This window comes from Colletotrichum gloeosporioides (genome assembly GCF_011800055.1).
Source record: "Colletotrichum gloeosporioides strain Lc1 chromosome Unknown consensus_54, whole genome shotgun sequence".
In the NCBI taxonomy this organism is placed as follows: domain Eukaryota; kingdom Fungi; phylum Ascomycota; class Sordariomycetes; order Glomerellales; family Glomerellaceae; genus Colletotrichum; species Colletotrichum gloeosporioides.
In genome coordinates, this window is record NW_025544699.1 from 984,371 (window position 1) to 1,117,818 (window position 133,448).

A 133,448-nucleotide genomic window follows, 5' to 3' on the forward strand; every position below is an offset into this window, starting at 1 on the left:
CCACTGGGCTCCACAGGGACCACCCACACACTGTAGCCATGGACACTCACTGACTGACTGCGCGCTCTTGGGCTTCGATGGAGCACCACCTCGGCTTGGCACAGACTGGTACTTGGCCTAGCACGCCAACACACGCTTATGTACTCTCTCCATCTTGCATGTTCCCGACTGGAGGACCAAGAGCCCCGATAAGTCCCTCCCCAGCCATAAGAGGCGGAAAAGATACTTGCGCCTAGCAAATGTCTTGCAGCTGTTCCTTACTGTCACTCCCTCGACTAACGCATGTTTTCCCCTGACAGGAGGGCTTGGTCTGACGGAACCTATCGCCCTGCGCCTGCGCTCCAAAAGTGTCAAAATGCCATGCCGCGCTAGACTCTCCTTCTGTCTCTCTCTGTGCCTCTGTCTCTCAGTCCCCCCTGCGCTTGACTCTCCGAACGGGCCCGCCGTCCGCTCCCGTGGCATTCTACAGTTCCCTTCGAGGGCGGGCATCTGAAACATTATTGAACTCCTGCCACATATAGACATTACAGCGCCACTTAAGGCATCCCATCCATCCTACAGGCTACCCCAAAAGAGGGGGGTCCACAGTCGTAGTCAGGGAGGATGATGGATGGGAAGAGGGACGTGGACGCGCTGAATTGAAACATTTGCCCAACCACACTCACACAACTGCGCACGATCATTTTTTTGACACTCGCACAAACGTCGACTCAATATCATTACAACCTCGGGCCTTTACAGCGAGGTAATAAGGCAGTGCACACGGCTCACACGGACTCAACTTTATGAGGTCTTGGTGCGACTGCGGGACAGAGTCAAACATCACCACCACCCTCACTTCTTCTTCTGGCGTAGGTGCTTACGTAGCCCATGGAACATGCGTTGGTCGTGTGTGTTTGAGTCTGATGAACGGCCGCCCGCACAGCGCATCTGCCCGATGCCTCGCCCAGCTGATGTTTCTGATGTTTCTGAAACTAGTCTTTCTGTTCCCTCCGCCGATGTTGTGGCAGGTCTGTAAGCAACAATATTGGTCTTGGTATTGGGACCAGCTCAGCTCAGCTCCGCCTCATGTGTGTTCCCTTTCGCTTCGTCTCTTCCCAAGCACAGTACCCATCACGCATCCCGTCGGACATCGTTGTAGGAGGGGGCGAAAGGACGAGAACCTTGGGATTGATAAGGCAGGGGTTGTTTGAGCTGCCCGAAGAAGGCCCTTTTCCGCTCATCATCTCTTCTCTCTGTCTCTTGCTCTCCACGGGTTTCTCCAATATCGATACCACAAAGCACCATCCAGACCTGCCCCGTCAACCCTGTCTCCTCCGGAGCTCCATGGGATGAAGCATGGGTGCATGAGAAGATCATCCCGTCGATGCGCCGGCAGCCGCAGAGCCACATCTTTTGCCATCTCAAGTCAACCCACCCGCGTCCCAACAGTCTTAATCTATCTCCCGTCCTAGACCCAGACCAGAACCAAACATTCGTCCGCCGGCCGCGGGAAGAGTCGCCTCTCTTCGCTCGGATCAAAACCTCCATGGGCAGTCTAGATAGCTTGGCAGGCAGTCCCCCGAGAAGGATCCTGCCCCTCGCCCCTGGTTCTGGAAGGACGAAGATCATCCCGCAGAAAAAGGGCGTATGCCATCCGAACAGCCGGCGCGCAGATCACTCTATGCGGAACCGGAGCCCCCCTTCCAGGCCCCCGTTGGCCCCATCACGGCTCCACGATCTCTGCAGTGTTGGTTGGCAAACGCTTGCCGGCCGGAGTGTGAGTGCGCCTTACACACGTGTACAGAGGCATTTTCCCGTTTGCCAACCGCTACGTTGACAATTCTTTTTACCGCAATTTTGACTCACAGAGGCGTTGTACTGGATCTTCAGAGGCACCAACAAGGACCACCAAAAAAAAGTTGTCAGGGCCCGCAGCAAACAGATAACGAAGAAGAAAAATCAGGGAAAATGTTCCCACGGCAGCGGAGCCGAATACGCGCCGCGCCACCACTGCCGCCGTGCCCTGGCCACCTTCAAACCACCAATTGGCTGCCGGCATAAAGCCGCGCAGAGAAGGTCCCCTACCTGGATTGAGCGAGATCCCAGGTGCCGCGAGACCCTGGAGGAACCGCTCCGCAGAGCTAAGATCGTCCCATTTCACAAGTGCGGAAGACCGCAATATCTGTCCCCTCAGTGACATCTTGTGTGCTTGCTTGCTTGCTTTGCTCTTCGCCACAGAGTATTTCCAGGATTTGATGATACCTTTTGCCACGAGGATTTCTTTCGTTTTCCAGAAAAGAAGAAACCCTGGAAAGCTGCTGCCCCGACCATAAGGTTAGCGCAAAGGCAAAGTAAACTGCCCCCTTATCGATCTCAGGGGTTGCACCTGGCAAGACAGGGGAGGCTTGTTATCGCCACTGAGCTCTTCCTGGATGCCGCGTCTGTCACTGTCAAGGCCTGAACAAGACAGCAGCTGGGTCCTTGGATTTACGTTAGAGTTGCCGTCTTTGCATTCGTCGATCATTTTCAGTTAGATGGACTTCACCCACAGCGCATCCAATAGAGCACCGCCAAACATCTCTCTTCAACCTTGAACAGCTCTGGGGAAGAAGAGCCTCCGCCGTCTCACCTTAATGTACGACACTTGGACAAAACTCCAGAATACTGGAGCTGCTTCACGTCACTCAACTTCCTTCGGTTGAACACTTGAACAGTTCTGATTTGAACGCCACTAAAATGCAATCTACCTGTGCCACAAGCCAAGGAGCCGGCGTCAGCTCTTGATGCCAGTAAAATCCAAAGAGGCTCTGCTCTGCCAATGCACGCGTTCTGCGCTGCCATGACGTACAACGTCTAGTAGTGTAACGACAAACGTGCACCATCGTTGAATAAAACAAAAAACAGATGACCGTGTTGTACATCCCATCAGAAATCGTATCCGATACTCCTGCCATCGTCAACTCCCTCCTTTTTAGATACCGCAATGTCCATAGAGCCAATCGTACTGCCCCATCTCGTTGTTCACATTGCTCATGACGTTTGCACATCAGAGACTCCGAGATGTCGGGCTTCGCATGCGTATTCTGTGGTGTACAAGATGGGTTTCCCCATCGATAAGCAGTTTGTCGGAAGAGAAACACGGTCGACCAGCCGCTATTAGGTGGTCCAGGTAAGGACGCGAAATGACGCATCTGGACCTCGTCTTTTCAATCCGTGAGGAACCTCAAAGCTTGACCTTCTGGCCAGTGAGCTTGTACCAGATGACGGCCACGAGATCCTCCTTGAAGCGCTCCCAGGGATTGCGGTTCAGGTAATAGCTGAGCTCGCGGTAGTTGTACATCTCTCCCCAGCAATCGCGGCCCCATTCGCATCCCGCCATGTTGACGACAAAGTCGCGATCCTTCTGGTCATAGTGAATGCGGGTGTCGTTGCCATTCTCGGAGCATGCGCCGGGCGGGAAGCTGTTGATCATGCGCTGGGGGAGGAACGCGGTGTGCTTGCGGATCCAGGGCTGGGTTGTGTACATCTGCTCCAACGCATCTTGCTCCTTGTGCTCCCACTCCATGTGCTTCTGCTCGTAGGCGACCGGATCCCACCAAATGTCCAGCATGCGATCAGCCCAGGCACTCCGTCTTACGAAGAAGGAGCCGAGGTTGAAGCCTGAGCAGTCCTGGGAGAGAATCAGATTGACAGACTCGGACTTTCCGTCGCCAACTGGACTACGCGATTCTTCGTCGAGGTACGGGTCGGTAAAGGGATGCGATATGTTCAGGGGGTTGTACTCGTTGATGTCGCGGTAGACATGCTTGCTGATGTCGTTGAAAATGTGGTTCTGCAGGGGGTAGGAGAGCTCCATAACGTATGTGTTCAAATCCAGCCACCAAACCCTGCGACGACTTGTCAGCTAGTGTTCACGTCGTTTTCGTGACAAACCTACCACTCAGCCTTGGGGTATTTGCGGAAAGCGTGGCGAACGAAGTCGACTTTCTCCCAGCTCTCGCGCCACTCGTGGGCATAGCGCTTCTTAGTGCTCATGTCGACAATCTCGAGATCGTATCCCCACCGGTATGCGTATTTCTTCTTGTTCCGCACGCTGTCTCGCTCAATGGCCCATTCGCGGGCTCCCTTCCACTCCATGACTCCGCCACCAATGTTCGCCGCCAGGATAATGACGTACTTCTCTCCGCCGCCCATCTTTCTTCGCCAATGGTGAACCAGGGCTGTTTACAGGTTAGCAACGGGGGAAGATGATTTTAGAAGGGTTCTGACCTGGCGTACGAGTTGTGTAGAAAATGGTGATTGAGAGCAGCAGGATGAAGAGGAGCAGCAGCCGCACTTTCATCTTCCTCCCCATGCGCGCAAAGACGCTCCGTATCCTCCCCGTCAATGGAACCTTTTGCGCGCCCCATTGTGGTCTGTCCAGCTTCTCCTTCTCGGCGTACGGGGTCTGGTTGTTGAATCGTGGCAGGCTGCTCGATATGCGGCGCATGTGTCGTGTGAAGAAGCCCTGGTTCTGGGTGGAAAAGGAGGGATAGCCGTTCATGCCGCTTGGAGACCTCATCTTGGCGGTATCCCAGGGTGTCGAGGCGCCGTTGGAAGCTGAGAAGCCTTTGCTCGGGGTGGTTCGACCGCTGGTGTTAATGGTCAAGCCAGGGCTGGCCCAACCACCTCCAGGTATAGGAGACGGGCTGCGGGAGAGGGACATTCCTGCGGTATTGGGGGTGCCTGCAGCGTTGAAAGAACACGAGAAGTCAGCAAGCGGGTCCTGTCATTTGGCTGTCCAACCCGTATTTGCGTCGGTGGCATGTCGGTGACGGGGGTGGTCAGGAAACAAAGAGATGGGAAGCATGGAGGTGTGCCACGGGCTGGAATGTGGATTGTGTGGTTTGCGGGCGAGGATGCAGATAGAGATGCAGACACAGCAAGGTGCATACACAGATACAGATACGGACACAGGATCGGGGGGCATGTCATAGCAAGGCGAGTCGAGGCGACGTACCTGGGATCGGGGCAAGAGCAGGCGGTTGGCCGTGTCCGTGGCCTTGAACCCCCAGGAATTGAGGAGAGCCACGGTCAGGCCCGTCGACGGTGACAGCAAGGCCGCTTGAGGCAGAAGAGCGCCGCCGATGATGTGAGCGGGTTGGCCTTCGATCGCTGAAGGACGAAGAGGCGGCGAAGGGCTGTGAGGGATCCAGATTGAAGAATTGATGGGGGTTGTGACCAGATGGCACTCGAGCCGTCTGGTTACAACACACAACGGAGGATTGATGGACGAGATAGACTCGCTAAATGTAGGTAGGGGACCTAAGGGGGTCTCCGTATCCGAAAAAGGGGAGGGGGTCCTCGTGGGCAAGGGACGGACGGGAGAGAGAGTCTGAGTGTCGTCCTGCAGTGGTAGCGCGGTGCGTGTGCCTGATGCCGGCAGAGTAACTTTTGGCGGGGGAGAGTGAGGCTGTACTGCTGTCCTGATGCCGGGAAGGTGCTATGCGCGAAGACGCCAAAACGTAAAAGCAAGGCCTAGGCCGTGAGGGATATGGTGGTATCGGTGGTTCTGGTGGTTCTGGGCGACGACGCTGTCCAGTCGGCTGCGTTGATATTACGGGACGGGGGAACAAACAGGAGGAGGAAAAAATTATTAGGGAGGAGGAGCAGGGTGAGAGTGGAGGAAAGTCGTCTCCAGGCTGGGGCGGTTAGGTTCTTTGCTGGCAATGGAATCCGGGCGACTGGGGACAGAGGAGAACGCGGTGGTGCTGGTGGTGGCTGCAGCGAACTGGCCTCCTGCTGCCACTGGCACTTGCACCTGGGGGGTTTGCAGTGGAGTGGAGGGGACGGAGCAGCTGTGAGGTCACTGGCACCGGGGGGGACAGATGCCAACTCGTCAAACAGGAGAGAAGAGATAGAGAAATGCAGATGCAGTCAGCCAGACGGAAAAAAAAGGACCACGGGGGCTTTTGCACATGCAAAGCGCTGACTCCTGTGACTCCAGGAAGGGAAGAAGAACGCCCGCCTTTTGTGTGATTATTTGTTTTCTGGTCTCGTATCTGCAAAAGGAATGGGCAAACGGGCAAATAAAATAAGGGAGCCCTTCCACCCCCTTCTCTTTAGACTCTGTCTCTCAGGTGCAGAGAGTGCCTGGACCCAACCTCACTTGGGTAAGGTTTTTTTCTTTCCCTTTTTCTCTCTCGTGGTGCCAGCCGTTCTGCTGCGTCTAATCTTTTTTCGGACGAGAGGGTCTCCTGGCCGCCAAGATGCGGTGGACCGCTGACATTACATCAGGCGCTCATGCGTCGTCACAGTCGAGACGGAGACGTAAGTAGATGACACATGGCTTCGACACCCAGTTTGATGTTAGGGACGGGTCTCGTGTACCTGGAGGGGTGGCCGCGTTCGAGAAGAATAAACTCTCAGGCGCCCCGAAACTCTCTGTCACCTTATTCGGACTCTCCAGCATACAAGTAGAAAGGCAGGGCGCGCGATTGCCGTCATCTGATTGTTGTGCCTGGAGCTATGTCATCGCCTAGGATCTCCTTATCTATAAAAAACAATGTTTGCAGATCGGATTCATGTTAACTGAGCGATATGTTACGAATATCGACCGCAAAGGGAGGTGGGAAAACGCGCGAAATGACCAGACGAGATTGCGAACCGAACGATACTGACACCTAGGGATGATTTGACTGATAGCGCAATAGGACTAGCTGAGGTAAGGAGGTCGGAGAAGTAATACAGACAGCAACTTGCAAGTCAAGACACAAACGACTGGTCCTGCACCTCAGCAACTCGACTCAACTGAAGGATCACTATTGGAGCGCCGGGAGATCTCGCATGCGGTGAGCTGAGATGCTAGTGGACGTGAAATGCCAATGGGCTGCCACCCGTCGTTAGCGCCCTGCATGGCAAGAATCGCGCAGCCATCACCATGTGCGAGGGTTGTAGTCAGCACATGCGCAAGACACGGAAGAGGATACAGCCATCAGCCGTTTTGTCTCGTGTCGGGCGCGGCCTCGCGATGTGCTTGGAAAGCGACAGTGAAGCCAGAAGACGAACGACTCGACAGTGATGCGCCATTGCACCTCCAAACAAAGTAGTTCTTGACGTGTTTGATCCTCCCGGTAGAGATTGCACTCAAGATCGAAGCGGAGCCCACCCCCCCCCCTCCTCTCGCCCTGCTATCCCTCAAGTCTGGGCCGCATTTTAAATTAACAACGCTGTTCCGGTGACACCATCAAAGTTCAGACCTGGCCCTCCCGGTCTCGCAAAATGCGAGGTTGAGGGCGTCGGGACAATTCGAGTGTTCCGGGCCAATGCTTAAACCAACAGCCTATTGTCACCTTGTTCAAATTGGATTTCGCTGACTGCGAAAGACGGCGACGCCGAGAACACGTCCCGACAACAACACCTCCTTCGACCGGCCTTCCATGGCATTGTTGAGAACAAAGACAGTTCGAGTGATCTCAAACGCTCCAATGCTGTTTTCTCTGTGTTGCCTCGTGGACGGCAACTTTTGCCAATTTATCCGTCGAACCCGTTGCGAGGCACCTTGTGCACAGCCACTTATGCTGCTGTCCGCCCGCCCAGCACCTGAGACCGGACGTGTCGGGTCCTCCCTCACCATCACCAGCCAAGACAGGTCCCAAGGCCGCGGGAATTAACGACACATTCGGCTGACATGTAGGCGCAGGTGACTGTCCACAGAATGAGATGGCGGACGGCGAGTCTGTGGCTCTGTCACGTACGTGCCGTCCGAAGAAGCTCCAGCCGGCAAGACGTGGTACTGGAGAGTCGCGGACTCGAGCACTTGTGATGCCGATGCCTTGTACGGAAGCGCTGTGAATTTGCATCCTGTTGCGAGTTGGTATCTCGATTTCTCAATTGCCCCCACGCCATCTGAACACTTGGCAGGAGAACAGACGTGCGTTGAGGAGTTGACAAGTCAACAACGAGCTAGACCCCTTGCTCATGAGCTGCGACATGTTCCTTGGAGACCTGTGTCTTCCTCAGAAACTGTATGAGGTTAGATTCGTTCGCCGCGTACGCCATTCCTCCCGCCCAACGGAAAGACGTTGTGTCCGCTTCGGAAATCCGTTGTGAGACTGCCGACGATGCGAAGATGGCCTTTGATGGCTTCCGAAATCCGACTTTCAGCTTGACCTGCAGATCTAGAGGCAAGGAAATATGTAGGCAAGGGGCTAAGGGAGGCACAACTCGGCCGGGAGAGCGGCAGCCTCCCGTTCTCGAGACCTGTCTCGGCCCCCACTGCGCCGGTAGGAACACCACCTTAGGAGAAGGGGGTTCCGTCCGCCGTAAGGTAGGCATGCAGCGGTTGCATTAGGTAAGAACCTAGATGGAAGATTATGTCAGCTGCGACTTACCCAGGCTCAAGTTCAATCGAACGTTCCCGGCAATCGCGCACGAGCCATTTGATTCATCGCGCCTTCCCAGTAAACAACTCCATTCAATTTTTGGCAACGCAATATCGCCCAATTTGCCTCCTCCAGGCAATGATTTGACCACGCGAGACGAGTCGCTGGCAAGCTCAGTCGAGCGTTGCATGCCGCAGAGCCATGCAGACGGCCACTAACCGCGGCCAATTGACTGGCCAGCAGCGCGGTCGCTTGTGCAGGCCCGAGAGCTGGTCAGCGGCACCAGAGCCAATCATCTTATCGCGATGGCCAACTGGGCGCCTACCTCATACTGCGACTGCAGCATCCAGCCAAACATCGTGAAGCCCAGCAATGACCCATGAACACACAATGCCCGCTTTGTGGTCAATCTCCCCAGTCATATAATGAAGCTAATCACTCCTGCCGCGCAAATGTGCTCCCTCCTGCTTGTTTCGCATTTCCAAAGGTGGTAGAACAGCTTTGGTGGGTGGTAACTGGTTTCCTTTTGTCACTCTCTTCTGGTCTCTGCTGCGTCTATTCACGACTCATAATCGAGTATTCCATTGAACCGTCCTTTGTCGATCGTTTCAGCACTCCTTCCAGGCACACTGTTCTTTCCCTCTTTCCACTTTTTCTTTCCATCTCCAATCACCCTCTTTGACCACTGCAACCATCGCCTTGTCACGACTCGACTGGCTTCGAAGACAAAGAATTTTGCATATGCCTTCATGAGCATCTCATCTATCTATTTTTTCAACGGCTCGGTTTTTTGTTCACTCTCTTCCGAATAAAAAAAATTGTCTGGACTCGAAATTGAAACGGCATCACTTTGACATCCCGACACCCCACACCCACACATGAACAGCACCAATATGGCTTCACAAGCCCGCCCCGCGCCTCAACGGCAACCATACGAACGACGAACCGAGGCTGAGAGAGACGACTGGGAAGACTGGGAAGATGACGATATTGTCACGCCGATCATGGACGATGAAGAAGACCTCATTGCGAACAAGTCGGCAGCCCCCAGCCCACTCCGACCAAGCAAAGCACATTCTGCAAGATACTCGCAGCCCAGGCAGTCTGTGCAAAAGCTGCGGCGGCTCAAATCCCGGCACAGGCAGAAAGCTCAGAATGCGAAGGCTGGGATCAAGCTGGTGACCGATATGACAGCGCTGCGACAGCAACAAGCTGCTCAGAACGGCAGTCCCCAGATGCGACATCCCAAGTTTGTCGATGCAGCGGCGCTGAGGGCTCTTGAAGGAGAGCCCAACTCGGCATCAGTCGGAAACTGGAACTGGTTGAAGAAGAAACCGTGGGATACCAGCTCGCCATCCTCAAGCACCAAGTCACCGCACAGCGCGTCTCGCAGCCCTGGTCAGCAACAAGACCTCTCACCAAACGACCGCCCAATCATGATCGGAATCAAACTGCCCGAAGGCACGGAAATCCCACAAACAGCTATTCTCGAGACGGCGCCCCAAGACTTTCCGCCCAAGTATGAAAGACAACCTACAACTAGCCCAAACACTGTCACTCCCTTGACTCCTTCACAGCAAAGATCGGTTTGGAGTCCCGACACACCAGATTCGACTGTGTCGTTCAAGGCGCCGCGAGCGACTTCTAGCCTCTACTCGCAGGCGACTGGTTTGGGCGTCGGGATTCCTCATGACGCGCCTCCAGTCCCGTCCGTGCCCTCAACTTATAAGCAGCAAGAAAGGGTGGTCAGTATTGTTCTCAAAGACAATGAGGATGACGACGAAGACGGCGGAAGCCCCTGCACCTTGTTCGAGGAAGACGGCGTGACCGCCAATCGCCGGAAGTCGGTCAAGGCCAAGGAGGTCTCAAAGAGTCCCGGAAGCGCTGAAACCCAGACTCGTGGTTGGTGGGATCATGTTACGACCCCATTCATGGACAGGAAGAGCCCCATCGCTACATTCAAGAGTGAATCACAGCCAGTCAAGCAAACACAGCACGACGACTGGTGGAGTGAAAAGGTGCCAGAGGTTGCGACACCCAAACCTACATCAACAGAGCCCACCTCCATCGTCAAGACAGTCGAGATTCAACAAGTTACTGTCCAAAGACCTGGCTTGCCTGCATCGCCAAAGCCGTCGCCAAGGAATATTCAGGCGCCGATCGTCAGAGTTCCTACCCCCAGGAGAACACCATCACCGCTCATGGACCGTCGCGAACCGTCGCCGGCATCGTCTTCCCGTTCAATCACCCCGAGACCTGAGTTCCAATCGGAAAAAGTGGCCATTGCCCAACCCAGCCCAGCGCCTTCAGAGCTACCTCCCCCATACTCGCCGCCTGAACAACAGAAAGCCGTCAGATATAGAGCCGTCTTTCCTGCGGGCCATCCCCTTCAAGCACTCTACCCACCCTCACCAGGCCCCATCTCCCCCGCCATCAACGGAACCATGAGTTCTCAAGGAGGCATCAACCTGACCGACATTCCTCTCACACCAGCGTGTGCCAATCCTGGAGGACAAAATCGCCTACCCGACCGGGTTGCGGGCACTTATGTACCACAAGAGCACTTTCTCCCAGCATCCGGACATGCTCACCGCGTAGAGAGACAGCGCCGCCGCCATGAGAAGGAAGAGGTGGTAGCTCGCAAAGCTGGTGGCGCCTGGAAGGGTCGCGGATGCGTCCCCGCCGGTGGATGCTACGGCCGCAGTGGCCGAGAGGGCCGCAAGAGGAGACGAGTATGGCTGGGTGTGTGTGCTGCAATTTTTGCAATCATTCTGATCATCATCCTCTGCGCGACGCTTATCCCGCGGGGAGGAGCCCCTCCCCAAATTGACAGCATCTTTGTCAATCTCACCGACTTCCCTCCCATGCCGACTGGGGTTCTCTCCGTGGTTGGCCCTGACAATACTGCCGCCGTCACTGGATGCAGCAGCCCGTCTACAGTATGGAGCTGCGCGCTACCGAAGGAGGAACAAGAGTCTGTGGCACCTTTCCGCCCCAATCAACCGACGTTCGTCATGCAGATCCAGTGGGATAACAGCACCCGAAATCTGTGGAACGTTCCCAATGGCGAGATACCCGTCCCAGGGTCAAAGACTACGAAACGCAATGTGAAGCGAGGCAGCCTCATCGCCAGAGCTGGTGCTTTCATCCGTCGACAAAACCCGGCTTTCAAACCCAGCCCCAAGGCTCCGACTTTCCAAGAGATGTACTTTCTCGGCAACACAACTGATGGCATCGTCTCGAGTGAAAAGGGTGGCGAGCCAACCCCCTTCTTCCTCAGCATCCTCAAGTCTGCGAATGAAACCGTGGGACCCAACGCCATGGATAGGCGCCAGGACTCGTCCGGCGATATCTCGGTCAACCTCCCTGCCCCCGACCTAGAGGCTGACGGCACCGGAGCTCCCGCGCAGCTCTTCCCTAACGCCGTACAGCAGCCTGTTCGTCTCTATGACCGCGGCTTGCCGACGGAACACTACGGCTTTTATACCTACTTCAAGCGCACCATCTATCTCAAGTCTGTAACAACCCTGAACGGTAGTGACGAGACCGACGTGCCCCTTGACGAGAACGGCGGCTCTCGCAGAAGCGAGGCCAAGTTCCTCGTGACGTGGTCGCAGACGCGTTTCCTCGTGCAGATCTGGACACGATCGGACAACAACACCCAGCTTCTTGGTACCCGAAACAGGGCCAGCTCGGAGCAGCCTGGCACGATGCCTTACCCCGTCACCATCAAGACGGACACTCACGGCGGCCAGTCAGGCGAGAAGTTTGTTTGGCACTGGCCAGTGAACGACAGGCAAGGCATCGATACCAGCGAGCCAAAGTTGCTTCCCAACGACCTGAGCTTCGGAGGCACGAGAGTGAACCCACGTAAGAATGATGATACATCATTTGGAGGATTTGATGGCGGCACTGGTGGTTGCCGTTGTGAATGGGCGAATTTTATTGCGAAAAGAGATACCAATACTAACTGAAGGGCATAAGTTTATGATGAAGCATGGAAACGGATATGGTTATGGATATGGGATGGAACCATCATTGGACTACAAGCGAGCATGGGACATGGAGGGATGGATATCAAAATGCATAGTTGCATCTGCATAGTGTTTTAATCAAATATCAACTAAAGTTCATATTGAAAAGAATGGTTTCAGTTAAAAGATCGCCGGGTTTTCCTGTGCTACAGCGACTACTTTTCTTGTAGTTATATACTCTACCTTACCGCCGTTGTCGCCATCTCAGCCAAAGTACACAGGTCGTGCCGCGTTTGGTGGATACAGAGTGACATTTCGAGGTTGGGAAGATACCAGAAGGGGCGAGCTGAAATTAGGTGAGTTGGGAGTCCCCAGCCACCGTGGCGGATCCCAGCGCTGAGCAGTGGGGCCTTCGACCTATCGGCGCCACACTTTCCATCTAATCGCGCGATTGGCGCCAGTCGGAGGGTCCAGGCCGCGATAAGCACGTCGTTCCCCGACTCACGCTAGTGGCTTGGACAGGTGCATGTGCTCAATCAAGGTGCTAAGGCACGGCAAGGTATTGGCAGGTTGGTTGCTCGTGTGCCGTAACCCCTCCAAATATTCCTCGCTTCATCACCAAGATCTTTGCATATTCTGCAGCATTACTTCCCGCCTCATCGCCAACCAGAGCACCAGCTCAGATGCACGCTGCTGTCGCTGGACGCCTTTCCCCAGGTAACGTTGGACCCCACCACGTCGGATATTGACTCTTGTTTCGTCATGCTGACTTATCACCGTCAACAGCCTGACTGCCGATTCAATCCACGACTCGCTCGCGACATCGACTGATTGGCGCAGAAGGGAAGAAAACTTTGAAGCTCAACACCGCGGCGTACCGAATCCCATCGACAACGTAGACACACTTAGCGTTGCCGGAGACGATGCAAACATTCTAAGATGGCGAGTCCAGACGGCGGAGCTGCTCCAGCTTCCCTTGACCTTGACGATCACCGCTCGCGCGAAGATGGAGACTCGATATCGGGCAGCTCCCACATAGGGAGTGACGCTTCGGATAATTCTTTAGAACGGGAAGAGTGTCGCTGGCGAACTGCTCGATTTCATGATATGGAGTGCTCTCGCTTCTTCGACTGCCCGACTCACGTCGTCGAGAGGCATCTCTCTGGGGACGAAGACGAAGACGAAGATAGCAATGCGGGAGAGGGGCCGTCACGGCAGCTTCAGACGGCTAGTGACAGAGCCGAAAGCTCTTTGAGCACCAGTCAAGAGCCACAAGTAGCGATCTCTACCGTGGCGGCAGGTTCTCCTGAGCGGGACCCAACAAGCTTTGCGCCCGGGCCTGAGGAGACCAATACGGAGCAAACGCCGGAGCCAGCAGAGACAGCACGGGCAACTTCGGCACAGGAGATCGAAGAATCTGAAGAGTCTCAGGATCCCGAAGAACCCGCGCCGGCACCACCTACACCACTGAGCTCGCGGCTGTCTGAATCCTCTGTTCATTCTCAACCTCTCCCACCAACAGCCACGCCTACTCAACCCACCGGAGAGTTCGTCCCGCCGCAGAGGACTTCAAGTCTGGTCACATCCCAAGCTGCAGCTGCATCTGCGCAAGAACTAACTCTTCGCCCGGCTCTGGTACCTCGTCGATCGCAAGAAGCGCCTCCGCCGCCGCCCAGGAGGTCGAGTTCCTCGTTTGCTCCTTTGCCTGTTCCGCGCAACCAGCAATCACCTGAGGAACGGCGAGGTCCTCCGGAGATCAACTTGCCACGGTGGCAGCCCGACGCAGAAGTGACCTATTGCCCTATTTGCCACACGCAATTTAGTATATTCGTAAGAAAACATCATTGCAGGTAAGTTTGCTTGGTGGATGTGTCAACGCGACTCATGTTCTGACAGTGCTCAGGAAATGTGGCAGAGTTGTTTGCAATTCTTGCTCGCCTCACAGAATCACTATCCCTTACCAGTACATCGTACAGCCCCCAGGTCAACCACGCCTGGCCGCGCAGAGATACCCGTCGTCCCTCATCAGTGGTGAGGGAGGATATGCCGATTTCAGCAGTCTAGGGGGCGGAGAGCGCGTTCGTCTATGCAACCCATGCGTCCCTGACCCGAATACTACGCCTCCACAGCCGCTTGACTCGCCCTCGCAATTATCACCTCGAGGATCTCATTACAGGTCGCAGAGCAGCATCAGCACGATGTCCAGCAACGCACCGCCACCTAGCAGGTTCTCGGGCTACTTCACGGCAAGCCCTTCCCAGGATGCCTATGCAAGATATAGGAGCATCACGGTAAGCAGAGCATGGAGCATTGGCTCAAACGAAGTAGCTGACAGACGTAGCATTCCGGTCCTGGTGGGCCTTCAAGCTCTCGCGGACATTACCACTCCACTCAAAACCGGATTATGGCCGGGACACCTCCAACGTACTACCCTTCCTCATCGGCGGTCTATCCGGGCTCATCCCGTTACCGGTCCATGCTGGACGTCGGACCCTCGTCGTCGTCTTCGTCGGCCGCACAGAACCGCGCTCTGCCGCCGCCGCCGCAGATCGCCGAGGAGGACGAGTGCCCCGTCTGTCACCGAGAGCTACCCTCACGCACCTTGTCAAATTTTGAACACTTACGTGAGAAGCACATCAATACTTGCATTACCTCGCACAGCACATACGGCGGCACGCCAACAGGCGAAACGCCGCCATCCGGTACCCCGCCGCCTCTAGCCGCGCGCCGGACGGGAATGTTCCCCTATGTTGCTACGGAGAAGGATTGCGTAGACTCTGCGGAATGCACTATCTGCCTTGAAGAGTTCGAGGTTGGTATCCCTATGGCGCGGTTGGAGTGCTTGTGCCGTTTCCATCGGTCTTGCATTTCGGCCTGGTTCGTCAATCACCCTGGACGCTGTCCCGTTCACCAGCATGATAGTTTTGGCTATTGATACCTCGGGTTGTCTACTTGTTTCCCATTGTCTCTCGTCCACATCTCGGCGTTTCGGTTAGCATAGGGCCCCCTCTTTAACCCAGTCCATCTTTTGGAAGACATTCCTTTTGGTATTGTACGCAGCGAACAATATGGTCGGTGTCCTCTTTCCCCCCCTCTCTATATCTCCTACCCAACTCCTCTTTCGTGCGGTGCCGCTTGAGATGAGATATTCCCCGATGTGACATACCAAATGAGGGGTGTTTCGGCTCTTGCTTGGAGGTGGATATATGCCATGCACGTGTCGTCATCAAATGTGGGCATCTTTCACACTACGCGATTTGGCTGTTGTTGTTCTGGACTCTGGCCCATTGACGGCGTAGGGTTGCATCTGGGTATACTTTTTCAGTAGATACTGCTGAGCGAAGAGGGGTCGCAGAGACACGGCTTTTGTTGATCGTCACACACAAACACACCCAAAAACACAGAGGACTCTCGCTCTTTCTTTCTCTTTTTCAGCTTGACGGAAATACCATGCAATCAGATAGATAGATATTTTGGAGCCCACAATGCCACTTACGGCGAGATACCCGCCCAAAGCTGTCTTACCCACGGTTTCACCTTGAGCAAGGAGGCGCAATTCGTGGAGAAGCGTGTAACGTGACTTGTAGTGACGTCGAAAGGAGGCGTGTCGGCTCAAGTCATCGGCGCTCCTTGCACCGCTCGCGCCGAGGACGCCGACGTTGTCCTGCCGTCTGTGGTGCTGTCGGCGTCGTCTGCTCCCTCTTCGAGTCTTCGAACCTTTTCAAGTTATTCTGCCCACGACAGGGGCCTAGAACGTCCGGCAAGGTCGGGCCAGTCGGCGCGGGTGGGGCACGGAGTGGATATCAAGGGTGGAGCTGGGGGACTTGCGCCAGGGATTCACGATGCACCTGGCCCCGGCCCCTGGATGTTCTCGAACCCGTTCCATCCTTCTGCTGTTGGCATGCGGTGCCTATTGGCGAACGTGGGAGGCTTCCGCAGGCAGGATGTGCGGCACGGCAGGAGGAGCAGAAGTTCCTCATCTCATCTGCCCTTCATCCACCTGAGCGCATTTGATGAGCTTATTCTTTTTTTTTCTCATTTAATTGCACACTGGCTTGCGGTGATTATCTGCCTGCGGCCGAGTCGGACAACTCAGTCGAACTTCATCTCTCAGGCCAGGGGTAGACGCTGTTGCGTGTATCCGTACGCGCGCGACAGGCGGAAAATGACCTGCTGCAAGGCCAGATTGATTGGACGAACCGGCGAAACTTTCTGTGATGAGTGTAAATAAGTAACAGAAACGTTTACGTTTCTCCCGCAGTATTTTCCCGCTCCCGCCTTCTGCCCCCAAAAGGTGGCACGAGCACCCCCCAAATAGGTTCATCGGATTATTGTCAATATGCGGAAAGAAAGAAGCAAATGGGGGGCCGATCCGGCTGTTTGGGGTAGAGGAAGGAGGCCTATATCGACGTCGGGACATGGCACGCGCTGTGCATGATGTTGAGCAGTCAGAGACGGGATGTCGCAGCGCGGGCGGCTTCAGCCCTAGGTCGGTGTCACCACCCCTCCTCCTGTCTGTCTCCCCTCCTCCGAATGGGTATTCGAGCTGTCATCGGAGGCAATCCTGTGGGCGCCCGATATTGTTTTTCTGGACCTTGGTTTTAATGTTTCCCTCTTGTCGACGTTTGTTTGGTGAGCCAATGTCCATCCTCCCCGCCGTAGACCCGTTTCACACCCCCGTCCAATTTAGATGACGATGGAGCCACGCTCTCGCCACGAGCCAGCAGGCATGCCTGGAAACGGCACCACGGCGCCGGGGAGAGACACCCGCAGAGGGCAGAAATTTGCGGCACTCTAGTCTGTTTGGCAGCGTGTTTGCATCCTGCTGGTCCGATGGGAAGACGAGGATGAGGCGTGTATATGTGATGGCGGCGCATGGGGGGGAGGGAAAATAACTCGCGCAGCTGCTTTGTAAGTGGCGCCGCCGCGTTGCCCTTCTCCTTCAATCAGGCTGCAGCAGATGGGCTTGCAATGTTAATAAAATAGAGATCTCCCGCTGCTCTCCTCCTGCTGCCGGGAAAAGAGGTGTTGGTCCTGTTAAACCGTTCGTGCGAACCCTTTTGAACCTCTTTCCTCATCCACGCTGGTCTCTGGTCTGGAACATTGTCGTTGCCCCTTTCGCGGCTTGCCACTCCTTCACTACCAACTGCTGTTCTCTCATTGCTCTTTTGCAACGGTTCACCTGTATCTTCATCAGTAGTTCCTCTTCGGCCTGGAACTCACCGTAACATCCGTCCTTCTTCAAGTCCAAACTTCGACACAATGAAGTATCAAGTTCTTCTCCTGGCCGCCTCGGCCGCCAACATGGCCCTCGCCAAGCCCGTCAAGCCCTGCTCGGCCCGCAGCCGTAGCACCAAGATCATCACTTACACCCAGACGGGAACGAGCGCCCCCATCCAAGCAACTCCCGTCGTCCTGCCGTCCCCCGTCGAGACCCCCGCCGAGTCGTCCGCACCCGCCACAACCCCCGAAGCCTCCCAGGCCCCGGTTGAGGCCGCCGCCAGTTCCTCTACTGCCGCCGCGAGCACCCCCGTCGCCTCCACGACCCCCATCAGCGCCGAGTCCACCTCCGGCGAGTCGACCTTCTACGGCGGCAACACCTCCGGAGGCATGTGCTCCTTCTCCACTTACACCATCCCCTCCGGCCTCTACGGCACCGCCTTCTCCGGCGCGGCCTGGGACTCCGCCGCCAAGTGCGGCGCCTGCGTCAAGGTGACGGGCCCGAACGGCGTCATCACCGCCATGATCGTCGACCAGTGCCCCGAGTGCTCCGCGGGCCAGCTCGACCTGTTCCAGGACGCCTTCGCCAAGATCGGCGACATCTCGGCCGGCAAGATCGCGACGTCGTACGAGTTCGTCGAGTGCGGCATCACGTCCGCCATCAAGCTGCACAACAAGTCGGGCACCTCGTCGCACTGGTTCTCCATGCAGGTCCTCAACCACAACGAGCCCGTCGCCAAGCTCGAGGTCAGCACCGACGGCGGCAGCACCTGGCAGGCGACCACGCGCCAGCAGTACAACTTCTTTGAGAACTCGAGCGGCTTCGGCACCGAGACCGTGGACGTCAAGGTCACGAGCGAGAGCGGGTCGTCGGTGACTGTCAAGGATGTCAGCGTCGCGGCCGATTCCGAGACCACGGCGTCGGGTAACTTCTAAGTTGCGAGCGGTCGGCTGGAGTTGAGAATGCGAGGTGTGGGAGATTATCGGAGATTCGCTCCTGTATACGTCGTACTTTCTTCTGGTATGCTGGCTCATCTCCGACAAATCTGTAAGGGGTCGTCGGCCGAGAGCACTGTCTCTCTATTCACTTCTCTTTTCTCTTCTGAAACGCTCATGATGGTCGGCGTTATCTTCTTGTGGAATGACGGGTTAAGGATTATAACGACCTGGGATTTGGGGGGAAAAGGTCTAGTTCATATGGGAAGCCCAGGAACGGGATGGTCCTGGAAGATAAGCGGGCGGCTTGTGCCAGATCACAATCCCCCCCTTGGCTCGCGCAACCTTTGCGGGAGTAGTGTAGCAATACTTCGATTCATACGATCTCAATTAAGCCGAAACCTAAAGGCATCTTTTCTCTGGTATGACAGCGTTAAAATGCCCACCATGCCACTACCTATCGTGGACGATCAAGAACGCCCTTATCCAGGTTCTTGACCGTGATGTCTGGCCGTGCATAATGTATGTTTTGTACATACTGCCAGACAGGTTGTTGCTCTTGCGGACACATCAGCTGCGTGGCTTTATCTACATCTTAACGGACATTTTTTGTGAACTATCAGATCCCCTCGGTGTCTCGTTTCAACGTAGCTACATTTTCTATATAATAGAAAAACACGAAACCATACTCAGGACGATACCGAAGACGAAGGGGACGACGGGGACGACGGGGACGATAGCGAGCCTACAGGCGAAGTATTCGTTTTCGATATAAGCAGAGCTACATAGCCAATTTTCAGCTGCCAAAACCTAATATTATCTCTCAGAATTATTTCAACGGTAGGTCCACAAGGTAGCAGACGAAGCGGTTCGACAAATTTTCAAAGTTGCCATGAAGGTCTTAAGTTGAAGTCAAGTATAAATGAAAGCACTTAAAAGGCTTTCTCACATTTCACCTCCCTTCACGCTACAGCTTGCACACCATGACCAAAACTTTTCACTCTTTCTCGAAGCTGCCAGCTGAGCTCAGACTATGCATCTGGGAGTTGGCAGTTCGACCTACGCGTCCCGACCATCCGGGAGCTCATTTCTTTTCAGTCCAACGAGACGTCAAAACGGGCAAGCGCTTCACGGCATTCACCTCCTTTACACAGAAGTCGAAACCACTCTGCAGGGAAGATAATCCTTCGGCATACTTCTACGACTTTGGCATGTGGACAGCCTGCAAGGAGTCGAGAATGGTCGTCACCAAGCAAATCGCAAGATGTTACAAAGACCTTCGCTGGGGAAAAAGCCGCGCTGTTGCTCGCATACGACATGGCCAGCAAAGCATAACGTTTGGTCTATTTCCGGGGCAAGATCTCATTTGCATGCAGCTTCCGGATACGAAGAATCTTTATCCATATGCTTATAATCCTCTCTCTTATCTTGATATATATACGAAGTACTCCCATACAGTGATGGCGTCTATCGCGTTTGAGTACGACGAATCCTGGGCTTTTGACCCAGAAAAAGACCAGATTGGTACCATGATGGCCGAGCCGTGATCACGCCGATGTATATGCAGATGACCATATAGACGTGTTGGTATGCGAGAGAGCTTAGAATAAAGACATTCCGCGTCTCTACGTGATACGAGAATGGAGGATTGTTAAATTGTCTCATGTGATAAGAGCAGATTGTAGGAGGTGTCTTATGATTCCAGATTGATTGTCGTGCCGTATCAATGGGCAAGACAGGGTGCATCAGCAGGTTTGAAAATCATACCAACGAGGATGATGATAAAAGCGGCGACGAGGACGACAATGTCAAGAATGACAGGGAACGTGAGCGATGTTTGTTAGCCTAGTCTTCAATTTTGCTAGGAGTCTAACAACATGATTGTCCCTCCCCTGGACTCGAGCAAGACCCTGATTATTGGCTTGCGACCATATTCTCTCAAGATCATGCGCCATGTCCTTTCAGATTATGTGGTTGAGGTTTAGCCCAAGGCAGGCTCCTCGGAAAGACAGACGAAGCGAAGGACACACGACGGCTTTACCCTCAAGTTATTGTAGTGTAACACCAATCGAAGGGGTCGCAGTCGATTCATGAGGGGAGAAAATTAAGATGAGAATGATTGCATGCGAAATTCCCCCAACGCCCCTTCAGATTCAATATGATATTGCGGAGGATGCAAACTGACTAGTTGCTGGTGACATACATACCTTGAATGGTTGTGGCCCAAGATATTCCGAGGGGGGCTAAGGTGGCGGTTTGTTTCATTAACAAGGAAAACCATCCAGATCCAGGAATGCTCGAGTCGGTGGAATCGGGGGATCAATCAACCGGCGCTGGCATTGTCTTGCTGCGATCGGGCGGCAATTGCGACGGGCTCGGAGGCGTTGGTGGCTGGGCCCTGCCAAGACGGCAGCGATGGATGTCTCAGTCTAAAGGTTGCTTTGATAACGTTCATCAACAGCAACGACCGCTTTTGCCAGATGCAGTTTGGGGTTGCTGAAATTGGGCTGGTTGGTCGACGGTGAGCATGCGCCACTCGGTTGACCTAGCTGCGTTGTCATGTCAAATCTCGAGGCGTAGCAAGTGCTCAAGCCTGCCCGACATTGCGCGGCCATCGGTGATCTGAGTAACGATCAAAAGCTTGCGGGTGTTCCTGTGGCTGCTCTGTATCAGCAAGAGACATTGGCGCAACACTGTAAATTAGCAGTGACGAAGAGCGAGTGCAACAAATTCCGGGTGCGCACCACCAACACACCACTAGAAGTCAACCCGTCGAGACCCGTCAGCCGTCGGCCAGTCTTCGGTTTACGATGGTCCGATCGAAAGAAGGATGCGCGGCAAGGATTTGGCAGTTGGGCTTGCTGTGATTCGGCGGAGGGGTTGGCAGTTTGCGCCCGTTGGACAGGGTTGCCCAGGATAAGGTACCGTATCCAGGTTTTGGGGTCATGAAGGCTGCCAGGACCTCGGCCCCGTCCGGCCGCAAGCGCAAAGACAGAGCGCAGTCGGGAGAGAGAGAGAGAGAGAGAGAGGGGCACGGGAGGGGTCGCGCGGTGGGTTGAAATCCCAGAGCTGAAGTCTGCCAGCCTCAGAATTTTGTGGCTGACTAGAATGTGCGTGTCATGAAAGCACAGAGGCTTCGGAGTTTTGATCGTCTGGTGCCTTGCTCAACGCTTGGTTGCCTCTGCTCTGCCTGCGAGCGCGCGTCTCTTGAATGGCGATGCAAACTGTAAGCGGTGCTGGCTTACTGAGCGGATGGCGAGAGCCTGGGATGAGACGACATGCGCCGGGCGGATAATAACAGGATGCCTTGCAGTAGCAGCATGTTGCAGATGCACGTCGTTGTTGGCGCCAATATCTGGCAGGTCACGCTTGGGAGAGCGGAAGCCAGTCGTGTGTGGCGCGGCGGTACAGTGGCACGGCAGAGCGCTTGACGAGATGATGTCGCACGCTGTTACTTTCGTCTAAGGGATGGCCGAATGCCGCGAGTGTAGATCAGCATTGGTTCTGTGGACGTCCAGTTGGTCGGATGGGGATTGGCAGTTGGGATGAGGATGAGGTGCATACAGACGGATACCGTTGACACCTTGCACACAGCTGGACATGGGGAGGAAACATAAAAAAAAACGTTTCTCCAAGCACCCAAGCTGGAAAACCGGCTCGCCCAAACCTGAATGGAACCAAGCCAACTGGAACTTGGCCTGTTCAGAGCCTCTCCCCCGCTTGCCCTGGAACCGCTATTGCTTCCATTCCCAATGCAACCCTTCCGGGAGGCCACCCAAGCAAGCTGACCATCCCTGGCGAACAGCTCCATCAGCCAATCCCGCTGGTCTGGCTCGACAGGGGGGCGCTGCCCTGGCGTGCTGTAGACGGCTCCCCGCCCGCCTCAAGTGTCCAGTCAGAAGTGTTTCCTGCTTCTCCCCCAGCTGAACAATTACGTCGTTATCCGCAGCCAAGTCCACGGGCCACATTACCTTTGAGCAGAGCAATTCCCTTTCCTCCACATTGGCTCGAGTGGAGTGAGGGCGGCGCTATTCTATTTGGGCGAGCTTTTGTGAGACTTGGGTCGGCAGCACTTCAGGTCAGCTCGGCTTCGAGATGTGGTTTAGCTGTCCACTGTTGTGTATGGAGGAGGCAGGTGTTTGCCAAGAAACACAGAGCACTGCGCACCTTGAGTGGAGGTACCTGAGGTCGGTCCTCTGCTAGCGCTGAACTGAAGCAGCTTCGTCTCGTCCCATCATCTCGTTACACCTTGCACATCGATTGCACCTGTCCTCGCACCTGCACCGCCTTGCTTCCAGTCGTGTCGTTTGTGCAGCAGCCGGCTTTTGTGCCAGCCCAGCAGCTTCTTCTGCTTCTTCTGCTTCTTCTTCTTCTTCTTCTTCGGCCCCCAATTGCTACCTTGCCAGCAGCTCCCACCTGTGCCGCCTCCACGCCACGGAGACGCCGCTAAGCTAAACCTGACGGGCCCGTAGCGACCCTGACGTATCTGAGCCAAAACTCCATCCAACCTTTGGCCTTTTCCCTTCTCTGCCACCGAACCTCTCGCCTTTTTCTCGCCGTTTGCTTTTTAGCTTCCCGCCTTGTTTCTCTTCCACCCTTCTGTTCTAACCTCCACATTCTCACCACTAGTACGACAGACTACTGGCCGACCAGCCACAGTCCGGCCTTGCTGCATTCACTCCCTCCCTCCTTTTCCCTTTCTTCGCAGATCCCATCTATCGTCTCTTTTTAGTCCGAGACCCTCCCGAGACCCTCGTTGCCCTCCTTTCCCCTTCTAAAGTTGCTTGTTCTCCATCTTCCCACAAATCCCCAAGCCGACCAGGCCATCGGTCCACGTCATCCACCCGGCACCCGCGAACCCTCTATGTGTCGACACGGAATCACGAGCTGAGTGCCTTGCCAATTGACCGCGACGCCGCACACACAGCTGCGAGAAGCAGCGCCCAGATCTCGCCGACATGGCTTCCACCGAGAAGGAGAAGAACGAGCTCAAGGTCCAGGGCGTCGTTGAGGCTGCCCAGGACCCTGAGAGCAACGTTTCTGCCGACGACGCGCAAAAGAAGATTGTCGAGGAGTCCAAAAAGGCCGGTATCACGGCCTTCACTTTTGATCCCGATGCGAGCCCCGAAGAGAAGCGCGCCCAAGCTGCAGCCGTGAGTCGCGCAACCTTATGTAAACAACCCCGGAGCTTGACTGACTGCTTGTGAACAGGCTGTCCCTCCCGGCTTCCACTCCCAACGAACAAAGGGCATCTCAGTCGTCACTGACGTTGCCGACTCGAGCGCTCCCGTAACCGACCTCCCCGAGCCGACCAAAGCTGGTGCCATTGAGGTTGTCAAAGATAAGGACGGCAAGACACTTAATTCGGGCGAACACCCAGAAGGTGTCGAGGAGGAACCCTACACTAGAACTGGATGGGCTCCTCAGTTTGGCTGGCCCAAGGATGGCGTTCACGATAGCGTGAGTCTCCTGGATCACTCCACCTGGCTCGAGAGCAACATCCCGGACAAATTCTATGGCGACTGGTACCACAATGCTGCCATTATCGTCTTTGCCTGTATTTCGTCCTGGCTGGTCGCGGTCTTGGGCGGCGGTTTGGGCTGGGTCTTCATCCTTATGGCAGTCTGTTCCACATACTACCGCACCTCCATCCGCCGGGTTCGGCGCAACTTCCGCGATGACATCAACCGAGAGCTGTCCTTGAAGAAGCTCGAGACTGAGGTCGAGTCTCTCGAGTGGATTAACTCGTTCATGGTCAAATTCTGGCCAATCTACCAACCCGTCCTCGCTCAGACCATCATCAACTCGGTTGACCAGGTTCTGAGCTCAGCCACTCCCGCGTTCCTGGACAGCTTGAAGCTCAAGACGTTTACACTGGGATCCAAGCCGCCCCGCATGGAGCACGTCAAGACCTATCCCCAGGCCGGAGATGACACCGTCATCATGGATTGGAAGTTCAGCTTCACACCCAATGACACAGCGGATATGACTTTCAAGCAGATAAAGAACAAGGTCAACCCGAAGGTCGTTCTCGAGATCAGAGTCGGAAAAGCCATGATTAGCAAGGGTCTCGACGTCATTGTCGAAGACATGGCTTTCTCCGGCATCATGCAGCTCAAGATCAAGCTGCAGATTCCTTTCCCTCACGTCGAAAAGGTGGAAATGTGCTTCCTCGAAAAGCCCGTGATTGACTACGTCTGCAAGCCCCTCGGAGGTGAAACGTTCGGATTTGACATCAACTTTATTCCCGGTCTGGAATCCTTCATCCTTGAACAAATCCACGGCAACTTGGCTCCCATGATGTACGCGCCCAACGTCTTCCCTATCGAGGTTGCCAAGATGCTTGCCGGCACTCCGGTCGATCAGGCCATTGGTGTTGTGGCCGTCACGCTCCACGGAGCCCAAGGCCTCAAGAATCCTGATAACTTCTCGGGCTCTCCTGACCCCTACGCTGTTTTGACCCTGAACCGGCGCCAGGCACTTGCCAAGACTAAGCATGTGAAGGATACCTCCAGCCCTCGTTGGAACGAGACCCACTACATCATCATTACCTCCTTCAACGACTCGCTTGATATTCAAATCTTCGACTACAACGATTTCAGAAAGCACAAGGAGCTTGGAGTTGCCTCCTTCCCTCTGGACAACGTGGAGGAGCTCGCCGTGCATGAGAACGAAAGACTGGAGGTCATTGCCGATGGAAAGGCTCGTGGCTTCGTGTCCTGTGATATCAGGTTCTTCCCTGTCTTGGAGCCTAAGAAGCTGGAAGATGGCACTGTGGAACCCCCGCCTGAGTCCAACACTGGTATTTTGAGGTTCACCGTCGAGCAAGCCAAGGATCTGGACGGCACCAAGAGTCTTGTCGGCCTCCTCAACCCTTACGCAACCCTCCATCTCAACGGCAGAGACATCCACCACACGAAGAAGCTCAAGAGAACGAACAACCCTATCTGGGACAACGGCTCAAAGGAAATGCTTATCACGGACAGGAAGAATGCCAAGCTTGGCGTCACGATCAAGGACGACCGTGATCTCACCGGTGATCAGGTCCTTGGCAAGTACCAAATCAAGCTTGAGGACATGATGGAGTGTATGGAGAAGGGCCAGGAATGGTTCCACTTGTCCGGCGTTCAGACCGGTCGCGTCAAGATGATGGCACAGTGGAAGCCTGTTGCACTGTCTGGTATTGTTGGTGGTACCGGCGGCTACGTCACCCCGGTAGGTGTCATGCGCTTTCACTTCAAGAACGCTCATGACCTCCGCAACTTCGAGACCCTCGGCAAATCTGACCCGTACGTGCGAGTGCTTCTGTCCGGCATTGAGAAGGCGCGCACGGTTACTCACAAGAACACTCTTGACCCTGAGTTCGATGAGGTTCTCTACGTCCCAGTCCACTCTGCTCGCGAGAGACTGACTGTCGAGGTCATGGACTCCGAGAAGATGGGCAAGGATCGCAGCCTGGGTCTCGTCGAGGTCTTTGCCGGCGACTACATCTCACAGGCGGAGAATGGAGAATTCAATGTGCACGACCAGAAGAAGATCATTCAGGGAGGCCTGCAACTTCATGGCAAGGGTATTGCGAAGGGTGTTTTGACTTACAACGTGGCATTCTACCCCTGCCTAAACGTCGCCGACCCCGAGGATGAGGAGGAAGAGCAAGCAGAACCATCGGCTGAGAAGGCTTTGGAAGGCGCGACTCGTTCTGCCGAAGCTGGCAAATTCAGCTCACTCGAGCAGAAGAAAGCCGACGAGAAGAGGCACAGCGGAGCGGAGCTTGAGCCAAGCCCGCCCAAGACCCCGGTCACACCGGTTTCGCCAACCATGCCCAGAAAGTCCAAGGACGAGAGCGGACCCCCCAAGATTCGACTCTCTCCCCAGGAGCTGCTCAAGTACGAGTCTGGTCTTCTGATCTTCAAGCTGATGGAGGCCGAGATGCCGGAACACAACACGCACTTGGAGGTTTGGGTTGACGACATGGCTTTCCCGTCATACACATCGTCAGCAGCTAAGCACAAGAAGCACACTTTCGAGGAGATCGGCGACTGTTTCATTCGAGAGCTTGACTTCTCTCGCTTGACGCTCAAGGTGCGAGAGAAGGGGGACAAGATTGAGGGTAGCGAGAAGGACAAGGACCACACCATGGCAAAGCTTCAGGGCAACACCTTGGACACGCTGAAGCAGTGTCTGGTAAGTCATCAGCCATAGTTTGTTAAGAATTAAGGACTAACCGAACATCAGAACAACCCCACAACACTCAAGTTGAAGGACAAGGAGAATCGCCCAAGCAGCGTCAAGGTCAGCCTGAAGTACATTCCTGTCAAGATGCAGCTCGACCCGAGTGAGAGTATCAACAACATGGGAACGCTTCGTGTGGACGTCCTCGACGCCCAGGATCTTCCTTCGGCAGACTCCAACGGAAAGAGTGACCCTTACTGCAAGTTCGAGCTCAACGGCGAGGACGTGTACAAGACCAAGGTTCAGAAAAAGACGTTGCATCCCGCCTGGAACGAGTTCTTCGAGGTTCCCGTACCATCAAGGACGGCAGCCAAGTTCAAGGTCACGGTGTGGGATTACGATTTCGCTGACAAGCCGGATTTCCTTGGAGCTGCCGACATCAATCTTGAACAGCTCGACCCATTCAGGCCGAGCGAGAGCCGCTTGATACTTGACGGCAAGTCGGGTACAGTGAGATTGAGGATGCTTTTCCGGCCGTCGTACGTCACTCGAACACGACAGGGCACATCTACCTTCTCCGGAACGTTCGCAGCTCCTGGCAGAATTGTCACCGGTGTTGTGGGAGCGCCCATCAAGGTTGGTGGTGTCGTTGGACACGGTGTTGGCAAGGGGGCTTCCTTCCTCAAACGGGGCTTGTTTTCCAAGAAGGATGACGACTCCGATGGACCCTCGTCAAGCTTCAGCGAGATCCCGACCATTGTTGAGAATGGCAGTCCGCCTGGCCCGACTCCCGGGCTCGGTCTCAAGAGAGCGACTGGCTTTTCCACGTCTGATGGCAGCGATTCCACAGATACGCGACCCGGAACCTCTTCCAACGGCAATGGTTCGACCCTAGGTGGCCACAACCGCACCAAGAGCAACGGTGCGGCCTCCGTTCATAGCCTCAACCCTGGCTCCCCGGGCTCTGGAAGTGCCACGTTCACCGTGGTTGCTGCCAAGGGCTTCCCGCCTTCAGCTGACTTGTACGTCGTCATCAACCAGTTGGCACCGAAACCGAAGGTCATTGGAAAAACCAAGCACCACAAGGATGCTACAGGCTTTGTCAGGTACAACGAGACTTTTAAGAGCACTTGCACTGCCGACACTCAATTCAAGATTGAGGCCAAGGGCGAGCATAAGTTCAGTAGCGATGACGACTTGGGTGAGGCTCTCTACTTCGTCGATGAGAGTGGCGCGGAGGCCGAAAAGGAGATCAAGGTCGGCAGCGGATCAGTTATCATCAAGAGCAACTTCATCCCTTCCGCCGAATCTCTAGAGCCTGGAAGCCCCAAGTCAATCGTTCGCCGCAGCTTCATGGGCAAGAGAGAAAGTCGAAGCAGGGAAGGAACACCGACGTGATTGCACCTTCGGATTATACTTTCCACGAACGTTTCTCCTGAATTTCTAGCAGTTCTTTTCTTTTGAAATCAAAAGCTCCTGATCGCTTTCAGATACCTCCACGCCGTTGGGTGGCTAGTTTCATCCAATGATGGATCTCTTTTTATTGTCTTGATTTCGAGGGTATGGAGTCGGAGGTCAAAGCAGGATGGATGGATGGGAGGATGGCGAATACGGGCAGACAGAATATTGCAGAGATTTTTGCAGTTGCACTTGCCGGCAGAGTACTTTCTTAGCTGCGCTGTAATTAATTACATTCAAATGTGCAAAACCATATTCAAGTTGATATGAGCAAATTCGTGTGGTTGCATGCCGTGGGGAGAGGTTTGGTTACTCTCCATTACATCTTCAATGTGAACCTACAGAGGTACTCATCGATATTGAATTATGTAATCAGAGTGGTGCACGGACGACACGTACCTGCAGTAAGGGCCAATCTGAATCAGGCAACAAGGCATCAGTTAGCTACGCAGTTTCCCTGCTGAAGCTGTCCGTGACGCGAGCATGGAGCTGCCTGAGCTGGCTCCCCGAGTTAACCACAAAGAGCGCCCCATCGTCCATTCCAACGCCCGACCTCACCTCAACCCTTCCACAACCACCGCTCACCCACCGACGAGAATCGACGATTCCGATACACACAACTACCAATCCAACGAAACTCGTCCAATTCGCCTCACCGAATCGTCGAGATGGACAGCCTCGTGGCCAAGTACAGCCGCCCGGCGTACGAGCAGCACAACACCTTCCGGGACGATGAGCAGGAGGACCTCGAGCTCATGGGCGAGGCCCCGCCCTTGTCTCTGAAGTTTGCTATGCCTCCCGTCGCACATGTGAGTTGATGTCTTTCAAGCCGAGATTGATGTTGGAAGGGAAGCAGTACTGACATCCCCGCCCCCTCATCACAGCCCTCCTCCTGGCTCCGCGCAGCAACAGATGACCGCGCCAACCCCGACTGCCCCATCAAGATCGCCCACGGAACGACAACGCTTGCCTTCCGCTTCCAGGGCGGAATTATCGTCGCCACCGATTCCCGTGCCACCGCCGGTAACTGGATCGCCTCGCAAACGGTCAAGAAGGTTATCGAGATCAACAGCGTTCTGTTGGGCACCATGGCCGGCGGTGCCGCCGACTGCCAGTACTGGCTCGCCTGGCTCGGCATGCAATGCCGTCTCCACGAGCTCCGCCACAAGCGCCGCATTTCCGTCGCTGCCGCCTCCAAGATTCTCGCCAACCTCGTCTACTCATACAAGGGCATGGGTCTCAGCATGGGAACCATGTGTGCTGGTGTCACCAAGGAGGAAGGCCCCGCGCTCTACTACGTCGACTCAGACGGCACTCGTCTGGCCGGCAACCTCTTCTGCGTTGGCAGTGGTCAGACCTTCGCCTACGGTGTCCTGGATGCCGAGTACCGTTACGACCTGACGGACCAGGAGGCTCTGGAGCTCGGAAGCCGCAGTATCCTGGCCGCCACCCACCGTGACGCCTACTCTGGTGGTTTCATCAACCTCTACCACGTCAAGGAGGAGGGCTGGGTCAAGCACGGCTTCAACGACACGAATCCCATCTTCTGGAAGACGAAGCTGGAGAAGGGCGAGTTCACCAACGTCACGGCCGACTTGGATTAGGAAAGGGCGCGAGCAATTGATGATGCTGTTATGAAGAACCCCGGGCACCCCTGACAATTACACTCGGTACTTGCGTTGCCAGAAGAACGGCAAGTTAGAGGGTAAGCTTCCAAGGAAGACACTCGGGCAGTTGGTAACGGGTTAAATGGTCATGACCAGCGAGAGGAGACAGCTAAGCTTTGGAGGCATTGGCATCCTACGAAGGTGCGGATGTCTTGTAACTTGTAAACTAGACCATGATACAAGTGCATTCTTATGATTTTTCAGTTTTGGTACAATGACGTTTAAGGCATTCGTATACACAGTGTGGTGAAAGGCTGAAAGGGGGGTATCATGACTTCTGTCCATCCCTTCTCACCCAGCCGCGAACGCCAAGGATACCGCCCTCGTCGCTTGCCGCATCAATCGACCACTTCTTCATTACAGACACGGACAGATCACTCTCCCAGCCGGCCTCGTACATCTCCATGCCAGTCCAGGCAATCATGGCTGCGTTGTCCGTACACAACGCCGGTGGCGGTGCCGTAACTCCTACATGCTCGAACCCGCGAACATTGAGCATCTTTCGCAACAAGTACATCAGGAAGCGGTTGCTCGCGACACCACCGCTCACCACCAGCGTCTTCAATGCATCTTTCAGCTCCGGCTCCGCTGCGAGGACGAGGAACACACGGGTGGCCAGGTGCTCGAACAGCAGACGCATCGCGGCGCGCGCGAGAACCCTCCGCTCGTCGAGGGTCATGTCGACGCCGCCCGCCTCTGTGATCCTGCGGATCTCGCTGCCTATCCCGGCAAAGGCGTATGAGAGGTCGCGCGACCCGGCCAGCGGGGGGTGGAGTTGCCAGTGGTACGGGGCCGGGGCGACGTATGTTGCAATCTCGTCGCGGCGGTATGTTGGCGGGGTGTATTCGTAGTCGTAGTCGGGGTTTTGGCCGGTGGGAAAGGAGTCGGGGAAGGCGAAGCGTTCGAGGAGGGCGCCATACATCACGTCGGTATGTGCGGCGAGCATGTCGGCGGGGAGGATGTGGCGGGCGGCCTTGTCCAGGGCATCGCCGACGGCGACGTCCTGCGTCGAGGCCAAGATGCGGTGGTCTGTCAGGGAGCGGGAGTGCACGAGCTGGGTATGTCCTCCTGATACCAGCAGCGTCAGGAAGGGGAACTCTGGTTGGCCGCGCGCAGTGCTGGTGGTGGCATCTTGCTTGAGGGCGGAAACGAGCCGTGGGGTGAGAGCGTGGGCTTGCATGTGGTTCACGGCGACGAGGGGCACCTGCCATGCCGTCGCGAGACCCTTTGCGGTCGAGAGGCCCGTGGCGAGGTTCGAGGACATGCCGGGCCCGCGCGTGACGGTTATGAAGTCGGGCTTCTGGCGGGGGACGCCCGAGACGGTAATTGTCTTGTTGTCATCGGCCGGCGGCGGGAGGGAGGCGAGGGACTCGGCGATCAGGGGCGCGAGAGAGGCGTCGTGGCCGGCGAGGGCGGCCGGGGGCCAGATGCCCCCGAAGGCTCGGTGGTCGGAGGTAATTTTGCGGTTGAAGTGGAGGTTTGCGCCGGCAGGCGTCTTGGAGAGGAGGGCTACGCAGGTGTCGTCGCATGATGTTTCGATTGCGAGGGTGAGGAGGTTACGGCGATGGTGGGAGGAGGTAGCCCTGTGGACCTGTCGGCGGAGGAGAGCGCGCCATTGTGTTTGTAGGGGGGGTGGGCGCATCGGGAGTGTGCGATTTGCGTGGTTCGGGTGGTAGGCAGATGAAAGATTGGGAGGGTGGTGGTGACGGAGAAGTTTGGAGCTCTTATCTTATCGGGAATGGAGCTCACCGAGGTACACCGACTTAGACGCACCACACCGAGCTGCCCGTGGCACTACAATAATTGTTCCAATCTGACAACGACATCAATTGCGAATGCATAATTCAATGAGTATTTTAGATTCAGTCTGGCTTTTGTGAAGCTACGCGACTACGTTTCCCACACGTAGAGGTGCGTAGAGAGAACGACCACAAAAGACATAACTAGCAAGAGGTGACGATAGAGACGATAACAGAGATAACAACAACTACAGTAACAATAGACGACAATAGAGACGACAATAGAGATAACGACATCAGACCTATTAGTCACAGAGACAATAACAGTAGAGACAACGATCGAGACGACGACGGAGATGACGACGACAAACACAATAGGGACGACAATAGAAGAGGTAAAAGTAAACCCAATAAAGCAAACCATAGGAAATATAGAGACCCCAGCATATTTAGAATAAGGCATCTCATATTTTGACGTTTGTTGTATTGCCATAATACGCGCCGTGGACTTACTATGTGCCCAAGGAGCCAGCTAGTTGGCTCATAATAAGAAGTGCTCGCTCCTGGACTCGAGAATGACAATGACCACAAATTTTATGAAACATATCCTCGATGCCATGCGGGCGAACGTAGGGCGAGGACCTAGTCACATTGCCCTAGATTTCCGAACCTCCAATTATGCTCAGACATCAAATCTCACAGACAGTCACGGTCAGGTTTTCTCAAGTTCTGCAGTTGTGTCGTCAATTCATTACGTCTAGTTGCCAGACGGCTTAACATCACCCATGCCCTCGCCGTAATCCTCCTTCAGCACCTTGCCGCCAACCTCGAGCGGGTGGCTCTCCTGCAGCACGTACAGCATCCTCGCCCAGCCGGTCTCGCTCACGTTCTTCCACGCGTGGTTGGTGCCGCGCTGCACGGAGACGTCGCCCCTCTTCATGCGGCGCACCTCGCCCGAGTCGAGCACGAGGTCGATCTCGCCCTCGAGCACAACGCCGTAGTCGAGGCTGACGGTGCGGTGCATCGGCGAGAGCGAGCCGGGCGGCATGTCGACGATGCGCATGACGCTGCCGCCGGGGATGACGATGCCGGGCGGGTTGGCGAGGCGCTCGGCGTACGAGGAGATGTCCGCGTTGCCCGTGAAGGAGGCGGGCGTCTGCTCCGTCGTATAGCCCAGGTAGAACTTTGCGTTGCCGCCGACGGTCTGTTGGGGGATCTCCTCGGGCAGGGAGGTGTTGAAGATGGCCTTGCCCTCGGGGTTATGGTCTGTGATGAAGCGCTGGGGGCGGCGGAGGTCGCTTGGGGGTGCGTTGGATGCCATTGCGGTTGATTAATGTGGTTTGTTGGTTCTCTGATGCTCTTGATCAGGCTGTTTATTCAGTTCTCAGAAGCTTCGATTATGTTTTAGGGAGCGGAGGGTTTATGACGACACAGGCACAATTGAGACGAAGGGACCAGGCTAATCAGATGCGAGCTTGACAGAGAGGCGGCATTCTTCTACTCCCCTAAATCCAGCTTCAAACTTAATAATCAGCTTTCCCGTCTGATACAACCGGTGTGTGTAGCTCTTTTCCCCGCTACCGCGACACCATTGAGGCACTGCCGAGAGCATCCCGAGGAGCGAGTGATGCAGGCGCCGACCGTCACGGCGGAAAGTGGAGGCGGGACCGGAAAGAGGGGGAATGTCGCTGACACTGATACGGGATGAGAGGTGGATGGGGTGGGGAAAGGGGACGAAGAGTGGTTTGTGCGGGGATGGGAAGGCGGCGGACGCTAGGTATGGAAACTGTATCCTAAAATCCCGGCAAATGGATATTGAAACTGGGGAAAGGTGTCTTTTTGTTCCTTTGCCCTTTCAATGGGTCTGGTTTCGTATGTAGCTTGTGTGGGTCGTGAGTGGCGGTCTTTGACTTCGGACTCTTGACGGACAACGCATGATGTGTGACGAACAGCTGAGTCGACATGTCGCTTTCGACAAGACTTACTACACACAAGCTTCTGTGTTCTTCATGTTTGAAACGAACTCCAAATCAGGAATATAAGTCCCGAGGTGACGTTCGTGATCGGTCTCGGGGATGTATTTTGGTCAAAAATGTGATAAAATGTAGTAGAATTGATGACAATAGCGACGACGACGATGGCAGCAACAACGATGGCAGCCGCGACGACGATACTAGCGATAATGAGAATAGTAGCGATGATAACGACAACGACGACGACGACGACGACGATAGTAATAATGATAACGACAACGATACATACTAGGTTATCTCAAAAGTGCGAACGTTGTAATTGTTTGTAATCAACTAAGTATACAGAGTAGGGTATTCGACAGGATGTGATTTTCGCAGCTCGAATGCCACAATCAGCTATGTACAGCGCCTCCCACAGGCATGCCAACATCGTAAAATCACCACCAATGCTTTACTCTATCCTCCTCGCACCGGAAACGTTGGGCACGCCGGTGCCCTCCACCACCTTGGCGCTCACAAAGTCGTAGATGGGCATCTCGGACAGGAACTTCGTAATGTGGTGCAGCGTGGGAAGCTTCTCCCAGTCATGCGCGTCCATCTTGACGGAGACGTCGGACGACCGCGAAACGGCGTGTACCGTGGCGGGTACGTCCCGCGCCTCCTCCTCGTGCGGGACCACACACGCATACTCGGCATCGGCCTTTCCAGGTTCCCCGACGGAGGGAATGTATCGGTACGTTAGGATACCGTAGTCCGCCTCGCCGCCAATGGTGCCGTGCTCCGTCTTCGGGTCGTCCGCGCGCAGCTTGTTGAGCCTGATGTCGGCGAACGTGGCGCCGCGCCACGAGGCCTTCACCCGGGCCGCCGTTGCGTGCAGCTCAAAGTCGATGTCGCAGAACAGCTTCGGCATGCCCAGCTCCTCGCGGCCGGAGACGATGGGGTCTGTGAGGCTCTCGAACAGCACGGACAGGTGGGTGCCGTTGATCGTGCTGCCGTCCTTCTTGACGTACTCGATGCCGTGGATGTAGAGGCCCAGGTGGTTGTATCCGCCGCCGCCGAGCCAGGACATGTTGTTCAGCCTGGTGACCGATAGAGAGGCGGCGCAGACGGTGCCCGGGGCTTTGAAGCGGAAGGAGTCGGTGGGGAGGATGGTCTCGAGGAAGGTTCGTGAGGTGAGGAACTTGACGGACATCGTGGTGAATGTGCGCTCAATGTCACCGGGCTGTCGGCGACCGAAAGCGTCTTGGCGAGGACCCGGGAAAGGGCCGTAACCGACGGGCATGCGCCAGTAGAGGTCCTTCTTCCTCGACCACAGCCATCGATTGTAGACCTTTGTTGCGTGGTCGTGTTCGTCGTGGCCAAAGTTGTAGTTTTGGTAGGTGTTCACTGGAGCTTTGTGAGCGCATGGTGGGATACGTCGTCTTGAAGATCAACTTACTCTCGACAGCCGGTGGAGCACCTGGAATTCTGTCTTTGCCGGCTTGACGGGAGTACTCCTGAATAGCATGTGCGCGGGTCAAGCGAATTTGTTGGTAGAGGCTGAGTCGTTCCGGTACGTCCTCAGGAGAAGTTCCCTTGGGAAGCACGACCGCCAGCGCGGCGCCGTCTTCCATGGCCTGGCCTGCTCCCTGACCTTGGTCTGTCTGGCTGTTAGCATATCGTACATGTTGTCCAAGATTTCAACGTACGAGGCGTGAAGGGGTGGGCGGCATCTCCCAGCAAAGCAAGCTTGCCGTTTGTCCACGACTCCATAGGGTCCATGTCTAGCAGCTGCCAGACATTCACTTCATCGGGGTGCACCTTCTTGATCAATTGCAAAAGAGCCGGGTCAAAGTCTTGGTAGACCTTTAGAAGTTGCTCGATTGAGCCCTTCTTGTTCCACTCTGGAGCGTGTTAGTACTTAAAGACAAATGTGACGTCCAGGGCATACCGTCGCTAGCTGTTGCGTGAGACTCGGTGTCAGGGTGGATGCACACAAAGTTCAACAGCTGGTTGTCGTTGCAGGGGTAGATGACGATGCGTCTGTCTGTCCCAAACCAGATACCGAGCTGGTTGTGCTTGTCGATGAGAGGAGCGGTGACGGGGTCCTCCTCGACGATGGCCCGGGGAATGAGGAAACGGAAAGCCGCCTTGCCTGAGCGGAACAGCTTCGGGTCGGTGCCCGTTACGTATTTCCTCGTCTTGGACTGAACACGATCTCAGCTTATTGCCCCAAAATGATGGCCCATTAAAACTTACATAGATACCGTCAGCGCCGATAATGACATCCGCCTGGATCGTCGTTCCATCCTCCAGCTGAAGAGTGCCCTTCTCCGGGTCGGCGCCAACTATCTTAGACGCAACATGAACCTTTGCTGGGGTGCTAACGCCGTCTTCCGCGGTAGCCACACTTCGGATCTCGTTATGGAGATAGGCACGGTGAACCAGCTGCCACGGGTGCTGCCACTGGCCCTTGTGCTTGGTGATATCCACGTCGAAGCCGCCCTTGTTGTTCTGGTCTCGCTCCTTGAAGTGATTCGCCGGGTTGCCACCAAAAGTTTCGGCGTAGATGCCCCACCGTCTCAGCAGTCCGTTTGAGTTGGGCGCCAGATGTACCGCCGCGCCAGTCTCGCTGTTCAGTCTAGATTGCTCGTACAGCTGGGATCCCGCGATTAGCTCACAAACGAGGTGCGTGGGAACCAAGAGATCCATACATCCCCCTGGTGACCCTGTCGTCGGAGTGCGATTGCAGCACTCAGACCTCCAATACCGGCACCCACGATGGCAATTTTGAGGGGATGAGGATAATCGCCGACGAGGGGACTCGAGTACACGCCATTTGGGCGCTGGGCCTCACCGTTGACCAACATGATGTCGACGTGGTCCTTATTGTGATTTTGTGAAGTCTTGCGGGATGTGAAACACGGATGATTAGTATGAAGGGTGGAAAGCCTTGGAAGAATGTGAATGAGTGAAGGGAGGGCTGGGATTAAAGCTGCATATGAAATAATCGCCCAAGAGACCAATTATAACCCACCCGGGCACCCAACTTATGAGAAACATGTGCAGAGAAGAGCAGGGCGAGAGGCAGGGCTAGTCGGGCTTGCAGGCCGTCATCTCAAACGCTCCCGGTCGGCTGCGCATCGATCGTCGCGCTCGTACTCGGCCCCTCCCTGTTCCCCCAGCGCAACCACCACGACGTCTGTCACTTCTCTCTCCAGGCTTCTTCGGATCGAACGCAAAATGCCACCACACCCGCCAAGACCAGCCGTTCGAAGTAGCAGTCTAGCAGAAAAGAACAACCCCGAGTGCATCTACCGTTCCATCGGGATGCCTCAGCTCGTCCACGGGGGCTGGCTTGGTCCCTTTCCTTGGCCCGCGTGCCTCTCCCCCGCATTTGGCCGGGCGGGAAGCCGGAAGCACGGCGGGGGAGGGACCAATTTGGAGCTTTACCGTCTTTGTCCTGCTGCTTCGCAGTAGATGATCCTCTGTTGCTGTGAAACCTCGTCCACAACTAGACGTTGATATGCATAACGGCCCAGCGGCATGCCGGCTGGGATGGTCCACAGGGCGAATAGAGGCAAGGCGGCAGCCGCACTAGAAATTGAACGTTGCCGAGTCGAAGGTGGCATGGCGGGTGTTGATTTGTCCATCACCGGTTCTTGGTGGCTGTTAGTGTTCCGGGGAGTTTTAGGGACGATGGAGGGGTAGCGAGCAAAAGACCGGCTTGTGGGGGTGGAGCCACCACACTCTGCTGTGTGTAAGGTATGGTGTGGTGTCTGCTGTCGCTGTCAGTGCTGTCTGACATGAGTACAAACAAATGACCACCAGAGACACTTCAAGTTTCCAGCCCCCCATTCTTCCTTTCCCAACTACAGCGCCAAGCCAAAGTCTTCAGTCATGTCGTCCGGCGTGTTTCGCCGATGCTCTTCATCTCCTGCATGTTATGAGTGGATGTCTTTGACGCCGCCGGACGTAGTGGGATGAAGTGAACTCAATCCCGTGAGATCGAATACCACTTGAACGGCCTCGTGGCAAGCTGCCAGGCTTCACCTTGCTTTTCTTGCCGCCTGTCGGGCTGTTTTCCCGAGGACGCACCATCGAATGCCTTGTGCGGCAAGCAGAAACGTGTATGACAAGCTGAACTGAACGTACGTGGAACCCTCGGGATCCGTGCCCCTGTCCCTCCCGTCTCGGTCGCGGTAAGCAATCGGCTCCGGCGCGCTTACCCCGCCCCGATACCGCTCCGAGACACCACCAAAGCCGGGCCACCCCTCCTCTCCCCTTCACTCACCACAACACATTTCCGGATCGGACGAACTCATTTACACTCCGCTCCGTCCGCCGTTGCTTTTTCGCATTTTGACAAATTCTCACTAACAAAAACCAAGGATCCACAGAACCCCCCCCCCCTAGAACATGGCCCCGATCCCCTCCGCCCTCATCACGGCCGGCAGCGCAGGCCTCGGCGCCGCCACCGCCCGGCTCTTCGCCCGGAACGGCTACAACGTCGTCGTGAACTACGCCAACAACGCCGAGCGCGCGGAATCCCTCGTGCGGGACCTGCGCTCCTCCTCCCCGCTCGCCGCGGACCAGCAGCGCTTCGCGGCCATCAAGGCGGACCTCTCGCGCAAGGACGACCTGGCCGAGCTCGTCCGCGGCGCCGTCGCAGCCCTCGGCGGCCGCCTCGACGTGCTCTTCAGCAACGGCGGCTGGACCCGCATCAGGAACCTCCAGGACCTGGACGAGAACGTCGACGAGGACGACTGGGACCGCTGCTTCAACATGAACGTCAAGTCGCACCTGTTCCTGATGCACGCCGCCCGCCCGCATCTCGACGAGGCCGAGGGCGCCTTCATCACCACGGCGTCCCTTGCCGGCGTCAAAGTCAGCGGGAGCTCAATGGTACGTTGGTCAGTTATGAGCGTTTCCTCCCCTAAGCCCCCGCTGCTGGGTCGTCTTTCCCGCCCAAGGTGGTCACAGAGCGGAGCGGAGAATGGATGGAATGGGCAGGGCCAATGTTCTAAGACGTAAACAGGCCTACGCCGTGACGAAAGCAGCGCAAATTCACCTCGTCAAGGCCCTAGCAATGGCGGCGGGACCCAGGATAAGGGTCAACAGCGTCTCACCCGGCCTCCTCTTGACGGTAAGTCCATCATCAAAGACACCACCACCACCAGATCCATCCATTAGGCCCGCGTAACCCCCACCCTCTGCCCATTTCCCGAAAAGACAAATCGGCTCACTTTTTGGCGCTACCGCGCCGGCGACATGACAGGACTGAGGTTTGCAATTCTCTGAGGAGCAGCGCGAGGCGATGCGCGAGAAGACGAGGCTCAAGAGGCTGCCCACCGTCGACGACGTCGCGGATCAGGTGCTGTGCTTCGCCAAGAGCAGGAGCGTCACCGGCGCCAATGTGGTTATCGACGGGGGCTTGAGCCTCTGAATGGGCGCGGGACTATGGGACATGATGGAGAGGGGCAGGCAGATGGGACAGACGTTGTATTCGTAGGTCAGGTCAGTGACTGGCTGGTCAGTGGTTACACGGACGCGGGATGGATCTCCAGGCAGCAGCAGCAACAATTTGTTGGCCCCCTTACAGACGCAGTAGCAGGCAGGGTGAGCAAGTTAAGGCCAAGGGCAAGAAAAAATCAAGCCAGAAACCATGAATACGGAATGATGGCCAGGTTCTAGCGCCAAGGGTCCAAGGTTGGACCGGGGCAGATGCGAGCACTTCGCGCACTCAGACTCGCAGAGAAGCGCTCGGATTGGCCCCCACCCACCCTGACCTACCTATGCGGCCTAGGTATATGGCCTGCGTAGTCTCGGGTAGGGGTCTTTCTCCCACATCCCGAACCCGAAAGCCACGAACGAAGGGGGCTATCAAAAGGGTAAAATAGCAAGGCGGCGAAGTTTAAAGAAGAGCTCAAAACCGCTGTGTTTCTTGGGAATATCCAGTCATCCAAGTGCCGAAACGCCGTTTCCCTCCCTTTTCCCTGCCATGCGTGGTTGTGTCGTATGCGTCGCGCGTGTGGTTACAAACAGTTGGTACAAACAACTACCTCCTCTCGACATCTTTATGCACACCACTTCTTCGAATCACTCACTCTCCGACCTCCCTGTCCTCGCTCCAATGGATATACGAGACGATCCGCCATTTCCACGACTCATGTCGTATTGCTTTTCCCCAAACGAACATCGGCACCCACATGATCAGGACGGCAGTCGCGATTCCCGCCATCGCCCCGAACGCATTCACGTACCCGGCCTGCTCGATCCATGTGTTTGTGTAGAAGGACAGCAGGAAGCCGAAAAGTGCTACGAAACAGACCGACAAGTCAGCTTTTACCACACGAACATTGGACGAAACAGGACAAGGATGGGATGCCGGCACACTCACACTTGAACCCCATTACCGACAGCGTCACCTCCCCGGTTATAGGTCGGTACGCATCAATGACATACACAGTTGCGATGTTGGTGCCCTGGGAAATGGAAAACGTCACTAGGGAAGAGAGAGGGTGTCAGAAAACGGCAGCAACCAGGATACGCGGGGGCGGGAGAGAGCTTACAGAGTCCCAACCCAATGGTGGGACAGATCCAGTGCAGCTGGTTCGCGATCCCGACGCCGTATAGGATAAGGGCCAGAGGTGTCGATACCATGGAGATGACCATAGCAGGAAGCCGCATTTCCGGATCCCTGATGCCGCCGTTGCGTAACGTGAACCAGTCGGCCACCTTGTCCCCAAGGTGCCCACCCGCTGGGATACCGGCCGCGGCCCCAATGATGCCGGCGATGAAACACAGCCCGATCTGCCAAGCATCGAAACCGTAGGCGGTGTTGAAGGCAGAAGCGATATTCGAAGACACGGCGACAAGGAAACCAACGGTCACGGCTTGCACCAGTGCCGCCCACAGCACGGGCGGGAGGATGATCAGACCCAGGGGCCGCAGAGACAGCTTCAGCAGGCTCTCCTGCGTCAAGGTTTTGTGGAAGATTTTCAGGGACGACAGGTAAGAGTTCTTTCTCGAGCGTGGAAGAGCGTTTTCTGCGTAGCGGGGAGCGAGTTCGCTCTCTGAGCCCACCGAACCAGGCTTGTTGGCGTCGATGGATGCCATTCGGTTCCAGTTGCTCGCCTCGTCTCGCTCGTAGGCCGTCTCGGGGAAGGTGAAGAACGCAAGCGCGAGAACGACACCGATCAAGGCGGCAGAAACCTCGTAAATTACTCTCCAGTCATGGTTGATGGTGATAAGACTGTCAAAAGAGCCTGGTCAGACAAAGTCGAAAGCACTACAGATTCTGAAGCGAACTTGCCCTGAAATCACCAGTCCAAAACCAACTCCTGCGGAGAGGAAAGAAGTATACAAGCTTTGGGGTCGTTAGCCGGATACTGATCAACACCAGCCGGACGCTGTACTCACGCCATGATGGTCCCTCTTTCGTGCAGAAAGAAGACATCAGCGATGGAAATAGGGGCAATGGTCTCTGCCGCACCAGCACCGAAACCCATCAAGATCCGCCCGGCGAGGAAGCCCGCGTACGAGTGTTCAAAGATGAGCCATATCGTGCACACAAAGTAGATCGTATAGCTGGCAACATAGACTGGGCGCCGGCCAAACTTGTTGGCCATGGGCACCCAGAAAAAGTTGCCGACCCCCTGAAGGAGCGCGGTTGTCGTGAAGAAGTACGCCGTCTGGGAGATTGAGTACGACAGAACCGCATTATCTGTAGCCGCAGCCGGATAGAACTCCAGCGCCGTCTCCAGAAGAGCTATTGACGGGCCTATCACGAAGTTATCAGAGATGATGCCTCGTGTATGTGGCTGCGTCTGCCGACTTACCCGCTGCAAGAAAATTGCACATCATCATGGCCACGCAGATCAACCCCGCCATGTAGTATTTGTACCATTGTGGCCTAGATGGGTCAGCCAAAGGCCCCTGGTTTTCACGATCCGAATACCCGGAAACCTACCAGTTCAAAGGGTCATTTGGGTCTGTGGAAGGTTTGGGGATCAAGATGATTTCGTTCGTAGCCTCGTCCCTCAAACGGACATTTCCCAATGTCCTTACTGGTGCCTCCTCCGGAACTGCATGCCTCGCGACGTGATCATCCATTGCTAGGCTCTGCTGTTTGTGTGTCTGTGTGCGCGCGAGTTGCAAAGCGGTTGGAGCCGCCTTCGTTGGAGGGTCCTCGAGGGAGGATATGGGGACTTGAGGGAGGTGCAACGCTCTTTGCAGACGGAAGAGTCGGGTAGTGTCTGAAGACTGCCCGCAGGAAGTCGGGGAGTAGTAAAGAAGTGGCTACTCCCCGGCTCAAGGGACGGCCGCGATCGATGAAACAATCGAAGCCTGAGCTATCTGCCGTGTCGATCGTTCAACGTTGTTGCATCAAAGGGAGGTCTAGACGGAGGCGCGTGGCTCTACTGGCGCTCTGCGCAGACACGCACAAACGGCATAGGTTTAAGCTTTGCCTTGTCGGTAGAATATTGATTGGGTTCTGTGGGGAAACAGGGTCCGGAAAAGGGCCGCCAGACGCGGTGATTCGTAGAGATGCCGTGAGGATGCGTGATGTGTGAAGAGGAGGACGGCAGCGAGATGGTGTCGACGAAGCCAGAGGGGATTCGAGGACGAGCAAAAGGGCCACCAAAGACTACCTACCTTGGGTGTTGATGCAATATCTCAATGTGACGTCGCAACCCAATAGAATTGAAAATATTATCCAGTGATACCTGGGATGAGTAGTGAGAGGGCTATGAGGACTATGGATGGGATATCTCTAGGATGGATGGGGATAGGTGACGGGCCTAAGCAGGAGATTGGCAGGCTCAAACCCTGCTCACCGATGCAGCTCACTAGATGAGGGAAAGACTTGGCGAAGCATGGGAAAAGGGAAAGACAGGGATTTAGACGCAGCGGCCACTGTCTTATCCGCGACTAAGGGGTTTTCGAGTTTAGGGGGCAAGTTCCACCAACAAGCCTTTCGCCAAGACATTGGACATGGTTGAGCGAAACATGACCAGAAGAAAACCAATTGGTGGGTTCTGTAGGAAGCACTAGCGTGGGAACCAGAACGGATATCCTGGAGCATGAGCAGCAGCAGTGGCAGCAGGTGAAAAAGGACAGATGACAGACGTCGTCTCGACCTCTCGCTCCGAGATGAGATGGGATGGAGATGACGCTGTCTCTCCCTCAGGTTCTCGGGCTCTTGTTCTCTTTGAGGGAAAGGCGACGGCGGCTTGCTAGCCGAGGATCGATGATTCAAGATGGGGACTCCCTCGTGCCCCCCCGAACAGGCCCCGCCGCCACGATTGCACGCGTAAGATATCGGACTTTGAACAGGTCCAAGCCTTGCTGCAAGAGCCTCAAAGAGAGGAGAACTCGGTGGTGCATGAACCACGCACAGGACACAAGGTGCCGTTTTCGGCCATGTCCTCCGGTCGACTTGTGGCCTGGCGGCAATGTGACAGAAAAGGCTGTACATAGGGAGCACCGCGTTGTGTGTGCGCAGCAGCAAAGTGTGGCTGGTGCTCAATATGGGGTAGGAAAAGCAAAAATTTGGCAGCACTGCGCCTAGCCAGAGTAACCCCGGCATGTCTCGCCTAAGGAGACGCGCAACGCGCTCTCCACGCATGGTTGTGAGTTCTGAGGTTGAAGGGGTATGGCATGCATGTTGCCGTGGACACACACTAGCAGACTAGAGAAGGTCAATAGTCCACACAAACAGAGATGGGACGAATGCTGATCCTGATCATGGTTTCTCACCCAGCAGCGCCAGCGGAGACGAGAGCATTGGAGGCCGCTTCCAGGGCCGCCGGGTGGTTCCTGACTGTTGGAGAAGGTGGAACGGATGACTGCAGCTTGGCTTTCGTCCCAAGTTGCAGTGCAGAAGAGTACGGAGTACTACTGCGGTAAGTACGTAGGTAGCGCGGCCTACGTGCATTTGGCCATGCATGATGCCGCGGAGACCTCCGTCCCTGAGATATGCACCGCGTCGACGACATGCAGCGCCGTTATCTCGTCACCTGTGGGNGGAGACCGCCGTCCCTGAGATATGCACCGCGTCGACGACATGCAGCGCCGTTATCTCGTCCCCTGTGGGCCGAGGGCGAGACCTGAATAAGACGCGCAGACGAGGCCAACCTCCCGTCCTGGCCGTTCATGCCATCCATTCAGAAGGAATCTGACATGTGTCGACATATTGGACAACAGACCAGGAACGGAATTCGAGCCCCGAGAGTGGTCCGGGGATGTTGATGAACGGTCTCGAGTGGTGTCGTTCTCAGTCGTGGCCCTCCGCGGAGCTGAGAGCAAGGAGTGTTTCAAGTGACGTTTCCCGAATCTCTGGTGCAGCGGGTAGAGAAGAAGCTTCATCATTCAAGGTTGATTGAGTGGGCATGCGAGGTTTCTGTTTCTAAATTTCGATGCTCGGTTATGGACGCCGGCGTCTCGAAACAAAGTAGACTCGTCATGGTGCTATATCGAATGGAGCGATTCTGAAGAGAGGACGCGTCTGCTCTCGTTCAGCTTGCCCCAGATGTGGCCGATGGCCCCGTCAGGTAAGGCAGAATTCAAGCTTCGTGCCACGGCTCCATGGCCGGTGGAAAGATTAGGGTTGCCGGGATGGGTTTGACGAAACTAAAACGGGGGGTGGCCGCTTTCGTCATCTGCGACCAGCCAAGCAGAGGCCGCAGAGCAGAGCAGAGCAGCAAATGCCGCCCGCCTGTCATCTGAAGTTCCCGACTTGAGGTTGTCTGGTCTGGCGCGGCGGCGCGCCAATGGCAGTTGAGAGCCGAGGGAGGGACTTGGGTTTCGTTGTGAGGATTCCGCCGCGGTGCGGGTGTTGGTGGAGGAGACGACGTGGAATCAGAGATGCAGCAATCTGATAGATGCAGGGTGAAAGATGAAGGCGGGGCGCCAAGCTCACGCTGCGTGAGAAGCTCACACTAAGGCAGGAAGAAAAGGTACCTGCGGCCAGTAGGGAGCGGAAGTACCGCCGCGCTACTCCACGTGCGGGAAAGCACCTTGACGGCAGGTACCGCGCCTTGAAGACGCGCTGCGTAAGTCTCCTAGAGAAGGGTTCCATCATCAGAAATTTAGTGGACGACGTCCTATCAATAGCGGCTTAGTACCGTAGGTCTACTAAAAGTGATGTACCTCTGTACCGCGGGTGGTAGCTAATCACACATCACACCAGGCCCCATGTGGGTCAGCCATCGGAGGGTCCCATCGCACCATTCCTCTTCGGGATTTCCGGCCAGGCCCTGGGATGGCACGGATATTAGAGCCTACGTAACGCTCTTTTCCCTTTTTCTCTGGGTCTGATGGACTGAATGGATGGATGGATGCTGGCACTGGCTGGCCTTGTTCACATCCATTTCTGATAACGCTGCAACGCGTGTGTTTCTTTCCCCATCAAACACGTCCTCACGGGGGATACCTTGACACCTTGACACCTTCCAAATGGACGTCGCTTGCCTGATGTCCACCCTGACGTCCACCACGAGGCTCACCTGCTCACAATACCCAATGCCTCTTGCTCGCCGTCCGACTTTCGAGCGCCTTGCGCGTGGGGATTTGCCGGGGGACGCTACGAGGGACCCTGGATCATCACTAGCCATGTTCCCCGTTGGCTTGCAGTAGCGTACTTTGTGCGCTACACGATTCCAGTCGCTGCACTGCGCTTGCTCACCTTCCAGGATCACCAGACTGTTTCTTCTCAGGCTCCTCCTCCGTCGCCGGCCGGCGGAGAGGACCTTTCCGCTACTCGATTCTGAACATCCACACTCAATTTTGTTTGTCTGGGTCAAGATGCCTTCGCAAGTGTCGAGGACCCCGTTCCGCCCGTCAAAGTGCGGCGGTGAATCAGACACAAGGCAATTGGCGCCGTGGCTTGCTGTGTTGGCGCGCGTCCACGAGGGGCCACGAGTCAAGCATGTCGATTCAATTGACTTTTGCCGCAGTGCTCAATTCTCAGTGATCACTACCTTAGGAACCTCACACGTGTAGCCGAGCAAACATGCGGCAGGCAGGGTCCTTTGACGAGATGACAGCACTTTGCCTGAGACTTCCTGGCATTCCAGCAACAAGAGACAGACCATCGCATCGACCATGGACCTTGAGATGGGTTAGAGTTGACAACCGGCGGCAGCGGCCCCAAGACTGGCTCGACTTGGCTACAGCCGCTCAAACACCATTGGAGGGACCTTCAGGTTTCGTCCACGGGGCGGGCATCACTAAGCGGCCGGCCTCCACGCCTTCCATGGGACATGGCTGGTCTACGGAGGTCTACGGATAGTGGTCAAGGTTGAAGAGTCAAGGGTGCCTGCCGCTTCGGGCGATTTGCAGATTATCCGATTTGCTCCAATATGGATGGATACTGAGTGAGGTGCATGCATTCGTCCTCCACACGGGCAGCGATTAACACTTCGGATTCCTGACCTGTCCGGACTCTTGTCGACATGGCGATCGAGCGTCGAGCCTTGAGCTTCGGGGGACCTGCCTCGGGTCCTGTCCTGAGCTGTCATCAAGCGAGCTGCGCTACGAGCTGCCGGGTCGTCTGATGGTGATGGTGATGATGACGAGGATTGTCGTCGGCCCTTTCAGCCTCACAAGTGCGTCAAGATCGACAGGTGGTGTGCTGAAGTTCAGGTCCAGGCACGTACACACGCTGTCCATATATGCTGGACCCTGCCTATTGACCGACGGGCTGAAGTTCACTGGCACCGGGGGATCGGAAGAGCANGGGGGGGGCAAGGACAGATTCATCGGATCGTGACCGTGCGCGTGCGCGTGCAAATCAAGATGAAGATGAAGAAAGAAGACACACAAGAAACAGCAGCCAGCCAGTCCAACGATGCGATGCGGAAAAGCCGCGACGTCGACGTCGTCTCAGTGCTCGGCCGTTGAAGGATCCTTGCGACGCCTCGCCGGGATCTGGGTCCCATTCTCCAGTCGCCCTGCATAACTCCAGACCTGGTCGTTCCACCAAATGCAACCAACGACCGAGTTTTGGGTTTCGAAGCTCTGGCAGCTTGAGCCTTACCCTTTTGAGGAGCAGCGCCGGGCAGAGGATGACGAGGCCACCCCCGATCGCTGTCCTGTGGTCTCTCTTGCGCCGTGCGCCGGGCGGCTTAGTAGCGCATGTAGGGGCGGCCCTCGCAGAAAGACGCTGTTTGGCCGTCATGGCAATATACTCACCACCGGCGGTCGACGTACTTTGATGTGGCGCTGAGAATAATACCCAGAGTACCGTGATTTGCCTGACGCGGCACCTCACCACCCTCTCCAGGTTTCCAAGTTGCTCTCTGTTTTGTTTCTATGGCCTTTTTGCCTTTTCTGGTCCCGCTTCGAGCCGCAGCTACTTTTCTCTCGTCTGGCAACTTGCCTTACCTGGGACCTTGGACCCTCGCATAGTGCCAGTGCCGCCGTCAAACCCACGTCTGCGTTGCTCATGCGCCTCGTTGAGTGTCCGCACTTGCATCTCCATCTTCACACCCCCAGGGCATTTTCCCAAGTCCCAATCTCAAAGTACGTATCCTGTTTTTTTTAGAGAAAGGTTTCCCGCCTAATTGTTCCTCTCTTTCTTCCCGGTCCCTCCCCTACGCTCCCCATACCTTTAAGGTACGGTACCTACCTACCTTACATCTCTATCTGCCTTACATTACATTACCTTGCCTTACATACCTTACCTGTCTTTGACATACCTTAACTCTCAGTCTTCAGTTCCAGTCTGAGAGCCAGAGAGCCACGAGTCGAGTCCGGTCCTGTCCAGTCGAGGGTCGGTTACTTTTGCCTCTCACCTTGCCTCGCTATATCTTTCCACGCCTTACCTAAAGGTACAACACCTCCCCTACCTCCCCCTACCTACCTGCCTTGCCTTGCCATACCTTGCCCGGGCATACCTTTGCCTTTAAGGTCTCCGTCCAATACACATACAGCTCCTCCCCAGACCAGATCAGACTGGCAGCCACCAACTAGCCCAAAGACGTAGCTGAACTAACCTAAGCTAAAGAAGGGATCAAGCCCACCCGTACCTTTTACCTTAAGGTGCCTCCGACTACCAGCTATCTTACACACATACCGCACACGCCCCGAACATCAGGTCCTCTTCTGGCCTTGCAGTTCTTGGCTGCAGCCCGCCCGATTCGCGCCGCTGCTGTTGTGCACCTACCGGTACTGGGCTGTCTTTGCACTGCACTGCACTGCACTGCGCTCGCTACCCTGGGCTCTCTCTCATTTTCCTCCCATCTCCTCTCCCGACTTCCTCCCACATCGGATCTGGATCTGTCCATCCTGAGGCCAGGTAGCAGAACTTTTTCTCCTGCTCCCGCAATACTTTGTTTTTCCCCCTTTGTCATCTCGCTGCCGACTCTTCCGCCCGTACGGCAGCCACCCAACTCCCGTCCTCATCCCCCCCGAACCGCGTATTCTTACCGCTCCCGCTCCGTCCGGCGCCGTTGGCCAACATTGCGGCCAATAGCCGGACCCGCTCCGACGTCACTACCTTAATATCTTCCTCTGCTAGACCACCACCACCACCACCGCTACCGCTGCTGGTGTGCCCTCGAACTGCAGAGCCGACCTCCCGGTACCGACGAGCAACGAGTTTGCGTTGCTGATTCCCCGAATGAATTCCTCCAACAATCTCCCGTTGGCCTCGGGGCCATCACCGTCGGCTACCATTGTTGTCTCAGCTCCAACTTTCGCCCCAAATCCGAATGCTCCCTCACAGTCTGTCTCGCCGTCACCTGGACCGGCCGCCCAACAAAACCAGCAGCAGCAGCCTCCGTATCCCACTTCCGCCCCAGCCAACCAGAGCCACGCAGCGACAGCCAGCCTTTATCAGTGTGCCCATTGCCAGCGACGGTATTCTCGCCCCGAGCATCTCGCCAGACATATCCAGACTCACACTCTCGGCAAGCGTTTCGCCTGTCAAATATGCGGCAAAGCATTCGCCCGCCAGGATCTTCTGAAGCGCCATGTCACTAACCACGAGAACGACAATGACCCCAACAAGAAGAGACGCCGGACCGACACCTCGCCTGGTGCTGGTCGCGTATCCCACGCCTGCCGGCCTTGCGCTACCGCTCGTGTCAAGTGCGAAGAGGTGAAGCCTTGCACCCGCTGTCGCAATCGCAACCTCAACTGCGAGTACTCCTCAACCGAAGCAGGCTCTGCAGCCGCCATGCACCTCCTCCACCTGTCCGGAAACCCCAACAACACCACAACCTCCACCCCTGGCTCGCTAGCCACGTCTCCGTCCCAGTCCGCATACGACAGCAGCCCCTCCGCCGCGTACCAGCAGCCTCCCCAGCACCATGCCGGTCTACCAATGAACATGAACGGCCAAATTGCCTCGGGGCAGCACATCAAGGCAGAAGGCGGTCAATTGCCGACCCCGGATAACGGCATGGAACCTATGCCGAATGCTATGCCCGTCAATTACGAGATCGGCGCACAAGGTGTCGATATGGCTATGCCCTTTTCCGATTTTCTGCAGAACGTCATTTACGAGCCGGGCATGGAAGCCTCGAGAATGGCCGAAGCGCAAGGTCTCGCCGTCCTTGACTTTTGCGACAACTCGAACCTGGAGCTGAACGAGGTGGACTTTGGACTCCTCGATCACTGGAACATGGATCACATGAACCCTGGCTCGAATCAGAGCTTTACGCCGCGCACCGACGACTCCGTCGACCTGGTTCAGATGCGACAAACACTCGTCAAGGTCTGGACCGACTCTCCGTGGCAGTGGGCGCCAAACAACAAGGACTCTGGATATGTCGAGCATGGCAACTTTTCCGTACCGTCGGGCGACACCACCAGCGCAGCCTTCCAGCAGAGCCGCAGCAAGCACCCGAGGATCGTCAAGGACAAGCTTGACCAATCTGGCCGGGATCAGATCTTGGCCATCGTCCTGCAGACTTGCAAGAACGACGCGATCATGACGCGAGTCGCGTCCTCGTTCCCGTCGCTCGAGGTCATGGACAGCCTGATTCACATCTACCTGGCTTCGCACTTTTGTCAAACGTCTCAATGGATTCACCACGGCTCGTTTTCCATGAACGCACAATGGCCGGAGTGGCTTGCGGTCGCAGCTTCAGCTGGAGCTACTCTTACTCCCGTGCAAACCTTGCGCAAGTTTGGGTTCGCTCTCCAGGAGGCGGTCCGTGTCACCATTCCGGCAAGGTTCGAGGATGCCAACACCACGATCAAGAACCTGGGTCTGGTCCAGACGTTGATCTTGGGCCAGGACATTGGTCTCTGGAGTGGCAACCGACGCAAGATGGAGATCGCCGAGTGTCACCTCATGATCCCAATCACTGTAAGCAATGTTCTCGGCTTCTCCGTCCAGGATAAGGTTGCTAATGGGCCAACAGATGATGAGGTATCGGGGCAAGTTCCAACGAGCATCGTACCCCCTTGTCGAAGTCAATATGTCCGATGAAGGCGAGGTTTTGGAGAGGAAATGGCGGGCCTGGTGCGAGCGTGAGTCGTGGAAGAGGTAAGCATGCTGGTTTCCAACCTGGGATACCCTTGCACTAACATATTTAGACTACTTTTCCACTGCTTTGTGCGAGACGCTCAGACCTCCATGACAACCCTCACCAACCCGTCGATGTCGTACTCGGAGCTCACTCTTCCCCTCCCGGAGGCCAAGGAGATGTGGTTTGCGAAAACGGCAGCGGAATGGAAGATGCATTACTTGGAAAAAACTGCCGGGCAAAGCAAACGGCCCCCATCGATCGGCGACCTATTCCGGGATATCAACCTCCTGGCGACCAACCGCCAACGCCTTGATTTGCAATTTGCAATCTCCATTTACCTGCATGGCTATTGGGCACTTATTCTCGAGTACCTCCAGCTTTGTTCCGTCTTGCGTACCCGGACTTGGCTGAACAACACTGGGGGCCATTCGGAGGAGGTGCTGCGCTCGAGACATGCCGAGCTCTGCAAGGACCTGCAGGGCTTCCTGCATGTCAGCACGGACTGGCACGAGATGCTTTCAACACAGGAGAGCTTGGTTTTGCACCTCCTGATGATGAATCTGCACTTGTCACTGAACGACTTGCAGCTGTTCTCGGGCAAGGAAGGCGAGGACCAGGCTCGTCGCGTTTTTGGCGACCTACGTGAGTGGTCGCAAAGCGCCGAAGCTCGCCAGTCTCTGTGGCACGCCGGCCAGATCTTGCGCCAAGCCAAGATGTTCCCTCCAGGCCATCTGAAGGACTTTTACGCTGTAGCCGTACACCACGCGTCTCTGGCGATTTGGACGTACGGAGTTGTGACCAAGGCGGTGGGCAACAAGCCGACGCCACAGACCGGATACGAACAGGAGAACGTCTTCCTAGACGGCACAGAGTCGACCGTTGTACACCGCTTTATCGGCTTCAGCCAAGGTCGTCCAGTAATTTTAGGACCCATGAGCAGAGCGGGCGCAACCGAGGCTTCGGTCGACGACCCCAAGGCCTGCATGGAAATTGCCCAGGAGATCCTCCGGGCCAACTTCAGAGACTCGACGGACACACATCCGCCGATTGTTGAGAATCTTTGTCTTCTGATCAAGCAGCTGGGACACGCTGCTTGGGCTGTTGGCATGTCATGACATCTTGCTTGTTTACGAATATCATAACTACTTCTTATTGTCTTTTTACCTTGTTCCTGTTTACATCAATTGGCGGAGTCTAGAGCGGGCGGGCGGATGGATGGATACCCATGTACCAAAAAGCAATCCTTTGGCGTATTTGGATAGGGTTATGTGCTTCGTGATGAGAAGCTCACCCATCGAGTTGCATCAGTCTCAATTGACGACTTCATGACCGAATACTCTGCTCCTATTGGAGGGTCCCCCTTTTGACATGTGTGACGTTGTTTCAACCCTTTCATCAACTTTCAGTTTCTTCTGAACATTATGCTTAGTGCTCAGACGGGCCTTTTCGCCCCCTACCAAAGACCAAAAAAAACCTCGCAATACTGCACCTGCACCCGCATGAGGCAGAAGTCAATCGGACCCTCCGAACTCGTCTGGTTGGCCTTGAAACTGCTCGGACTAGCCCCACGAAAGACCTGCATATGAAGTCCAAGGGCATCCCAACTATATGAATGGATTCAGACGGAAGACCCCGTTCATCGACGTTAGCGAAGGCAGACTTTCCAACTCTGTACTGCAGGGGCCTACGCGGACTGCTCCGCTTAGGGGGCCTGCCTGTTTGTTCGCTGCGTAAAGGCACTCGTATACTCAGCACAGAGAATGCAGTAAGGCAGGCTTTAGACAACCACACGCTCCATTATGATGGGCAACTTGTTTGCACCGCCTCCCCTAACAACTCGCCCTATAGGGCTCTTAACGGTGTGGGTGGTATGTGTGTCTGTGTGTGTTGTACTAAGTAAAAAAAACGCGCCTGCCAACACGTGTGCTCCTACGTAAAAAAAGGAGATCCCAGCTCGTTGCTGCCCATATGCCGCGAGTCATATTCCCCCCCTCCCCGGGATCATAGCTCTTATCGGATGTGTGCTATTAGTTAGGCGTTGTCGGGTTGATGAAACAGCGAGAGAGGTAGAGACACAGAGACAGAGACACACAGAGAGAGAGACAGAGACCGAGGGGGTTAACCCATCCATCGGATCGGATCGGGTCGGGAAGAATGGGGAAGAAGATTGGGGATTTCTCTCAACTCTCTCTGCGATTGTATGCTCATTGGGTGACCAGAGGTTTTGCAATTGAGTTTTGAGTTTTTTTTGTTCTAAAAACCCCCCGGCGCGGCGCGGCAGGAGTTGCACTCAGACGAACCCCCAACGGCCGCCGCGACGAGGAGAGAACCCGAAACCGAAGCGGTCAATGCCTGTAGCTGGTTTTAGTAGCTGGTTTTACACTACTACGCTGTACTCTTGCTGTTGTTTTTAAACACCGCAATATGGTCTCCTTCGCTAGTCTAGCTATTTCTCCGGCTTGGCAAGAAAAGCGCGCTGAGAGGGCATCTCGAACCGAAGCTGGGTTTCAAATTGCATCATAGGCCGTCTTTAAGCTGTAAGCTCTATTCCCTACCCTCTCCTCCCCTCCCGTTTCTAGAAAAGGGTTGTGAGCTTAACGACAACTAGGAAAAAGGGGTTGCAGCTCTGTCTCTGTGTGTGATGTCAGATGCCAATTCTTTATTCCATCTACCGCCGGTCCTTGCGCGCGCGCGCGATGCTCTATTGGTGGCCGCGGACATGATTAAGTCCGCATAGATTGTGTCCACTGCCAAGGCCACCGTAGACTTTCCTAACCAGTTTTTTTCTTCGCGGGAGAAACTTTCCAATCATGGCAGATTCAGAAAGAAAAAAATCTACAGCCCGCAGTACAGGTCTGATGCCCGCAGATGACCGACTGCGATCTGTGGGAAAGAGGAATAGGGGGATCGGGTCGGGTGTCGTCCTTCCGGCCTTGGAAAGTAGGAAATGTGCGCTGATCATCTTTGTTCATGCAGCATGTGTTCGTCTTGTCCGGACCCCCTGAGACCTCTGACGCAAGGACGTGAAAAAAAATCCATGGAGTTCTGGAAGATCGCCGTTGTTCTTGGGTCGCGTGTCATGATTCGCGCCGGGATAATCTATGTGAGTTTTATTTTTCCGGATCACCCAAGGCGCCCCCAAACTTTGTGGCGTCAGTGAGTGGGAGCCGGGTGCTAAAAAATCTACAGACGACTGGCTACTACAACTGATTCAGAGCCAAGACCCTATGTCGTCTCGACTGAATCGGACCCATTGTCCAAATTTCGGGGCTGCACGTGTGCTTCGCCTCGCCCAGTTTCTTTCACATGATGGTCAGGGAACCAGGAAAGTGAAAGGGATAGGACTTTTAGCGCCATCGCCAAGGGGACATATCCTAACACCATGATATCAAAGGTGTCCACTGCAACGGTGGCAGCCGTACGCCCGCGCAGATGCATCGTGCCTTGGAACGCGGAGCATGCCCCGAGATTCAGAAAGGTTGTAGTCGGGAGCTGTTCCGATGCTGCTGAGACCAAGGAACGAAACTTGAGACCACACTGCGTCGCTCATGCCGGTGGGAGGATCCAGCAAAGTAATCACGGGCAGTCCGGACGCTGACTTACATCAATTGCTCAGGGTTAGGGTTGTCAAAGGCTAAGAGAGCCGTGACATCCGACGTACTCGGCGATGAATTTTCCGTGGTTTCCGGGAAATCCGGCCACTCTATCCATTGCATTGTGAACAGGCGTGCGTTGTGATTTACTGCTGACATGGCCAGTCTCCAACAAAAATGCGCAAGCGTCTCATGTTCTTTTCAGAAATGCCCATGTTTGATCCGGCGAAACGCGACATCGACCGGCCGGGGGAATGCGCAAGGAAGCGGGCAGATCAAACCGGGCAAGCCCTTCTCAAAATCAAAAAGTGAAGCCATCGCGATCTGAGGTTGCAGCCTGGGGGCCGGATACTTGGAAGTTTAAACAGACAAAAGTTCGTCCCAAAGGCAGGCAGTTCCTGCCGAACCGGTTCGTTACCTGTCACCCGGTATTTATCCTGCAGTGTGCTCCACTTTTGACATCGGGAGAGGCCGATCCACCAGTCGCCGCCACGTGGGGCATCTGATAGGGATTTCGGTGCCTCCCTGAAGTGAAGGGACCCTCCAAGATGTCCAGCTCCTCCATTGGGCGGCCGCACCACCCAGAGGCCCGCTGATGCCGTCGTTGGACGCGAACCAACGCCGCTCCGAGGAGAACGTCATCCGGTGGTTTCGCAGCGTTTGCATTCACCGGCTTGGCAGATTACACCTGAATGTGCTGCGTACGCTGCCTTGCGCTGCGCGTGTGTAACGATTCACGACCCAAGGGAGGAAATTTGCGAGGGTCGCGATAAGGGTGCAAACTGCCTCCGAGCCTTCGACCTTCACGTCCCACTTTCCCCCGTCCCGGCCCGAGTCATCCGGAGCAGCTCGATCAGGTCGTGAACATATCTCGCCTCTTCATCAACAAGAACTGCTGCCAAGAAGAAGGAGAGAAAACACGACCACCATGGATCGCATCCTCCTCAGCTCGCCCGTCGAGCCTCGCACGGTGGCCGTCGTCGCCACGACGGTCGTCGCGACCATCTCCCTCCTCTCCCTCGCTCGCCTGGGCTTGTACGTGAAATGGAGCTCCTCGATTCCCAGCCCTCTCAAGACCAAGATCCCCGAGCTCACGAGCGAGGAGATCAAGAGACTTCACTATCGCCCCGACCACTTCCCGGGTGCCCGCGACGTGGAGACGCCGGTATGTTTCTCTGCGATATCTCCGCGATGATAAGCAGACTAACGAACCCTCAAGTACGGTTGCATGCGTGTGTACGAATGGGGCTCAACCACCGGACCCAAGGTCATCCTCATCCACGGCATCAGCACATCCTGCATGACCCTTGGCCTCATCGCCCACGCCCTCGTCGCCCGCGGCTGCCGCGTCATGCTCTTCGACCTCTTCGGCCGCGGCTTCTCTGACGGCGTCGGGGACCTCCCCCACGACACCCGGCTGTACACCACCCAGGTCCTCCTCGCCCTCGCCTCCTCCCCACTGGCCTGGTCCGGCCAGAACTCCATCAGGGTCATCGGCTACTCCCTCGGCGGCGCCGTCGCCGCAGCCTTCGCCGCCGCCTTCCCCGACATGGTCCAGAGCCTCGTCCTGCTCGCGCCCGCAGGCATCATCCGCGCGGCCAACTTCGGACACCTGGCGCGGCTCACGTTCCAGTCGGGCATCATCCCCGACCGGATCCTCGCCTCCATCACGGAGAGCAGGCTGAAGAAGCCCCTGGCGCCGAAGCGGTCCAACGTTGTTGAGGACGAGGACGACCCGGCAGAGAAGCTTGTCGACATCGCCGCCGCCGAGGCGTCCTCTCCTGACGGCGGCGACCTCCCCGTCGACCAGGTCGTGCGCCAGTACATCTCCTGGATGGTCGTGAACCACCGCGGCATGGTCCCCGCGTTCATGAGCTGCGTCAAGCACGGCATCCTGACGGATCTGCACGACACGTGGCGCGCCCTGGGGAGGAGGAAGAAGGGCACCACGGCCGTCTTGATCGGCCGGGCGGACGAGGTCATCTTCGCGGAGCATTACGCCGAGGACGGGCTGCCGCTGCTGGGCGGCGAGGAGAATGTGCACTGGAGGGTCCTCCCTGGCGGGCACGATTTTGTTATGACCAAGAAGGATTGCATCATGCGCGAGCTGGATGAGTTCTGGGGTATGAAGCTGCAGGCGTAGAGTTAACGATACCCAACTAGAGGCATGGAGCACACGATAGACACGGGATGCATTTTGGTGGCGGCTGTTTGGCTGCGGATTCGTTGACGTTGCATTTACTTCAAGCGGCGTCAATCGACAGGTGTTATTTCCGAATCAGAATTAGTAACAGTATTAGTGGCAGTCTGCTTCAATACGACTCTGCCGCATATTATTTGATGATCTTGATCTAATGCGTGAGGTTTTTGAAAAGTACAAAGAGTGTCTACATGAGAAGCGAGGGGTATTCTGTCCTGACATCAAATACTCAAACACGCAAACGCCTAATATTCATCCGCCGAGTGAACAACTTCGCAACTCTAGCGATCGAGCGCTTGGCTGTGACACTACGCATTTTGTCAGTACAAACTCTGGATGATTCGAGAGTAGTAAACTTACCATGTGCCAGTAAACACCCTTCTTCTTCAACAGCTCCGAATGGCTGCCCTTCTCCAGCAGTCTTCCCTCGCCAAGCACGAAGATGATGTCCGCATTTTGAACAGTCGCCAGGCGATGTGCGACAACGACCATGGTACGTCCTTTTCCAGCCCGTTCAAACGCAGCCTGGACGCTCTTTTCGCTCTCGGAGTCCAGAGAGCTGGTTGCTTCATCGAGAAGGAGGATATTCGGGTTCCTGATCAGTGCACGGGCAATGGCGACACGTTGCTTTTGGCCACCGGAGAGCGAAACACCCTTGCTGCCAATGTTCGTGTTGTAACCCTCTGGGAGGGATACGATGAACTCGTGGATTGAAGCATCGCGGCAGACCTGGTGTAGACGCTCATCGGTGACGGAGTTCTCATCCACGCCTAGCAGGATGTTCTCTCTGATTGTTCCTTGGAAAAGTGTCGGCTCCTGGGCTACCAACGACAGGTTCTTGCGGTACTCGTAGACATTGATATCCTTGATGTCTTTGCCGTTGCACAGAATGGCGCCCTTTTCGACGTCGTAGAAGCGTTCCATAAGAGAGATGATGCTCGTCTTGCCACATCCAGAGGCACCAACAAGCGCAGCAAACTGCCCCTTCTCAATAGTCAAGTTGAGTCCCTTGAAAACCGACACATTTCGCGTCGGGTACTTGAAGTGGACATTCTGCAACTCGATTCGGACGCCGCCTTCCGTGTCCGGGATCTGCTCGGTCACTGGGATAATGTCCTTGTTCCTCGAGTCACGCATGTTGATGATGCGGTTGGATGCTCCAGTGACTTGCGCCGCGTTGGGTCCGAAGCTGAGACCTTGGCCGGCAGCTTCAGCTCCTTGGATCACAGCCATGAAGCAAACGAAGAAGTTCTGTGGGCTGTATTCGCCGGATGCCAACAAGCGACTGCCATACCAGAAGATGAGAGCTTGGCAAGCCATCGAAATCGAATCCGAGAAGCCGAAGACAGCACTGGTCCACCTCGCTTTTCGGAAAGCGTGGCTGACATGATCCTTGAGGAGCTTCTCGTAGCGAGTACATGTGACGCCCTCCAAAGTCAGGGCAGAAACAGTCCTGAATGCCCCGATAGATTCCGAGGCAAACTTGGAACTCTCCGCGAAGACAGCGGCGTTCATCTTGTCGAATTCAATCTCGTACTTGAATCGAAAGTAGCCTCCAGTTAATCCGATCGGCATGGTAACGCATAGTGCCACCAGGGCCAATTTCCAACCAAAAGCAAACGCAATGCTGATGGCTCCGACTATGTTCAAGATTGCAACGTATACCATCGCCATGTTGAGACCCAAAAGCTCTTCGAGCTGCTTTGGATCCCCAGCGACTCGAGCTGTCAAGCTGCCGTGTGCGTTCTCCTCTTCGTCGTAGAAAGATGTCCGTTGGAACAGGATCGCCTCGAAATACTGCTGCCGATATGTGGCACAGATGAAATGAGCCAAATGGGTCGCGACGAAGCCCATGAAGAAGTAAGACAGACCAACTCCGATCGCCAAAATAACCCACATGAGCGACCAAAAGTTGCTGTCGCTGCGGATCTTGTCAGGGCCGTTATCCGGATTAAAGACGACGATGACTTTGGCGAAAAGCCATGCCTGCAACGGAGTGCCAGCTGCAGCACAACCCGCGAAAACCACAGTCAGAATGCAGAGGAGCCAACGACTTCTCTGCTCATAGAGCAGTCTTCCAAAGCTCTGGAACAGGTTGCGGTTGACAGCCTGCGTCTTCTGCCGTGTGCTGTCTGCCTCGGATCGCGCAGCGCTCTTTTCGCGGTCGAGGATTGCTCCCAAGTCCTCTTCCTTGTTGTCCGAGTCGCTGTCTTCCGTTTGATCGCCGAGCGAAAGTTGCTGAGCATGCACGAGACCATAGTATACGCCTTCGTCATTTTCCAAAAGACTCTCGTGTGTGCCTTGTTCAACAACCTGTCCTTTCTTGAGAACCACGATTCGATTGGCTTGCTTGATGGTAGATAGACGGTGAGCAATTGTGATGGTCGTACGATTCTGGGATATCTTATTGAGGGCAGCTTGGACGATTCTCTCGCTTCGGACGTCGATGGCGCTGGTAGCTTCGTCCAGAATAACAATTTTCGGTTTTCTGACGATGCTTCGGGCAATGGCAATACGCTGACGCTGGCCGCCGGACAACTTTGCGCCACTGTCGCCGACTTGGGTGTCGTATCCCTGCATTGAAGTTAGCATGGAGGGCCTGAGAAAAAAGTTCGAATAACAAGAAGCACTCACATCTGGCAGACGGTCAATGAATTCGTCGGCAAAAGACTCCTGGCAAGCTTCCTTGACAAGTTCTCGCTTCTTTTCCTCGGTCTCGTGTTCCCACTGAGAGCCAATTAATCCATAGGCGACGTTGTTGAAAATGGTGTCGTTGAACAGAAAGGGTTCCTGCTGGACCAAGCCGATCTGCGAACGCCACCACTTAACATCGATATCGTCAAGAGCGTGTCCGGAGGTGGAGATTGAACCGGCGAGTTCAACGTGCGGACCTGCCTCCTCCGCTTCGGGCTTGTTCTCTTCATCGTCCGAGTCTTCCTTGCCCTTCTTCTTGTTCTTTTTCTTCTCAGCCTCCTTCTTCTTGTCCTTCTCGATTGTTTTGGCGATGACGTATTGGTCCTGCAACGTGTACCATCGCTCAATAAGGCCCACGATGGTGCTCTTGCCCGAGCCAGAGGGTCCGACAATAGCTGTGACCTTGCCGGACTCGATTGTCAGGTTTAGACCATCCAGAACTTTGACGTGGGGTCTGCTCGGGTACGCGAAGGTGACGTCTTCGAAGACGATATCATCGTTGGCCGAAACTTGAGGTTCTTTCAATTCTCCCGTGATGGGGGCTGGAGCATCGATGACACTGAGGAACTCGCATGCAGCTACCATTGCCTTGCCGATAGCAAGCAACGGGGTGCTGATTCGCTCGAGAGACATGACGACAAGCATGACGGACATAAGAACACTACCTCGAAGGTTAGCACGAGACGAGTGACCGTCTTCTGAAACATTGCACTTACATGATGACTTCGCCTACTCCATCGACTCGGCCGTCAACCCAAGAATGAGTGCCGTACCAAAATGCAAGGCCAAACGCGGAGAACAATGCAAAGAACTACATAGAGTCAGCATTCAGTTCGACTTGTACACAAGAGATTGACGCACAATAAGCCCAAACTGGAGGGCCAGTAAAGGGGCTGTGAATTGGCCCTTCCGTTTCGCTTGCTCAACGAAAACTGCATAACGGGCAGCAATACGATCTTCCGCACCGCACGCAGTTACCATCCGGATACTGGAAAACGCCTCACTGGCAACAGCAGACGCCTTGCCCTCTGCCTTGGTCATTTCAGAGTGACCCTTGATGATGAAAGGCAGAAGGGCTGCCAGAACAACGAGAATGAACAAAATGCATGAGGCGGTGACCAGGGTCAAAGCCCAGTTATAGGTAAATGCGATGACGATGGCGGCAATGATGGTTCCGTTGAACTCGAGGAAGACTCCAAGCTTTTCGGATATACCAATCTGAAGAGTGTTTGCAGTGGACGTGCTATGGAAGTTATATTAGCTTGGCTCTTCTTTTCCAGGTACAGCACCCAACTACCCAGGGAATTGGGGCTCACTAACATGGTGCTCGAGGCCATGCCTGGTGGCATTGAGTCAAGGACGTGAATTGTTTGGCCAAAGAGTCGTTGGAGGTAGTGGAGGCGGATGGCAGACGACAACCGGATTCCTATCATTCGAAAGGCGAACTTGTTGGTATAGTTGAGAGCGAAACGGGCGAGGAAGAGAATGAATAAGTACAGCGCCTGGCGGTCTGCGGTCTTCCTGAAGTCGTTGCGTGCGGCCTCATTTTCTGCTGAAAATGCATTGAAGTCATTTACAAGCTGTCCAAAGATGACTGTGTGCTGTATTAGAAACCAGGACGAAAGGATGTTGGTGAAAGCCCATCTTACTATTCATCAGAGGCAGCGTGATTCCGGCGGCGATGGAAGCTAGGCCGCCGACGATGTACGCCAAGATGTCCCATTTCGTGGCGTATGTGAAGACGCGGGCGTAGTCTTTGAAAGTAGGTTCTCTCTCAGGTCTGACCTTCTGTTCGGGCGTTGGTTCTGCATCGTTGCTTTTGGCAGATTGGTCGAAATCCTTCTTTTCGTCCACGACAGCCACCACGGGCGGAATGCCGTCCGGCTGGGCGGTATCCTTGTTGATAGCTTCCATGCTAGCCTGACTTCGTCGGTAAATTCAAAGTGACATGTTCTTCGACGATGAAGAAGTCAGTGGAGGGAAAGAACCAGGATCGGTGTGCCAATGGTTGAAAGGTGAAGGAAAGAAGAATTCGCTGATTGGGTGAAAGCGAGCTATACGCGTAAAGCAATCGGCTGGTAGGGTCAAAAAGCGTAAAGGGAGAACCAGCCGAGACCTGGGATGCGAGGATGGTCGAGGGGAGGAGTATTAAAAACAACAAGACGTCGTAGGGAAAAGATGACACCACAACTTCGCGGAACTCATGTTCGATTTTTGACGGCCAGGCTTGGCGGCGACGAGTCCATTACAAGTATTATTCGTTCCTTCTCATTCTCAGTCTCCCGCCGTAATTCGTAAAACTGCACGTCTCGTAAAACATCCCGAAGCGGTTAAGGCCAATCAGGATGCCTTGAAATGGCAACGCTGTAGGGATGCCGGCCGGGGGCCAACGGTAGTGGAGGGATCCTGGAAGTCAGCCGGACCCATATTTGACCCGTCCTGGAATGGCCCAAATGGACGGACGGGCGGTGCACACGCCACCGACTGCCCTCGCGCTAGGGGTTCGCCCGAGTTTAATTGGAGTCTCCTTCGTCCTCCGCAACGTAGGGACTTTCTCGCGTGGATGGAAGCGTTACATGCCTCCCACCAGTTTTGCATCATGGCGTGGGCAGCGGAGCAGCGGACTTCACCAGATTCCAGATCTATGAAGAAGACGCCCTGCGGACTTCGCATCTACAAGACCAATCATGCGAATAGTAGGTCTGGAGGCTGCAATCAGACTTACGACCAAACCTGAACCGCGTCATTTCAGCCTGTGTTCAGCGCTTCCAACACACCACTCCCAGCGGCGATGAATCTCACTGCAACAATACATGTCGCTAGTGCTCCAGGCAGGTGCAGGTTTACTTTGTTTATCTGGGATGAAGACAAGCCTCATGTCTCGCAGCTGCTTAGCGTCGTAAATCCACCTTAGCGTCGTAAAACATGTTGCTCGAAGTTTTACGGGCCGTGCGCACTCCATGCTCCATGGCCATGCACCTCAGTTCCTCTTCCGCAATCAATGTAAGGACGCTGAAGTGGCCACATGTCATTGAATAACACCACGTACAATTGGTGCCTCAGTGACTCATCTCCGCCGCTGGCGGTGCTCGATCATCTTGGATCAGCTTGCACGTGGTCTGTGACGAATCTGACTGCTGCTGCCTGATCTGCCTGCTGGGCGTCCAGTATTGGCATGAAATGTGTCTTATTGTTGACGACTGAACGACTCCGATTCCAGCCGCTCGGGAGCGCCATCCTGAACCCGAACCCCATAGGTAGACACCGAGACGCGGCCCCGCTTAATCTGTCCGGTTCCCCATCTTACCGCGTGGTGTTCTTATTATGTCGGGTTCGGACTGCTCAAGAACACCGACTCATCCCGACAAGAAACGGTCAAATGTGGGCACACCCGAATACTCGTACCGACACCACCCCTTGTAGTAGTCCTAGTAGGACTCACTGGAGGACTAGAGAGTTCAGGGCTGAACCTTAACCACTACAGCATGCGGCTGTAGCTTTCTTCAGTCGATAATCTACGAAAAGAATATCGTCGTACCTCGTCGCTGTCGATGGAAACCAAACCTGCCGTTTGATTGATGTCTCATTGCCGTAACTATGCGTTTCCCCACGAACAAAGTAGCAATTGTACAAGTTCAGAATAACATTGCGACGAATGAGAGCAGGAGTTCCGCACCGTCCCAAACGTACCTTACCGCAGCACTTGATGAACAGTTCCTGCGGTTTGTTCAGATGAAGAATCACCCCACCATGGCACCTGCCGAAGAATGACCGATTGCTTGCAGCCTTATCAGATTGACAGGGATCTGCCATCACTTGCAGGACACATCATTGGACAACCCACAAGTGGGCATATCCCAGTCCACTGCAGCCTTGCATGCATTTTTGACCTCACAAACCCCCAAAACTCGTCGCAAGTCATTCGGCCCCTCCAAAACTTGCGATTGAGTCACCAACACGATCCCTGGGCCGCTTTCCCTTTAAGACGGTTCCCCTTTTGCGCAACGCTCGAGAAAGCCAGGTGAATGAAGATCCAGCTGCAAATTTTCTCGAGGTCTGCCAGACCGGTTCGCCGACTGACTCTTCTTTCTAAAAGTCCATTTTCAACCCCTCTTTTGCCCGCGGGCCGCCCCATTCGTCGCGACTTTTCCTCGTCCGTCCCCGTCTACCAAAACGACGACCACCAATTGCCCGACATGGCGCCCAAATCCAAGTTTGAGCTCAAGACCCCGAAGGGCACCAAGGATTGTTAGTCGATACCGCTGACGCCTTTGCGCCGCCAATCGTACGACCTGGACTAATATTTTGTGTTGATTCAAGGGTTCGGCAAGGACATGATCATTCGCGAGAAGATCTTCTCGCAATTGAAGGATGTCTTCCAGAAGCACGGTGGAATGGAGCTTGATACCCCTGTTTTCGAGTTGAAGGAGATTCTTTCAGGCAAGGTACGACCCAACCTTCACATACTCCCCTCCCCCACCACGGAGTGTATATGCGAACCCCGCGATCCACTTCCTCCGAACACCCGGGGCCGATCTTGATACTAAACAAAAGTAGTACGGTGAAGACTCGAAGCTCATCTACGACCTGGCCGATCAAGGTGGCGAGATTACCTCCCTGCGATACGATTTGACCGTCCCCTTCGCACGATGGCTCGCCATGAACAAGGACATTCAGAGCGTCAAGCGCTACCACATCTCGAAGGTCTACCGTCGGTACGAACTACCCAGGCTATGGTCAGTTCTATTAGCAACAGGCTAATCCATAACAGTGACCAACCCGCCATGAACAAGGGCCGCATGCGCGAATTCTACCAGTGCGATTTCGATATTGCTGGCACCTACGATTCGATGCTCCCCGACGCCGAAATTATTCGCATTGTCGTCGAAGTCTTTGAGGGCCTTGGCTGGAACGGAAACTACACCATCAAGCTCAACCACCGCAAGATTCTTGACGGTATTTTCGAGGTCTGCGGTGTTCCCGAGGACAAGATCAGAACGATATCTTCCGCCGTCGACAAGCTCGACAAGCTGCCTTGGGCGGATGTGCGCAAGGAGATGACTGAAGAGAAGGGTCTTGACGGAGAAGTCGCCGACAAGATTGGCGAGTGGGTTGTCCTCAAGGGCAAGCAGGATCTGCTCAGGAAACTGCAGCGCGACGACAAGCTGTCTGCCAATGCCTCCATGAAGGCCGGCATGTCCGACTTGGAGATGCTCTTCAACTACCTCGAGGCTTTCGGTGCTCTGGACAGAGTGTCATTCGATCTCTCTCTGGCTCGTGGTCTTGACTACTACACGGGTGTTATCTACGAGGTCGTCACAGAAGGATCTGCCCCTGCCGCTACGCCGGGCGCGGATGACACAACAGTCAAGCCCAAGAAGAAGAGCAAGAGCAAGGATAAGGACGATGAAGATCGCTCAGATGATCCCAGCGTCGGTGTTGGCAGTGTTGCTGCCGGCGGTCGGTACGTTTTTCAAGGTTCTCCCTTGCGTTTTGCAGCATGCAGCTAACGGCTTGACAGCTATGACAACCTCGTGGGCATGTTCTCTGGAAAGACCCAGATTCCGTGCGTCGGAGTAAGCACGTCTTGTTCTAGAAGCACACTGCATGACCACTGACATTGTTTTAGGTTTCCTTCGGCATCGAGAGAATCTTTAGCATTACCAAGGCCCGCATGCAGGCCGAAAGCGAGGCCCCCCAAAGCACCGTGGACGTCTTCGTCATGTCTCTGGGTTCCAAGGCCGGTCTGATTAAGGAGCGCCTCGAAGTTTGCTCCAAGTTGTGGGATGCTGGCATCAAGGCCGAGTTCCTTTACAAGGTTAAGCCCAAGTTGCCCAATCAGTTCAAAGCCGCCGAGGCCAACGCGACGCCGTTCGCCGTCATCCTTGGAGACGAGGAGGTTCAGAAGGGTGTTGTCAAGATCAAGGAGTTGGGTCTTCCTGAGGGCCACCCCCAGAAGGATGGCGAGCTCGTCGACATGGCGGCGCTCGTTCCCGAGGTGCAGAAGCGCCTGCAGAGGAAGCGCGAGCTGGACAACCTCGCCCGGGGAGCTGAGGGTCTGAGAGTTGTTGGAGGACTAAAAGGTGAGGCTGTTAAGAGTGCTTCGGCATCTGAGGTTGGCACTACTGTCGAGAAGCCGGCCGAAGCTGTCACAGAGCAGACAAAGCCCGAGGAGACGAAGCCCACAGAGGCGGAATCAACGGAAGAGAAGCCCGCACCAAGCGCATAAATGATGGCATTATCAGCGAGTTAGCAAGTAAAATAAGATAGAAATCTCTCCGATGACTAGCATTGTCAGAACTCCTGTCTTCCAGTACACTGAACGTCTTGTGCTTCCAAGGTTTGCGTTGTGAATAAGTCGTCTTCTTCGTCTATTCTATTGTTATATCCAACATTATCGTCATCAACCAAGGCAACAAAGTTTACAGGAAGTTTAACCACGCAGACATAGGGACATTAGGCAGTCTCATTCTGTCCCTCGAACAACTTCCGCCCAAACCAAGCAACAGCAGATACTAAATAGCCTCCGTCAACCAGGCCACCTCTGGGACGCACATCTCGTTGCTCAACCGGTCATTGATCAAGGTAGGATTTTAACACCCAGGGGGCCTATCTCTACACACTCTCAACTAACAGAAAACATCGGCAGCCAACTTGAAGCTCGCTTGTATGCACGATACCGCTCTCCCACTCTAGCATGGTAGTCTGGTGCACGCTTCATACTCACCATGCTGGCCAGAACATTAGCGAAACTGATCTAGCGACGAAATACCCCACGGTAACATCGAACGGGGGTCCGGGACAAATCGCCTTGCGAAACACACTCACCCACCCACCGGCTCCGGACTTGGAAGCGTTACGCCATCATGGACATTTCCACCCCGCGGCCCCGGTCCGGGGTGGGAACGCTGTTTCGACTCTGCTCTCTCGTTCCTTGCTGGTGTTGCAAAGGCACGGCGTCGAGGTCGCCGACAATCAACACGCACATGCGCATCCAACCCAGGCGAAGGAGAACCCGCGAGGGGCCACCTCTTATCAAGCTTTTCTATCTGGCCGCGACTAGCATTTAGCATCTTCAGGTGAATCGTCCAGAAAAGATCCGCGAAGATCGCCGAGGACCCGAAGAGGGACTTGCCTCGATCAGGTAGCATCTTCTATACCGCACTGTGGTCCAGCTTGTGAGGGGGAAAACGTCGATGCTCTCGGACAAGTTCACGTCAACGCGTCGGATGGCACGCATCTAAGACGGCACGGGGAAGGGGGGNGGGGGGGGGGAGAGTCCGACGGTTCAAGCCCGTCGCTGTCGGCACCCTGGTCTAATCACCGTCACATCATGTCAACAGTGGCGTTTGTAGTTTCTTTGACCACCACGTGGGGGGAGGGAAGGAGGGAACGGTAACAACGACGAGAGACAATGGTGCCAGTAAAAGCACGCCAGCCCCAAATCAACCAACACACAAGTCCCCTATTTCCCTCTCACTTCACCAGCCCAAGCTGTCTAGCTCCGAACGCAACGGCGGGATTGTCAGGCACACGAGGGGGGAGCACTGGAACGACGCTCTGGTCGTCGCACCAAGGAGCCGCTAGTCTCTCAAGTCCCCAATCCAATGGGATCGTGACGCGACGAAGCGTCGGCTTGCTCAGGCTATCTGTTTCTTCTCACCTCTCGTCGCCCATTGAGTCTGAGAGCCAGAGGAAGCAGGACTTGATGCGGGAGATTGGATGTACGCGTTTTTAGACAATTAGTTCGTTCACCCGCAAAGCTGATCGCGCGTCTTGGTTGGCGATGAGGATCTGAGATTAGCAGGACGAGAAAAGAAACACGCCGAGGCCGAGGTGGTAGAGATTGAGATCATCAGAGATTAGGTTGTTGGTCCAGCTGTGTGTGTGTGTGTGTGTGTGTGTGTGTGTGTGTGTGTGTGTGTGTGTGTGTGTGTGTGTGTGTGTGTGTGTGTGTGTGTGTGTGTGTGTGTGTGTGTGTGTGCATCGCGCAAGAAATGCCATCATGCCATCTCTTGCCTCTCTCTTTCGAGTCTCTCTCTTACCCCTCATCTAAATCCCGGCCCCAACACTGGTGATAGGCAAATCTGTGGAGAGCAACGAGGGCCCGTTGCAACGTTCCCGGCTTGAACCCGTGATCCCCGCGACAGGGTGTTGGAGCCAGGATTGGGAGGATAAGAGCAGGAACTATTGCTTGGGTTGGCAGGTATTTGCCAGCCTCGTTCAAGCGCATCACAAAAGCAGGAATGATCGATAGCAAAGCCTTGCAGTTGAAGAGTAGATCGACGATGCACGAATGGACTGATTGATGGGTGAAGGATGGGTGATGTGGTGGTTTCCGTGGGTTACTACTGCACGGCGAACCGAGCCTAGGTGCATCAACAAGCGGTCTGAGCCTTTCTTCTCTAGGGTTGTCTGCTGTTAGTTCATTTTGTCCGTTGTCGCAACGCTGCTGCCTCTTGCTATCTTGCCCCAGACATTCTGGACGCAGTCATTTCGCGTCCAGTCTAAGGGTACGACTTGCTGACGTCTGCACATGATGCATCACGAATACGTATCTGCCAGTCTCAGGCACTCGAGGCTGCCGTCTGATGTGCGAAGCTTTCGCTCTTCGGAGCCAAGCTTCTCGAAGAACTCAGGTCTGGCTTGCGGTGAGGAAGCTTAGTGCGAAAGGAAAAGCAGGTACGCGGGGCACAGACCTCGGGAGTGCAGCTGAAGTGCAGCTGAGTGCGACTGTGACTTGAGTGATTGGAGGCTGTGAGGTGCATGCCGTCTGGAGTTTTCTTGCTGTCTGGAGATCTGTGCGGAAGAAGCTTACAGGTTGACGGCGTCGCCCTTTGGTGTGGGATGTTTCGTTTCAGTCCGTTTTCGATGATCCGGAGTCCGTGAGGTGAAGCGTGGGAAGGAACCGAACGCAGAGGCCGTCTTTTGGTCACCCTTCGGATAGGTTTGGCGGCTCTCAGACACACACCCCCTTCCTTGCCCGACTGGCGTTTTGTTTATTTGTCTGAGGTGCGAAGCTACGAGCGTTGATTGTGCGTGTTCCGGACGGCAGGCAGTGGGAGAGGTGATGGGTTGACAGGGGGTCCCGAGGCAGAGGCTCGAACACGACCGAGTGCTCTGCAGCATGTGGATGTATGTGTGTCTCTGGTTGCGCGAGGCGAGAGGCACAGCACGGTGGTTGGTTTGCGGTCCGGTGGGAGTGAACCAACGTCCGCTTGCTTGTTCCAAACGGGGCCTCGTGCGATTTTACCCGTTTGCTTGCTTTTTCTCGCCCAAGTCCCGGCACCAGAGACAGCGGATGAAGCAAGGTTGCGCTGTCACTTCTTTTTTTGTGCGTTGTGGAAATTCAGATTCGTGTGGCAGGTGTTCCATGGAATCTTCTCCGACGAAGCCTCGGCGTCGGCGTCGGGCCCCCAGCGCTGTTTTCCTCGGGGCTGTTTGCGAGTCTTTGCTTGAAGCTAGAGATGAGGGTTATCCGCTTGCCGATAAGTGAATAGCGATATGCATATCGAGGTTACCATGTGACTGGGCGTGGAGAAGATGGCATACGGGGCGGCGGGAGCTGTCAGGAAGTTTGTCTGCTGTGTGTTATATCTCTCAAGCGGAGACGACTGTGGTCACTGGGGCAGCGTTTTTCATGCAGAGCTGGGCACAGTGGGCAGCAGCAGGGCTCGCCAGCCTGGTCTCGATGCTCATGGTCCAATGCCGTTCCGTACCAAAAGATTGCGCGCGAATCCGGTCCCCCGGTGTGATTGATTACTGACTGGGTGATGTGATGAGAGGGGAAGGTAGGGAGGAGATCGCGAGCTAAGAGGCTGTAGCCAGGTAGCCAGGTGCCAGGTCGAACGTCCCAAGTCGAAGGAACCGTCGGGCCTGCGGGCAAGGGTCCTCAGGTGTGGCCTGGGAGATGCAGGAACTTCAGGAAGGTAGACAAGCAGCTGTGATTGCCAATTGGTGCGAGTGGGTTGGGAAAGCTGTCATTCCGTGTCATGACCCTTGCGTGGTGGTGGGAAATGGGCAACGTTCTGCAAGGGCCAATTTTTGACCCATGGCCCTCCAGGGACAAAACACGATGCGGTGGCTGTGGGAATGAGGAGAACGAGGCAGGCGGGCCTGGCGAGATTTCGAGAAGGCCCGGCAGCAGGGGGTTTTCTTCGAGAAATCGAGTCTCTGGAGGAGGCTGGCCCTTCTTGGGAAGTTGGGAGAGTGGGAGACGCGGTGTTGGAAAGTGAAGGTCGCCCGAGGAAGGGAACCGTCATGGAGATCCGATGCAGGGGTGGAATTGGCCTGTCGTTCGGTAGGTAGCCGGGTGCTGGCTTCCGGACAGCACCTCCCTTCCAGGTTCCATCCATTGCGAGTTGTTGCGGACAGAGCAATCCGCAACACCGCAACACCGCAACACACGTGCGTGACAAGAGCAAGAGCTGCCAGTCCCGCTGCCGGTCCGTTGTCGACAGTCATATCCGTTTGCCGGCCCGTCTTATCTGTCAAACGGCCCAGGCCTTTTTCATCCTCACTTTCTTTTTCTTCTCGTGCTGCTTCCACGGACAGTCGTTGGCTTCCAGACGTGTCTTCCGTTCCCTTTCCAGCAAGGGTTTCATGTCTAGGAACGGTTTTGCATCATTCTCTTCCTTCACCCCCAAGGGCATAACCCACCAGTTGGTGTGCCGTGTGGCTGCGATTGCTTCAGGATGCATCATCCCTCTTGCAAATGACAAGAGATCAAGTTATCAACTGAAAATTGACAGCGCGCGAATCATCTCCGTCCGTCCCGTGCATCCACAACGGCACCGCAAATCGCGCCGCGTCTCTTCCCACTTCCCCTCCATTTCCCAAAAAACCTGACTCTCCATCCCTGCTTGGGTATCGTGTTCTCGGGTTGCAATAGTCCCAGCACCAAAGCACCGCCCGCCCATCCGCGTTGGCTTGGACCCTCTCTGACCCGTCCGCTTTGCACCGTTCAGGACTAGGGCCGTTGCCGCGAACTCGACCACCACGGAGCCACTCGCCCACGAGTTGCCCTCATTCTGGGGCCGCACGCACGACGAGAGCACCTTGGGAGTAAGGGCCTTCCTAGCACTTCCTTAGCCTTCCTAGGGGAACCATTCCCTGCTCTCCTAGTCTCTTTGCCAACATTGCCTCCTCTGCATAGTATGCGTGCCAGCACGACACTACGCGTCCGTAGCCAGGTACGCCCAACAGCGAAGAGTACACGCACACAACACGCACGCCGATGCTACCCTCATATGTAATGGATGTATTCATAGCAGGCAAGGTGGACGGCATGCGCATTCATGGTGGATAGCCACCAACGACGACAAGCCCAGGGCCAAGGCTAACGCAAGGGTCGACAATCTGGCGCCGCCGTCCGGGTGCCAGGGGAACACACGCGAAATGGAGACGACATATGCAGGTCCTGGTCAATCACTCAATCAGAGCAGCATGCATCCAACACTGCACAATACGTGGGAGAGAAAAAATCTCCTTGCGCAAGGCCAATGGCCACGCCTGAAGCTTGTTCCCCTTTTCTCCCTAGTCCGTTGTCGATGCGCAAACATGCTACCGGGCCACTGGGCAAACTCGACCAAAGCTCGAGCTCATCTCAGGGCCGAGAATAATCTCCCCCCCTGACCTCTACTTGAATACCGCCCTCCCCCCAACGAGGTACCCTCCGGGTATGTTCCTGAGAGCTTCTTTCGTCTGTTCCCCAACCTCGTGTGTCGTTTCTTCTTGTGTTTCTCGCATCGTCTCGGGCCCGTTGTTGTATCCGCTCCGCCATCGTAGCCGCAAACCCACGGTGCCATACACAACAGTCAACACTCTCACTCACACCCACACTCACTACATCAAGGCTTAATCACACCCAGCCTGCCACGTCGCCGCCGCTTCCTTTCCTCGGTCTGTTCGGTGTGTCTTCCGTCGTCATAATACAGAGAGCAGAGAGCATCCCCGTCCCGCCCGGGTCTCACCTCCTGCGTCCGCCTGTCTCGGTTCTCAGCCGCCACCACTCTCACTCCACCGCGTAACCAGACAATCCCTACGTCCAGACCTCAGCTCTCAAAGAGTCAAATCAGCTTTGCCCTGCTTCTGTCTCTTCGTCATTCAGCCAGCCTCACACAGCCTCTCTCTATCTCTCTCTCTCCATCTTCGAGTCCTCTGTCGTGCCACCGCAAATCCGGCTTCTGCTACCTAGTCACGTCATTGTTTCCCAAGTTCATCCTAATAAGCTACCAAACCACACTCAACACGCACCACCACCAAGCTGTCGTTCTCCCGCGAAAGACCCTGACGTTGGAAACACCTCCAAAACCCAGCCCGTCTAATAAACTCAGTACCACTCTCGAAGGACTCCTGACGCAAACCCCAGCGGGAGATCATTCTCGGTGCATAGACCAAGCATCCCGCACGCGACCTTTGGCAAAAGTTCAGACGACTTGAGACTGTTCCCGAGTCCCGGTACACCACCCGTTACGCATTTTGGGGGGCACTTACCCACTTACACCGAAAAGCGAGTCATCGTCCTTCGATAAGGCCTGGACTCCTCCATTTCAGCTACCTATTAACCGGAGGTCATCGCGCCGCTCGCGATCCCTCGCTCTCAACTCTGGAGGATCCTTCCACCTCGGCTGTCTCGATAGTTTGACCCTTTTGGACGACAAGTGACACTAACACTATCAACCTCGTCTAACAACGCGGCTACCTGCCATTGGGTTATATCAACGTCGGTTCAACGCTATCGAACTTGGACGGCGACGAAAGTCTACGAGGCCGGTACTACAATTGGCCCAGTCTCACATCGGACGAAAAGGTGGCGAGCTGAGTTAAGCCTGTTCTCCTGAAAGTTCAGCAGCCGGCAGAGAGAAGGAAAACAAAAAAACTCTTTTTCAGCAAACACACATTCTAATTATATCGATCACGATGGGCGGTTTAATACCTTTGCTCCTCAAGCCTGTTGCTGCCGGCTCCCGAGGCAGCGTTATCTTCCCCGCGAACAACACCATCCTAAGCAGCACAACTCCGTCGAGCGCCCCCACGCCACAGCCCACGGCAACAACACCAAGCACGATGCTGAGCTCTGTTGGACCCCCGAAGTCGCGCATGTCAAGGCGGTCACTGTCACTGGCGCCGGTGTCCCTCCCGGTCCTGCCGTACACATCTGCCGAGTGGAGCAAAGCCGTCTCCGACGTCAAGAGACAGTATCTCAACCGCAAGTACCGCCCGTGCTCGATGCGATGCTGTGAGATTCTCGACAACCTCAAGGACACCGTAAGTGACAAACATTCGTCTGAACATGAGATGCCGATCAGTCCCGCTAACTATGCCGCCAGGGCAACATTGAGCCTGCGTATCTCATCTACCTGCACTTCTACGCCGCCAGCTCCTTCGAGATGCTCTCCCGTCCCCTGGGCGGCACCTCGCCTTACAAGACGAGGCTTCTCCAGCAGGCCCGCGAGCACTACACCAAGGCCTCCGACCTCTCCAGGGCCGCCGACGAGACCATGTCCCGCTCTTCTCGCCCGTCCTCGGCAGCAACCTCCAGCATGCACTCCCCCTCCAGCTCCATCTCCTCCCGCGCTTCCTCCCGCACGTGGACGAACTCGACCGCCTTCTCCTCGCCCACGCCCTCCGTCTGCTCCGTCGAAGACGCTGTCAACAAGCTCTCCCAAGCCACGACGCCCCCGCAAAAGAAGCGCGTCACCTTCCTCGACTTCCCCGAGGAGCCCATGATCCGCCCGGACTCGCCCACCCTCGGCTTCGACGACTTCCTCTCCGCGCCCATGGAGCCCGAGCCGCGCTACCTCCCCGTCCTCCCCGAGGAGCCCGAGCCCGCCGACGAGCAGCAGCACCAGCAGCAGCAGCAGCCCGACGAGGAGTTCCCCAAGCCCCCGACGCCGGAGCCCCTGACCGAGGACTGCGACGCCTTCGACTTCCTGCGCGAGCGCTCCGTCCACCGCTACTGCGGCCTCCTCTCCAGCCTGCGCTCCCAGATCTCGATCCACATCGCCGGCGTCGAGGAGCAGCTCGCCGCCCCGCCGCCCCAGGACGCTGCCCCCCCCTCTTCATTGCCCGTCAGGGCCGCCACCCCTGAACTCAACGACGAGCTGCGCAGCCTGGACATCAAGGCCCGCATCGAGAAGCTGCGCCAGAACAACTGGCAACGCCGCCGCTTCGACGTCGGCCGCTACGAGGCGCTGCGCGAGAGCGCCCTCGCCGAGCTGGAATGAAGAACCACTCTCAGTCTTTTTACCTTTCCACGTCATGCAATGCTTTCCATTTCTGTCCAAATGATACCACCACCATCCGATCTTTTTTCCAATATCTATTGATTATTTTCTCCACTGTACCATAATTCTATTTTCGAGCGATACATCATCCATCCAGGTCTCACCCTCAAAAAAGCATCTAGGAAGGAGTCGGGTTTCCGGAGGGACGGCGGCTAACAAAAAAAGGAAAACCAAAAATGGGCGGAGGAACAACATTCTTTTCTTCTCCTTCATCTCTACCGGTGTTTTGTCTTTTTTTACTCTGGCGTACGTTGCATTGTATAGGCAGGCAAGGATCCGGCGCTGTGGCTAGAATTGCTGCTTCCCTCTCAACAGCTCGATGTTGTTTTCCCTATATTCTGTTTTATCTTCCAGATATCCTTGTACAAACAACCATTCCGACGACTTGTTACGATCAACCAACCACCATATTTTACTAGGTAGTCACCAGAGTTGGGCCCGAAAATGGGTTCCTCTGTCTTCAAGCAGTAGCTAGCAATGCCAACTTGCACAGTTAATCTTGAACATCTCGCTGTCCCCCTCGTAATCATATGAAGTATCATTTCGATGACTGAGCTACCCGGAACGTGCGAGTGTCGTCCAAAAGCTCGAGCTTGGACTCACGGTCAGACGCTGTCATCTAAAGAGCTGCATCGGATGCTTTATGCCACGGAATCTTCTGTACAGTTACGGCGTAGAATCTTTGTATAATTCCGCTGGTAGAAAATCGCAATAAGTAGACTGCTATCAACCAAATGATGTCTCGCTGCTTTTCATGTCCTCCCTGCTTCCTCCAGCAAAGAACGGAAATCAAAGACGACTCAGATCTGGACTCTGCCCGGCCTGAAATGAACGGTGCGCGCATACAAAAATAACGCAACAAGACGAAGCAAACAAGAGCCTCGAAGCCGCTGTCGAACCGCCATCAGACGGCTCGCTGTCTCAACCCAACCCGTGGTATCATCTTGGGCGCTCTACAGACCCATCCTCCTTTACCCCCAAGGGAAGTGCAGGGGCGGCCAGTGCATCTTAACCCTGGAAACTGCGTCTCCTGTGCTCCTTCTCCGCCTCCTCCTTCACCTTGAGGGTATCCTGCTGCTGCTTCATCTCGCGGACCTTGGCCAAGACAACCTCACGGAAGATGGCAGTCTTGATTGTCCTGGACAAATTGCGCTTGTCGCCGCCTTCTGTGTGGTGGCCCTTGGCCTGGTCGGCGGCGCTGACGGCGTCGACCGGGAAGTCGGAGTCATCCTTGTCGTCTTCCTGAGTCTTAAGTAACTCAATTCTGTTCGCGAGCTTGACCATCTCAACACCACGACGGAGCCTGGCCTTGGCCATGTAAGCCTTGATCTCAGGCAGCAAGTTGTGGTCGGTGGCGTTCTCTCCGCTGAGCCAGGGGTGGCGCAGAGCCTCCTGTGTTTCCTGTCAGTTTCTTTCGCCTCTGGGTAAGGGACCTCAGTTGCCTCATACCTCACTGGACCAACGCTTCACTGGCTCGGGCTGCAGCAGATGCAGGATAAAATCCTTGGCATCGTCACTCACGTCCTTCCAGTAACGCTCGTGGAAGACTACTTGGGCGTTGCTGCATTCGTCGATGAGGTCCTGAAGGTTCTCAGACCTGAACGGCGAGTAACCGCAGAGAAGGGTGTATGTGATGACGCCCATGGACCACATATCGACGGGCTTGCCATGACCCTTCTTAAGCATGACTTCGGGGGCGGCGTAGCCGAAGGAGCCAGCCATAGTCGTGAGGACTTCGTCCTTGCGATCGAGCATCTTGGCAATGCCGAAATCGGCAAGAACAAGATCGGACTCAATGTCCCTGGTCAGGTAAAGCAGGTTCTCAGGTTTCAAGTCTGTCTCTGATGTTAGCGCGGCGAATGTCGCATAGCTGAGGGCCAAAGCCTACCTCTGTGAACGACGTTGTTCTGGTGCAGATAGTTGACGGCCTCAAGGACCTGTTTGATGGTCTGCGACGCATCCTTTTCCGTGAACTTTCCCTGCTCGCAAATACGGTCGAAAAGCTCTCCGCCAGTAGCCAATTCAGTTACGATGTAGTACTTGTCCTGCAAGGTAATGTCAGAGTCGAGTGTCCAGTACTGACACAGCGAGGCGCGGGGCTGCTTACACGCGACTCGAACCAGTCGACAAACTTGACGATATGGGGGTGCTTGAGACGCTGGAGCATGTCGAGCTCATCGTACACCATTCTCTCATTGCCCTTGACGTTCTTCTTCAAAATGATCTTGACGGCGCACTTGCCGGTGGGACCGTCTGCCTCACGGACGATACCGTAGGTACCGGCACCAAGGGTGCGGCCGAAGCGATATTTCGCCCTGTAAAGGACGTTAGGATGTGGGTATACGGAGGGAATCGATTGACGGAATCGCACTTCTTATCATAGCTTTCAGGCTGACCCTGGAGTCTACTGAGCATGTTCGAGACTGGTATGCATTCAAAGGTTAGAATCGCTGGTCATTTGGGCCACATGCCTGACGCAATCTGCGTGCGACAATCTGTGGGGGAGCAGGCTTGGAGGGGCGCTCAAGGCGATCAGATCGTCCTATCGCAGCCTACCTCAAGCGGGCATGGAATAGCAGGACTCACAACTCATCTTGGGCGAAGATTGTGGGCAGGAACGAGTGGGAACAGTGATCGGTCGGTCGGACGAGACGCGGGGACAACAGGAGTGCTTCGAAGATGGCAGAGTTGAGCGGCGAGGAGACGGGTAAAAACAGGCGCTTCTGGGAGGGACCCTCGAGGCTGACAGAAAGAAGGAGGAAAATCGAGCAACCGTCGGATCAGGCTCGAACCCTACGCTGGCCAGAGGAGTAGACGAGATGCTGGATGGAGAACTTGGCTGGAGGGAAGGGGGGGTCCAGTCGGGGCGAGGGTGCCGTTGCCTGGTACTGGTGGTACTGGTAGCTCCTGGGCTGAGGGGTGAAGTGGGGTAGTAGCGCGGGAAGTAAGAAGCAGTGGAGGATGTGATGTGAGCTTCACAGGCCAGAAAAAAACAGCGGTCCTTGGGGGTCCTTTTCACCCTAAGAAACCGGTAGCTACTAGGGTACGGGTACGGGTACGGTAGGTAGGCAATCCTCGTTGATAAGATAGATACTCTCTGCTGGGCAGCAAAGGCGTGGGATGATGGTTTCACTGGCTGAGTAGTCAAGCCCGCAGTAAGAACCGAGACATTGCCTTTTGAGCAGGCTCTGGGTCTGGAGGCAGCCATACGGCACTTCAATCACCACATCACAATTCATCGCAAGTGAAGGAGCAATTAGCAGCCAGGGGCCACGGCAAGACGGATGGAGTGAGCCTTGTGGGCTGGTGAGAATTAGAAGGATGCTCAGCCGCACAAAATGAGGGGCAGGAGGAGGGAAGCACGGACATGGCCGTGATGAGCGGATTGCCTACAGGCGACAGGAAACTTGGCCAGGCCAGGCCTGCCTGCACAATTGACGGGGTCCTTGTGGGCCTTCGTATGCTGAACGAGAGTGGCCGGGTCGCCGTGAGGAGTTTGGGGAGAGAAAACGCAGAGGGATAGGTACTGGTTGGGGTGTATTGTGGCTGGGGAGGCCGCTCTTCGCCCAATGACATTTTCACAGCCACAGCAGCGAAGGACCATCCGACGGAGGAGGTGCCGTATGGGTCGTAAGGCTGGAGGCTAGGCCCATCGAGGCAGTAAGAGTAAGATGGACTTTTCAGCAATGACATCTTTGGATGAAGGCAAGCCAGAGTCACCATCGGGCTCCATGATGTGAATCACACATCCACCAGCTCTGGACTGTAAGTCAGAGCCTACAGTGTCGTCCAAACATCTCCAGCCAGCAAAGCCACACAGCGACCCAGGTATCGCGTCTGATCATGAGGCCGATTCTCCTCCCCGCAGGTTGGCCATGTGTCTGTCGACTTCATCGAGAATGGAAGGATGCCTAGGTAGCAGGCAATAAGCTCCCCGTTACAATCTGCATCTCAATCTGTGTTCTGGCCCCCACACACGGGAAGTGCTGGCCGCAAAGGCGCTATGCCTCCCATGCCGAGTCAGACTTTACCGAAGGCTCTTTCGCAGCTTCGCAGAAGTATGTTGGGTACTTCGGCGCAAAGTCAGCCGCCCTTTGACTTTGCGTCGACGAAGGTGCAAGACAAAACACTTGCTCTGTGCGAAAGGGACGTCCCGCCAGTTTAACTTGTCGATGCTGGTTGCTCGCCTCTTCGTCACATGTTTATTTGGCCCAGGTCCCCTGCTTGAGCATGCGCGTGACGTAATAAGACGTATGGACTGAGTCTGTCAGAAATATGAGGTATCTCTATGCTGTACTCTATCCGTCGTCTGCCAGAGCATGCGTGGGTAAATTGTCAGGCGGACGGCGGGTCATGAAGCATGTTGCATAGTTTTTATGTTGTTCAGACAATTCGTTCTCTTACGATGAGAGTTCAAAGAACAAAAACGGTCGTTACACGCGAGCGCTTCCGCTCAAATGAATGTTTCGGCTCCTGGGCACTCGACGCGGCGATCAGATGCACAGCTCCAGAGTTGGCCCGGTGGTTTGGAGATGTTTGGAACTGAATTGGTTTGGCCAGTGACGGAGCAGCACTGTCAATGACTCCACCCGGAGCGTGAGTGTGCACCAGTGCTACCCAGCAATGAATGAAGTGCCCGGGGAGTGGGGTGCTGTCCGCGCATCGGTCGAGATGCATGAACAGTGATGCAGCCGCCGACCTTCTCCGCTGGCTGGACGGATGTAGCAAACACAAGCAAATAGCACAAGGTAGCCAGCGAATTGACTCTGCCCGCAGCGTCAACAAGCGACTCTCAGACCTCGAGGGCTGCTACAGGTAGCTTACTTACCTAGGCAGTCTTAGGTAAGTGCCGTCTCCATTTCCTCCTACTCTAAACGCGCCTGCCCTTCCATCCTTGCCGCACTTGGTATGTACATCGGCTGGCGGAACTCGGCCGACCCCAAAGCCTCAGCACTTTAACGTTCTGTGTTAATCCCACTTCACTTCATCTTTTTCCTCTCGCTCGACTGGCTCTGTTATCGAACTACTTCATACTTGCACTCGTCAAGACGGCTCCGGATACAGGGCCAGACCTGACCAACCTGTCCCAGTTCGGTTCGGTGCAGCCCGCATTCCCGCGCTCACTTTTTCGGAGGTGCTACCTAGGTCGTCTCTCTTTTTTTGCTGTTCTCGGCGGGAAACACCGAAATCGTGGGGTCCAACTGGGCAGCCCCTCCAACAAGCCCCTCCAGCGGCCAGCATCCAACCCGTGTCCGTCGCGCTGTCGACTGCCACTCTTCCGTCGCCTGGCGCCGTCAACCTTTCTCTCTCGAACACTGCTTTGATTCGCCTTCCTTCCTTCGCGACATTCTGGTCTGCCCTGGTTTTGTCGGCTTTGCGCTTCAAAATGGCCTCAAGCTTTGCATCCAAGCGACTGGCTAAAGAGCTTTCCAAGGTCGGTTTCCTATCGAAGCACCACGATCGAACCTTGGGCTTCTTTTCAGCGGCTTGCGCCGTGCGAATGAATTCTTCTGACATTTATTACAGCTCAATACCGGTCTACCGCCTGGCATTGACCTCATATCCGCCGACAACTTCGAGGAGTGGCATATGGATATCAGGGTCCTCGACGACAATCCGCTGTATCGCAACGAGGTCTACAGACTCAAGTTTAAATTCTCTCAACAGTACCCTATTGGTATGCGCCCTTCGTGCGCCCTTGCCTGTTTCAAGGTGGCCTAGCTGACCAACTCCTTAGAACCTCCGGAGGTCACGTTCGTGAAAACAACCGAGCGACCGATCCCAATGCATCCCCACATATATTCCAACGGCATTATCTGCCTGGACCTTCTCGGAAACCAGGGCTGGAGTCCCGTACAAAACGTAGAGAGTGTCTGCATGAGCATACAAAGCATGTTGACCGGAAACGAGAAGAATGAGCGACCCGCTGGTGATGACGAGTTCGTGCGGAGCAACCGCCTCCGACCAAGAGACATTGACTTCTACTACCATGACAACACCGTTTGATGAACGATGGCGTCTTGTGTAGTGGAGTCTTACGGCGTTTGGATTTGGCTTGGGATATCTGGGACGGCTGATTGACTGTATTGGGTCGGTCGTCTGCGCGAAGCAGAAGAAATATACCAGCGCGGTGTTTGGCCTTCTTCAATATTCATGGAGCGCCATCAGAGCGGGAGAGGGCGAAAGAGAGCGCCCGGAAATATTACTCGCAAAGGCAGAGCGGGAGTAGCACATGGCGCCCGCGATGATCTGTCGCGGTATGGACAGCAGGTTAGCCATTCAAGCGGAATGGGCCTCTGCTGTGATTTACACATGAGATGGCGGGGTTTTCCCCGCAGAGAATAAAGAAGCAATAGGAAAAGCCATACAGGATACTAGCAGGCCTCCTCTGCTTGCTGCACCTTGTTCACAATGCAACTGGGGATCTGTGATCGCCGTGGTTTTTGCGTTTCCACTTGAGACGAGGCACCCGACTCCAATGGCGGGCCGTAAAGGTACCTCAGGCCTTGACCTCGCTGTGGCTGCCCCGCTAGAACATTTCGATAAGGCACTGAACGGGTGCGTCTTGAGACCCGATAGCGCAACATGGGAAATCATGCGCCGCAGTTGCCTCCTGAAGCCCCGCTGACGCAACACGATGAGCTACGTGGATGCCCCGTGCTGCTCAGCCCACGTCCGGTCAATCTAATCTCGTGCCGGTACAGCTCCAGAGCTCACTACCCGCCCAGCTTCTTCCCCGTCAACACTTCACTCAGCGAGCAGCGGTCAGTCTGCAGCTGCCACCAACAACCAGCTCCCAAACGCATGGAGAGCTCAAAATGGCCCCTCGAGCTAGCTTCAACACGGACCAGATAAAGGACAAAGCTAGAAAGGACCTCCTTTACCTGCTCGAGGCTGTAAGTAAGGCATTTCAGAGCGCTTGATTGCATGCCGTCTCCGAGCTAACCCGCCGACGCAACCAGGTCCGTGGAAAGAAGAACCTCATCCTTGAGCGCAGCTTAGCCGGCCCCATCGGCACTATTGTGAAGGTCGCGACGCTTCAGGAGTACGGAGTCGACAAGTTCTTTTTCCTTGAGAACCAGAACGCCGACACCAGTCAGCGAAATGTCATCTTTATAGCTCGAGGCGAATGCGCGCGTCATGCGCAAACGATAGCAGGTCAGCGACTTCCACATTCCATTACTATATTATGCACAGAAAGTCACTGTGTCAAGCACGATATCTATCGTCGTAACCGATCAAGGACCGACCTTAACTCGCGAAACTCATGTCTCGGCTGGCAGTCGCTGGAGTAGTACTGACATCCTGATAGAGCAGATCCGACGGCTACAGCGTGAAAGTCAGACGGGCCACGACTTTCACATTTTCTGGGTGCCCCGGCGGACGCTCGTATCAGACAAGCTTCTCGAAGAGGCCGGCGTCCTTGGAGATGTCAACATCTCGGAGCTTCCCCTCTACTTCTTCCCGCTGGAGAAAGACGTTCTCTCACTAGAACTAGACGACTCGTTCCGCGATCTCTACCTGTCGAAAGATGTCACACCATCATTCCTCCTCGCCAAGGCTTTGATGGAAATCCAACAGAATCATGGCTTGTTCCCGCGTATAATTGGTAAAGGCGACAACGCGAAACGAGTAGCCGAGCTCCTCGCTCGCATGCGACAAGAAATCCTCGCCGGCGAAGACGCGAGTGAAGCGACGAGAGCCGGCCTCACCCCGAGCACCTTGACCGAAAGCGTCATTATCATCGACCGCGAGGTTGACTTTGTCACTCCCCTCCTCACCCAATTGACATACGAGGGACTGATTGACGAAGTGTTCGGCATTCAAAACAACCAGGCCGAGGTCGATACTACCGTAGTTGGCGCCCCATCGCAGTCATCGACGGCCAGCGCTCAAGCAAGGAAACGTAAGATTCAGCTGGATTCCTCCGACAAGCTCTACGAACAGCTCCGGCACACCAATTTCGCAATTGTTGGAAGCCTGTTGAACAAGGTTGCTCGCCGACTGCAAAACCTACAAAAGGACTACGAGGGACGAAACAGTCAAAAGTCTATTGCCGAGCTGAAAGACTTCGTCAGCAAATTGCCTGGCTACCAGGCCGAGCAACAGAGCTTGAGGATTCACACGGGCTTAGCAGAGGAAATTATCAAGTACACAAGAACAGACCAGTTCAAAGGCCTGTTGGAGGCCCAACAGAACCTAGCTGCTGGAGCGGATCCATCCACTCAGTTCGAGGCCATAGAAGAGCTGATCGCACGCGACACACCCTTGCCAGAGGTTTTGAGGCTGCTTTGCATATATTCATGTATATCTGGCGGAATCAAGCCCAAGGAATTCGACCAGTTCCGGCGCCTGATTCTGGAAGGATACGGGTATCAGCATATCTTGACCCTAAACAACCTGGAGAAGCTCCAACTGTTCTTGTCACGCTCGTCGCCATTGGCAGAGATGATACCAATGACCGGAGCGACAGGTAGCAACACAGGAACGAAGACCAACTACGCCTATCTTCGGAAGCTCTTACGACTCATTGTTGACGAAGTCAAGGAAGACGACCCGAACGATATCGCTTATGTGTACAGCGGGTACGCACCGCTCTCGGTTCGACTCGTCCAATGCGTCCTACAAAAGCAGTACCTGCTTCAAGTCACCCGAGGAAACGGCGCAAGCGGTGCAACAGGATCATCTGCTGCACAAGGCTGGCATGGATTCGACGAAGCCGTGAAGCATGTGCGCGGCCAGACGTTCTATGAACTGCAAAAGGGCGAAGAAAAGGCCGTCAAGGCTCGCGCGCTCCTCTCCGGAGGAACCGAGAAGCAGACGGTATTTGTGGTGTTCGTTGGAGGCATCACGTTCACAGAGATCGCTGCTCTGCGGTTCATTGCGAAGCAGGAAGAAGGTATGTGCCATGCCGAGCCCACTCTAATTGAGTCGCAAACTAACTTGAGTGTGACCGCAGCACGAAGGAACATCGTCATCTGCACAACATCGATTATTAGCGGAGACCGAATGATGGAAGCGGCCATCGAGAAGGAGTCGTTTGCTAGAGACAACGTCAAACCTGCCAGTCCGAGCCAGTGAGGCGGATCGGCCACACAGAGGGCCCCAGCCTTCGGCAGTTACAATCTGAAGCGGGCAACGGCGCTTTATGGCAATACCTGACAGGTGGAATGTAGCAGTGCAGATTAATTAATGAGAAATTTCCATGTGAAGATATGTTGAAGAACTCCATGAGTTTATACCGCTACAACTCTTGATGTCATGCAATGACGGGCTCCCGCTTTCTGCATTCACAGGGGCGGGTGGCTCGTGGGGAGCGGGCAGCTGCGACCGAGTCAGGACGGTCACGTGGCTGCCATCGAAACATTGTGGGGCGAACCTCCCCGTCGCTGGCGCTTTACCTCAGTATTCGGGTGCGGGAGCCGACACTCTCACGCTGCAACTCATGTATCTGACGAGTGCGCCTTCATGCATAAAGCCTTGTTTCCTTCAACAGTGTTGTCTAGAACAATAATAGATCAGTCCCATGCACCTCACGTGGGAGTCCTACGATTCGACATACCCAGTATCGGGACGATTCAATTCAACATCAGGGACAGTGCGGCCGGGGTGGTGGCGTCTCCGCAGTCAAGGTCGGTACCTCAGATATTGTCTCCTCTTATATCGGCTGCTGGTAGGTATGAGAACTCAAATCAGCTAACAATTTTCAATTAGAACGACTATCCAGGTGCACCTGAGAGACCGTATCATGGTGTCGACTTAGAACTAAACTGTCACATCAACCCCGAACGGGACCACAGGCCGAGCGAGCAATTTCTCATCGCTGACGACTCGCCTCCATTCATATATATCAACTCCTCATCCCCGAATCCAGTACGAGTCGACGATCGAAACATGAGAACAAGTTTGCGACCTCGTGTTAAGCAGGAATCTGGATTTGGAAAGGGATCATTGATGGCTTTCTCGAGCCAGGACTCACACATATCAGACTTGCCGCCTTCAAGGGCCAATGCTCCCTTAGATCGTATCTCGGCAAAGAACCTTTCAGACTCAACTTCGTCTTCATCAAGTCGTCTATCTTCAGAGGCCGTGTCAGAAATTGCCCCAGAAATCGTGGTCTGGACGGAAGACATGGACCTCGATGACCCGAGCCAAGACGAGGCAGAGCCCTCGCCTACGTTTGAGTCCAATCATGAGTAGGTGGATCTTTGTTCTCCTTCTTGACCGACATGCTTAGCGGTGCGTGGTCTGAGCCAAGCGCCGGGTCGCTGATGTAGAGACAGGACACCAATGGAAGATGATGCCACGTCAGATACCCATCAATTACAACTACCCGACGTCCCTCATGAGTCGTTCGAGTCGCCGACAGAGAATCTCTCGGATAGGCAGTCAGAGCTATCGTCGGCGCCACCGTCCGTTTCTAGTAAGGCAACAACCCCAGTAGACCTCGACGGGCCTCCAGAACAATCTCTACCATCGACAGAGATCGAAACCCCTCCTGTTCGGGAAACACCGCGACGGTCGTTCGATGTCAAACCAAGATCGTCTGTCCCATCAAATCTCTCAGCCTATGAATATGCGACCTTATGCATCGAGGCAGCTGAATCCTCACGGCTAAACCCCTACGCTCTGCATGAGGAGGAATATCAGATGCTGCGGCAACATATTAGTCACGTCCAAGTGACAACATACCTCAACATCAGAAACGGCATCCTCCGACTATGGTACAGTAACCCACGGGTTGCAGTAACGAGGAACGAGGCAGTTGGATGCGCTAGCGCCCGATGGTTTAACGCGGCAAGCGTCTGTTACGACTGGCTTTTGCGACGAGGCTACATCAACTTCGGATGTGTAGAGTTCCCGGAGACGAAAAAAGACGATGAGCAAATGACTGACGCAGAAAATCGCCCGAAGAGAAGGAGAATAGTCGTAATTGGGGCTGGCATGTCAGGCTTAGGGTGCGCAAGGCATCTGGATGGCCTCGTCCAACAGTATTCGGAACAATTTGGTACCTTGGGAGAAGCCCCTCCAGAAATCATCGTCCTCGAAGGTCGCGGCCGTATTGGTGGGAGAGTCTATTCGAGGGAGTTCAAGTCGAAGCCGAAGACTCCGCTTCCTGATTTCGTGGACAAGAGACATACTGCTGAGATGGGCGGTATGATCATCACAGGATTCCACCGTGGCAATCCAATGAACATTCTTGTACGCGGCCAACTAAGCCTGCCTTACCGTGCCTTGCGATCAGCGACAACCATCTACGACTCGAACGGCAAGCCCGTAGACCATACGAGGGATACTCTAGTTGAGGAGCTGTACAATGACTGTCTAGACCGCGTAAGCGAGTTCAAATGGAAAACGCAACCCTCAAAACGCATCGAGGGCAACCGGGACGCAGTCAATGAGGGGCGGGATGCCAACAGTGATGGACACAGGACAATCGCTCAAGCTGAGGAAGAAGCTGCGGCTCTTCCACACGCCCCTCCCGTGTCTCAGCAGAATGTGCCCGAGAGAGTCAACATGGTGCCCGTATCCTCTGATAAGCTGACTGGGCGCGTCCATACCCAGCCTGGAACGCCGGGGATCCTCAAAGCAGGCGAGAAGGCAAAGGCCATGGGGTGGACGCTCAAGAACGGGTTATCCAATGAGGCCAATATCGATCTCGGCAAAGCTACTCGCATGCCCGACGCGACGCTTGGCACAATATTTGACGAAGCTGTTGTTCAGTATCGCAACATCATTGATTTGACGTCACAGGACCACCGCTTGCTTAATTGGCATGTCGCCAACCTCGAATACAGCAATGCTACGGACATGTACCATCTCAGTCTGGGTGGCTGGGACATTGATGCTGGTAATGAGTTTGAAGGCGACCACACGATGATCATCGGCGGGTATCAGAGCGTTCCCCGTGGCTTGCTGCATTGTCCTACGCCTCTGGACGTTCGAACTAAGTCGCCTGTTGACAAGATTGTCTACAGCCTTGAAGAGAACGGTCGCGCGACTGTTCACTGCGAAGACGGAGAAACCGTGGAGGCTGACTACGTTATCTCGACTATACCTTTGGGTGTTCTGAAGCAGGGCAACGTCACCTTTGAACCGCCGTTGCCAGAATGGAAGAGCGAAGCCATCAATCGCATTGGGTACGGCGTGTTAAACAAAGTGGTCTTGGTTTACGAAGAACCATTCTGGGATACTCAGAGACACATCTTTGGCGTTTTGCGGGATGCAACGAACCGTCACAGCGTTAATCAGCGCGACTACAACTCACAACGTGGACGCATGTTCCAGTGGTTCAACGTGACCCAGACAACGGGCCTTCCTTGTCTCGTGGCGTTGATGGCGGGCGAGGCTGGCTTTGACACTCAATACAACAGTAATGACAACCTCATTGCTGAGGCGACGGGAGTTCTGCGGAGCATCTTTGGTGCCAAGGTGCCTCACCCAGTTGAAGCCATTGTTACAAGGTGGTCAGCGGATAGGTTTGCCAGAGGAAGCTACTCCTCAGCAGGCCCGGATATGCAACCCGGAGATTACGACGCCATGGCTCGTCCAATTGGCAACTTGTTCTTCGCTGGAGAGCACACGATAGGAACACATCCAGCTACTGTTCATGGAGCCTACCTGTCCGGTTTGCGAGCCGCGTCCGAGGCCCTGGAGTCGATGCTTGGGCCAATTGAAGTGCCAACGCCCTTGGTTCTTTCCAAGGAAAGCATCTCGAACAAACGAAAGGAGATGGAGAGGCCCAAGGACCCCGAAGAAGCCCATAGAGAAGCCTACGAGCTCGCCACCTGGGAGTACATCAGGTCTCAGATTGGCGAACGACCCGAGCAACCCCGCAAAGCGGCGGCGAACGCTTATGTGCTCTTTAGCAAAGCCATATTCGAGATTGCGCGGCAAAAGTGCGATGCCGAGCGATCCCACAAGAAGAAGGCTGCTCCGAATGAGGTGCGGACCATGACTTCCAAGATGTGGAAGGCTACTCCCCTTGAGGAGAGAAAGCCATTTGAGGATAAAGCTACTGAAATGAAGGCGGAATATGCGGACGCTGTTAAAGTATACGAGGAGAAGTCGGCGCAGTGGGAAAAGGACTACGTCGAGCACGAGAAGACATATCAGGTGGAGCACCCTTTCGTACCCTTGCACCAGGCCAATGGAGATGAGTCCAACCGAGAGGGAAGCGCGAATAAGTATCGCCGGACCAAGCATGTCAGCTATGCCGAAAGTGACGGCAGCGATATGGAGTTCTGATTGCGGAGCTGGCGCATTGGCCTGTGTATTTCACTGTGAAAGCATGGGACAGGCTCAGGTGCTAGAGGCGAACTGCTCGGGCGGGCTACGGTGCTTTTTTGTTTTCTGTTTTCTTGCGAAAAGGGTGCATGGCAGCATGCATCCTAGGGTTCGTGGTTATCGCGGCGTTGAGAGGGAAATCATGCATACCCCGTGTCCTCACTTTGGCTTACTCCGCATCGATGAGACGGGGTTGATCATACAATAGTAATTAGCCCTTGTAAATTATTCCTCCGTCGTACATAGCAATCAACTGCATCATGAGCACGATCGTGAAACGGGGCGTGAAATATTTTGAAACAGCAGGTGAAAGAATTCCCATCCATGTTCTAGATCAGGATGTATTCGCGAGGATTTGTTACACTGACGAGGGCAATAGCCGCCCTAGGTAGCTTGATACAAAGGGAAGAGAGGTAGGAATCATCTCTATCTGATGTTTTTTTCGCTTCCAACAGTTTACATGTCCGCGGAGGCAGTGGCACCAGTGATAATCTCGACCAGCTCTCCGGTAATGACGGCTTGACGGGTACGGTTGAAGAGAATCTGGTACTTGCTGATCATGTCACCGGCGTTCTTGGAGGCGTTCTGTGTGTAGTGTCAGTGAGCTGCAGGGATGCGATGAGGGGATGGATATATGACGTACGTCCATGGCGTTGCGACGGGCAGAGATCTCGCAGGCGTGACCCTCAGCCAGAGCCCAGTAGATGGAGTTGGCAAGAGCGTACTCGCGGAGGTTGGGGATGAGCTCCTCGTCGACCTCGAAGGCGGAGAAGTTGGCTACGGGGATGGTCAGGTTGCTATTACATCACGGTCTCAAGAGGTCGGGAGACATACGGGAAGAGAGGATGGCCTCCTCGGAAAATGCCTCAACAACGGTGGGCTCGTACGCCGTGGCGTTGAGGAACTTGTTGTAGAGGATCTTGATGGAGGAGTAGTCGCCCTCGAGCTGGACGACCTGGTCGGCGATGGCCTGGGCATCGGCGAAGGTGGGGACGTCCTTGCCGACGCCGGCGAAGCTGAGCTGGATGTCCTTGGAGTTGGTGCGCTGGAGCTGGGACTTGCACTTCTCGCCGAGGATGACAAGGTCGGCAGTGGCACCCTTCTCGAGGAACTCGCGGCGGATGTAGCGGGACAGACCGGAGTGAATACCACCGCAGAGACCCTTGTCGGAGGAGCAGACGATGATGAGCTCCTTCTTGCCGTCACCCTCGAGGGGCTTGGTCTCGGCAGAGTCGAAGACCTGGTTCGAGGTCGATCCGTAGACACGGGAGTCGGTCATGGCCCTCTGAGCGCGGTTGAGCTTGGTGGAGGCGACGATCTTCATGGTCTTGGTGATCTTCTCGATGTTACGAATGGACTTGAGGCGGCCTTCGATCTCACGCAGGGTCGCGAAGGTGGCAGCGGTGCTGGGCGCGCTGGCCATGACTCTAGATGAGCGAAACCGCAATCAGCAATTAAACTTTCTCTCTCCATTTGGTTCTTTCGCAATCGGGGTATCGGTCGCAAGGGTTTCGTTTTCGATGCCGCGTGTCCTCCTCGATCGATGGTTGGTCGTCGTCGAAACCAAAAAAACCACAACCCCTTCGTTTCCCTTCCTCCGATTTTCCGAGCTCAACAAAGTGTGGATTCCGACTTACCGCGAGGGAGCCGCAGCCGCAGCTCGCAGAGCTGGTCTCGCCGCCCGGGAAAGCATTGTGAATGTTGGGGATTAAGGAGATCGAGGCTCTGCCGTTGTGGAGATCAATTGATCACGACCGCTTTCGAGACCAATTGATGTTGCTGGCGGTGCGTCGGGGATGCGAGATTGGTAGTTCGAGCAGTTTTCCTGTCCCGAGCATTCTTCGCACCCGGCTCTCTCCACTCCACAGTTGTTCGGTTGCCGGTTAAACTCTGGCGCCGCTCAGCCACATTGGATTGGATTGACTGAAAGTGGAGGTGTCCAGTCCCGGTCGCTCCATCTCCCAGCCACATCGTCGGTCTTTCCCTTTTTCCCATACCTTACTTAACTAGGTAGTCGTAAGCAACTAACCAGATCCTTCCTTTTACCGGGTTTTCCAAAACTCTCGCTGGAAGGTGCCGTAGAACCATTCCCACCCTCCAAGTCTCTCTCTTTCCCTCGATCCCTCGTGAAAAACTCGACCTGCCGCGCCTTCCTCAATTGACAGACGTGGGCCATCCCCTGCGTCTTATTTAGCTCGTGGCGGCCATTCATTCCATCCGTCTTTTGCCTCTACATCTACGCGATTCTCCCGCGCGGATCGGCTTCTACAACTTTTTCCGCTCCACAAGGCCCCGGTTTTGGACTTTGCGATTCAGATCTTACTTAACCGTCCATAAACGTCGCGAACCGAGAGCTTTAACTATGAGTAGCTCCGACGACGACATGCCTCTTGCGAGGTCCAAAGGACAAGGTAAGTGCGCTAAGTGATTTAGACTCGTCCTTTTGCGCTTTCGGACGCCTCACCCTTCGCGCCTTGCCGTCCTTTGACGTGTCACTTTTTTTTTCACTCGTCGCCCGCCCAGTGCCAGCCTCAGCCTGACTCGTCGCGTCCCCCAACTCGGCTTCGGCAACTCGAGAAACCTTAGCCTTTTTTCTAACTTCATCGTTCACAGTCTCCTCCTCCAAAATCTCAAAAGCCGTCGACAGAGACATGGATCGCACCGCATCCAAAGCTAGGGCTGCCCCGCCCGGTCTCTCCATTCGAAATGGTCCCGTCGACGACGAGATGGACGTCGATGGCCCTTCCACCAACGGATCGAAGCGAAAGTCACGGTCGTCATTGCCCAAGATCAATTACAAGGATGAATCCGAAGAAAGCGACGACGATGTTCCCATGGTAGGTCACACATGGCAGGCAACAGGTGGCGGAGTCCGAGGCTGACACCAGATTCAGGCCAAGCGACAAAAGACAAAGCAGAAGCCCGTGGACTCGGATTCCGACGATGAACCTCTCACGGCAAGAAGAGGCAAGAACCTGCCTCCTTCCTACAAGGAGACAGCCTTGCCAGACTCATCCGACGACGACCAGCCCCTAGGTGCCAAGCTTGCGAAGAAGAAGGCCGATATCGAGAAGGCAGCCGCGAAGGAGGCTCGCAACATTCGTGCCAACGAGTCCAAGACAAAGAAGGCAACCCCGAAGAAGGCCATCAAGGATGAGTCTGACGATGAGCCTCTCGCAAAGTCAGCCACGAAGAAGCGTCAATCAAACGGTGCCGCTAAGAAGACCAATGGCATCAAGGCCGAGTCCGACTCCGATGAGCCCATCGCGGCCAAGGGCAAGAAGGCCGCAGCTAAACCGGCGGCCAAGGGCAAGGCTGCTGCACCTGCGAAGGGCAAGGCGGCTGCAAAAGCCAAGCAGGAAAGTGAGGCACCCGAGGACGAGGAGGGAGAGGAGTACGAGTGGTGGAATGCGCCAAAGAAAGAGGATGACAGCCAGAAATGGACGACTCTTGAACACAATGGTGTTCTTTTCCCACCCGAATATCAGGCACTTCCCAAGAACGTCAAGCTGCACTATGACGGCAAGCCAGTCAACCTGCCCATCGAAGCCGAGGAGGTTGCCTGGTATTTCGGCTCCATGCTCTCATCGAAGCACAACGTCGAGAACCCGGTTTTCCAGAAGAACTTTTTCGAAGACTTCAAGCAGGTTCTGAAGGAGTCCGGTAAGCCTGCAACCGACAAGCAGGGCAACAAGGTCGACATCAAGGACTTCTCCAAGATGGATTTCAACGCGATGTTTCAGTACTCTGAGCAACAGAGTGCGGCTCGGAAAAACCGAACTGCTGCGGAAAAGAAGGCTGCGAAGGCCGAGAAGGACGAATTAGAAGAGCCTTTCATGTACTGCAAATGGGATGGACGCAAGGAGAAGGTTGGAAACTTCCGTGTCGAACCCCCCAGTCTTTTCCGTGGCCGTGGAGAGCACCCGAAGACCGGAAAGTTCAAGAGGAGAGTGTATCCCGAGCAGGTCACCATCAATATTGGCAAGGATGCCAAGGTCCCAGAAGCTCCCAAGGGCCACAAATGGAAGGCCGTCGTTCACGACAACAAGGCCACCTGGCTGGCTATGTGGCAGGAAAACATCAACGGCGCGTACAAGTACGTCATGCTTGGTGCTGCCAGCGCCATCAAGGGCCAGAGCGATATGAAGAAATTCGAGAAGGCTCGTGAGCTGAAAAAGCACATCGACAGAATTCGCAGAGACTACACCAGAGACCTGAAGAGCGAGGTAATGGCTGACCGTCAGAGGGCTACGGCCGTTTATCTGATCGACAAGTTCGCTCTCAGAGCAGGTAACGAGAAGGACTCTGAAAATGAGGCCGAGACCGTCGGTTGCTGCTCTCTCAAGTACGAGCACATCACCCTGCGGGAGCCCAATACTGTTATTTTCGATTTCCTCGGAAAGGACAGTATTCGATTCTACGATGAGGTCACGGTCGAGAAGCAAGTCTTCAAGAACCTCAAGCTCTTCAAGAAGGCCCCCAAGGCTGACGGCGACGACATCTTCGACCGCCTGACGACAACTCAGCTCAACAACCACCTGAAGAACTACATGCCCGGTCTCACAGCGAAGGTGTTCCGTACCTACAACGCCTCCTTCACCATGTCAACTCTTTTGAAGAAGCTCAAGGTCGAGAACCTGACGATCCCCGAAAAGGTCAAGCTTTACAACGACTGCAACCGTGAGGTCGCCATTCTTTGCAACCACAAACGCACCGTTGGTGCTGCTCATGAAGCTCAGATGGAGAAGCTTGGCGATCGCATCAAGGGTCTTCGTTACCAGCAATGGCGCACGAAGCTGATGATGCTAGATGTCGAGCCCAAGACTAAGAAGAAGAAGGGTGCTGACTTCTTCGCTCGACCCGAGGAGCTGGATGATGAGTGGGTTTTGGAGCACCAGAAGTTCCTGGTGGAAGAGCAGCGCACAAAGATCACCAAGAAATTTCAGAAGGACAACGAGAAGCGTGCCGCTGATGGCGAGAAGCCTCTGCCCGAGAAGGAGCTTAAGGAGCGCCTCAAGGCTGCCGACGAGCTTGCCGCCAAGTTCAAGAAGGAGAACAAGTCGAAGAAGGTTGAGGCTGAGGGCCGCAGTCCTACAGTCGAGAAGCTCGATGAGCAGGTTAAGAAGATCGATGAGAGGATCAAGGCCTTGGAGCTCCAAGCTGCCGACCGCGACGGCAACAAGGAGGTTGCTTTGAGCACCAGTAAGATCGTAAGTTGTTTGCACGACTTGAAGGGAGATTCAATCGCTAACATAACGCGCAGAACTATATTGACCCTCGTCTCACTGTGGTCTTCTCCAAGAAGTTCGATGTGCCCATTGAGAAGTTCTTCTCCAAGACGCTTCGTGAGAAGTTCAGCTGGGCCATCAAGTCTGTCGAGGACGAGGACTGGGAGTTCTGATCTTTCTGCCGCGACGCTCAAGTGGAAAATTCTCAACCACCCAAGGCAGAATCTTTTGTATTTGTTTGTACCAAAAGCATTTCATTTTAGCATTTCGACACCGGGCACCAAAGTCCACAAAAGTCCGAAACAGGGCAACAGACGCCACGGATTTCTTTAGGCGTTGGGCTTTCGGGGAGGCAGGAGAGCATATACCGGAGGGATGGCACAGTGATGCAACGCATGCATACAGCGAGAGACGACCGCAAGAGTTATACGGAGCCATTGCTCAAGACACGGTGGCTTGGAGACCGCCGTCCGCTCATTCTTGCTATAGAGCCAGATACACCCACAGCGAGCTAGATTACCTCCAGTAGTTAATTAAACTTACCAATTCAATAATGCACAGTTTCGCTTATGTGGATGCCAGACTCTGCGACCAGCCTTTGGAAATTCAGGCTCTATCGTCAAAGAGAGACCGTCTGATCTTCTTGGGGGTTTCCTGTGTATGTAGAGGATTCTAAGCCTGGTCTTCGATTGAGGACAACAACAGAAGTAGCGACGACAGCAAAGTATATGGGCTCTTTGGAAAGCAGTCACTCTAGCGCAGGAAAATGAGAGTGCTCAACGCCAACACAACTCTCGCATGCATTAAGCCCATAGCAATAATAACGCTGCCACCTTTGAGCAGTAATGAGCAAATTGACATTGGTGAAAAGGTCAAAAATTACGGCATATGTATGCACATCAAGAACCAGTAGTTGCAAAAGCCAAAAACAAAACCGACGTTGGCCTGATTCGAACAGACGCTCCCGAAGGAACAAGATTTCTAGTCTTGCGCATTAGACCACTCTGCCACAACGCCGCTTATGCAAAACCCCGTGGAAAATGTGGAATAGAAAGCTCACGCTTTGCCCCACCATCTCACACTCTCGCTTACGCTTGTATTTGCACAGCAGAGTTCGAAGGAGTAAAAATCTTGTCCCCAATTGATTCATTGGTTGTGTATATTACACTGCGTCTATCATCATATGTACATTCAACCTTCTGTTGTATCTCATTTCGCCCGTGACCACCCGATGCAAAAACGCCGTAATATGCGACCTCCCTGGTTGGGCCTTTTGCGCCCGTATTCTAGATATTTATGTCTCCCAAGCCCTCGTTCGTAGGTATCCATTACAGTTCATTATAAAAAAAAAAAACAGATGTTCGATGAGCCCCCTGCAGGTGGTGTCAGGAACATCACCGCCCAATGAGAGCGACAACGCCGAGAACAAACGACGCCAACACCATAAGCTGCGGCCGCACCGAGTTACCGGCGTCGGGCACAATCTTGCCCTCCGACGTCATGCGCCATCCATCAGGGACCGAACCGCCCGTAGGCCTCGCGCTCGCAACCCAAGGCCAGCCAGTCTGCGTCAGCGTGGCGGACGCGTCGGCGCCGATACCGCCAACGGGGATCGTCGGGGAGGAGCCCGTCTCGGCGGCGGCGCTGGCGGTGATTGTGAGGGTGCTCGCGCCGTTCAGATTCCCGTTGACCTGGCCGTCGACGGCCTGGATGGAGCCCCAGTTGCCCGAGGTGTCGGTGTACTTGTACTCCTTGCCGGTGGAGTAGTCCGTGATGGAGATGTCCTTGACAACCATGTGGAAGGGACCCTTGGTGAAGTCCGTCGGGCCGCGTGCCCAGTCGATGGTGCCGGCGGCGTTGGCGGGGTCGCCGCCGGACCACGCGCCGAACTTGACCTGCATGGGCGACTGGGGGTACTGGTTCGTGTCGGCCTCGGCCTCGGTGAGGGTGCGGACGACGGTGCCGTCGACGGTGAAGACGATGCGCTCCGAGGTCCAGTCGATGACGTACTTGATGAACTTTTCCTGGTTGTTGTCCGTCTTGTGGAACTGGCCGCGGTTGTAGGTCGTCACGTCGCCCTTGCCGAAGTAGTTGGACTGCACCTCGGTCGGGTCCGCGCCGAGCCATTCCAGGTCGATCTCGTCGAGGGTGTCGGACTGCAGGACGAGCGAGGAGACGATGCCCGCGCCGGTGGCGGCCTTGAGGGTGATTTCGACGCGGCCGAACATGATGTAGAACAGAGACATGAGCTGCGGGGCTTGTCCGGAGGCGGCGACCGTGAAGGTGACGCCGTCGGAGCCGTAGGTCGGGTTTCCGGACGAGGCGAAGGAGTTGACGGCCCCTTGGGTGAAGTCGACGTGGATGGCCATGCCCAGGGCCGTATCAGCGGGACATGATGCTTGAGGGAAATGTTAATTTCGGGGTCTTTGAGGCGTTTTGGTACTACTTGACCTACTTGACTGGAGGGGGTTGCACGACGAGTATGTCTGGGCTGATGTTGTCGCCAGCAGCGCCGTGGCAGCAGCTGCTATTCTCCTCAAGAAGAGCATTGTGTAGATATGTGTGAGGTGTCACAGAACCGAGTCTGTTTCCGGCGAGGAGAGAATCTTCCTTCGAGGCAAGAAGGAAACAAAGAAGCTCCCTCACTATCACTTGAAGAGATTCTCTCGAGTCGAACCACCGACAGGATGGATGCCCAGCCAAGACGTTAGGAGGAATTGGCGACGTCACAGGGAAGGCGGGCCAGGATCCGTGTAAGCCCGTGACACGTCGGACTCGGTCGGTACGACGGTGAAGAGTACGGTACGAATGGACGGGCGGGAAAGCAAAAGGAGCAGCAGCAGCAGCACATGTACGTGTGCATGCCGCGATGGAACGGGCAGCGGTGAATGGGTTATATGGGCGACATGGTCTTCACCATCTGTCCAGCCACTGGCAGGTGCAGTAGCGTCATCGGGCCGTGCAAGGCTCTTTGCTTTTGCGCCCAACCCATGTCGACGTAGCATATGTGTGCCATGGCCGGTGGGGGTGGGATTGCCCGAGATTGAAGGACGCGAAGGGTGAAAAAATCAAGATCTTGGCCAGTTATTCACTCTGGCAGGACGTAGGCCGCCGTTTGAATGGCCTTGTTCCTCGGGGCCCTTGGGGCGCGAGGATGGGTATTGTTTGCGCCCATGTTCGTTGTCTGGTTCACTCGGATTGGCTCCCCGGGGGAGAAAAGTTGCGACGAGGGGGTTGGGAGGGACGGTGATTGGTTGGATGGGTGGCATAAATCGGGTGGCTGGTGAAGACGGGTGGCTGGGGCCGCGCAAAATCCTTGGCGCTGGACCCGTCGACTCGGTGCGATGGACCCTGCCCTGCCTGCCCTGTTCCAATAGACGGGGATCCGAAGGGATGCCATCGACTTCTGAGATCCTCTTTGCGTCTCGACTCGGTGGTGCCAGTGTCCGGGATTCATGACGCGTGCGTATGTCGATGGAGATGTGTCTTGGACAAGAGCACACGCGGCTACTGGTGACAGTTCATCAACAGTGCCGGGAGCCGACGATACGATGGGTTTTTATCAAAATGCTGGCGGATTGGGTTCTGCGACCCTGACAGCCAGCCGCAGGCCACCTTTGAGATTTGCAAACCTGAGCCGGCACGACTTGTGACGACGAGGCCAAGTGAGGTTGCACGTTTTCAAAGGCCATCACTGCTCCTGAGAATCTCAGACCTCCAGCTGTGACCGCTGCCAATTCAAGCGCAAACGTCAGGGCCGCTAGCGCCTTGTTAGTTGACGTTGCTCCAGGTTTACAACCTCCACTCATTTCAATCATTCTTCGGATCTGGCTGTCCCTGCCATCGGCTTCAGGAGAGTGGGTGCCGACACAAGCGGCCCGGATGGAGCCCGGCGAGCAAGCACACTCAGTGAAGCAAGGCCCACCCGGAGCCGAACAGCCGGGGACATTGACCACCTTCGTCCCCCGGCCACCACCTCCGCCATCGCTCAATCCTTCCCGCAGAGTTAGCGGTCTCCTCGACCTCTCACGCGCTCAAGCATCCCCAATTAGCAACCCCCTCACGGCGGGCAGGCGGCGGTCAGGGACCCCTAATTACCTAAAAATTACCGGCGAATAGCAGCACAATGCGGGGGCATGGGTAGCTGCGGGTAGCTGCGGGCTGCCCCACCAACTGTCATCACCCGCCCTCATTGTTGAGTGTCAGATACGCCTTATGCTCCTTTATCTCGACAGCTACGGATAACACACGACAGTCACACCCCCCTTCCTGATCGCGGCATTGATTCTCTGAGACATGCCAACAAATCTTGGAACTTACAAAACCTCCATAAACACAATTGCTCAAAATTGAAAATCACCATGTACTCTAGGGCCGCCCGCCGAGGCCTCAATGGCTCCCTTTCACGGGCCTCACGTCCCTTATCAGTCTCCCCGTCATCTCAACTTACAGACCTCCGGCTCCGGAGCATGGCCCCTGTTGCTGCCCCCGTGACACACGTCTCCTCCTCTCGACGGCCTTTCAACTCGAAATCTGGCGATAGATCAGTCGCAGATGCAGTCCCGGTCGAGAGGCAAGCCACTTTTGAGAAGCGCCAGGAACCTTCGCCTTTCGATGGCGTCCGGGAACGGAGGCGCAAGGCCGGCAAGCTGATAGCAGGCGTCGCCGCGGCTTCGGATAGTGACATGTTCAAGGCACCTGTATGGCAAACCTCCTTTCCCAATCTCACATTCAAGCGTAATACTGACCTTATCCGCAGGCGGTGGGCAAACCCAAATCAAAAAGATGGGATAGTGAGCACCACCTCCCTTGCCCGCAGTGAGCCCCTTACTCACAATCTCTCCAGGTCACCTCTCAGCAGAGTCTCTATCACGGCACCCCTGCTCCCTGAAGCAGGCGGCCCGCCACCTCAAGAAGCCGGGCCTCATCTCCCTCGGCGGCGGCCTGCCGTCGAGCGCCTACTTCCCCATCGCCGAGCTCTCCCTCCGCGTCCCCACGGTCCCGCACTTCTCCGAGGCGGAGACCATCTCCTCGGGCCAGGTTCTCACCGTCGGCAAGTACGACACCCGCGACCCGGAGAAGGACGCCGAGTACGACCTCTCCATCGCGCTCAACTACACCCAGTCCACCGGCTCCGCGCAGATGATGCGCTTCGTCACCGAGCACACCGAGCTCGTGTACAACCCGCCCTACGCCGACTGGCAGTGCTGCCAGACCGTCGGCAGCACCGGCGCCCTCGAGCAGACGCTGCGCATGTTCTGCGACAAGGACCGGAACGACAGCGTCCTGACCGAGGAGTACAGCTTCTCCACCGCCCTCGAGACCATCGCCCCGCTCGGCGTCAAGGCCGTCGGCGTGCCTATCGACGCGGAGGGCCTCCTCCCGGAGGCCATGGACGAGATCCTCACGAACTGGGACCCGGCCGCCCGCGACGGCCGCAGGAAACCGCACCTGCTCTACACCGTCCCTTCGGGCCAGAACCCCACCGGCGCGACGCAGTCCGCCGCCCGCCGCAAGGCCATCTATGCCGTCGCCCAGAAGCACGACATCTACATCATCGAGGACGAGCCGTACTACTTCCTCCAGATGCAGCCGTACACCGGCCCCGACGCCCCCGCGGCCCCTCCCCCGGCGTCCGTCGACGACTTCCTCAAGACCCTCATCCCGTCACTGCTGAGCATGGACACCGACGGCCGCGTGCTGCGCATGGATTCCTTCTCCAAGGTCCTCGTGCCCGGGTCGCGGCTCGGGTGGGTGACGGCGTCGGCCCAGGTCATCGAGCGCTACATCCGCCACGCCGAGGTCGCGAACCAGGGCCCCGCGGGCCTCTCGCAGATTGCAGTCTGGAAGCTGCTCGACGATACGTGGGGCCACGAGGGCTACCTGCAGTGGCTGATGAACCTGCGCATGGAGTACACCAAGCGCCGCGACTGGCTGCTCGCCGCGTGCGAGAGGCACTTGCCAAAGGACGTCGTCAGCTGGACGCCGCCTGTCGCCGGCATGTTTGTGAGTTCTTTTTCCCTTGCCTCTGTGTGAAGATTCGCAGAGAACAAGAAGCTGACTCCGATCTGTAGTTGTGGCTTACGGTAGACCAATCCCGTCATCCCGACGTCTCCTCGCGCCCTCTCCTTGAGATCGAGGAGGAGATCTTCGACTCGTGCATCGACAAGGGTGTCCTCTGCGCCAGAGGCTCCTGGTTCCGCACCGAGCAGGACACGCCGTTGAAGGACCTCTTCTTCCGCGCCACGTTCGCCTCGGCCAGCGAGGAGGACATGGACAAGGCTATCCAGCGTTTGGGCGCCGCCATCCGGGAGAGCTTCCGTCTTTAAAGCGTTCTATTTCTTTGTTGCACTTTGCGGTTTGATTTAGGGTTGGATTTTCAAAGCATACGGCTGAGTAGATGAGCATTTTGGTTTTGCATAGGTACGGACGGGTTACGAACACTGGATTCAGGGGTGTGACGGTCGGCAGTAAAGTTGGTCAGAATGGATAACATGAGACACGTAGATGGTAGCATATTAAGAGAGAATGTCAACGAAAGGACCATTCTCTCGTCAGGTATCTATACAATGACCGATTCTTCTGCTGCTGTTCCTCCGCGAAGTGCGCGCCGCCCCAAGAAAAATTCCCGCCGGACTAATGCCAAGGCATCCTAATCACAGTACGCTTCCCAACACCCATTCGAGTAAGACCGCCTGATATGCAGTCAGCCCATGGAAAGTAGGCCAATCATTATGCCTCCCATATCTCCCCGCGATACCAATCAGGCTACCCAAACGACACCATCCTGTTCGTTTGGTTGCCAAGCACGCTGACCTCTTGGCGCGAGGGTTCTGCTTCACGGCCATGATAAGGCTACGCTTATTTCAACCTCTCACCCATCATATCCTGGATCTGCCCTTTTCTCATTATACCTGGTAAAGTAATACTTCTTGAGGACCGTCCTAGAAGCCCCCATTCCGTGCTCTCCATTCATCTTACCCAAACCTACTCGTCCTTGCCCTTGTAGAAAGCGACCTTGACTCCGTCGCCAGGCTGAAGCACAATCTCCGCCTTCAGCAGGGGCTTCCCGCCATCGATCTCGTCCATGAAGCTCTCCACACGCTCGAACCTTTGGAACAGCCTGCACAGAGTGTACCCCATCTCCGTCAACGCAAACTGCTGCCCGATGCAGATTCTGGGCCCGCCGTTGAAGGGGACGTATGTCCATGGCTTCGGCTGCCAATGGTACCACCGCTCAGGCGAGAACTCGTTCGGGTGCGCAAACTTCTCGGAGACAGGCGGGTACAAGTCCTCGCGTCGCTGCATCAGCAACGTCGAGTATCCGATCGGGGTGTCCTTGCACACGGCCAGCGGCAAGGTACCGTCCGGTCCGCCGCCGACGGGCAGCGTCGTGTCCTTGAGCGCCAGGCGCACGTTGAAGGGGACCACGGGATACAGACGCAGCGTCTCGTTCATGACGTTCTGCAGGTACTTCATGCTCTTCAAGTCGGCGTACGTCGGCTCGCGGTTGAGCCCGACCTGCTCGATGATCTCGGCCCGCAGCTTGCGCACCACCTCTGGGTGACGGCCCAGCTCATAGATTGTCCACGACAACGTTGACGCAGTAGTGTCGCGGCCGGCGAGCAAGACGGCGACGAGCTGGTCGCGCAGGACGGTGCGGTCGCGGGTGAAGCTGGCGAGTTCGTGGAGGAAGGTGTAGCCCTGGTCGGATTTTGACTTTGAGGCGAGCTCCTCGGGGGAGAGGCGCAGGGCGCGCTCGATGAACTTGTTGACGAAGCCGTTGATCACCTTGAGACCCGCGCGGAAGGTGAAGAGGGGGACGAAAGGCTTGAGTTTGGCGGCGCGAGCGAGGATGTTCTGGACTCGTTGGACTTCGTTGAAGGCCTCGGCGAATTCTTGCTTGATGGTCCTGGACTGGTGTTAGTCTGTGATTGTTCAAGGAGCCAACGCAGGAACCTACGTGAGAGACTTGACATCCTCGCCCAACAGGAAGTCCGTTGCTACGTCGAGGGTGTAGCGGAAGAACAGTTCCGAAATGTCCATCACCTTTCCGTCGGCATCCATGTTGACCACCTGATCCTCGCCGTCGAGAGCCCCGCCGTTGGCGATGGTCTTGAATAGCGTCTGGATGTGCGCCTCGAAGCATTGCAAATCGCTCACACGGTCCTTTACGAATTGCGGACGAATGAGCTGTCTGCTGGCGTGCCACTGGTCGCCGTCGGTGGTGAAGATGCTATCGCCCAGGAACTCGTGCCACTCCCGGTGGAACGGCTCGCCCTTGCCGTAGTCGGAGAACTGCGTCGCGAGAATGGCCTTGATGTTCTCCGGCTCGGCGGTGAAGACGATGCGCAAGCCTAGAATTCTCTTCTCGCCGGTCCATCCCTTGACCTTGGAGAGCATGTCCAACCAAAAGTCGACGTTTTTGTGCGACATGGCACCGCGAACGGCCTTGAAGACGAAGTCGATGCCTGGGATGTGTCAGTGTCGTCGACCTTTTCGTGGCAGGCTGAATGCCATCCTCAACCTTGTATCTCGTTGCTGAACATCCCGAACGGGCGTAACAGAAAAGAGTACCTACCACCGGGGAGATGGGCATTGAGCGACTGTCCGCGTGTGCCGGGCGCCAGACGGCGGAGGCGTATGGACTCATCGAAGCGTTTGACGGCGACCCATAACCACCATGCTACAACGGCAAAGACGATGACGGATTTGACGGTGATGTACTCGAGCACTACCTCGACCAAGCCCATGATGACAGGCGGAAAGTACCAATTCTCTATGATGTATGGTTTGGCGACAACCTAGGCTAATATCGAGAAACAGAGTCTCATTCACAGACGAAATGGGACCGTGTGGTGTCTCGGAAGGATTCAAGCAACGGCGTCTGTAAGCTGACTGTGAAGAATGGCACGGAAGAAGATGTGCTGCAATCTTCTCAGCGCTGTGAAAGGCAACAAAAAGAGGCAGGCCGTCCGAGTGAATTGAGAATCAGAAAGTTGTGTATATGATATCACGAGGGACGGGAACGGAATCGGGATGAAATTCCAGGCCGCGCAGGAAGGGGAAATAGAGACAAAAGGGAAAACGTCTGATATATGGGCGCAAGCTAAGAGGATCAACGGCAAATGCTAGGTGTGTATCGAATAAGCTAAAAAGCTGCAATGCAAGCAGCCCAGCAGGTCCAGAGACTTACCTTATTCGATCCGCGCTTGAGGCCTGGTCCCTGTTCCGCACTTGGAGTTCGGTTGCGTTATCCTCGGAACGCGGGTAGAGACGCTACCAAAGCAGGGCAGGGCAGGGCACTTCTGCTAGGTAAATGAAGGGCAGATTATTGGTCTTTCGTGTTGTTGTAGACTTGAAGAATGGGCCCAGAAGAAGACCCAAAGTAGCTATCCATCGCTGGGCGGGCAGCTAGAGCTAGCTTGGAACAATTGGAAATCGAATCATGGGGTGCCCACCCACCGTCGTTGTCCGTCCGCCGAAACACTTGCCCTTCTGCGTGTTAGCGGCCGTGTGAAGCCACATGGCAGGGTAGGTACCTGGGCCACCACTGCGTCTCTGCCTTTTTCCTCCCTCGCGTCTCGTCTTGCCCATGTTTTCTGCTCCCCGTTGCGCCGATGCTGTGCGCTGAATGTATCACGGGGTGGGTAGAGTTGGTGGTGCGTCCGCTCTGCACGTACATTGCATGGCCTTGCCCTGTCTTGTGCTGATCTGCACGGCATACTTACATGCGAGGCGGTGTACTTTTCCCTGATGCTACCGTAGACCATGCGCGAGACAGCAGTGGTCGCTTAGTTACACAAGGGCTCTGTTTCGCCAGTGAAGATATCATACTGGCCAGCATATTCCCAACGTCCGTATCCCTGGGAAGGGTCTCAGAGATGCGGTACCGAGGACGACATCGCGGAGAGGGACAGGACCCCGGGTAGACGTCAACGCCGTCGGGGACGGAGTTGGAGAGTGATTGGAGGACTGGAGAGCCGCGGGGAGCCGTTCTCCTAGGGCTTGACCTTGTTCGCTACAGGAATCCATCCAATGTGATAACGCATGTGTTGTCGTGTTTGCTCGTCTGGGCGCCAGAATCAAGCGACGCCGGGCCAGCAAACGGGCACAACGGCCAATGAAGCAGCAGCGAGAAACGCGAGGGGGTTGCAAAGTCTGCAAGGTACATGCCTTTGCCGAGGTGCAACGAGTTGTGTCGACGGGCATGTGGTGGGGTTTACGAACGAACCTTCCAAGCAGTTGCAGATGGGATGCTCTTTTGCAACAGAACGAGACAAGTAATTGGACGGAAGGCGAGCTGGAAACCAAAGATCCATTTCGAAGCTTCGGTTCTGGGGGTAGAAATGGACAGTGCGCGTACTGTCACTCACTGCGTCTGGTCAACTCGTTAAAGGCATCATCGCGCTGGCACAGGCTTGGAGACTGGAGAGAGACAGCGCCTTAGGGATCTCTATGACAACACTCAGAACTCTCATTATAGGTATCCACACAGTACGAACAATCTACCACCTCCACGATCTGAATACCCAGAAAGGGAATTTTGCTGCCGCCCACCCTGGTTCCCCCGCAATTGAAGCTCACCCTCCCCCGCTAGCTGTTCCGCCCCTCCCGGCCGGTTTGACGCCTCCAACCTATTCGAACCTATGCGTACGCCGCACTGCAGCATATCACTGCCGGACCATGTCGAACCACATCGTCGTTCTATAACCGTTCGGGATTTCAGTCGAGAGATTCAATCCGCCGTGTTCCCAGCTTGAAGCTTCCTCATCACGGTGCATCGTTCTTGCTGTGGACCCTTTCTTCGGGGCATGTACCTTGCTGTCGATCCGCTCGCACGAGACCCTTCTTACACGCATAACTCATGAGTCCAGCACCTCTTCCGAATGCGTTTTGACGGCATCGTTCTTCCGCGCGGCAACGTCCCGCAGGACCTCCGGACGAACCTTTGATCCAACGGGGGACGGGAGACGGGAGCGGCGCAAGTCACAAGAGGGACCGCCTCTGCAACGTTCGGCATCGAACGCTGACTAGGACTGACAACATGTATCGTCTAGCACCAACTCTTTTTGTTAATGAAAATGTATTATTATTGGCCAGCGAGGTCATAACGCGGCCTCCATGCTAGGTTCATGTCAAGACTGGGGTCGTGACTGTTGTGCAACTCCTTCGTGGAGTCAGTAAGCATCAAGCTCCAGACCCCTCATGCAATGGTGTAGGCGCATTCCGTTGCGTTTCCTTGAGTGCAAAATGTCATCTGCACCGGTTCCGACCTGACACCGCGAGCAACCATTCGCTCTCTGAACTCGGCCAGCCTCGGTGCCGCATCGTACTGACTTCTGTTCTGTCCCGAGGCATCCTGCCGGCCTGACCACAGCACCTCTCCAGCCGCGCTGGCCCTGGGCCATAGAATGCCGTCAATGCTAACGGAATCGATCGACTCGCTCCACGCTGCCACCTCACCCCCAAGCACCAACTTGGCCTGCGCATCCGTCAGGTTCGCTCTGGGGTCGTGTGAGTAGGCAAGTCGCCATCCCTTTGCCGGCGTGCACCAGTCGTTAAATGGATAGAACTGCTCGAAAGCTGCCCCGTTGTCAAAGTTCATCCAGTGGCCTCGCCCGCAGTCAAGATACTGTCAAGGTCAGTCACAAATCCTTCACGTGGTACTTAGTTGGAACGAGGCTTACCCAGAGGTTGTAGTTGCTGTCAATCACCTTGTGGCCCTGGCTAGTCAGGTTCTTTACAGCATCATTTCCCAGCCATGACTGGATGACTACGTCGTCGCCCAGAGTGATGTTCCATTCCAGCGCCATCTCCTCCCAAACGAACGGAACGAGGCCGTGCTTACGAATTCGGGCGTGATTCTTGTCCATGAACTTCTGTAGCAGCGGCTGCAAGATCTCGGTCGAGTTGGACTTGACGCCGTCGTCCAGCATTGAGTCGTTCTTGTTCAACTCATCGCCCCCGGTATGGAAGTAGGCTGAGTACGGGTTCACTCTCGGCAGGAGGTCGTCAAACAGCTTGTCCAGGAAATCATCCACACGAGAATCGTTCATCTTGAAAGCGCCGCAAGGCGGCTCTAAGCACCACCACTGGTATGGCTTCTCGTTGTAAGCCACGATGAGCTCCGGGTATGCGAAAGATACTGAGCCAATGTGTCCGGGCATGTCGATCTCGATGATGGGCTCGATTCCACGGTGAACTGCATACTCCTGAATCTTCGCCAGATCCTCGGGGGTATATGAGAGACCCTTTTGATAAGCACCTTTGGCGGACAAGTCAGGCATCGCTGGGATGTCAAGTGGCCACGACTGTGAATCTGTGATGTGGATGTGAATGCGGTTGAGTTTGTTCCATGACATGGCGTCAATGACTCTCAACACGTCCTCCACAGGATACCAGTTTCGGGCTACATCGATAAGAATTCCACGATGAGAGTAGACTGGTTCATCCTCAACGGAGATTGGTGCCAATGGAGTGTACCATGAAGTCCCGGAAGTGTGCTTGTAGAAAAGCTGCGAAAAGGTTTCGAGACCTCTGAGTACGCCGATCGAAGACTTGGCCTCGATGGTAGCCGCGCCGTCTTCCGTGATGTTGAGTGAGTACGACTCGTCGACCTCGCCGGCGAGAGGCTTGAATGCGCTCGGCTTATCCTCGCCCGTTTGTGTAATCTTCAACGACTTAACCGCTTTCTTGTCCGCCGCATTGACATCGGGCTCGAATTGGCTATTCTTGGGGTGGAACTTCCATGGGACAAAGTTTTGCTGAAAAATTGCACCCATGGCCCGCGACACGCCGCCTTGAACAATGTCCTTGCTGTTGAAGGTCGAACCTGGGGCTGGGCTGTACCCATAAGTGTAGGGAAGCTGCATATTTAACGATTTCTCAGTATCCTGTGCTTTGTCATGGGAAGCAAAATTAGAACAAGGAAGCCAGCGTACAGATCCCCCATTGTATGTGATTTCCAGCGTTTGGCTGATGAACAGGGCATTCGAGCCGGTCGAAAGTTTCTTGGGTGCTGGCCAGACACTGGCGCTGACCTGGCTGAAGGCGAGAGATAGGGATACGAGGACGAGTGGGGGTAACATGATGGGCAGAGAGAATGAAAAGGGCGGGCAATGGTGGATATTAGCGACAGAAAGAACCCCGGATAACCCGTTTATTGACCACCAGATTCTGGGTCAGAGCTGGCGTTTATAAAAACCCGTTGCACGAAGCAAAACCTGGCCCAGACCCTTTGGAGGTACGCTTCTAAGCCACCCACACAGCAGGCTGCGTCTCGTGCAACCTTGAGCTGCAGCGACCAAGAACCAGACGAAAAAGAAGATGGTCTGCGCCTCGTAGCCGGACAGAAATGCAGGCTGAGGCAAGACTGGTGGTTGGGAGCAAAACCAGACGAGCGGTAGCGTACTGTGATAGGCCGATTGGGGTTCACGTCGCAACGTTACGTCAAAGTTCAAGGTCGACTCCGGTCCGCTCGACAACCAGCGCTACTGCTGATGACGGAGGGGGTGAGAGCTTTTGTACGAGATCCTCGAGGATGGGGCCAGTCTGACGGGTGCTGAAAAAAGAAAGCCGACAGTCCCTAGCAGGTAGACAAGAGGGTCTTATATCAGGCAAGGGCTGCAATTCCAGGGCCGGGTAGGACGAATGGTACGATGCAATATGTTGATCTATCCCAGCGTCCGCCGGTGGTGATCCAGGACAGCCGGCTGGGGCGTGATTCGTTGTTTCCTCCGATGTACCAGGGGCATGCCTTCATCAGACTTCGAGGCACAGGGCGGACTGCAAAGTCATCGGCTGTGCGTGGACGCCAATGCCACGCCAGGGACTGACCGGTGGAGCAGAAAGCCGAAAAGTGCGAAATGCGGTCTGCGGGCTGGCAGTGGCCGGCGTTGGTTGGTGTTCTGCAGATGCGGAGGTGTCAAAGGGCGTACGTTTATTTAGTTGGATAGGTTAATCAAAAAGACACGATAAGTGATGAGTGACTAGAGACAATGTGGTAGATGACAGAAAGTAGAGACGGCGGCCTGAGCTTTGGCGTTGGCGGCTTGGTACACGGAGCAGGACTATTGTGAGCAGCCATTGGGATCTTCATCCCATCTCGGAGGGGCGATGCAGGACGACAACCTAGACAGGCAGAGAGGGGAAGAGCAAGGGAGCACCCACGCACCTCCCTCAGCAGTGAGGAGAAGAGAAGGCGGTGTTGGAAAAGGGCGGCCAACCAAGAAACCAAGAAACCAACGGGCAAAAGCGCAGCCAGCCGGCGTGGCGGCAGGGGGCGGGGAAACGGCACTACCGCTAGGGGGGCCAATCCAACTCTAATTGCCGGCCAATAAGTAGAAGGCCCGACGTGCAGGAGCTTCCTCCCGGCTCTGAAGAGAGGCAGAGGCAGAGGTAGATGCGGTCATGCATGAGGTGAGGTGAGGTGAGAGTGAAGAGCGGCAGACTCGCTTTCGCACCGCTCTCCGACAATAGCTCTTCGGCACGGCGCTGAAGCCTCCCTCGTCGGAACAAGCACTGCAGGCAATGCAATGCAGGCACGCGAATCAGTTCGACGGCGAGGATAAAGTCCGACATTGGTGGTGGGCGTTTTGGTCACTCGACACTTCGTAGCAACCATCCAAGAACACAAGATGGGCGGCCAAGCAAGACGGTGACAGCCTGCATACAGGCATCGAGGATCTGCAACGTAAGACTCTTATCTCTCCTGATAGGTCAGCCTCAACACTCTGCGCGAATGTCGTCAGTGTATCCGCAAGATGACCCTATCTATCTTGCCAGCCAGAGTTGTGACCTCAGCTGCAGCAGGTCTCATCCAGTGCCTGCGCTGTAACATTTCATTGACAACGGGCAGGGCTGGCTTCTGGTTTGAGGCGCTGGCCAACAATAGCTACAGTTGCTGAACAGGTGAGCTCGAAATTGACCCCAGGTAAGACAAAAGATATCAGACGCCGGTCGCAACTCGGGGCCTCAGGAAATAGCTAGAACGTGACGACAAAGCTTTCGTGTTCGAAGGTTTTCGCCTGCAGGTCCCAAACACACCGCATATGGATTTGTCCACAGCGTACAGTGGTCCCTCTAGCCCACGGAGAGAAAGGCCCCTCTTTGAGCCCTTAAAACCGCAACTTCCTTGAATTCCCTGAGGCTGAAAACGGTTTTGTTGAAGCCTGGGAGAGCCAACTCTTTGCTTTGAAGAAGAATTTGTGGCTTTGTATGAGAGTCGAGGAACATGCGAGAATGTGGTTGAGCAAAGTGCCATTGCTTGGGAGACGGGCTGAGTGATTCATCGCTGCTTACCTGAGGTACCAGAGGTAGGTACCTACCTACCTGTGCCTGCCTACCTCTGGAGCGAACCGTTGCGCTGATTAATGGGAAGTGGATCGCCACTTCACTCCCAGACCTCCGTCACCGCCAAAGGTGATTTGTGAGTCACGTGCCTTGTTCTTCGGGTCTGTGCTCCTAACCAGTCAACCGCGAAAAACCTGGACTCTGACTTTGGAGCACCAGTTCACTACCTATCTCCAATCATCTATTCTTTTGTTGCGCCAAAACCCTGCAACAACCTCAACACCTCTGCGGATTGTCGGCCTCTTATATACCCTTACCTCGGGCCTGAAGTTGCACTCGCGATCCCATCGTCCCTGTACCGAACTACCGCCTGGCGCTTCGTTGACGATTCCTCCTGCTTGCCAACAACGCGTCTCTTGCCCTCTCTCGGTAGTCGCCCTTCAGATTCCCACATACCCAACCGCGATCGCATTCGAATCTCAACGCGACCCACGCCTTGTCGGCGATTTTCCACAATGACGGTACAAGTCGTCCTCAACACCCCGCTGGCTGATGCGCTGAGCGCCGCCATCCAACCGAAGCTTGTCGAGGCTGGTTGGGCTTCCGACGATGCTGCGCTGGCCGAGTACATTATCCTCATGCTCGTCAACGGTCGCACGCAGGAGCAGATTGCCCACGAACTCGCGACCGATCTCCTTGGCCTCGATCCCGATGATCCCGCCTGCACCGATTTTGCGAGATGGCTATTTCAACAAGCAGAGTCACTTGACGCACAGCTGAATGGCAACCACACACAACAGGGTGGCGATGTCATGGCTGGCATGGGCGACCAGAACGTCGCGTCCGGCGAGATGGATACCGACATGGGTGCAGGCGATGCTAATGAATTTAACGCGTATGCCTCCCGTTCCCGTCAATTTACCCGACTCCCGTCACTAACAACATGCAGTCCTACTGGTCCCCGCTCAATGCGCAACGGCCCCAACGCCCGTGGAGGCGGACGCGAAAAGCGCATGCTTGGTCACATGTCAAAGGCCATGGACAGATCAACCGACTCAGTTCTCCACCGGACCCGCGGCAACGACAGAATCAACTCCCATGCTCGTGGCCCCCCTACGGGACCGCGAGGCGGCATGGGACGAGGTGGCCGGAACATGAACGGACGCGGAGTCAACATCCAGGCTGGCCTGAACGCGATGGCGGGAATGAACGGCCAACAAGTACCACCGGGCATGAATGGCATGAACGGTGCCTGGGGAATGCCTCCTGGTATGCCCGGACAGCAGCCTACCCAGATGGATCTCATGGCGATGATGGAGCAACAAGCACAGATGATGAGCCAGCTTCAACAACAACTCATGAACCAGTCTGGCGGTCGTGGCGGACGTCGTGATCGTGGTGGAAAGTCCCTGTTCGACCGGACCCAGAATCGCAACAACTTCAGAAACCGTCAAGGCAACGACAAGTCAGAGTCGGGAATGGCAGAGGGAGGGGCCGAGGGTGAGGATGTGGAAATGGGACAATCGAAACGCGAGCCACTCAACCCGGATGAGACGGTGTGCAAGTACAACCTTCACTGCACCAACAGGGAGTGCAAGTTCGCACACCAGTCTCCTGCGGCGCCACCTGGTACCACCGTTGACCTTAATGATGTCTGCACCTTTGGCGCTGCATGCAAGAACCGCAAGTGTGTCGGTCGCCATCCTTCACCCGCCGCAAAACTTGCGCACCAAAACGAGCAAGACTGCAAATTCTTCCCCAACTGCACAAACCCAAGGTGTCCTTTCAGGCATCCCGACATGCCTCTCTGCCGAAATGGCGCCGGCTGCACCACTGCGGGTTGCAAATTTACACATGTTAAGATCAAGTGTCGATTCAACCCTTGCAAGAACCCCCACTGCGTCTACACCCACGACGAAGGACAACAAGGGGTCTTTAAGGACAAGGTCTGGACCGCGGAGGGCAACAGCCATGTCAGCGACCGTCAGTTCGTAGATGGCCAGGCTGAGACTGAGGTGATACTTCCCGAATCAGAGAACGCCGTCGGCCAAGAGCAAGGCAACGTTCAGGAGGTCATCAGTTAGAGGCTGTGCGAGGAGAGCCGATTCCGTGGTCCGGAACAGTGGGTAGAATGATTCGAAGCGGGTGGAAGGGAGAGGTCAGTCCCTCGAGACTGGCAAAGCGGGTATCTACAAAAAGAGGCCTTGGCTGGCCCGGAAAGGAGCAGCGACTTCTTGTATGATAATTGGACGATGTATGGCCAAAGCGGCAGGGCACAATCGGCAATCGGCGTTGCGGGTGCGATTATTCACATGTTCGTGTATAGAGATGGCTTTGGGCAAGCCGAATTACGTTCCAGCGGCCACCAAAATTGTGGTTGCTAGCAGCGTTGGGGCAAGTAATGCATTCGTTATGAGGCCTCACAGTCAGTCTTGAAATGCTTCGTGTGGTGTGCCCATGTCAACGGAGTTCTCTCCGATGTCTAGACCTCCTGTCCTTTCGGGTCTCGGGTGGGGCCTCATCTAGCCTTTGACGTGGACCACCTATTATGGCTGTACATCTGTGTAGCGACTTCATTTCCTTTGGGGTCGTTTATATCTTTACCGTCGTCGTCCTTTTCGCCTCTACTGGCGACTTCCGCCGCCATATCTAACACTTGTGTCACTCTAAGCGCTAAGTGCCTAATATCATGCCAGAGGAAATATAGTCTCGTAAACATAAAAAATGTAGACGGCGCCCTTTAACGAGATTGACAAAGCCATAACAAAATCCAATCAAGAAACTGACAGGATGCTGAAATCCATTCGTAAGGTGATGTTTGTGAAAGTGGTGGGTCTCTGAAGTCCCTGGAGCTTCCCGGTCCCTAGCTCCGGAGCTGTGCGGTTAGCTGCAAGACCCTTGCCAAAATGCTTTCTGTGTCGTGACGCCACTTTGTAACCAACAGCTTCCTCCCGCCAGCACATTTTGTCTTTCCCTCTCTCATTTGTCCGAACCATTGCCCCCCTCAATGGTCTCCAGAAGAGCCGATAATGCTTTCATGGCTCTATTAAGATCTTACCATTCGCAGCGCTTCTGCCGAGCGGCGCTCAGCGCCCGCAATGGCATCGCAAGGCCCCCGCGATTCTCGACGAGTGCTCTCCTCTCCGCTGCAAAGCCGGCCGACGCAAAGACGAAGGAGCAGAACGAGCCCGTCTATGACGCCCGAAAAGCTGTTCGCAAGAGAATGGGTGTCCCGCGGGAAGTTGCCATCATCGGCTCTGGAATCACCGGCCTGACGACGGCACATTATCTCGCGAAATGGCTCCCGGCGACATCCCGCATCACCATCTACGACGCGGCGAACCGTACCGGCGGATGGATCAATACACAAATGGTCGACGTCAACGTGGACGGAATTGGAGGCAAGGTGCGCTTCGAGCGTGGCCCGAGAACGCTGCGTGGCATGGGAAGGGACATATGGAAATTCGACGATCTCGTGTTCTGGGACCTCGTTTGTCACCCTTGCCCTGAGAAGTTGTCGCCAGCGCTGACCATGGCATGAAGCTCAGAGACCTAGAAATGGTTGAGGAATACCGTTCGAAGCCGCCGCTCAGTCGCTACATCTACTACGACGAACGACTGGTCAGCATGAGCCTGCAGGGCTACTGGAACGAGCCAATCTTCAACAGTGTCTTTAGCGGCGCCTTCCCAGGCTTTATCACCGCCATCAAACGACGTCTAAAGGCCCGCAAGGAACCACACCCTTCCGACATGTCTGTCGCCGAATTCGTTAAATTCGCCACGGGCAAGCCGCAGCTGGTGGACAACTTGGTATCAGCCATGATCCACGGCATATGGGGTGGCGACGCTGACAAGATCAGCATGCGCAGCTTCATGCCTGCCCAGTGGTGGAAATTTTTCTACGAGCCCTCCAAAACCAATTTGGACGAAAATGGTCGTGAAAACCACAACCGCGTGTTGATGCCTCGCCAAGAGATGCATATTTTGCATACATTAGGTGCGGATGAACAGTTGAGATACTTCGTCGATTACACAAAGAAAGACGCCTTTGTGTATTTCAAGGACGGCTTGAGTAGCTTGCCAGATACGATTGAGAAAAAGCTTAGGGCCAGGAGCAACGTCACTTTCAAGCTGGGCGAGCCGGTCGTTGACCTTAGGTATAATGAAAGGCGTGACAAAGCTGCAGTAAGTGCCTCATCATCCCGATGAACTCCTGCAACAAACCCTCTGACACAGCCAGATCCTTACCAAGAAGTCTGGGGACTTTGCCTTCTACGACAAGGTCATTTCCACGACGACAAGCAACACCCTCTACAACATGACTTCCGGCGCGCTGCCTTCCCTTAAAGACTCGCCAAACGTCTCCATCATGGCCGTGAACCTGTGGTACCCCCAGCCAAGGCTGAACAAAAAACACCGCGGCGTTGGATACCTGGTCCCCCGCTCCGAGGAAAACAACCCCGAAGGCGTCCTCGGCGTCTTCTTCGACTCGGACGTTCTCGATGCGGCCCCGGCCCCAGGCGAACCCGAAGGCACCAAGCTCTTCGTCCTCCTGGGCGGCCACTACTGGAACGACAAGGCCCCTCCGACGACGGAAGAGGGCATCGAGATGGCCAAGTCCGTCCTCGAACGCCAGCTCGGCATCCCCGCCTCCACGCCCTGCTTCGCCATGGCGCACTTCGCAAAGGACTGCATCCCGCAGCACCACGTCGGTCACTGGCAGCGCATGGACCGCGCGAGCAGCGAGATCGAGTATGCCTTCAACCGCCGCGTCGCCGTCGCCGGCGGCTCGTACGGCCCCATTGGCGTTATGGGCGGCATGCGCGCCGGCTATGATTTGGCATCGCACATTGCGCGTGTGTCCCTGGACCACGTCGGCGAGACGGGCCTGGGAGCGTACCAGGAACGCAAGCCTGATTTCTTCCTCTTCCACCGGGAGATGCTGCACAGGATCGGTCGTAATATTGCACGCGAAGCTCCGTGGCTTTACAGACTGTTTGGATAGAACCCCCATATGCGTATACGTAGGGGAGAGAATTTAGACAGCAGTATTTTGTAACTTATACAAGGCACTCTCGTCCTTTGGCGTGGCGTACGACCTGTTCATAGCTACGGACGTCGGGAGCATCACACCTGTTTGTAAATTATCTTGATAGATTTGGATCAATGGTGGCATGTGTACGTCAAAGTCAAACAGTTTACAAATTTTATTGGTGGTATCGATGCGACCGTCTATTTCGGTCGAGTCCGGCCGGCGTGCTACTCTTGAGGGCACGATAAACCGCTGAATGCCATCACCTTTGCTATCCACGTTGCGTATACCCCAGGCCCCTTGGTATCACGGTATGAATGGATGATGACTCTTGAAGAAAAAAAAGTGAAGGAAAGAAGAAGAAAAGGTATTTGAGACAGCAACCATGACACAGCAACCCGTGCTGGCGTCCGTCTTAGTCGAGTACCAACGGCGCTTGCTTACTACCTGAGGTCCTGTTGCTCCCCTGACTGACGCTGGTAGGCTGCGTGCCGAAAGATTGGTTTGCCGAAAAGGTCTGGCTGAATTGCGTCGCGGCGCCGTCCGATGATGGTGGCCCATTGCCGCCCGTCGCGGCGTGGGTGCGGACTGCGTCGTCGAGTTTTGTAAGCAGATCCATGATGCTCGGCCCAGGCCTGGATGCCGCCGCGGTGGTGAGTCCCCTCCAGCCATCACCATGGGACTCCCAGATGCCCTTGAGAATTTTGTTAAACTCCTCGTCGGGACCGAAAGACTCGCCTCCCGTCACCCGCTGGACGTGGAACCACGACTCATGGCGTCTTATCTTGCTCCTTACGTCAACGGAGAGCACCCGCGACTGCCCTGAAGGGCGTGTCAGTGTGTAGCGGATGGCAACCCAGTCAACGGCTCTTGGGAACACCTCGACGCGCCCTTGATTCGTAGATTCGAGAGCCTCCCACTTGGACTCGATGCTCTCAACCGTTTTCAGCACCGGTAACATTAACGGCATGTAGATAATGAGGGCCTTAAGCCCAGCCTGGGTGTTGACCATCGTTGTGAACAAGTCCAGCATTCGCAAATGCGGATTGCCCCTTTCTAAAGACATCCGGATGTCGCTCCGGGCTAGGTCAAGAGTTGCCCGCCAACGGCGAGGCTTTGCTGTTGCATCGCTCTCTCCTGGCATTGCGACATCGCCGTATGTGAAGATGACTTGGCGAAGACTCATTCTCTCGCATTTAAGAGAACCTCTTGCCTTGCTAATGGCTTCTAGGAAGCCAACGAGCCGGTCTATGGATTTGACGTGGCTTGTAAGAATGTCGAGGATAGGGTGGCCAACCGTCTGTCGAATGCGGAAGATAAATTCGCCCTTTCGAGGGCTGAAAGACACGTCCCGATCAATCCGCCCCTTAAGCAGCGTGAACTTGGACCTGTCCTTCACCCTGATTATCGCGTCCACTACGGTGTTGATCTTGCAGTTGTCAATCACATCCACCGGTGAGGCACCGTTGTCATCTTTCCCGAGGGCCGCAGGAACCTGAGGTTGAAGCCCCTTGAACTTGATCTCGACATGGTTCTGGGCCCATGATGGAGCGTATTTGTCTGATTCGTCCGATGCATCGTTGGCGCCAGAATGCCCGCCGAGATGGCTGTGGCGTAGAATTTGTGACAGCTTGAGAAGAATTGATGGCATACGGACTTGTTGAGGCAAAGAATAGTTAGTCGACTCCCTCATCACATACTTGATCCTATTAGTATGCAAGTTTTGCAAATCGGTGACATGGCTAATCGTGCCAGTAACGAAGGTGGTCAGGTTGCTCCAGAATGAGTCGTCCAAGTCGGGTTGTCCATGGTTTAGTCGCAGTCGACAAGAAAACTTGATAGGGCGCGCTGGCGTGTTGCGGTCGCTATTCGTGTTAGCGTTTCACACTTCAAGTACGCGGCGGATCAGACTTACATTTGTATCAACCACCACTCATCACCAGCAAGGCTCAAAGAGGCCATGACGTGCCAGTCCTCATCCAAACTTTGACGCTGCAAGAAAACTGTCTGGAATGCCTCTCTGGTCCGAATAAGTTGCTTGATATCTTCGTTTGAGAGTGGACTCTTGCAGGTCTTCCATCCCACGCTTCGCCCCCGGCGGTTGAACTCTTCCATAACGTAGCCCCACCTGATGCTTTCGAGACAGACCACACCATCTTCTGCTGGATCCTTTTGGCCGTAGTTAAGCCGTGTCTCACCACTGAGTGTGTATTTGGTGTGAGGTTGAATTGCCGCGAAGCCAGTTACTGGTTCTACGACCACGGTAACGTTTTCTCGTGGGCTCAGTTGCATGCTCAAGAACGATTCCACCGGCTCCCTCTTGGAGACCTTCAATGTCATCGACGATTCCCGGTTCGCGAAACGAGGGTATGACAGCAACTTGGAGTGAATCGATGAGAGAATGTGTTCGACGTGCCTGGCGACCGCCGTCTTGAGCAGATCCTCTGCGCAGAGTGTGTCGACATCAAACGGTAATAGGACGTCTTTGACCTCTTTGTTGTCCCGGTACCAACGCGCAACTAATCGACTGGACTGTTTCGAGTCTAATTGACCGTTCGTTTTCTTCGCACTGTTGACGGCGACCATGACCCAGCTCTTGGGCCCGTTTGGTCCGTATCTTGTGGTCCAGTACTGCAGGGCCAAAGCTCGGTTCAGGGGTTCCACCATCAAGGTTCCCGTCCACGTGCTTCGACTCAATTCGAGTGCCTGTCGCTTGAGTTCATTGATCTTGTGCGTGAGGACGAATTCGTGCAGGAACCTGTAGCAGCCTTCCAAACCGTCCTTGCCAAGAATTTCGTTGACTTGGCCTTCCAGGAATGATACCAGCCCATCAGACAGCTTTTTCGCAGACGGAGAGAATACAAACCGAAAGTCGATGAACCAGAATTGCTTGGTGAAGTCCTCATCGGCAATGGTCAAATCTACCTCAAATTCGCCTTTAACCTTGAAAGTCACTCTGCCGGAGTGTATGCTGTAGGTCTTGAACTGATGCGGAATCTTGTCATAGTCATCCAGATTTAGGCGTAAGGAAAGCATGGTGTTCAGATCATCAATCCACTTCAACTGCTCCTCCGGTGTGAGTGGCGGCGGGGGTATGTAACCAGGCTACAGGTTGATGTCAGTGGGAGTTCCCGCCTTTTGTAGCAGAAAGCTTACCTCTGGGACCCACGATGCCTCGCCGGTGGTGAGGACTTGCAAAGCGGTCTTCAAATCAGGGTTCGGTAGTCTCGCGCCGTTGAGACCTCTCTTGAGATCGATGAGCAGGTCTTGTGCATAGTCGTACAGCATCCTCTTGGAATCGATATGCGCCTTGATATCAATGAGCTTGCTGACAGCCTCTGCGTTCCTGCTCCAGTCCGTGATGACGAGGGCCTTGACCCATTTAGCGTGCGCATCTTGCGCAAACTTGAGCATCAACATCTTCTTTCGTTTGTTTCCTTCCGACATGTCGTCCGGTGCTTCGTTGCCGTGGGGTGTGTTTCCGTTGACCGCCGGCGGTGCCCATTTCACGGCCGCCATCTCCATAATAACTTTCTGCAGGTCTTCGTGGGTTCGTTGCGCGAGTCGGGAAACAATCATGGACAGCGGTATGTACCCCTGAGTGATGTGCACAATCTCTTCGGGAAGGTCGTTCATTCTCGATTTCGGCTGCAAAGTTAGACCGGTGTTCATCTGCGATTGCTGCTTGCCTGGGTCGGCTGGCACCCCGTTCGCCAAATTGTTAGAGGCCTCGACGGGCGCTTTGCCCTTGTTCGGTGAGGGCTGGCCGTCCATCGTTGTACCGTTGATGCCGTTCATTTTCAGATTCCTATCGTGGTTCGAATGTGTTCCATTCTGCCCTCCATTCTCCATGTTGACAACACCAGGCATCGGGGGAAGGCCTTTCCCTACGTCGCTGGCTGCCTCACGACCGTCCCCCCGAGAGTGGGATGCAGGACGCTTCGTGAACAACGTAGAATGACTTTGGTTCCGGTGGGCAGGTCGCCGCGAACAAGCGACCAAGTGACGTGAAAGACTGATCCCTATCCACGGTGACTGTGAGATGGGACTCAATCATCGGCGCCAGATGCGCAAACAAGCGGCGTGGCGCAATCGCATCAACGAAGGGCACAGAATCGGTAACCACGACGCGCTTCGAGAGGGAGTTCGCTAGGAGACGGAAAGATCGAATCCGTAGAGGCAGGGGTGGTGTCGTGGAAACGCGATGAGGCAGCGTGATCTGGGGGGAAAGTCCCGGCAGCAATCGACGATCGGAGAGTCGCGGTTTCGGCGTCGCAGTGATGCTTGTGCGGAAGGCTGTGATCAATTCGTGGGTCGGATTTCGATGTGTGCGGATGTCGCAAAGCCGTGGTTGTAGGATGCGCCGAAAAAAGCGGCACTTGGTGATCGGCCTGCGGGCAAATGGTGAGGGTGGTGTTGCGATGGAAGGAGCGTGCAACCAGCCAGAACAGCAAGGCAGGAGGTCTAGGTGCAGCCCGAGCCTTGCTCTTTTTTCTCAGGCAACGCCGTCCTGGCCTGGCCAACCAGCCGACCTACGGTCCTTCCCTTTGCCTTACCTTACCTTATGTAACGTAGGACCTGACTCAGCAGTCTCCATAACGGGTACGTACCGGCTTTCATACGCCCAACTCTTTAATCTAGTAGTACCAAGAGCGAGCTTCGTAGTCTCAATCTTCGACTCTATTTCCCAGCATGCCACGGGCCACGAGCTCATGCGGCCAGCCGTCGCCATGAGCGAAGCGTCAAGAGACAACACGATCGGTGCCTTCGACTAGATTCTGTATAATGGGTCGGATGATACGTGGACTGGCGACGCTGGATGCATATGCTGCAGAAACCGGCTAAGTTCGTCGAGCTGCCCCAAATAATGACGTTTCTGTTAGCGTTTGGAACCCCCAATGACTCGCTGGTCTTCCAAACTGGAGCTTCCTTCTCACTGCCCGAAGTGTCAAGTCAAGGAAACACACTGCTACCCGGCGCATTCCTCCCTCATGTGTGCTGCGACTCAGCAAACGTCAGCGGTTAAACGTGGGAAACGTAAATCTCATTGATTTTCTATCCTTCCTAACACGGCCAAGCAAAGCGAAGAAATTCCATCTTCCAACCAGTGCCCACCCTTAGGGTGTCCCCTCTGGCTTCCCTTGTTTATGTCTTCTTGGTGAATCTATGCCCTCCCTTCGATGGATATAATACGTTGCGCTCGCGTCATGAGGCGGCGCTGGGGATATCGCGGATGCAGTGGCCGAGGCGTGCGTTCTTTTGGAATTGGTGGTAAGATAGGGGGTTGCTCAGCTGCTCAAAGACATCATTTAGAATCAATTCTTCTTCTACGTAAATAGCTACGCTAACGCGCGCGACATGACTTACAACTTGTTGGGAGCTTGAGCCGAGGTAGTGGGCCACTGGTAGCCAGCCGCATCACTGAACTTGTAGCCGTAAGAAGAGGTGAAGTCATCCAGCACAGCAGGGCCGCGGGAACCTGTAAGTATGTTAGCAACAAAGCCAGAATGTGATTGACAGCACAAAGACTCACCATAGGGGTACTCCATGGGAATGATCTCCTTGTTGTCGTCAAGGTAGTGCAGAAGAGGAGTGAAGATTCTCCAGCTGGCGTCAAGCTCGTCGTCACGGACGAAGTTGGAGTGGTCGCCCTTGAGGCAGTCCAGGATGAGAGACTCGTAAGCCTCGGGGATCTTCAGGTCGGAGAAACGGCGGCGGTAGGTGAGGTCGAGCTCAGTGACAACAGTCTGCATGCTCAGACCGGGCAGCTTGGAGTTCATCTTCACGTAGACACTCTCGTTGGGCTGAATGCGCATGACAAGCTCGTTTCTGGGAATGTCCTTAAAGATACCAGAGGTGACGTCCTTGAATTGGATGCGGATCTCGGTCTTCTGCTCGTTGAGGGCCTTTCCGGCCTTCATGATGAAAGGGACACCATCCCAGCGCTCGTTCTTGATGTAGGCAACCATGGCGCAGAAGGTCGGGCATCTAGAGTCCTTGGGGACAGTGTCGTCCTCCTTGTACGAAGGCTTGCTGCCGTCCAGGGACTTTCCGTACTGGCCAATGATGACATTCTTGGGCTCAATCGCGGGCATGGCACGGAGGACGCGGACCTTCTCGTCACGGATATCCTCAGAGGCGAAAGAAATGGGGCGCTCCATGGCGAGCAGGGTCAGGACCTGGAGCAAGTGGTTCTGCATGACATCGCGGATGATGCCAAACTCGTCAAAGTAACCGCCACGGCCCTCGGTACCGAAGGGCTCCTTGAAGGAGATCTGGACGTTGTCGATGTTCTGTCTGTTCCAGGTAGAGCCAAAGAAAGAGTTACCGAAGCGAAGAATGAGGATGTTCTTGACCATCTCCTTGCCGAGGTAGTGGTCAATGCGGAAGAGCTCATCCTCCTTCCAGTCGGGCTCCAGCGACTTCTGAAGCTCGCGAGAGCTGGCAAGGTCCTTACCGAAGGGCTTCTCGATCTGTTGTGCGCTCGTGTCAGTGAATCTGAGCCCATTGGGAGCACCAATCAACATACAACGACACGGGCAATGCCCTTGGTAGGGTAGCAGCACTTCTTCAAGTGCTGAGAGACAATGGTGAAGACACTGGGGGGCAGAGCCATGTAGAACAGACGGTGAGTCTCGGGCTTGCCAGCCTCGAGCTCCTCAAGGTGTGCATTCAGGTTCAGGAAAGAGTCGTCCCGGTCGTACTGGCCGGAAACGTAGGTGCAGAGGCTGCAGAAGTCGTTGAGTTGCTGCTCAATCTCCTTTGTGGGGGTCTTCATGTAGGATCTGATGCGGCGGATGTACTCCTCATGGTCCATCTTTGTGCGCGCATATCCAACGATCTTGATGTCCTTGGGAAGGAACTGGTTTCGGTACTATGTGCGCCAGTCAGTTCGCCGAGCTCGTAGCATCGCAACGCGCAGGTCCGAGAAGCTCATACCAGACCGAACAGAGCAGGGTACTATAGAAATTGTCAGCTAATTTTCACGTCACCAAGAAGCTGTGGCTGCGTACGGTCTTCTTCTTCGCCAGATCTCCGGAAGCACCGAGAACAACAATGACGGTGTTCTCCTTCAGCTCCATGGAACTGTGAGCGCCCATGAGTTAGCAAAAAAAATCCGAGGTCCGAAAAATCCATGCTGCACCAATTGCGATCATCCGCTCAACGTCGGCGGTGGTATCGAATCCCGCTCGCGATGCCGAGTTCGAGTCCGGAGTCGCCAGAGCGAGAGAGAGCGCAGCTTGGTGGGGTTGGAAGGCGGGGTGACATACGCTGCGGCGGAGCTAAGGTCGGCCATGGTGACGATGTCGGCGGTGAAGCGGCGCGACTGTGTGAAGACTGTGAGAGAGGAGGATAGGAAAGAAGGGTAAGAATAGGTCTCTACAGGCGGAAACCAAAGTTAGCAAGCAAAAAGCTAGAAGAGGGAGTTGGGAAGGTTTTGGAAAGAGATACAGAGCGGGATCCGGGACGGATGGATTGGGGTATTTAGTAATGACGAAGCACAGATGAAGGTAGGGGTGCGCCGTGAGAGGTATGGGTACGGGCGTGGATGGGGGAGGAAGGAGGTGTCCAGGGTAGGAGGAAGGTACACCTACAGACAAGACGCGCAGAAAGCTAGAAGATACTTGGCCCGAGGGCAGGTCGAGGTACCGCTTTTAGTGCTCTCAGGCGGGGGCTATAAGCACAGAGCGAGAGCAAGGGGGAGCTTACTCACAGCCGGAGGGTGTGTTTTGCTGCTCTTCTAGCGCGCCATGTACTGTACTTGTGTACTTGCTGTAAGTCCCGCACCGCCGCGCTCGCCTTTAGGCACCTCGGGGCGAATCAGTCAGTGGGTAAGCTTCCCTTGATAGGTAAGTGGGTAGGTGGGAGAAAGCAGGTCGACGAAGGTAGCACAGGCTGCTATTTTGCTTTTCTATTTATTTCCTTGTGCTGCTCTCCTGTATCCGGACACTTCATTCACTGGGCCGGGAGGCTCACATTTGGGCGCACGGTGACTGAGCCCTTATCCCGAACCTTGGGCTCTCTGGGGAGTTTTTCCAGTAATTTTCGGCCATTGTTTGCGAGGCCACGCCCATCGTTGCAGTCTCCGGGCCTTTTCACCTGGACTTGGACCTGACACTGGAACTTGGACAGGGTTGATGTCAATGGAGGGGGGAAAAGGAGGGGCAGTCTTCGGTGTTGTCGATAAAATGTTGAGCGCTGCCGGAGATTCTAACTGTCTGTCGGTCTTAAGCCCGCCGCCCATCAGCACCAGATCCAGAGCAGCCCTCAATATCCGTCCTGTCCTGTGGTCTCCTCCAAGTCAAGTCAGAGCTTCCTGGCACAGCTCCAGCTCGCACAGAGTCAGTCAATCCGCATTGATTCGTCCGGCGCTGACGGCATGGGCCTCGGTAGTGGACAATTGGGTTGGACAAGACAAAGCAACCCTTCGTCACTAACTTGTAATCAGCCTGGTCCGCCGTAAGACCTACACTCCCCGCCGGATCAGATGGAAGCCATGCGGAAGTCAACTGTGCGAATCTCACACATGGCGGTGCGGATGTCTTAGACGGACTGCATCGTCACTTGGGTAAATGGGAGGGCACTCTCACGCAAACGTCGATCAACGCCCACTGCTGTCACTCACTCGTCCCAAATCGCAACTTACCCATCCGCAGGAGAAAAGCCAAGTCATCTACTCAAGATGCATGTAGGTATGTACTGTACTTCTGCACCTGCTCAATGGCAGAACAGACCCCGGCCTGGGAACGACACCTAAGCAAGATCGGGTACCTTGACTGAAGAGAAGCTAAGGTGCCTTCATCTGCAAGCTGCAGCAGAATTGTTCGACTAACCTGGCTGTCAGAGCGCGCGTCGGAGCTCCAATGAGAAGAAAAAACATCAGAAGAAGGGGGGAAACAAAAAATAGAGCTGGAGCCCTGTCGAACATCAGCCCAAGACAAGACACAGGCTCCCAACTGCACACGCAGCCTGCCAGAGACGTGCGGATTCGCGCCCCTGGGACCACGGTTCATGATCCACGGCAAGCAAACGTGCTTTCCCATATGACCTCAAGGGCCCTCACATTTTTAGGCGGGCGGGTAGCAAGGGCCCAAAAAGGGTCCAACGCCAAAACGCCAACATCAGCAACTCTTCCTTGGCCTGGGCTCCATGCTCCAGTCTCCGGCTCCAGCTGCTGCGGCGGTACTCCCAGACTCTCGTCTCCATCTTTCCAAACGCCGGACACCACCGAGCCTCCCGATCGGACTTTGGCTTTGGGAGATGTGATCGGCCTGGGGCCTTGGACCTTCGCTGCTGCGAACTCGCGATGAGAAGCGAGGCAAGCCGTGGGAGCCGTGGGTCTTCGTCTTGGTGTTCAGCCAGCCTGTGTGAAACGGTGCTCCGTAGCAACAGACAGCTTGTCACCCTGACTCCGACCTGGACTGTCGGGCCCAGTTCCATTTTGGAGTCATATCTGTCGGGTCTGCAGGGCGGATATGCGCCGTCCCCTGTTGCCCTGTGTTGAGGAACATTTCCTTCCCTTCTCTGCTCTGCACGTTTCTCCCCCCATCAACTCCGATGTTGTCACCGCGGGGGGCGTTTTGGCAAGGCTCCATGGGATACAAAAAGATCCATCTCATGCCGGTCCGGCCAATGCAACTGTGGCATGAACCTCTGCTGCAGTCTGCTGGAAATCGGCAGAGTTTGTGACCAGAAATTGCCGCATGCCCACCCGTCGAGGCGTTCCAATCGGTGCAGTCATTGCAGCGAGCGGCAAGCCCAGCGGCCATATGTTCCCACGGCCGCCAACTAAGAGGTAGTACTTGACAACTCCGGAGTCGCTCTTCAAGGGTCCCCACGGATCGGTCCTTCTTCACCCAGGCTCTCAACCCACGCATCCGATGCTTACGAAAGACGTCCGACCATGGACCTTTTTTATTTTATTTTTTGACGAGCTTGACGAAGGGTGGGAAAGGGCCATGAGACATTTCCCAGCCCATCTGCCCTCGCAACCCCCCTCCATCCTCTGCGTATTGTCGCTTCTTCCAAACAACCCGTTCCTGTTCAGGAAATCCCGCGAGATTTTAGGTCTTGGGATTGTTACTTGGGACGCCGGACCGCCAACATAGCCGGCCCTGCAACTGTCTCACAACTCCGCGGGTTGGGTTCGGCGTCCAAGCTCTCTCGGCCACCCTGAAAGATTCTGGAACTCCGGTTCAGCCGCACAAGTGTTTCCGAGTTTGCGGTTCTCTGCTGTAAGACGCGTAGGTAATCTTGATCTTGCTTCAAAGACTTTTGCAACTCTATCACCAGAGAGTTGCAGTTGTTGGTTTCCCAGTGGATGCCAGAGGTGAGGCTCAGCGGTCGGCGGCATATCCGCAGGCGAGGTCTCTTGGTAATGATGCAGATATTTGTCATTGACGGACTTTCTCTCTGTCGGCCAAGGTGCCTTATCCGCCAGGGGTGTAAAACTTCGGGCGAATAAAGGTGCGAGTGGTGACGGTGTGGGCTTGCTGGCGGCAGACGTGCGCCCACGCGAGGACCAGGTCAGGTCCGGTCGGCAACGCCTCTGACCCCGAAGTGACCGAGACACTCAAGTCCACGATGGTCGCCGTGTTCGGTGTGGTGGGCGCGGAATCGCGGAACGCGAACAGTGAAAGCACGGCACCTGCATCGGAGGACAGGAACACTAATCCACAATTCTCAGGTAAGCAGACGCGGGCACGGGCGCAACTCTCAGCTCTGGAAAGCGCTTCCTGCCCAGCCACACGCGGCGCTCCCAGACGGGGCCCCCACCTGCGATAGCGCTGATAAGCTGTGGCTTGCCTCGTCGGCGTCCTGGCCGCCAGTGGATCCTTCCTGGAGTAGGGCTCGCTAAATAGATACGTACCAATCAGAGCCTGGCTGCATGGCTCCCTCGAAATTTTCAAAATTATTCGTGTGTGAGCCCACCTGACCGAAACCACCAAACACCATCCGACCATCGACGACGGAGTATTAGTCTTTTTCGCCCAAAGACAATCCTCAGCCTTTTCCTTTCTCGAGTCCCTTTTGGTTGGAGCGAGGAAATACTAACACCGTCAAAATGCCTTCGGAAGCCGGTCACAGATGTGAGTTGAATGCCCTCGCCCCTCGTCCCGCACGCTGCTTCCGCGATTTCGAGATCGAGCGAACTCGCGATCTGCCTGGGTGACATCGCGACGATGTCGGCCTGGTAGGATCGCAGCGCTCGACCGGAGTCGCACCGCCTCTGCGCGTGTTGTTTCTATTTGAACCAGTGCTGACCATAATCTTTGCAGTATACGTCAAGTAAGTTGAATCCCAATCGAAATCCCACATCGCCGACGATACCGACTTCGCAACCATGGACAATGCGACGAGCCGCCAAGCATCTCGAGAGACACCACTTCCACGCGAACCGAAACCATGCTGCGAAGACTTGCAATCTCGTGTGAACAGTCGACTAACGATGCCTTCTTAGGGGACGTCACCTCAGCTACCAGCGTAGCAGACACGTCACCCACCCCAAGACGAGTCTGATCAAGATTGAGGGTGTTGACGACACCAACGCCGCCAAGTACGTTCGCCTGCAGTATGCCGCCTCGCATTCAGTCGCTAACGAGAACACAGCTTCTACCTCGGCAAGAAGGTCGCCTACGTCTACAAGGCCTCCAAGGAGATCCGTGGCACCAAGATCCGCGTCATCTGGGGCAAGGTCACCCGCCCTCACGGTAAATACAGATCTGCCCTCGAATCCCCCATCACGATCGAGCCTCCGGTCTAACACAAGCAAATAGGCAACTCCGGCGTCGTCCGCGCCAAGTTCACCAACCCCCTCCCCACCCGCTCTTTCGGCGCCTCTGTCCGCGTCATGCTTTACCCCTCGTCGATTTAAACGGCCCCCCATCGGATGGAGTTGGTAGTGAGGATGGATTCTGAATTGGTTGCATCGGTCCAGGCAAGGACAAGAGCATAGCACCTTGCTTGCTAAAAAAGGCATCAAATCAAACTCGTCAAACCACCAAAATGAGGCGAAACGCACAACCCGCGGGTCAAAACCCCCCTCGCCCACCCCCCTTTTTTCGAGACACATGGGAATGATTCTGCGTGACTTGAAAAGCCGGTCAAGGAGAGTCGTGTTTTATTCTTTCGCGGGAAACGATGACGAGTAGCTTCATGTCAGGGGGCTCGAGGACGGGAAAAGAACACAAAAAAATCAAACATACTTGATTTTTGCTTGGCCGGCTACACATACGCGATACGATGAACGGTAGATCGGGCGGCATTAATGTCAGGGTGTTTAAAAAGACATGGCTCAGCGACGGTATTCAATGGTTTTTGAACAATCTCCATTCGACGTTCCCCGGAGTGAGGAGCACGCAGCTCTCCACAAAACGATAGCCCCATGCTGCGTGCGAATATCCAGCGTTGCCTCTCTCTCCCTTCCTTTCCAATCCCGTGCTGCGGAAATGCCGCCCGTTCTCGTATGTCACTGTGATGTGAGGATCCGCGTGAGATGTGCTCTAGGGAAATCGAGAGTCTGCGACTGCAATTTTTATGTGCTAAAGTGAACTTAGGGCCTTGCCATGTGGGTTTATATAGTGTGTGGTAAATCCGGGGAAGTATGCCCTTCCCTCAAGGGTGCAACCAACATAATGGCTTCCTTCGCACAAGTGAAACTGACAAGTCCACGCTCGCGAAGCCCCATGTATATCAGCCATCCCACGAGACCCCCTATCTTCCTCCTCGGTCCATGGGCTCTTTCAACCTTCAGTCCTTCACAGTGTCTTCCACTCAAGCATATGATAGACGCGCATGAGGAGCGCGCGAGGAGGGCTGGTGACGTCAGGGTTGTACTTGTGAAGCGGAGCCCGGGAACCGGCCCCCTTTCCGGAACCGGATCCCGTCTTGCTCCGCCTCGCTCCGTTGAAGATCATCCGGGTCGGTTCTATCGACCGGGTTTAGAATCTGCTCATGCCCTGTTCTGTCGCTGAGATCTCGGATCGCTGCAGATGGCAGATGAGCCAAGTATCTATTTTACAAACGAAGGCAGACCAACACCACCGGCATCAGGACGGAGGCGAGGAACCTTTGTTGGTCGGAAGGGCTTTTACGACGAAGCCGGCGCGGCAGGTTCTAGCTTCGACAATGAGTTCATCAGGCGGTTCCATTCCAGCACTTTTGAAAGTTAGAGGTGACTATTCTTATCATAGGCGGCGAATTTCTTGTCGACACGATGGTGTTGCCGCTATGCCCATATCCATGTAAACTACGAGAAACCATACTCGTATGTCCTCAAGCTCATCCCCGTTCTCTCGGGTAAATAAACGATCGTGGTCCATAAGTCCGAATTTGTCTTGATCGTTTTTGCACAGCTCGGGCCATTTTCTCAGACCATTGTTCTGCTGATGAGCTCATCGTAACCTGGTCATGGTTCATTTGGTTGCGTTTCCTACCAGAATAGGCCCGATAGCACACCTGAATCAATGTTATCCCATATCACTTTTGGCAGCATCCTATTCAGCCTCGGTCACCCACTCGTAGATTGCCAGCTAGTGCGGACTCATGTCGCCTTGTAATGTTGTCCACGAAAATGGGAATATGAGAAGCTTCTTCGTCTGTATGAAAGTCTAGTGTAATATGAGAGAAGTAATGTCATGACGGTGTCTTCCTCCAGGATGTAAAAGACCTTGAGCCTAGGCTTGTTACTGATTTATGTCATCTCTTTCTAGTACTATCGACTATCTTCTGGCTTTGATGGTTCGAGCAGCGTGTGGGAGGCTGCTCGTTCCCAGTCAGATGAGCATTTGGAGTGAAACCGGCATCCCGACCTGTGCTTCCTGACAACCCCCCGCTCTAGTCGGACGTTTATCTATCACAGCTTCTTTAATTTCCAACTCGGTGTCTTGCGATGAGATGTATCTATGTTACCAGAGGTCTCATACACAGACTCGCCGAGGCGTCGGAGGCATCAGATCTATACCACCCTACGTCTCACACAAAGAGCCACATCCATCGAAGGTCTATGACACAAGTTACACCGTTGCCTTTGAAACGCAAATTGAAAATTTCCGTCGCCATCTCGGTGATGCTGCACCTGAGTATAAATCCTTCTGCCGCCAGGGGCCTTACGTGACAGTCCCTGCGTGAGATGTTGCCTATCGCTCTCACCTCCTGATGTATTTTATCGCCATAGAAGATGTCTGACAGTGCGATCTAAGTAGCGTGATGGACCATTCAAAGAAATCTGGTATACGTGGAAAACGGAGACAAGATCCGACCGACGATGAACTCGAAATTCCCAGTGCCGACTCCAACGTTCAACCCGGAACTTATGGTATCCTAGCTACTGACAAGGCTGATTGTTGGTGACTTGCAGTTGACAGCATTCACCAAGCTGGCCATTGAGACGGTCTCTTCCACGCTGCGTTATCAGTGTAAATTGACTTGATAAGACACCTCCAGAAGGACAGTCCACCTTTATGTGTGGTGTTATGATGTTCCTTTTGCTTCTTTCCATGAGGGAAGTTATGTCAGGCGTTTTATCATAGGCCAAGAGGGCGGAGATGGAGACAATCTGAGATGAATTCACCGTGTGTGCAAATCCCACTTCAATCGAAGTCTTCTGTCATCGCAAACCAACCTTGGCCCAATGATATCACGCTTCCTTAGTTTATGGGTGAATTGACCGTTTTAACTGCATTATCACGAGGTACTTTATGCAGGAGCCGCCTAACCTTTTACTTCTCTGCGCGACTACATTTTCTGTAAGTACTCAACTAATAGAATTGAGGCCGATATCAGTAAACAGATCGACAATGCTGACGACGACGATATAAAAGAAGAGTACATGACAGCCCACAGGAAAAATAGTCGTCCCAGCATAGGAGATATATCTGGTCTCTGTGTGCAAACCCTTCCACCTCACCTCGTCGCGGGGCTCATATTTACCATGTGGGACGGGCGATTTGTCAAGCACCGGCCTGGATGAACGCTCTGCAGCTGGTGTGTGTTTTCTTGTGACTTCAAGTCCTGAGCCAGTCCTGGCCGAGGATTCCACAAACAAGCACGGCTTCATTGCAACCTCTTAGTCTGAGAGTGCCATTCTGAAAACCACTTCCTAGACACTGATCAAAGAGTCTTCGTGTGATATCCAACCAACGTCAGGTTCTGAATGTCTGCAATAATCATGTTCTGGCGGCCACACATCACTTCCCCCTAATCATCCCCGTGCCTGCCCAGCAAAGAAGACATTCAGTTGCCGGCTTCTTGTGAGCGTGTGTAGATACTACCTAAACAGACATCCTTCCAATCGGATTCCATGGAGAGGAACAACACGAGCACATTGCAAGGAATAAAGCCCAACGACAACAATGCCCGAGGTCAAGCAGCCGAGGCTGCCGAAGCATACGCCGCAGTACGATTATTTCGGACAAAACCCACTTCTGGCGAGATCGACACATTGACAACGAAAAGAGTCCTTTATCTCGGCATGCACTGGTCCAACAGGAGCGAAGACAGAAGCAAAGGGCGGGTTCAGAAGTGAGCATTCCGAATTTAAACAGACTTGAGCTGCAATCGGGCTATCGATCCTCATATGGTTGCCCTGTCCGTCCCCCAAAAGTGAAGCCGGCCTGCTCTTAGTGATCATGTGCTTTCAGCATGTGACGCAACGATTGGTAGAATGGAAAAGAATGGAGAGACGATTTGCATGCCAGAAAGACATGGGAAATTTCACTTGGTGACGTGCCTGACGTTGAAGCAAGAGTGTCACCGCAGGTCGAGGTAATGAAACGCAAGTCGACATACATCTCTTCGCCACATGACAATAGACAAGGCCCTCTGCATGCGGTTCAACGTGCCAAAGTTGTACAAAACAGCAAGTAATAGTTGTTTAACCAATCCCATTGATTCCACCATCCAATGGACACACAATACTCCAATAGCTCAACGTCCGCCATACTACCTTGATCATGGAGCACATGGACGTTAGAGCCTCTAGTTGCGGAACACATCCGAGGCAGACTATAAGTAAGCACCAAAACCACAAGATCATCACAAAACCGGCGAACAGACACATCAAAGATGAGTCGAATACATCTCGATCCCGGGCCTCTGAAGCTTCATACGCGATATACTTCCGGGGGAGTTCGCTTTCGGCTGCAACTCCGAACAATCTGCAACAACCTACATCATCCTTCCCCAGGAACCTACCACCCACTTTACACAGTAGGGCGAGAGATAACAAAGTCGTCCAACGAACAGCCACAACAAGGGTCAAAACTCAGTCTCTAGTCAGGACAAGTTACAGACAGCACCATCAGACCAACTCAATTCATCCCCCAAGCGAGAGTCTACGTGAGTCTAGCAAGGCGGAAGTAAGGCGAGCGCAAAACAACCGAGGAACAAAAACAACAGGAAAATAAAAAACATCAAAAACATATGTCCATGGGACAACCCCGAAAGCCGTTAGTTGAACGCGTCGCGTGCTAAAACATGTCAACGAAAAATAAAAGTCCGACAAGAGGGCAGCGGGAATGGAATTATTCTGAAGGGTTCTGGTGTCAGAGCCCTTGGGGTCAGCGGTCTGAGAACGGACCCGGCTGGTAAGGTTTTCCTGGCCAGAAGCGCCCCAACTGACAAAGTCCTGGGTTTCAGGAAGGCCTCGAGAAGCAGCAGAAAGGGCAGGGGAGGGAAAAAAGATAGGATAAAAAAGGTCCGGCGGGATGTCCTTGGGTGGGAAAGGTCGGACGGGATGCCAAGGTTTTGGGTTCTGGCTCCGTCCGTGGGCGTCCCCGTCCTCCTGTTGCCCCCACCAAACGCACGACGCAGCCACTAGGTTTTCTCTGGGCTGGGACGGTGGTCAACTACCGCCCGCCACTGGCGCCTGGAGGTATGATCGAGATCGGTCTTTTGCCGGCCGTGCGTGTGGAGGAGGAGCAAGAATCAGGCGAACAGGACGGGGAGTTGCCAAAAGTCAATTCGTGCGCGGTGGTGCAATCGCTGAAGTATCAGCTTGTTAGTACCGCCGGAAGCGCAATGGAAGCCAGCCGCGGAAACCAACGGGGCAGGACACAAGTATGAAGATGCGGTTGGGAATTCCTAGCACACGGCGATGGATGGGCGACGGTGCGAGTTGCAGACGTAACAGCAACCAATCGGCGAAGAAGCCCGGGGCTAACCTGCAAATAGCGAAGGCGTTGCCAACCACGATGTGCCCGTGGTGCTCGAAACAGGTTGAGGTGCATCTTCAGGGATGTGGAGGGCAACGGAAGCAGACCCGTCCCGATCTTCTGTGATGGGGTGCAAAAAAGGCCGAACTCGCATCCTCCAAGACCGACGGAATCTTGATAAAGGCTAGCAGAGCTTGCGCGGTGCCTGGCCATTGGTCCCGCGGATGGCGGGAGGGGCAGCTCGCTCGAAGTCCGTCGTCCAACCTACTGATAGATTGTGCGTCTCTAGAGATGGATGTCCTCCTGCTGAGGTCTCTCAGCGATTGCGTGAGCATCTCGTACAACTCCCAACGTCCTAGTAGCCGGAAGCACCGGCCGTGCAAGCAAGGTAACATGCCATTGGCTCCCGTTTGATAGGCTTGGCACACCCTCACTGTAATTAATGGAAGACTACCCACCTCAGTGTGGTGGTGCACCTCAGCCTCGTTTGGGCCGGTTGTCTGGCGGAAGCAAGACTGACATCGAAGACACGACCTCAAATATCTGAGCTCGGTTGATTTGGAAGTCGGAGAATGTATCGAGGCATCATCAGCGTATTTCGATGGTTGGCAGGTCCCGTTCTATTTTGGTGTCCAGGTTGTCAGGAAAACCTTAGTGGGTTGGGGGTTGGTTGGTGGCAGGGCTGATCAGTGGAAACATGGAGAGAGGATTGACGAGAAGCTCGGGCCTCCAACACCCTGCTGATGAAGTACTTGCATTGCAACCCAAGTTACCTTACAGAAAGACAATGTACATCGCCACTGAAGCCACTCAGTAGAATGTTTGTTCAAGGAGGGAATTGAGAGACATGAGTGTCCCGTCCACAGACGAGATGGCGTTTTGGAGTCCTGCCTTGACTGCCGCAAGTGCACGACATGACTTGTGTACAGACGGAAGAGGGCCCAGAGAATACTCGTGGAAAGTGCAGAGAAAAACTTAACATCTGATCTAGACGGCGTCGACCCGGGATCCTTGGCTAGATACTGAGAACCACAGAGCAGATGCAACTGATGTTACGGGCTGGACTTCAGCATTGTGGAACTGAGGGCACGGATTCGAGAGCGCTGGCTAGACGGGCGCGCGGAATACCATGTGGAGGATAGGCTGTACCGGAGTCACGCACGTATCTGCTGTACGCGCATCTTCTAAAGTAGGCTTTCGATCCGCGTCATGACTGCAGCTCCAATTGAGGCGCAGCTCGACGAGGCAATATGGAACCTGCGGGTGTTGACGACAACTGAACTAATCCTTCATGCGGCGGTCTGGCGGCAACCAAGTTGAAAATTCGGGCACGCGGGTGCAGGTGGGACTTGCCAAATCGCCGCGCTGTTGTGGCCCAGCCTTCGTATGACTGCTGAACACGAAGCCCACGTCCACGATCTGCAGGGGTGGTAGTCGGTATTACCCAAGACCTGCCGCCCAGCCTGGTCTAGGGACGACAACATGAGGAAGAGGAGGAAGAGGCGGTGGGACGGGCATTATCCTCGCAAGCCCGAGGCGTCTGATCCAAGTGTTTGCGCGTGTCTCGGGCCAAGGGTCCATTTGGCGCGATGCCGTTCGTTCCTGATGGCATATTGAAGACGGGTATCAGACGAAAGATGTTGTCTGAATGTGTTTGGGGCGACGTGCCCAAACATGTCAAAGCATGAGTCGCATATGAAGTCGTGGACGAATGTGCAGCCCCGCTGCTGTCGCTGGAGGTCGGGGAAGGATTGTCGTTCTGTTGACTGCCTGCTTGGATGATGCAAAAGCAATCAAGTTTCAGGCCGAGGTGTTGTACAGTTGTCCCGACGCACATCTCTCATGCGGCTACATCCCACCTACATGGCTGACCAGTCTGCGTGGTCTTTTGGAGAGGGAACCAGGTTGCGAGGTACATGGCTGACACAGGTATCGAAGTAAGATCGAAGTAAAGCCAGAGATCAGGGCGCGGCGGAATGGAAGAGACGGACGCCCGATCAGCCGGTACTTCAGACACGGCGGCCAAGTACGCTGTGGCATGTAGCGAATACACTGAGCTGAGGTTATCTCGCCGTGTCTTGTTTCGCCGTGGCCGGTGTCTTGCCCAAACTTCACGTCGTGTGGTGGGCGACAGTGGCAGTGGTGGCTGATCGGTTCTTGTCGTCGGCGGGACTAACGCTAAGGTTTCTAGGCGGATGGAACCTCGACCTCGTAAACTGCTGGATTGGTGGGTGGGATGGTCGATGAGGGGCGAAACGCGTAATGGACTGGACGGCTGAGGAATGGAGTTTCCTCCGCCAACAGCTCAAGCTTGGGCTTTGGCGAGTTCCCCTCCCCCTCTTTCCAGCGACTTTGAGCGTGTTTGACGGGCAACGCGCGCACTCAGAGCCGGCCTCATCGTAGCGCAGGGTAAGTACCTTTGGCTTTTCAGGTACCAGGCACGTTTCCCCAATGGTGTGAACGTCTGTCTGCGTGAGGTGGGAGCCTGTAAGCAAGGCAAGGTTGTGGGAGGGAGGCTTGTTCGAAGGTGTGGTTGTTGGGACGGAATTTGCTCTCCCTTTCTTTCCCTTGCTTTCCCTTGCTCCAGATGCCTTTAGCTTCCTGCTGGGCCGGCTGTGCAAATCGGACTGGTGAGCTTCCAGAAATGCCGATGCCCATTGTACACCGAGGATGGGACCTGAGAACGAACATTCGAGTACAGAGCGTCCTCTGATCATGGAGAAGGAGATGAGGGACCTGTGCCCGGTGTGCTGGTGACCTGGCAACCCCCAAGTTCCGTCGGGTTCCGTGACCTGTCATTCGATGGAAGGCCCGGTAATTGAGGCCAGGGTGAGACGAGACTGGTTGGCCAGCTCCATCGAACCTTGGAGTAGATACCTTGGGCGTCGTACGTTGTTGTTAGTTTTAGTCGTGTCAGTATCCTCCCTTGGGTGCTGATGATGGACGGGAAGGGTTGGTTGTCGTGGCCGTGGTTGTGTACGCAGTATTAGCAAGGCAACGCAAGGCCAATCAACCACGGAAAAAAGGAAGGACCTCAGGTCCCCGAATCTCCAAGGGAAGCTACCTGCCTACCTCAAGTTGCTTGGGAAGTATCCCAGGTGGCAGCTGTACTTCGTGCATGCCTATGCCTGCCATGACAGGCCATGCCTTAACTGCTTCTGGTGATGCAGTTGTCACCGTCACCACACACACCATCTTCTCTCACTGTCTGCTCAGCCCTCGACCAGTCGCACATAGTTCGACGTCGTCGGCTGTTCGTTGACTGGTCAGTTTTTCACAGGCTCGTATAGATACCCTAGGCCTCCCGCCACGTTTTAATGTCTGTTTTGGACTCTTTTTATGCTTTCGGCTCTGCTTTACCAGTTGAGGTCTCACATCTCTGCACATACACGCCATTCATTGCAGCCGGTCAGTCACACACTCACACCTTGCCCTCACTTACACCCACCCGCCCTCAGCCACCAGAGCAGCAGCCGGAGCAGAGCACGCGGGGCACCTCTGGCAGTGTGCGTCAAAACCACCACAACTCGCTGTTGTGTCGACTGTCAATTTCCCTTCCTCGCCCTCGTGTGCTTCTGCAGCCTGTTGCTTTTCGTAGTCGCAGTCGCCCGTCTCGTTTCTCTTATCGCCCCTTCATTCGGCCATCGCGACGTGGTCTCGGACACTATTGACGCCGTTGAATTTCCAGAGCGCACCATCATATAAAACCAATTTGACGAGCAAAGCGTCGCCAGGCCCCGGACCCAGCGAGCCAACAAGCCAACAATCGATCATCATCGACGGTCGGGATAATAACGTACGTGGAAGGCGACAGGAGAATCGACAGCAGCTAGGGAGAAGAATAGAATTGGAAATAAGGTGCGCACAGAGGAGGGAATTTCTTTTTGGCCCATCCCCCCCGTCATCATCTGCAAGCAAGCTGCGGACGGCGGCAGCACCAGGCCGTGCTACAGCGCCGTGCGTTGCAGCGACAGCGATTCCGACGACGACGTGGGATGAAAGAGACATTTGATTCAGCTGGTGCATATTGATCCAATGCAAGTCTGGGCTGGTTGCTAACGCTGGGGCTCTTGGGCAGAAGTCCGAATTACCTACCGACTGCAGCAAGGAGCAGCCATCCGATCCATATTATTCTGATTCCGCAATTCCACATCAGACACCACCCACTCGCTCACTCAACCCAAGACCGGTATCAGGACGCCCTACCCTACGCCAAGCGCCGAAAGGGAAGAGAGAGACCACCTGGACATTTGCGTGTGAGGCAAAAGGAAGATTCGGCTTGTCAAATTGTCAGGTCTGAGCGACGGCACGAGAGGCTCTGAAACACGCGACGATTACAGCGGCTTGACGTCAGCCATTCTGGCCATCGACAACCGATTACAGCAGGGGGCGTTTCTGGTCATTGAGCCACTCACTCGCCCATTGATTTGCCCATTGCTTTAGCCCGGTGGTCTGCATTGGCATTGTCATTGCCCATCCGCTGGAGCATCGGTTTTCTGGGTCCGCCGCCCACGAATACCTCCCACCACGCACGCCCACCCCAAGCAACCACGCCTGAGAACGCGCGACGTCGCATTCGATCACCGATCACCCCCGGCCATCAAACAGGCTACCCAGTTTACTTGCCCATCATTACGAAACCGACAAACAGCACTGCCGGCCTTCTTCAACGGATCGTTGAAAATAGACTGCAGTGCAGACGAACCTTGACTTGAATCCAGCTAAGGTCCTG

The 133,448-nt window shown here is 55.1% G+C and overlaps 29 protein-coding genes and 1 pseudogene across 30 annotated transcripts; 17 read left to right on the plus strand and 13 right to left on the minus strand.

Annotated features, from left to right (window-relative positions):
• Positions 1-3,205: 3,205 nt before the first annotated feature.
• Positions 3,206-5,161, minus strand: GCG54_00004784 (putative alpha-1 6-mannosyltransferase MNN10; the record flags this gene model as incomplete). The annotated part of the gene is made up of 4 exons (XM_045404828.1): positions 3,206-3,869; positions 3,923-4,202; positions 4,261-4,747; positions 4,982-5,161. Coding segments are annotated over 4 exons (1,611 nt in total), but the record flags the coding sequence as incomplete, so codon positions are not given.
• Positions 5,162-9,238: 4,077 nt separating this feature from the next.
• Positions 9,239-10,605, plus strand: GCG54_00004785 (uncharacterized protein; the record flags this gene model as incomplete). Its single annotated transcript, XM_045404829.1, is given in 2 exon segments — positions 9,239-10,438; positions 10,453-10,605. The coding sequence occupies 2 exon segments, from the start codon at positions 9,239-9,241 to the stop codon at positions 10,603-10,605; spliced, it is 1,353 nt and encodes a 450-aa protein (XP_045262772.1).
• Positions 10,606-10,789: 184 nt separating this feature from the next.
• On the plus strand, positions 10,790-12,319 carry GCG54_00004786 (uncharacterized protein; the record flags this gene model as incomplete). Its single annotated transcript, XM_045404830.1, has 1 exon — positions 10,790-12,319. The coding sequence occupies one exon, from the start codon at positions 10,790-10,792 to the stop codon at positions 12,317-12,319; it is 1,530 nt and encodes a 509-aa protein (XP_045262773.1).
• A 939-nt stretch (positions 12,320-13,258) lies between these two features.
• GCG54_00004787 (E3 ubiquitin-protein ligase znrf1) lies at positions 13,259-15,254 on the plus strand (the record flags this gene model as incomplete). The annotated part of the gene is made up of 3 exons (XM_045404831.1): positions 13,259-14,149; positions 14,170-14,610; positions 14,661-15,254. 3 exons carry the CDS (start codon positions 13,259-13,261, stop codon positions 15,252-15,254), a joined length of 1,926 nt encoding a protein of 641 aa, XP_045262774.1.
• Positions 15,255-17,581: 2,327 nt separating this feature from the next.
• Positions 17,582-18,475, plus strand: GCG54_00004788 (uncharacterized protein; the record flags this gene model as incomplete). The annotated part of the gene is made up of 1 exon (XM_045404832.1): positions 17,582-18,475. The coding sequence occupies one exon, from the start codon at positions 17,582-17,584 to the stop codon at positions 18,473-18,475; it is 894 nt and encodes a 297-aa protein (XP_045262775.1).
• Positions 18,476-19,458: 983 nt separating this feature from the next.
• GCG54_00004789 (uncharacterized protein) lies at positions 19,459-20,022 on the plus strand (the record flags this gene model as incomplete). Its single annotated transcript, XM_045404833.1, has 1 exon — positions 19,459-20,022. The coding sequence occupies one exon, from the start codon at positions 19,459-19,461 to the stop codon at positions 20,020-20,022; it is 564 nt and encodes a 187-aa protein (XP_045262776.1).
• A 3,411-nt stretch (positions 20,023-23,433) lies between these two features.
• On the plus strand, positions 23,434-28,045 carry GCG54_00004790 (uncharacterized protein; the record flags this gene model as incomplete). The annotated part of the gene is made up of 3 exons (XM_045404834.1): positions 23,434-23,628; positions 23,687-26,659; positions 26,711-28,045. The coding sequence occupies 3 exons, from the start codon at positions 23,434-23,436 to the stop codon at positions 28,043-28,045; spliced, it is 4,503 nt and encodes a 1,500-aa protein (XP_045262777.1).
• A 728-nt stretch (positions 28,046-28,773) lies between these two features.
• On the plus strand, positions 28,774-29,709 carry GCG54_00004791 (Proteasome subunit beta type-5; the record flags this gene model as incomplete). The annotated part of the gene is made up of 2 exons (XM_045404835.1): positions 28,774-28,914; positions 28,990-29,709. 2 exons carry the CDS (start codon positions 28,774-28,776, stop codon positions 29,707-29,709), a joined length of 861 nt encoding a protein of 286 aa, XP_045262778.1.
• Positions 29,710-30,040: 331 nt separating this feature from the next.
• On the minus strand, positions 30,041-31,414 carry GCG54_00004792 (tRNA N6-adenosine threonylcarbamoyltransferase; the record flags this gene model as incomplete). Its single annotated transcript, XM_045404836.1, has 1 exon — positions 30,041-31,414. The coding sequence occupies one exon, from the start codon at positions 31,412-31,414 to the stop codon at positions 30,041-30,043; it is 1,374 nt and encodes a 457-aa protein (XP_045262779.1).
• An 854-nt stretch (positions 31,415-32,268) lies between these two features.
• On the minus strand, positions 32,269-32,832 carry GCG54_00004793 (uncharacterized protein; the record flags this gene model as incomplete). Its single annotated transcript, XM_045404837.1, has 1 exon — positions 32,269-32,832. The coding sequence occupies one exon, from the start codon at positions 32,830-32,832 to the stop codon at positions 32,269-32,271; it is 564 nt and encodes a 187-aa protein (XP_045262780.1).
• A 1,103-nt stretch (positions 32,833-33,935) lies between these two features.
• Positions 33,936-36,333, minus strand: GCG54_00004794 (3-hydroxybenzoate 6-hydroxylase 1; the record flags this gene model as incomplete). The annotated part of the gene is made up of 6 exons (XM_045404838.1): positions 33,936-34,870; positions 34,923-35,123; positions 35,173-35,367; positions 35,415-35,670; positions 35,723-36,121; positions 36,145-36,333. The coding sequence occupies 6 exons, from the start codon at positions 36,331-36,333 to the stop codon at positions 33,936-33,938; spliced, it is 2,175 nt and encodes a 724-aa protein (XP_045262781.1).
• Positions 36,334-37,879: 1,546 nt separating this feature from the next.
• Positions 37,880-38,909, plus strand: GCG54_00004795 (putative oxidoreductase; the record flags this gene model as incomplete). The annotated part of the gene is made up of 3 exons (XM_045404839.1): positions 37,880-38,368; positions 38,502-38,609; positions 38,766-38,909. Coding segments are annotated over 3 exons (741 nt in total), but the record flags the coding sequence as incomplete, so codon positions are not given.
• A 657-nt stretch (positions 38,910-39,566) lies between these two features.
• On the minus strand, positions 39,567-41,728 carry GCG54_00004796 (Protein HOL1; the record flags this gene model as incomplete). The annotated part of the gene is given in 7 exon segments (XM_045404840.1): positions 39,567-39,781; positions 39,864-39,968; positions 40,036-40,731; positions 40,775-40,875; positions 40,886-41,246; positions 41,305-41,378; positions 41,436-41,728. Coding segments are annotated over 7 exon segments (1,845 nt in total), but the record flags the coding sequence as incomplete, so codon positions are not given.
• Positions 41,729-48,089: 6,361 nt separating this feature from the next.
• On the plus strand, positions 48,090-55,683 carry GCG54_00004797 (uncharacterized protein; the record flags this gene model as incomplete). The annotated part of the gene is made up of 5 exons (XM_045404841.1): positions 48,090-49,784; positions 49,840-49,964; positions 50,015-51,055; positions 54,489-54,705; positions 54,760-55,683. The coding sequence occupies 5 exons, from the start codon at positions 48,090-48,092 to the stop codon at positions 55,681-55,683; spliced, it is 4,002 nt and encodes a 1,333-aa protein (XP_045262784.1).
• Positions 55,684-56,021: 338 nt separating this feature from the next.
• On the minus strand, positions 56,022-60,348 carry GCG54_00004798 (ABC transporter BEA3; the record flags this gene model as incomplete). The annotated part of the gene is made up of 7 exons (XM_045404842.1): positions 56,022-56,048; positions 56,101-58,314; positions 58,375-59,095; positions 59,151-59,245; positions 59,296-59,677; positions 59,755-60,028; positions 60,084-60,348. The coding sequence occupies 7 exons, from the start codon at positions 60,346-60,348 to the stop codon at positions 56,022-56,024; spliced, it is 3,978 nt and encodes a 1,325-aa protein (XP_045262785.1).
• Positions 60,349-62,459: 2,111 nt separating this feature from the next.
• On the plus strand, positions 62,460-64,663 carry GCG54_00004799 (Histidine--tRNA ligase; the record flags this gene model as incomplete). Its single annotated transcript, XM_045404843.1, has 6 exons — positions 62,460-62,682; positions 62,755-62,879; positions 62,992-63,149; positions 63,206-63,898; positions 63,956-64,010; positions 64,064-64,663. The coding sequence occupies 6 exons, from the start codon at positions 62,460-62,462 to the stop codon at positions 64,661-64,663; spliced, it is 1,854 nt and encodes a 617-aa protein (XP_045262786.1).
• Positions 64,664-71,355: 6,692 nt separating this feature from the next.
• GCG54_00004800 (uncharacterized protein) lies at positions 71,356-72,662 on the plus strand (the record flags this gene model as incomplete). Its single annotated transcript, XM_045404844.1, has 2 exons — positions 71,356-71,703; positions 71,766-72,662. The coding sequence occupies 2 exons, from the start codon at positions 71,356-71,358 to the stop codon at positions 72,660-72,662; spliced, it is 1,245 nt and encodes a 414-aa protein (XP_045262787.1).
• A 1,068-nt stretch (positions 72,663-73,730) lies between these two features.
• GCG54_00004801 lies at positions 73,731-75,137 on the minus strand (annotated as a pseudogene). The gene is made up of 4 exons: positions 75,094-75,137; positions 74,611-75,037; positions 74,172-74,557; positions 73,731-74,123 (listed from the first exon to the last, which is right to left on the minus strand). Coding segments are annotated over exons 1-4 (1,250 nt in total).
• Positions 75,138-78,108: 2,971 nt separating this feature from the next.
• Positions 78,109-85,970, plus strand: GCG54_00004802 (Vacuolar protein sorting-associated protein 33A; the record flags this gene model as incomplete). The annotated part of the gene is made up of 9 exons (XM_045404845.1): positions 78,109-78,156; positions 78,249-78,399; positions 78,460-78,722; positions 79,478-79,618; positions 79,685-79,880; positions 79,924-81,621; positions 81,682-81,799; positions 82,628-82,918; positions 83,006-85,970. 9 exons carry the CDS (start codon positions 78,109-78,111, stop codon positions 85,968-85,970), a joined length of 5,871 nt encoding a protein of 1,956 aa, XP_045262788.1.
• A 495-nt stretch (positions 85,971-86,465) lies between these two features.
• On the minus strand, positions 86,466-87,702 carry GCG54_00004803 (ATP synthase subunit gamma; the record flags this gene model as incomplete). Its single annotated transcript, XM_045404846.1, has 4 exons — positions 86,466-86,594; positions 86,653-86,786; positions 86,844-87,436; positions 87,647-87,702. 4 exons carry the CDS (start codon positions 87,700-87,702, stop codon positions 86,466-86,468), a joined length of 912 nt encoding a protein of 303 aa, XP_045262789.1.
• A 669-nt stretch (positions 87,703-88,371) lies between these two features.
• Positions 88,372-91,410, plus strand: GCG54_00004804 (DNA topoisomerase 1; the record flags this gene model as incomplete). The annotated part of the gene is made up of 4 exons (XM_045404847.1): positions 88,372-88,420; positions 88,623-88,846; positions 88,898-91,219; positions 91,273-91,410. The coding sequence occupies 4 exons, from the start codon at positions 88,372-88,374 to the stop codon at positions 91,408-91,410; spliced, it is 2,733 nt and encodes a 910-aa protein (XP_045262790.1).
• Positions 91,411-92,631: 1,221 nt separating this feature from the next.
• Positions 92,632-93,786, minus strand: GCG54_00004805 (putative extracellular glycosidase; the record flags this gene model as incomplete). Its single annotated transcript, XM_045404848.1, has 2 exons — positions 92,632-93,635; positions 93,693-93,786. The coding sequence occupies 2 exons, from the start codon at positions 93,784-93,786 to the stop codon at positions 92,632-92,634; spliced, it is 1,098 nt and encodes a 365-aa protein (XP_045262791.1).
• Positions 93,787-95,706: 1,920 nt separating this feature from the next.
• Positions 95,707-97,566, plus strand: GCG54_00004806 (Aromatic amino acid aminotransferase C56E4.03; the record flags this gene model as incomplete). Its single annotated transcript, XM_045404849.1, has 3 exons — positions 95,707-95,974; positions 96,084-97,243; positions 97,312-97,566. 3 exons carry the CDS (start codon positions 95,707-95,709, stop codon positions 97,564-97,566), a joined length of 1,683 nt encoding a protein of 560 aa, XP_045262792.1.
• Positions 97,567-98,224: 658 nt separating this feature from the next.
• GCG54_00004807 (Cytochrome P450 52A13) lies at positions 98,225-99,990 on the minus strand (the record flags this gene model as incomplete). Its single annotated transcript, XM_045404850.1, has 3 exons — positions 98,225-99,149; positions 99,201-99,708; positions 99,819-99,990. 3 exons carry the CDS (start codon positions 99,988-99,990, stop codon positions 98,225-98,227), a joined length of 1,605 nt encoding a protein of 534 aa, XP_045262793.1.
• Positions 99,991-102,443: 2,453 nt separating this feature from the next.
• GCG54_00004808 (Beta-hexosaminidase) lies at positions 102,444-104,328 on the minus strand (the record flags this gene model as incomplete). The annotated part of the gene is made up of 2 exons (XM_045404851.1): positions 102,444-102,872; positions 102,928-104,328. 2 exons carry the CDS (start codon positions 104,326-104,328, stop codon positions 102,444-102,446), a joined length of 1,830 nt encoding a protein of 609 aa, XP_045262794.1.
• Positions 104,329-107,046: 2,718 nt separating this feature from the next.
• Positions 107,047-108,615, plus strand: GCG54_00004809 (Nuclear polyadenylated RNA-binding protein nab2; the record flags this gene model as incomplete). The annotated part of the gene is made up of 2 exons (XM_045404852.1): positions 107,047-107,426; positions 107,481-108,615. 2 exons carry the CDS (start codon positions 107,047-107,049, stop codon positions 108,613-108,615), a joined length of 1,515 nt encoding a protein of 504 aa, XP_045262795.1.
• Positions 108,616-109,538: 923 nt separating this feature from the next.
• Positions 109,539-111,536, plus strand: GCG54_00004810 (Protoporphyrinogen oxidase; the record flags this gene model as incomplete). The annotated part of the gene is made up of 3 exons (XM_045404853.1): positions 109,539-110,021; positions 110,075-110,716; positions 110,772-111,536. 3 exons carry the CDS (start codon positions 109,539-109,541, stop codon positions 111,534-111,536), a joined length of 1,890 nt encoding a protein of 629 aa, XP_045262796.1.
• Positions 111,537-111,978: 442 nt separating this feature from the next.
• GCG54_00004811 (Mediator of RNA polymerase II transcription subunit 14) lies at positions 111,979-115,433 on the minus strand (the record flags this gene model as incomplete). Its single annotated transcript, XM_045404854.1, has 3 exons — positions 111,979-113,428; positions 113,479-114,668; positions 114,720-115,433. 3 exons carry the CDS (start codon positions 115,431-115,433, stop codon positions 111,979-111,981), a joined length of 3,354 nt encoding a protein of 1,117 aa, XP_045262797.1.
• Positions 115,434-116,926: 1,493 nt separating this feature from the next.
• On the minus strand, positions 116,927-118,860 carry GCG54_00004812 (Glucose-6-phosphate 1-dehydrogenase; the record flags this gene model as incomplete). Its single annotated transcript, XM_045404855.1, has 6 exons — positions 116,927-117,042; positions 117,097-118,036; positions 118,093-118,437; positions 118,503-118,523; positions 118,577-118,649; positions 118,835-118,860. 6 exons carry the CDS (start codon positions 118,858-118,860, stop codon positions 116,927-116,929), a joined length of 1,521 nt encoding a protein of 506 aa, XP_045262798.1.
• Positions 118,861-122,628: 3,768 nt separating this feature from the next.
• GCG54_00004813 (60S ribosomal protein L33-A) lies at positions 122,629-123,438 on the plus strand (the record flags this gene model as incomplete). The annotated part of the gene is made up of 5 exons (XM_045404856.1): positions 122,629-122,653; positions 122,843-122,852; positions 123,025-123,120; positions 123,174-123,274; positions 123,341-123,438. The coding sequence occupies 5 exons, from the start codon at positions 122,629-122,631 to the stop codon at positions 123,436-123,438; spliced, it is 330 nt and encodes a 109-aa protein (XP_045262799.1).
• Between the last annotated feature and the right edge of the window lie 10,010 nt (positions 123,439-133,448).